Source organism: Polypterus senegalus, chromosome 1 (assembly GCF_016835505.1).
Source record: "Polypterus senegalus isolate Bchr_013 chromosome 1, ASM1683550v1, whole genome shotgun sequence".
In the NCBI taxonomy this organism is placed as follows: Eukaryota; Metazoa; Chordata; class Cladistia; order Polypteriformes; family Polypteridae; genus Polypterus; species Polypterus senegalus.
Window position 1 is genome coordinate 90,754,932 of NC_053154.1, and position 144,179 is coordinate 90,899,110.

At 37.3% G+C, this 144,179-nt stretch overlaps 1 protein-coding gene and 1 long non-coding RNA gene across 3 annotated transcripts in view; one reads left to right on the forward strand and one right to left on the reverse strand.

The window, feature by feature from the left end:
- The first annotated feature begins 750 nt into the window (after positions 1 to 750).
- Positions 751 to 120,752, forward strand: LOC120526161 (mucin-2-like). The gene is made up of 53 exons (XM_039749211.1): positions 751 to 826; positions 1,076 to 1,337; positions 4,164 to 4,278; positions 5,232 to 5,322; positions 5,640 to 5,749; positions 5,846 to 6,062; positions 8,055 to 8,180; positions 14,179 to 14,296; positions 14,697 to 14,835; positions 17,578 to 17,691; positions 17,987 to 18,056; positions 18,154 to 18,291; positions 19,674 to 19,838; positions 20,609 to 20,703; positions 22,245 to 22,371; positions 29,626 to 29,881; positions 30,996 to 31,048; positions 33,486 to 33,592; positions 33,811 to 33,962; positions 40,825 to 40,963; positions 41,518 to 41,628; positions 42,100 to 42,279; positions 43,466 to 43,705; positions 45,703 to 45,859; positions 46,780 to 46,927; positions 47,820 to 47,863; positions 51,841 to 52,991; positions 54,038 to 54,212; positions 57,062 to 57,318; positions 60,686 to 60,869; positions 65,352 to 65,571; positions 69,113 to 69,291; positions 69,705 to 69,774; positions 70,880 to 70,977; positions 72,101 to 72,132; positions 72,507 to 72,684; positions 73,270 to 73,374; positions 73,470 to 73,510; positions 75,264 to 75,386; positions 79,235 to 79,330; positions 81,606 to 81,734; positions 89,464 to 89,503; positions 91,248 to 91,371; positions 92,039 to 92,247; positions 105,435 to 105,466; positions 105,826 to 106,003; positions 108,031 to 108,135; positions 108,231 to 108,271; positions 111,056 to 111,151; positions 115,254 to 115,382; positions 116,325 to 116,364; positions 118,030 to 118,153; positions 118,830 to 120,752. The coding sequence occupies exons 1-53, from the start codon at positions 751 to 753 to the stop codon at positions 119,053 to 119,055; spliced, it is 7,932 nt and encodes a 2,643-aa protein (XP_039605145.1). The 3' UTR covers positions 119,056 to 120,752.
- A 15,596-nt stretch (positions 120,753 to 136,348) lies between these two features.
- The window catches only part of LOC120529411, a 124,025-nt gene continuing 116,194 nt past the window's right edge, over positions 136,349 to 144,179 (reverse strand). The window contains exons 6-7 of one of the 2 annotated variants that reach the window (XR_005633737.1): positions 138,833 to 138,917; positions 136,349 to 136,448 (exon numbers count right to left, since the gene is read on the reverse strand). This is a non-coding gene — a long non-coding RNA (uncharacterized LOC120529411). Of the gene's footprint in view, positions 136,453 to 138,832; positions 138,918 to 144,179 lie in introns of both variants that reach the window. The other variant, XR_005633732.1, reaches the window with a different exon arrangement.

Sequence of the window (144,179 nt, forward strand, 5' to 3'; positions counted from 1 at the left end):
CCAACCACAGCGTCACTGCAGGGGTCTGCAGGAGCCAATCCCAGCCAACACAGGGCGCAAGGCAGGAAACATACCTTGGGCAGGGTGCCAGCCCACTGCAGCTCACACACACACACACACCAAGCACACACTAGGGTCAATTTAGAATCGCCAATCCACATAACCTGCATGTCTTTAGACTGTGGGAGGAAACCGGAATACCGGGAGGAAACCCATGCTTAAAGTGATTCAGTAATAAATGAATGGATAATAATGACAATAATATAATAAATCTGTAAAAATGTAGTGAACACTTGAAAAAAAGTGTCTGTATTTTTCAGAATAGAATATAGGGTGGGCTGTCTCAGTTACACTTACCTTGGATTGTTCTATTTGACATTTTAAACTCTTATTTGTTTTAAATCTTACCTATAAGTCAAAATATTCAGAGAAACTATAAAAAATAATGCAAATGTTTTATTGTGATAAAAGGAATATCATCACAGCCACATCCTTGTTTAAACAAAATGTATAACGATGCAATCCTGCTTTTAAATTTGCAAAATTATAGAGAAGACCTGAATTTTCTATGCCCTCAAGATCAGGAAGTATGCTTGCAATTTCTCAAGAAAAGGCTGCTCCGTCAAAGACCATCCCTGTCATAAAAAGATAACCGTTCTCCCTGCACATATAAAAAGAGTCTGTGGTTTTAGTCGTGGTCAGGGAGGATAAATCCATTGCTGTGCTCTGCACACCCCATTCTGCTTTGCCATGGGGATGAAAGAATTAGCAGTATGGATTGTAAGTCTCTCGGTGGCATGTGCTTTGAGAGTCTCTCTGGAACCAGGTAAGTGACAACAACAGGACAGCAAATGAAACTCATTTATGGCACTTCTGCCAGAGATTCTGCAAGCCAAATGGGCCACATTCATTGCTTAAGTGTGTAATGAGGCACTTGTTGCAATGCATGCTATTTATATTCAATTGAATTAATAGAATATAGAAACAAAAATGCTAAAGTAGGCATTTAATGATTTACCCATACCTGTATTATTTAAATTTTGAATATTTATATGTCTTGTTTCTCGCACTGCAGCAAGAGCTCCCAACCACAACAACAGAATCTGTAGCACCTGGGGAAACAGCCATTTTAAGACCTTTGATGGAGATGTCTACCAGTTTAATAGCACCTGTGACTACAACTTTGCCTCTGACTGTCACAACTCGCTTCCCGAGTTTTCTGTTCACATCCAGCGGGCAGATACAGAGGGCAAACTTCTCATTGAATCTGTGGTGATAACCATCAAAGATTATATCATCTTCTTGACTAAGGACACTGCTGTTGTCAATGAGGAAAAGTAAGTCATTTAAATATTTTATCTGAAAGGGGAAAAGTAAGAGAGATTAAATGTTGCTTCATTACGTCCTTATTTTTATAAAGGTGGTTTTGTTAGAAAAGTGAAATCTAAATAATGCAGAAACAACTTTGTGAAGTCAGTTTGAATCAATTTGGAATCTGCACACAGGCAGCTTATAATTGTACTGAACAGGAAAATGATTCATAATAAATAATAATAATAATACATTTTATTTATGTAGCGCCTTTCCCATGCTCAAGGCAATTACAGAATATAAGAAGAATGGCAGGGTATACAGTATATAGCATTGTACAAACCAGATAAATAAATAAAAAAGACCTGATTAATTTCGGTAGGTAATTCAAGAGTCTGGGCGCTATACAGCTGAAGGCCCTGTCACCCATGGAGTGTAGATTAGAGTGGGGCACAACAAGATTGCCAGAATCAGAGGACCTTAGTTGGTGGGCAGGCACTTAGAGATGGAGAAGGTCACTGATGTAATTTGGTGCAAGGTTATTTAAGGCTTTGTAGGTTATTAGTAGGATTTTATATTTAATTCTGTAAGACACAGGGAGTCAGTGAAGAAGGAGCAGGATGGGTGTGATGTGCTCACTGCTGCTGGTTCGAGTAAGGACTCTTACAGCTGAGTTTTGAATAATCTGGAGCTGTGATATAAGATTAGAAGGGGCACCTGCCAGCAGCAAGTTACAATAATCGATGCGGGATGTGATAAAAGCATGGACAAGTTTCTTAGCATTAGAGAAGGAGAGGATGGAGCGAACACAGGATATGTTATGGAGGTGAAAGTAAGAAAGTTTCTTAATGTGATTTATATGGGCGGAATAAGAAAGGGAGGAATCAAAAATAACACCAAGATTCTTTACAGTAGAGGCAGGTCTGATGAGATCACCGCCAAGATGGACTGGGAAGGAGCTCATTTTATTAAGTTGCATTTTAATCCCAATTTGCAGGAGTTCAGTTTTGTTGCAATTTAATTTTAAAAAGTTCTGCTCCATCCAGGTTTTAATTTCACCAAGGCAAGCTGTGAGCAGAGAAAGCTCTGGGGAAGTTCCACTTTTAACATTGAAGTAGAGTTAAGTATCATCTGCATAAAGATGATAACCTAGTCCATAGCTACATATAATATGGCCAAAGGAAAGCATATAAATAGAGAAGAGAAGAGGGCCGAGGACATAGCCCTGAGGAACTCCTTGTGTGACTGGCGCTGAGCTAGATCTGCTGTTGCCAAGACTAACAAACTCTTGCCTATCAGTCAGATAGGACTTGAACCACTGGGGGGCAGTGCCAGAGATACCCAGCATGTTCTCCATTCTGAACAGTAGAATGTCATGTCTGACAGCGTCAAATGCTGCACTGAGGTCTAATATGTTGGTTTGTCCAGAGTCTGCTGCCATAAGCAAATCATTGGTTACCCATAGCAGAGCAGTTTCACAGCTGTGCCGCGCCCTGAAACCAGAAAGGCTTCCATTTAGTTATTAGAGGTTAAATAATTGGTGAGTTGGAAGGCTACAACACACTCAAGAATTTTTGACAAGTGGGAGTGAGAAATAGGCCGGAAATTGTTAAGACTGTCAGCATCAAGACCAGATTTTCTAACATTGGGGTTACAGAAGCAATTTTAAAAGTGAGTAGTACAAACCCAGTGTCGAGGGATGAGTTTATTATTGTTGTAACAGTCAGGCAGGATTTAAGTATTGTGCAGGGGATGGGGTCCAGTACACAAGTAGTTGGCTTTATTTTACAAAGCAGGTTATTAACAAATACAGATGTGACTAGTGAGAACTTAGAGAAGGAGCTGGATGGAGTGGGAAAACAGGGAGAGATATAAACAGATGATGTATTTATGTTGGTTGAATTATTTAGCTCTTTAATTTTGTTATGGAAAAAGTGGAGGAATTCCTCATAGACTTCAGTATATATGTATCTTCAATATTTTATGTTTTTTTCTGCTTTGTTTTACATCAAGTGCCATATACAGTAGCCCCAAGTTCTTTAGGTAGAGGTCTTGTGTGACGATATATTGGACAAGACCCCCAGTCTAGCTCTTATTAGCCTCACTCTCTTTCTGTATAGAATGTCCTTGTCCTGGGCGGGATTCCCTACTCCATAATGTCACAGGAAAGCATAGCATACCAATTCTTATCTCTTTTACACTTGTACTGGTGAACCTGCCTGTCTTTTTTCCAGATCAACACATGTGCGGAGAGTATCAGCCTCCAGCAGACCCTCAGTTTCCACACTTATTTGTACAAGTTTTAACTCTATGTGTTTTATCATGGGGTCTTTCTCAGTTATGTGCCTACTTGTATATATGTGGGGTGTTTTCTTTGAAATGTGGAGAGAACATGAGATGACACAGTTAGTGACAGAGACCCCTCTCAACCTGGAGTGGTATGACACATCTATGATGAGTCCAGAATGAGCTCTTTCAACATGCATGCTTGATAATGTTCACATATTATATGTTACTATGTTCCTTTCCTTTATTTCTAGCAGGTTATACCTCCATCATAATGACCATAATATTGTTACATGTTAATTTTGCTAAACAAACTTTTGAGTATTTATGTATATAAATATTTACTGTTAATATAGTATAGTGCCTGCAGTGGGCTGGCGCCCTGTCCGGGGTTTGTTTCCTACCTTGCGCCCTGTGTTGGCTGGGATTGGCTCCAGCAGACCCCTATGACCCTGTGGTTAGGATATAGTGGGTTGGATTATGATAGTATAGTGCATTTGTGTAAACACTGGGAGCTCTACTCCAAGGTTTAGCTGAATTGAACTGAATTATTTTTCATTTTTTAGAGTCTCCAATGCATTCTATGGACCTAGACTTTTACTGGAAAGAAGCCACAGCTACACCAAGCTTTTCACTAAGATGGGGCTCATTTTAATGTGGAATGGTGAAGATGCACTTATGGTAAAATAATCTTTTAATAAAGTACTTATTCTGTTTGTTTTGAATGAATTCTAACTGAATACTTTTGTTGTGCTGCTGCTACAGTACTTGCAAACCTTGTTATTTACTAACATTAACTTTTCTAACTTTGAAAAGACAATAATGCAGTCAGCATCAAGAAGACAATGCCAATGGCAGCACATAAACATTAGCAGTTAAATCCTATTTTATAGGCATGTTTATTGATTAAGCCAACCATGGCAAATATTCAAACCTGTCCTGCCGAAATAAACTTTCCTCCCATGTTGGGCCTTAAAGAATGCTTCCAAAAAAAGAAGTATAGAAAAACTTGTGACTGCACACCTAATGTGCATGTGCAATGATCTCATTTACACTCCTTTGATCCCCTTGATCTCCTCTTTGCACTGTAGACTCTTCTAGCTCCCTACAGCTCAACAGATTCTCCTCAATTCATGTAGTGTTGCCTCGACTAGTTTCTTTTATCCTCATGGTGGCCCACTGCCTCAGGCTGTCATTATTATCTCATACCACTAGATCTTTGAATCTACTGTGGTCACAGCACAACTACTTAAGATTTCTCATTGTATTGTCCAACCAACAATCATATAGAAGGATTTGTAAAAGGTCCTCCATTCCTTTCTGGAACAGTGGCTTTCACTGCAGGTATTTAGTGCTACCCCATCCATTGATGCTTATGCTCTCAGCCCACAGCACTGAGCACTCCAGGCAGCTAGCCTTATCTTGTCTGTAGGTACTTAGGGATCTGATTGCTACACTAATAAAGAATCAGCATTAAAGAGCAGTTTTACTTCTTTAGCTTGCAACTTTCTTAAATAAAAAACAGCAGTTCACTAACAAAAAAGAATAAGGATAAAAGTAGATAATAATTGGTTGCTTTTTCCTAACCATGCAAAGTAAAACCAGAATCGTTACATTTTCTTATCATCCTCTAGGTGGAACTGGACACTCAATTCCAAAATCAAACCTGTGGCTTGTGCGGCGATTACAATGGAATTCAAGTGTACAATGAGTTTATTTCAAAAGGTGAGTGCTGGACACAGCCTTCCTTATGAATTATTTTGATAGTATGGTAGGCAGAATGATCTGCAGGAGAAATGCTTGAGATATCATTTCTATAAGTAAGATATTTACTGCGCAAAGAGGTCAGCAGATATTTAAAAATAAAATATCTACAGAAACTGGATTCAGCATAATAATATCTAAAATTTATATTTAAAATATACAGAAAAGAATCAGTGAAGTTACAAAATATTATTACTTTATATATCTGTGCTATGCCCCTAACCCCAATGTTCTGGACAGTTCCTCAGACTGACCATTAACATGCTGTTTCTCTCTAGATGAATCTTTCACCCCAATCCAGTTTGTAAAACGGCAGAGAATTTACAAACCCAATGACAACTGTAAAGATCCAGTTGAAGTGGGTACTGTGGTGGACTGCAGCATGCATGTAAGCATCCAAATTTTTATATCTTTGAGAAAATAAAATGTGGCATTTGGAGCTAATTCATAGGTTTTTATGAGTGTGCAATTTCTGTTTCCATAGAGGGGCAAGTGTGAAATCTTACTGAGTGAGAGTGCTTGGGCAGATTGCCTGAGTCGCGTGGATAAAGAAGTCTTCATTCAAGCTTGCATGAAGGACATTTGCAATTGTCCAAACTCTGCAAGTGATTTCTGCCTCTGTGGTACACTTTCTGAATTATCAAGGCAGTGCTCCCATGCTGGCGGCAAACCTGGGAACTGGAGGAGTGACAGCTTCTGCCGTAAGTGTCTTCTCAAATTTTTGGACATAATGGTAGATGCTAGAACTTCAAGCTTTGTTTCGCAAGTAAAGACCTTAATGCTAAACTCAAATCATTGTCGTATTATCATTCATCAACTTGCTCCAAACTCATATAGTTCTTGTTGATGGTGATCATTTCCTTTGAGTCAAGGACAAGGAAAAAATTTGCAGCACTAACAGATTTCTTTAATTAAAATGATGCATATTTGAAATGCGCAAGCTTTCATTATTCAAACATTGTGTTCCCCCATCTCTCCATCAGGTTCTTTCAGATTCTCTTTTTCAAAGGAGAAACGCTACTCTTAACTAGCATTGTTTTTCCTTATAGATGCTCTTCTTTCCTCTAAACCTATGTAGCCTATTTCTAAGGCCAGCATCAACAGCATTAGTAACATTATGTTTTCTATGCCTCTAGATACTTTGGGCCAAGCGCCAGGGGATAAGCGTTTAACAGTCACATGTCTTAATGCAACGCTTCCACCCAATTCATCTCTCCACTCCCCACCACTTATTCATCGGTGTAGCTTACCTGCATAGTCAATTGCAATCAATTGAAGCTGAATTTCACTTCTTCACACTTAAGTAATCACTCTCCTATTCTTATTCTTTCATCATAATATAACATCCTTATATTATTTTGCTTCTCTCCATCCGTGCTTTATATAAACTACGGTTGCTACAAGTACTACCTGTATATACCTCCACAATAACAACGAGGTCTGTGTTCCTGAAAGAATTTTGGTCTTAGGCTTATTCTCAAGTCTTCAATTCTTCAGTGTGACCAATTATCGACTGTTGTATTTGACTGTTTATTTGGTGCATACTTTGTTACTGACCAAGACTACACCTCCTCTTTCCTTCACTTCAAAGTAAGCCTCCCACCTTTGTTACTCACCGAAACTGCATTATGACAGTACCATTTTACACCTCACTTCAACATAAGCCTCTCAATAACAATAAAATGAAAAGGCACATACAGCCTAGCTGCAGCCAGCAGAAACAGTGTTGCCGGCCTACATACTCACACCAATGCACAGAAGCAGAAACATCTACATCACACCAGACCAACCAGTACAGGCAAGATGCCTTAGAACAACAAAGACAACATATGACAAACCACAGAGTAACATTATCCGAAGATCAGCAGCAACAAGTCTTGCACCTAGACAGTGATCGAAAAACAAATTAAACACACAACCTTTCTGAAGAGCAGTGGCAAACTGTCAGACAACAAGAAATATTACGATGGAAAAACTTCAGGGATTCCATGACAGTGACAACTCAAAACAAGATATTTCCTTTATATTACGGCATATGCATTTCCCCATTCATTTAGCATCAAGTCATAATGACAAACATTTAATACCATATGAGTTTATTTGCTGGCCCAGTATTTACCCATGGCCAGTTGTACACAACATTTTCCAGAGTTACATCGAAACCTGGGTTAAACATACACGTACTTGCGGGTTACACACAGAGGATTATTTTCGACAATTATTATAGATGTTGGTATACTACATTACCTGACGGCCACACTTCACACCTACTGACTTACATGTGCCTTGCATTTCCCGTCTTATCCAATGTGTTCTGTTAACCTGTTCATGTTACACTTTATATTGTAAATATTCATGCTGTTATAAGTGACTATAGTAATATCCCATACTAATCATGTGACTATTCTAATATTGAGTCCTCTCAGAAGTCACTACTTATCAAAATAATCTCCTTTCTTACTGCAAAGTGTGATATTCTTCTTGCCCTCATCATCATTTCATTAACGCTTTTATTATTACAAAATTACAAAGCGCAATTTGCTAGTTTATTATAATTCAGCTTTAGTCTGTTATATGTAAACATGTTTGTTAACTAACTGTAGCTCTTTCAATGCCCACAATTTGTAAATGTTGCTTCAAGGAAGTTGTAGAGTATTTTTCTTTTCTCACTTTCATTGGTATTTTTGTTTTAGCCAAGAAGTGTCCATTCAACATGATTTATGAAGAGAGCCGTTCTCCATGTTTGGATACCTGTTTTAATCAGGATGCCAGCAAACTGTGTAAAGAACATGATATGGACGGCTGCTTTTGCCCCCCAGGTATCTATTTAAATTCTGTGCTATGTATGGAGTCTTCCATATGGCTGCTGGCCCAGCTCAGTCACTATCATAGTTATTACCCTCTTGCTCTTTAAATATATATGTGCCATGTAAAATAAAAGGAAAATGTTGGGGTCAATAATGAAACATTATGGTTCAAAATTTTCTCAAGAATGTTGGTATAAAAGAATAATGCTCAGTTTGATCTAAATGGCCCACCTTCCTGATCTGGACTAAACAGTTTTGATTCTTGATGGTTGGATAGATGGATGGGTGTACTGAGTTGGCTTTTTTAGGTACACATTCCCTTCCTATTTAATTTAGTTCTTATATGTGCAGTGCTGCTTAAACACAAACTAATAGATAATGTGTGTATAACACAGGGGGAAAATTGTCAAAACTGCCGATTTAAAATGCTTTGAATACCAGAAGTCATTGGCTAACATGAGTGTATCAAGAATAGAACAGTGTTATGGGTGTATTGAGATTTGGATACCTTCTAGAAAATATAAAGCCAACAGTGGTCTAGTGATTGGAAGCAGACTAGTAAAGAAGAGTACTAACAGAGGCTGGCAAATTTTATGCAATCGTCTTAAACCAAAGACTTATCAAAATGCATAACTTGTCATTCTTTGTCAAGAATGGAGTATGGCAGATCTTCCTATTAAGTTCTACTCCAATTAGAGGAATAACAAAGCAATGTGGGTTTAGTAGGCTGAGGAACAAAAACCACTCAGCAGTTTTTCCCTTTTTTCCTAAGTTATAAGTGTTCATTTGATCATTTTCTCTGAATGAAAGAAAATAATATGATGAAAAGCACATGTCAGGTGTCAACAAGGAAGACTGGTAGGGGTACTGTAATGGTGTAGGTTGACATTTCATTTCAGACATTAGGTCTTTTGATACAAGGAGACAAACATATGATTATCATGGTAGATCTGTATATTTTTGCAATATCAGATGAATCTTTCTCTGGTGGAAGTGTTCGTGCTGTTTGTGCAGATTAGCATTTTCAGTTGAAATGTCATAAATCTAGGAAACACTCACAACAATTTCATAAACATGAGTGATAATCGTCTGCATCAAGGAGACCATTCAAGACATAAAAAAAAAAAGCAAAATGCATTAACAGGAATAGAAGTGCACAATTAGAATTAACTAATGACACTGCATTGATCTAGTGGCAATAAGAACGAAATACAGTCTCCAGGGTTCTTTAGCAATGCTAATTAAAGCAAGTGAAATCTGCAGTCTAATTAGAGGTCTCACCTCTCCTCCATGTAAAACCAACAAAATATATAATTATATAATTCACATGAGATAAGGGGAACATAAATAAACTAATTGATTAACTACAAGAAAAAAAAATTGGTAAAAATTGGAAAACAACATCCATCCATTTTCCAACCCGCTGAATCTGAACACAGGGTCACAGGAGCCAATCCCAGCCAACAAGGCAGGAACCAATCCTGGGTAGGGTGCCAACCCACCACAGAACACACACAAACACCAAGCCCAATTTAGAATCACCAATCCACCTAACCGGCATGTCTTTGGACTGTGGGAGGAAACCCAAGCAGACAAGGGGAGAACATGCAAACTCCATGCAGGGAGGACCCGGAAAGCGAACCCAGGTTTCCTAGCTGCGAGGCAGCAGCACTACCACTGTGCCACCGTGCTGTAAATTAAATTAAGTAAAATTAAAACTCAAACACAACATCTTAAGAAAAACAAAAAAAAACAACAAAATGCATGAGCAACAACAAACAAAACCCTAAACAAACTGTAACAATCCAAGACACATTATAAAGGAAGGGTACAGTGCAGTTCTTGAGATCATCATTCATTTATTCTAGGATTAGAGCAAATATGGATTAGGTAACTTGCTTGCAGCCACATAGTGTATGGGAGGTAGTTTCTGTAAAAATCATTTGCAAATTCATTTTCAAAGTCTACAAGCAAGAATACTGCAAAAATCAAACAAAATTTGAGATAACAGTACAGTAGAGTCTCACTTATCCTACCTTTGCTTATTCAACATTCCGTATTATCTGACGTCCCACCGCAAAAAAAAAAAGCATCAATCGGCAACAAGAACTGCAAGTTGCGAGCGTGAGCGTAGTCTATTTTTTGTTGCTCCCGACTCTACTGCAGCTAATTACAGTGGAACCTTGGTTTGCGAGCATAATTCGTTCTGGAAATGTGCACGCAGTCCAAAGCACTCGTACAGTATATCAATGCGAATTTCCCCATAAGAAATAATGGAAACTCAGATGATTCATTCCACAACCCAAAACTATTCATATAAAAATAATTAATACATAATATAAAGTAAAAATAAATAAAGCAAATTAACCTGCACTTTACCTTTGAAAAGAATCATGGCTGGTGTCAGTGATTTTCTAAACTCTTGTGGGATTCCACCCAACTGGTTGACACGAGGAAGAGCATCCCAAAGCAATTGCAGTCTCCTAGCGCGGTAGCAGTTCGCCATAAAGGCCAATCCAAAAAGATTGTGGACATGCTATAAGCGCCAGCCATCGGTGGGTGATACAAGGAACATTATAAATGCGCAGGGCACAGTGTTACTTTCCTCCCGACCCTGCCTGACTGCTGTGTCTGTGTATAGGAGAATGGCAGATCCCGCTAAAATAAATTACCGCGCTGTTGCTGTTTCAAGCTGAATTAAGCTGGTGTTGCTAAAAGTACTGAGACTCAGCTTTGAGTTTTCGGGTGCAAGACGGGGACTCGCACGTCACAGCACAAACACACACACACGCAGTCACAATGCTGTAGTAAACAGTATACGCTCGTACGGATGTTGACTATATGAGTGACGGAGTTAAGGCTCTAGAAACTGCAATTAATTACATTGAGCAACAAGAAGAAGCTACAGGAATCGACATAATGATGCTGTAAAGATGGCGAGACTTGACAGCGAAGAAACGGCACTCGTCAGGAATGCAGACTACAATCAAAAATGTCTTTAAATCATCACAGGACTGAACTTTTTAAGTACAGTACATACTGTATTTAATTACAGACAATTCTGTAACTGTAAGTTCATTTTTCAGTTAATTTATTCTGTTGTTTTGTTGTAAAACATGATTATTAGGTTCATAATGTGTAAAATTATAACATAGTTTGACATTTAATAGGCTTTTTCTTAACACCTGCCATTATCTAACATTTTCACTTATCCGACATTCTGCCGGCCCGGTTATGTCGGATAAGTGAGACTCTACTGTATTTGCAGTTCTATTTTCAGCCTGAACAGCAATGAAGCTGCAAAAATGGAAAGTAAAACTCAAATACAGTATGCACTGGTACCACCTGCTGCTCACTGAATCTTCATTTTCCAATGTGTATTTTGATTTTCAAATTCTCAACATGAAAATAGCACGGGTCATGAAGCAGGGCTTTGACCTTGATTTCCCAGAATTCTCTGTCCTTCTTGCTTCCGCAGTATATTGACTTTGATTGATAGATTGCTTGTCAGTTCTACTTTGATTTAGTCATGCGATTTTGATCTTTTCATCTCCATACTGCGAACTTCGCAGCGAAAATATCTCACAAAATCAGAAGACCAAGCATAATTGTAATTCTGAAGTATTTCATGTGCTATTTAATTACATTATTTAACACGGCAACAATTAGCATTTATTACCTCATAATTTACATTTATTTACAATAAAGTGGAAACGGGGCACATTGTTGAAAAGTTGAAAGTCTCATTAACACTAGAATTACCAGAGCCTACAAAAAAACTTGTAGATCCGTCCCACCTTAAATCCCTTCGCACCACTCCATCAGCATCTTTTGTCCTATAAATGTGTCGATAAGCAGCAAGCAGCCTACTATGACATCCTCCCACCGCCGCACAGTTTTCTCAGCTCAAGACAGTTTACCGGCGTGTCAGTTTATTAGAGTTGTAAAGAGTGAGTCAAGCAAAATGACATCTTTTATAAATACTATATGGTTATTTGGAACACATGTATTTCATGTGTGTTCCATGTCTACAACAATCTATGTAAACACATTGTTAAAACAGAAACGTTTTTCATATTTTAGTAATAACTGACAAAATGTAGACATGAAGTGTTTAATGTGTGAAGCCTGAAGTCCAAATATCAAATAAACACTTTTCACAAAAGATATCAATATAACAGAACAAGTGCGCTTCTACTCAAGAATATAACTGCAGAAAAAGAACCCGCGTTAGGGTGCAACATTCACACCCCTTTGATGCGATCATTTCACAGGTTTGACCCCGGACGAGTCCGTTTTGAGAAGTGAGCTGCTCTTATTCATACTATTTTTGAATAAAAACATACATTTGACTTGAGTCTGTAACAGCCACTGTAAATTTATGATACTTGTAAAAGTTAGCTTTTTTTTAATTCAGTTTTATTCTCTCAGTCGCGTTCACGATCCCACCCCCCTTCCCCATCTGACAGTGCTGTTTTCACATAAAGACGTGCTATAACAGAGGTGAACTGAGATGATGATGACGGTTCTATTTCGGAGAAAAAATGCACGTCGCACTTTGTATATGTGCACGGGAAGCTCTGCAGTCTACTTGTGACTTTACGCTGTAAGAAGTAAGTAAATAAATCAGGATAAATAGGTAAATAACATTCGATCTGGCTCTTATATACAAAGTCCAGCGACGGAAGCTTCCATCTTCAGCTATTGACTCTTCAGTAGGCAAGCGACTCTCTACTCTAGTGTTTAGATCTAGACGTTGCATATGCCCAAAAAAGAAGTCTAACTACATTCTTGTACCATTGCTTGCGAACTGAAGTGTCAGCGTGCACTTTTCGTGGCATTACACATGTATTTTTTGAGCATGCCCGTGTCGATCAAACACAGGAAGCTCTGCAGTTTACTTGTGACTTTTTTCTGTTGGAAGTAAGTAAATAAATCAAAGTAAATAACATTCAATCTGGCTTTTATGTAAGTAACATTTAAATGTTATTGTTTTGGGCACATACACCATGCAGATCTAAACACTAGCGTGGAGAGTCGCTCGAAGAGTCAATAGCTGAAGGTGGAAGATGCCGTCGCTGTACTTTGTATATAAGAGCCAGATCTCTAGGCTCTGGCAACTTTTAGCTTGTAGTACTGAGTTTAAAACGAGCAAAGGTGTATGAATAAGCATGTGGTATCATAATAAACATTTCAATTGGTTTTAATGTCTATTTTGTGTTTTATTGTCTTAAAGCTAATCTTCTTATGTTGTTTTATATTTATATTTTTCTCCAAAAGGAAAAATATTTTACTTTTGTAAATTGTTCAGGGAATACATTGTACCATGAAGCCTGTACAGGAATTTGTAATATATGTGAATTAAGAGTATTGTCTCATACATAACAATGATAACTCTTGGGGAATGTGTGCATTGGGATTGTGCAAGTTGCTGAGTGACAAAAATGCACTTTGCCTCAGTTGGCATCATTCCACACACTGGCCCTGTTCAAGGACACAGAAAGCAGAATTTTTTAGAACTGATCCTGCTCCTTATTGGAGATGGGTCCAGTTGCAGACCTTTAGTAGCTCTGCTGGACAGCCAACTGGATTGCAGGTTTTTGTCGTTTGGTTCAGTTGACTTGAGTCAGATAACCCTCCCCCAACCTTAATCTTAACCAGGTACTATCACTGATGAGTAATATAAAACAACAAACTCCTCAATGGATTGGAGTTCTGAAGGTCTGCAGCTAGATTCTGTTGGGGGCCTTATTCACTAGTCCATGCTCCCAGCCATCAGTCAGTTCAGTTTTTTTAAATATTGATTTGCAAAGTATTTTTGTTTGGGAATCAAAATATTAAAAAATACAGATTGAAGTATTAATTAATTTTTTGGATTAAAATACCAACAGAAAAAAGGTAATGTCACCATGCTTCTATTTGCTGTTGTTCTTGTACGCATCCAAAATGGCCGATGTTGACTTTTGAATGACTTTCAAGTGCTCAATTTGTCTGTATTTGTATGTTTTAGGAATGGTTGTGGATGATCTTTCAAATACTGGTTGCATACCAGCCACAGAGTGCAAATGCTCACTGCATGATACATATTTCAAACCAGGAGAGATCGTCAAGCAGGAGTGTGAGGAATGGTGAGCATTTGTAACATTTTCTTTCACATTTGCTTGAATCAATGAGGCTTCAGAAAATGTGACAAATAACATTTCATACTCAGAATGCTGGACCCTTTTACATTCTTCTAAAGTGGATCATTTATATGTTTCAAAATATGTGTGAAGTATTAAGTGCATTGTTGGTCAAAATACCACCAAAGAGCAAAACTAACTTAAAATGAAATATTGAAAAAGCATTAATGACAGACTGGAATTCAAAACATGTTTCAAACAAAGCCTGAGGCAAGAGTGATGGCATGCTTGCCTTAGAAGATGAGCCATTAAGCATGAGTTATAAACTCAGGTTGAGGTTATGTGGAGTGAGCACTTTTGTGTAAATGTCTTAAACACTCAGAGTCTATTGCTTATGTACCAACAGCCTGTGCAACTCTGGCAAATGGATGTGTAAGAACCTGCCATGTTCTGCAACCTGCTCTGTGGAAGGTGGAACCTATATCACCACCTTTGATGGGAAGTCCTATACTTTCCATGGCAACTGCTACTACATCTTGACAAAGGTAATATAAAATACACTCTGGGTCTTCGCCTCAGAATAGTAATGCAATCAGCTCGTCAAAAGAGGCACTTCATGGAAATTGTATTTTAAGATTCACTCAAAATTTGCATTATTTAGAAATATTTCACAACATTTTTGAATCAGATTCCATCTTTGTGTAAGTAACTATACTGAAACAGTTAGTTCTTTAAAGCGTAACAGCGGTATATTTCTTTATAGGTGCTTTATAGGTGGTGTATATGGAGTAAATTAGAGGATTAATCAAAGGCTTTACTTTCAAATTAGCAAAAAACAACTCTCTGTCTTATCAGTTGTCATCTTGTAAAGTTACAGAATGTATAAATCATTAAAGAACTATTACAAACAAAGTAAAAAAAATAATAATAATGATAACTTTTCTTTCCAGTCAAATAGTTTACTTGTTTCTGGATTAGGAGCTCTTGGGGTCAGTATTTACATACTCACATGTAGATTCCTCATAATTTTTTGGTTTATCGTTAATTTTTCTCACATATCTGATGATAGCATTGACTTCTTCGTAATGGTTCCAGGAATGTATGCATGTTGCAGCACTGTCACAGTGCATGTGTTGTTATTTTATTGAAGAAGGGGGACAAATGCTTGTCTTCCGTCAATAAATAAACAAATGAGATTAAGAACATTAGGTTTACAATTTCTCCAGGATGAGTTCAATATATCTTATGGTTTCTGAATTCATCAAGTATTTCCTCTTTCTGTCACTCAACCTCAAAAAATAAATGACTAAGATATACATTTTTCATTAACAGAGTTGCATATAGGTCACTCCTATCTATCTATCTATCTATCTATCTATCTATCTATCTATCTATCTATCTATCTATCTATCTATCTATCTATCTATCTATCTATCTATCTATCTATCTATCTATCTATCTATCTATCTATCATAGGTGGCACTCTCCCTTTAAATCTTTTTCTTTTTCTATTGACACTAGCATCGTTCCTCCACCAGTGAGGCCTTGTTCTACTCTTCTCTTGATTCCAAACTCATCCAAGCCTCATGCACAAAGTGATTCTAAAGGAATGATATGTTTTTATTTGGTATTTACCCCATGTAATGTGTAATGGTGGTTGAGAAAAACGTCATGCTTTTGTGGAGCAAGGACTTCTGAAAGTTGTCACACAAACAGGAAGCCCACTCGCTTTTGAATTGAAGGGAAGTCCCTTGACCGATGAATAGGGTATATGTAAAGTCCTTCAATTCAAAACTGCCACCCTGCATAAATGGGCTTCCTGTTTGTGGACTACTTTCATTTTTCAGAGTTATTTATCAATATTTTAGCAAAAAATGCATGTGTTGTACATGTTGTGAGCATACGACTGGATGACTTGACATGTGGATTATGCAACAAAAGAAAAATATGAGACTTTTTTTATGGAATTTGTGATATTTTTTGCTGTTGTCAAGCAGTGCTCTCTATTGGGGCCTGTTTTATTCAAAACTTTGCTATGTCCTTTATCCACGAAAACATGAAATATTTTTTTTAAGACACCACTACAAACTATATGGGTTACGTAATATATTAAAAGATATAATTTTTAAGTGGAGCATTCCTTTAAACCCACTCACAAGGTCGGTTCTAAAGTAAGCAATGACACTTCTTTGACATTGTCTTCTTTGGACATCAGGAAAGATCTCCGCCTAGAAGATTATAGTATCCTTGCACCCTAAAGCCACAGTAACCCTTAGACTTTCAGATCTTCACAGTACCTTCCTGGTTGTCCATTTCCTTAAAGTAATTCATTTTTGCATGTCAGAAACCATGTGCTGACTATAATGTTTGTGCATAACAGTACCAACTTCCTAAACATTGCTCCCCTATAAAATTAGGGCCGCTACTTGTCAGCTTGACAATGCTCTCTGATACCATCCTTCTATCATCTCAAGTAGTATTGTAGGTTCTATAAAATTTGCCATGACACAACAGAGATTGTCTGCATATTTACTTTTAATATGGTACAATCAATAGAAGGCAAAAATGCAATAAAATAGACTTTGCATATTTACAATTAAAATATACACAAGTAAAGTGGTGAAGGTGAACAGTGAGAAACTGTGGCCTGAACTTGTTGTTACTGTTACAGTATACTGTTGTGGTTTTAAATTTGTCTGCTACTGACAGTGATATCCCACAACACCTTTGAGGCTTCAGACTGGATAAAGAGTTAAATAATTAATAATAGTTAAACTTTAAATTTAAACTATGGAATGATAAAATAAAATAACCTAGATCTCTTTAAGAGCTACCATTTTATCTATAACTGCTTCTAAAAGAATTGGGGTTGAAGCATGCTGGCTGCCTCACACCGCAATGACCTTTTCACTTTGCAGCCCCATGTTCAACAACAATGGAAACTTTTTCTTTCTTTCTTTCTTTCTTTCTTTCTTTCTTTCTTTCTTTCTTTCTTTCTTTCTTTCTTTCTTATAACTCATACCTTTTGTTACCTCAAACATATTGTTTTTGGGTTTTAACTCTCCTTGTGATTGATACTCATTTTGCCATGTAGTGTCTACAAAAGTTATCTCACTTAGAGTTGGGCATAGGTGTGAAGTGTGGGGAGAACTTATGGGCAGCTTACATGATCCTGTTGGTGTTACAGTTTCTGCACCATCGTACGAGGACTGAGAACTGAATTTCAATAACAGAATGTGGATGTAATGCAGTGCCTCTCACTCTCTCTTTTCCATGCACTTCCTTAGATTCCTGGAGACAAGGGCTTCACTGTTTTAGTAGAACTAATTCCATGTGGCACTCAGCAGCTGGATGCTTGTATGAAAACTATGGTACTTCTGCCAGATAACAACAGCAACAACGTAAGTGAAGGCTCTGTGCAAACATCAAGAGGTCACATTAGACTGCCTTTTGTGTAATGAAAAGGCTTTTTTTATCTCTCTGTTAATCAAGTTAATACTGAATGGCAATTTGAATAATTTGTTTTAAAATATAATTTTATTTTTATACAATTTATTTTAAAAACAGAAAAACTTGCTTTATTGTCATGCCACCCATACGGCCTAGAGTGGCACAAAATAACATCTTTTTTCTGTTGAAAAATAACAAAACAATCTAAGGTCTTCAAAATATTCAATTACTGATTTCTAATTGCAGGCATTGTCTTTTGAAGCAGGTGGGAGAGTTTTTCAGAATAATGCTGAAATCCACTTACCCTATGTAACAGGTAAAAGAGAGGTGACACAGCTGCACTTGAATGTCTGATATGAAGCAAAATTTTCATTCTTTCTTTAAACACCCTCTTGCCTTACTTTTTAAATCAGCCAACATTAAGATCTTCAAGCCTTCGTCTTTTCACATCATGATCCAGACAGAGGCTGGCCTTCAGATTCAACTACAACTGGTTCCCATAATGCAAATTTATATTGCATTGGATCATTCCAACAAAAAAAAGATGGAAGGTATGTGAGGGATTTGTGAATGTGGCTGGATGTGATGGAAAAGCTTCTAAAGAAGAGTATTTTTAAGTAATATAAAGCAGTTAATACATTTTTGTGTAATAAACTGGAAAAATGAACATAATTTGACAAAAAGTATTTTTTTCAGAGTTTTTAAAGAAATTCAAACCTAAAAGTATTGTTGACCAGGATGTCCAATTACCCTAAGTCTTCTTCCAATATTGTGAATGCGATGGAAAAGTGATAAATAGGAAAAGGTTATTCACATGCTAACAAAAACGGAAACAATGGTTGGTTTTGTTTGTATGCCCTTTATCATTGCAGATGAATGGATATGGCCACAACATAGTAAAGAATACCTTTAAAAATAAATAGACATTGCATTAGCCTAGACCCTTATGTAGACTGTGTAACTTTCAGAGAGCTTAGCAGCAGCCACAAACCCTGAACATAACTGACACAAGCACAGTCACAGGTGGAAATATAATGATTTTATTCCATCTAGGATCTATACTAGAATTCTCCCAAAGAGCACAGCACAGCAACAGAGATCTTCCTCCTTCTCTGCCCAACTCCTCTTCCTTTAAGCAAGTGTTGGCCTCTGCTTTCTGACTCTGACTCTCTTAGGTTACACAGAGCAACTCATTTTATCCAGGACTCAAGAGTTCTGTTGCTAGGATATGGTGTGTTAGAAGTAGTTCAAGGTTATGCAGAAATCCGACAAAGTAGGGTGGCAAATCCCTGTACCACCCCCTGTCAGCACCCAAAGAACCCAACATGGCTGTCCCATGGGACTATGAACCCAGCATATCCTGTGGGCATCAAAACAATACCGAAGCCAAGGAATGCTACCACCTATCGTGTTGGTCGAGCAAATTGTCTTGGCAAGTTGCTTTTCCTTGTCTCTCCATTATGCTGGCCTCCCAGCCAGGTAAGGATGTTTTATAGAGTCCCTCCATGATGCCAGCACCTGCACAGCTTCATTGGCATATCTTCTGGTTGAGTCAGGAAACATTCTGCCTTTGTTCCTGTCCAAGAATTTGTTTGGCTTCCCAGATGGTTGCTTGTTTCTGATGTAATGCTTGCTGGAACAGAATCATTTATGTCACTTAACAAATGTTATTTTCAGTAGGCAGATGAACCACTGAACTGTAGTGAAATGTGTAGTCCTCATCTATATTTTAGCAATGAATTATGTAGCTTTAAACTTACTTGTGTGAGTCAGTAAGTATTAATGGTACTCCATGCAGGGCTACGTCTAGAACTGCAGCCAATCCAGCTGACATGCAGCTCCACATTTTTATGTGGACATAAAATTTAATGGACAGTTGGATCCTTCAGTTGCATCAAAGAAACTGACACCCAAAATGAATGTGTCACTACAGGTCTTTGTGGAAACTACAATGATGCCCAGGCTGACGATTTCAAGACATTCCAAGGAATAGTAGAGGGCACAGCTGCCTACTTTGCCAACACATGGAAAGTCCACAGCAGCTGCCCAGACCAGAAGGACCACTTGGAAGACCCATGTGCCATCAGTGTGGAGAATGGTAAGGACATTTTAAATCAATCAGAATGTTAGACGAGGTGGTCCTCTGCTATAAGAAGTTGGCCATAGAATATCTGGGCCAGAGCACAAAATATTTCCATCATTATTATTAAGAAAATAATCATAAAAAGAAATTTTGGCTTATTTAATAACAAAAGCTATTTCAGTAACAGCAAACTATAATCAAGCTACAAAAACATTTTGTACAATATATAAATATTATGGACAAAAATGTCAACTTTGTGATTTGTAATTATATAATTAATGGCATGAGATTTTTGAGATTCTCTGCATGGCTGCATAGGTCTTTCCTGAGTACTTCAGTTTCGGTTCTACAGGGTGGTCCAGATCTAATTATGCAGATCCAGATCATCTGCAGGATTTTGACTTATGCAGAGACGATTCAGTTCGCACACTTCTCGATGGTCCGGGATTTTTCGGGTGATTTTCTATGTAATAAACTTAATAAGTTATAGCGTAATGAAAATTGCATAATTAGATCTGGACCAACCTATACATTCTAAGCACAAGCTTATTAGATAAAGTGATGATACTAAATTTGCCCCAGCAATGGACACTGCTGGTGTCCAGCCAGCAGTAGTTCTTATCTGACACCAGATGCTTCTGGGATAAACGTTGGCTTCTTGAGATGATGCAATGAACTATGCAGGTTTGACAACGATATAATTCCTATGTAATCAATCATGTAAATAATACAAATAAGGACAATGTCTACAACAATATTAATAACAACTTTTTGTACCCTTCTAGAACAATATGCTGAACACTGGTGCTCTGCACTTCGGGATGAAAAAGGACTCTTTTCAAAGTGTCATACTATGGTTGACCCTCAAGAATACTATAAGGTATAGATGAAACTGTTTCTGTTACCTAAAAATGACAATCAGATACTTTGCACCACATAGTTTTTGGATTTCTTCAACACTTTAGGCTATAACATACATTTCTTGATAATTTTTTTTTTTTTTTGGAATTGTGTATAGTGTTGTCACCAGCTGGCTCCAGTTAAACTTACTTCACAATGTATCCTTGAAAACCTAATGAAAATCACCAACAAACAGAGTTTCTCCTGTGAGAAATGCTTTGGTGAACTTTACTAATCAATACTATTTCCAATTTCCATTTCTAAAGATTTTAAGTAAAACATCATTTTATTTAAGTATTTATTTTATATATCAAACAGCAACCTTGGAGTAAAAATACTGTACAGTGAGACCTGAACAATCAATGCCATCCATACAGTATACTGTCTGATTTTAAAGCCTAAGGTTTTGGTTTGGTCACGAAATTTAACTCCTTGTGTGATTCTGCTCAGCATTCTTTAACTTTTTTAAATAATATATGAAAGTTGCCATGAAGAAGGAGGACTACTAAATCTGTAACACATAACAAGAGTAGCAAATTATAATGTAGAAGAGTACAATATAAAACTTTGCATTAGGAATAACATTGTAGATTACCACACAATCAATTCCAGTTTACCATCTTGGCTGAACTGAATTTGTGAACTGGGTACTTACTAGTCCCATGTTTGTGTGTATAGTCTATTGTTCGTTCTTTTTTGAACGTGAGAGGGCACTGATTAGGTTAAAATATGTATGTAAAAAGGAGGTATAAATACATAACATAGAATTTATTGTACATTTACTAGCCATAAGTACACTCTTAAAAATAAAGGTCCCAGAGGAGAACTGTTTTTGGTTCTGAAAAGACCCATCCACATGAAGGTTCCAGAATGAACCTTTATTTATTTAGATCCATAACAGGCCCATACAAAATAACAATAACAATAAATAGATGGTAAGTGATTTGTGAAATACCAATAAATCTTGATTTTAAAAGGACACTTACTACATACAATCACGCTAATTAAGTTTGGATGTTCTCACACGTTTAGTTGTCATACTTGTCCTGCTAGGCAGCCCAACTTTGTTAAAGATTTCAGTTTTTTTTCAGTACATAAAGAACCAACTTCATATACAAATCATCCTTTCCAGACAAATTAAGCTTTGTCAAGAAATAGTTCTATGAGGAACCACACAACCCAATAAAGACCCATACATTGCTATTAAGGAGCCATTATTTTCAAGAGTGCAGCCTGATGCCTTACAGTTCCATGTTCTCCCATGGCAGCATGTGTTTTCTTTCCACATTTCACAGATTAGGTTGAGTAAATTGTCTTCTCTAATTTGACCCAAAATTAGTGAGGATGTTTTTGTTCATGAGTGTACCCTATGACAGACCAGCAGCAAATTAATTGTTAGCCTTTCATGTAGTGCTGTTGGGATAGACACCTGGAATTGGACTAAACAGAGGTTTATTTTTCATTCCTTGTGCAATCATTTACTCTTATAATGCTACAATGTATTCATTTATTTTTTGTTAGAAATGCAAATACTCCACCTGCAGCTGTGAAAAGAGTGAAGACTGCTTGTGTGCATCACTGTCCTCATATGTGAGGGCCTGTATGGCTAAGGGCATCACCTTGGAAGGATGGAGAAAGAATGTCTGTGGTGAGTAAAAGCTCTGTCACTAGTTAGTAATACGTCAGGGACATTCTGTCAAACTGTTAATCAAAATGATTTATGACCTTAAGTCCCACCCCTTTTCTCTGATTGGTGGGTTTGAGTGATGTACCCGCCCCTCCACCTGATTGGTTGATTTGAATGATGTGCCCCACCCTCCACCTGATTGGTGGATTTGAATGATGCAAACCCCCCCCCACCCCCAACACCCACCTGTTTGCCCCAGGAAAGTGTCAAGGGCATTTTGTTGGATGTCTACCCCCCTCCTTAATCCCACCCCCACCCACCTGTTTGCCCGAGGAAAGTGTCAAGAGCCGTTTGATGGATGTCAGTACCACCCCCAGCTCCCCAACCACCTGCTTGGCCCCCCGGTCAGGCAGCAACTGTTTTGTCGAGGACCCCCCACTTCTTGGCCCCATCTCCCAAGGACAAGTCCAGGCACAACTCCGGCAAATACATATCACCAGGGGCAGGTACCTGAGGCTCTGGTTCCTAGATCTGGTCAGTTGAAGGCATAAGAAGGTCCGGCCAAGAAGGCTGGTCTGAAGGCTAGCTGTTAGGTGCAGAGTACTTGGCGTCGGGCACAATAGCCTCAGGTCAAAACAGGCAATCGTAGGGGGCTTTCTGGTTCGTAGACCATCATGCTTGATCAGGAGCATAGCCGGAGAGATGCTGATTGCTGATTTGCCCAACAAATCCAGGACGCTTGAGGGCAAAGACTCTTTGAAAAGAGACTCCCACCCCCACCCACCTGATCGGTCCTCCTTTGTTTCAAGAGCATTTTGATGGATGTCCCTTATTCGGGTCTGTGAAATGTATTTCTGCATAAAAAATCCTAAGGTCTCAGGAGTATGGTCATTGTGAATAGTTAATACAGAAAAGAGAATACAGAACACATGCCGCACTTGTCCTATCTCTTCTGAAAAACCCTAGGTGTATTTTGAACATAATGTACTATGTATGACTGGTTAACACTGCGGACACAGGCACTAGATCTCCATCAAAAGGACCATTACAGAGTAAAGATTATAGAATCTCTTGCACTCTCCATTACAAGATCCATAGCACTCACAGAAAGTTTGACAATTAAGTGGAGACCCTTTAGTTTGTCAGAATCATGGGATTAGCCCACAGGTCCATATTCTAAAATATCTTAGATTATATCTATTTAGGTAGCATGTCGGCACTGTTCATTTCAATATATGTGGTATATTTCCCTGCTTAGGGGTTTCTTGTCAAAGGGTTAAAATAAACCAGAGATCCAAGATAGACCTATTGGAACAGCAACGTTTGTTATTAAGTGTATAGGCTTGTCTTGCATTCTAATTCTTAAAGCAGTATCAAACTATTGTTAAGTTCAAAGCAAAATGCAGCCAATCATTTTGCTTATAACTAAATTAAATAAACCTTATAAATAGAACCAGCGCTTGATAATACTTAACACTAATTGATATCATTAAATGGTACTTCTGTGTTTTATTCAGTTTTAATATTTAATATTTGTAATATGCCTTTTGCAAGTTTTATTTAAAAATTAACTCTTTAAGACATATTCAGACTATTCCAGACTGCACATGTCAAAAAACTTATTATTTATTTCAAAAGGTTTCTGTTCATGCTGGTTTTGTCACCTATCAATGTTTTTTATACATCACGACAGTTTTTCAAATTGTAATAACTCCTTTATAAATCCACTTTTTCACGTGATTATTTACTTCATAATTAACTTTATTTATTTAATTATTTTGGCACTAATGTCCTTAACATCAAGACTACCAGTCTAGTTAATATTCTAAACTCCAATCTTTAATGTTCTTCCTGAATCAGGAGGATCACAAGTCTCACTTTTAGTGCCAGATAAGGTTATAACAATAGCAGGCTATTGTTAATTAGCATAATACTAGCAGATGTTAAATAATGTTTTCCCCAACTCTTTGCAATCCCGTGGAACTGGCTAAATAGATGATAGTTTAGCTGATAATATACCTAAGAACACCTAGGTTCTGTTGTAGTGTGCTGTGAGCTTGGGGTGATCCCTTATTGATCCGGTCTTAATATGTTTTTACCCTCCTCTGTAAAATTTGTACATTTTAGTTTTTACTATCTTATATTTGTGATATGGGCGAGTCAATGTTTCATTTTGGAATAATAATGTCTAGCTTAACTCTGCCCCTGACTATGATCCCTGCACAAACCCTGGTCCTTTGACTCGTATTCAAGAAGCTTGCAGACACTTATTGACTCTTGAAATCACAGTTTAAACTTACATCCCCTTAACCCTGAATGAAACTAAAACAAAGGGTGTTTTTCACAAACAGAGGGGAAAAGTAATTTTCAATGATAGCTGTCCTATGTAACCTGGACTACCTTAAAGAAAGAATAACCCTCGCAGTTTTTGTAAAATTTTAATCCTTGTGCTAACACATATAATAGATATGATGTAACTATTCACTAAAACATTTTCCATCCTGATTTGCCTAATGTCTCCAAAATAAGCCTAATCGTCAGCCCTGTAGTGTATAGACTCCTATAACCTCCTATAACCGTTCTTATTTTTCAGGGGCTCATAACTGATGTAAAATGGGAGGCTATTACATTAACAGAATTTCTAAAACTTTGCATTATACAAAGCACCCTGAGTACCAAAGTGGTTATAGCCTGTTGATGAAAATGCTGTTTTAAATTAAAGCCTGAACAAGATGTAAAATGTTTAGTAAATAAAGAGAGACTAAATACAATTTATAACAAAATGGAACACCGATGGACAGCTGAATAACCAAGGAAATCTAATTTAGCTTGAAATGCCACAGAGTGTTTTACAAGTAACCCCCTACAACAGTGGTTCTCAAACTGTGGGGCAGGCCCCCCTATTAGGGTGCGAAGATTTGAATAAAAGAAAACAAGAATTCGAAAATATGAAACATACATCTATTGAAACCAAACCAAATTTAACTTAAACTACATTCTGATACTAGAAAAATAAATATAGAGTTAGATAAATGTTAATAAAAGTTAAGTAGTTAAAATATGCATCTATGATATATCATTAATTAAAAAGGTAAAATTGGTATTAGTGGGGTATTTTTTTTTAAAAAAGTTAGGGGGAACAATTAAAACTGTTATGAAAAACTCGGTTCGCAAATACGTAAAGGTTGAGAAACACTGCCCTACAACTCCCTACAAAGAGTAACGGCCAGTTGCATTGGTGAGATGGATCCGAAGCTGACATATTGGCTGAATTGGTAAATTAAGAGCAGAGCTTTTAAAGTGAGTAATCTGGATTTTTGCACCATATTTTTAAGTTACTACTTACTACTGTCACAGAAACATTTCCAAAGGACTGTTGAAACTTACAAATGTGTAGGGTATAACAGTTAAAGACCTAAAGAGAATAATGAGTGGACTGTAAGCAAAATGTTCTTTGCCCACCCAAAAAAAGGTTTACTGAACAATGCACAAGATGGGAAAAGGAGGTACCAGATTTTAAAAAAAGAAAGTGAAATCCTGATCCTCAATAGACCCTGACTAGTACAATGTTAATATATTGGATACTCTGTGCCTGGTGAAGTAGATTAAAACATACCCCAGTAACACACAAACTCAACCCTCTGCTGTAGAACCCTCATTGCACCGTTAAAAAACCCCAAAAACTCAGCTATAGAAAGTTACAGTTAAAAAGAAAAACAAAAACACCTGTTAAATCAGAAAGGAGGGCCTCTTGGAGCCCTATTAAGCGCGCCCATTCCTTTCATTACTAGTTCAATAGGTTCGAGAGTATAAATATGAATACACACGCAAGATGTGCCTAGTACCTCGACAACATATGGTTCCATGGCGGCTGAAAGCTTCGGCTTCCACCGACCTTTTAAACGCTACGGAAAGTGAACTGGATAAACAAATGAAATTCATACTTGAATGCGGTGACTTGAGCGCAGATGCAAAATGAATACTTTATACGACCATCTTACAAAGATCCTTTACCTTTCTGAAAAAAGCGGATAAAGAAACAAGTACCACAGAAAAATGTCTAGATACAAACTTTTTAAATTCTAAAGACGTAAATAAAAACAGACAGCTCATCTGGACTTTGGGGGTTACTAGTCTGTATTAAAATAATTACATTTCATTTAGCGAAATGAATGAAAACACAGTTGCCTTATGTCTATTAAGCATTTGTTTCGATATATGCTCCTGGATCCTGTTCATCCTTGGAGTCTAGATCCATCCGGTTGTAACAAATGAGATTTTATGAAGTAAAAATGTTTTGTTATCTCAGACTTTTAAAAAGATCCGGCCTCATGCAGAGAACAACCGTCTACAGTGAGAGTCCGATTCGAACAAGTATGCACTTCACAAATGGTCCCTTCTGTACGTAGTTCATAATACTGACCTCTTATTATACTAGAGCTAATACACAACCGGCCTGCACTTTTAAACCATGCCTGAATATTCTCAGAGGAAAGGCTCTGTTTGAATTTTCAGACGCTGAGACAAATACTACTTGATTGTAAAGCCTGTTTCAGTATGAAAAAACTAATATTGTTTGCTTCAGTCCTATGAATTAGTACATTAATCGTCATACACGTAGATAGAAATAAATTCTGCATCTTATATTATACGCACACACGAGCGCGCTCACACGCCTACACATGAGTGCGCTCACGCACGCACTTGAGAATCAACTTGGAAATATTAATATTAAGGATAAAATATAAGGATTCAGCCATCCTTTTTTTAAAAACATACTCGTTTGGCGCATATAATAATCAAAAATATGCCATACCGTGCTCCTGGATCTTCCAGACGAGATTGTCATCTTTCAGTATTAAAGGCATGCTGAGTAATGGCCAGGTCTGAACGCTTATTTATATACCGAAAAACAGCTGTCTTTTTTGAAATTTAGATGGTGATTTCTTTTAGCAAATGTGTGCCCCTAGCACCGTTTTAAGACCGTTTACATTGACCACAGGAAGATATGAACTTATGTTAAAGACCCGTATATGAGTTCCTGTTTCTTGTGTCAGGTGCCCAATTATGCATTTCAGCAAAATGCTTGAGCAGTACCCACAGCTGAAGTGGAAGGTTGCCCCTCTGACCTCCTATATTGGAAGAGGAATCTCCAACTGTTTTTGAAGAAACTGAAAGAAGGATCCTAGTTTTCACAGAGTGGCGAAGAGGGCTTAACTCAGAGTCCTGAAAGAATCCTTAGGTCAGCTGAAAATACATGTATTTGATTATTTAAAGTGGGTGGTATTGCATAGAAAATTGGGTTGTCTTAGATATACTTTTTATACAAATTATACATACAAATTATAAAGCCAAGGAAAGATTTTTTATACGTCTCAAATGTGATTTAAAAGGGAACTGCTGCATACGTCTGTGTGATTTTTAAAATCCCTTAACATGAAAAGTGAAGTACAATCCATGGACAGACATTCTGGGTGCTCACGAACAGGCAGGATCAGAGGATGGGTACTTGCAGACAACTGTTTACAAGCATGCTCGCACAGGGACGAACACAGCAGGGGGCTGTCAGTTTCCTGGCCAGTGGCCAGCACTGGTGGCTTTAGCAGTGCTCCAGGGCTCATACAGGTTGCAGCTTCCAGCTACAGACACGTGCCTGCTCGGGACTGTGCAAAGGCTGCCTGCTCTGAGCATATGGGGACTCCCTAATGCTCACAGCCTGTTAGCTACTTTCTGTGGGAAACTTGATTCACTGCTGTGGCTGCTGTACTGCAGAATCTGTCTGTGAGATGGAAGTTTCAGCTGCTGGACGATTAGACCTTTTTGTGAAAGGATTTTCAGTGAGATGGGAAAGGCTCGACCTGTAAGTGGGCTTAGATAAAAAAGCGGTTTACAAATGATAATGCAAAGATTAGATAGATAGATAGAACAGGTGGTTGGGGGTAGGATTAAGGAGGGGGGCAGACATCCATCAAAATGCCCTTTATACTTTCCTCGGGCAAACAATTAGGTGGGTGGGTGTCGGGGCGGGGTGCATCATTCAAATCCACCAATCAGGTGGAGGGACAGGGCATATCATTCAAATCAACCAATCTGGTGGATGGGCGGGGCACATCATTCAAATCAACCAATCAGGTGGAGGGGGAGGGCTCATCACTCAAACCCACCAATCAAAGAAAGGGGGTCATAAGGTCATAAATCATTTTGATTGACAGTTCAGTTTGACAGAATGTCCCTGACATATTAGTACTATCGCTCCTTCTATGGATTACAAATAATGCCTTAGAATGAAAGGATGTGATCCCAAGGGAACCAATTTGCTTAGAACAAACAGGTATGGCTTTATAGCTGTAGTTTCAACATGGCTCAACCTTGGAAAAAAATAATGGCACAGGAGTTGATATGCCCTTTGGAATACATCAGATTTATCTTTAGACTACTACAGTAGCTTCAGTCTAAGAGTCACCTCTGAGATAAGATTACCAGGAGGACTCAGATTAAAGAAAAAAAATTGTCAATATCTGTGCTGTGTTGATCCGGTTTGCCATCTCCACGAACATGATGTTAAAGTCAGCAAATATGATGACTGTGTAAATGGAAATTTTTTGGGGTCCGGGGAGACCCTTAACATTGGTCACAACTGTTCTTCAAAACAGGGATGGTTAGGGCTCCAGGGCTGAAGAGAAGAAAGAACTCTGACAAGTCCTCCTTATCTGTAAATTGGCAAGTGTGATATGCTATATATATAGTATCACAGAAAAGACTGTGGTAAGATTATGAATGACGTCTAATAATAGTAGAAAGACAATGTGTCCATCCCGGCACCTAACCAAGAGCTGATGGTATGGCTAGGAGAAGTAGTTATGTCAGGGAAGTCTGGCAAGTTCAGCATTTTGATCTTTTAGCCTGCAACATTGACATAGGTTCGTTGACTGCCACCTTCCTCAATATCCCCATTTCACCCGTAGAAGGTTTTGCATGGAAGGTTGGTGTGTTTCTTGGTTTGTGCAGAAATGTCCAGTATATCATCCTAATCAGGAGCTTGAATGACAAGTTTATTGTTACCTTGACCAAAGATGTCCATCATTTGACATTCAACTTCTCTTAGACTGGTAAAAGACAGGGCCAAAATGGGAACTGTAGGAAGAATAACAGGTTAAACTTTAGTTAGTTCTGCCTGAAACAAATAGTTCATTGACCAAATAACATTTCAAAGCACCCACTGCAAATTTCTCAGTTTATTCTTCTCATAATTTGTTTCCTTTCCCTTGCAAACAGTTAAGTATGCAGAAAGCTGTCCTGCTACAAAAATCTTCTCCTATGGTATAAAGAGATGTCAACAGACCTGCCGCTCCCTCAGCATGGGTAGTCAGGCTTGCACTATGAATTTCAAACCCGTGGATGGATGCTCCTGCCCAGAAGGTTTTTACCAGAATGACCAAGGGAGCTGTGTGCCCAAGGCAAAGTGCCCATGCTACCATAAAGGAGACTGGATTGAACCTGGAAAGACTATAATGATACAAGATGAAAGTTGGTGAGTCAAAAGAATTGGCCTTCAATCTCACACTGCAACCTGGTGGTTCAGATTTTATACTATAAACCACACTTTTTTTAGCTTTGAATGCTCTTATTGGCTTGCTGTTTTGACACTGAGCAAATCACATTAAGGAATACAAAATAATAAAGAAGAAGAAATATTTCTTCACTGTTGTGTGGTGTCATAAACTTCTAGACCACCATTAGACAGATTTCCTTAAGAAGAGTTCAATTTAAAGTTAGGGGTAACTTTATGAGGGTGGCATAGTGGGTAGCGCTGCTACCTCACAGTTAGGAGACCCGGATTCGCTTCCCGGATCCTCCCTGAGTAAAGTTTGCATGTTCTGCATGTGTCTAAGTGGGTTTCCTCCAGGTGCTCTGGTTTCCTCCCATAGTCCAAAGACATGCAGGTTAGGTATATTGCCGATCTTAAATTGTTCCTAGTAGGTGCTTGGTGTGTGTATGTGTGCCCTGCGGTGGGCTGGCGCCCTGCACGGGGTTTGTTTCCTGCCTTGCACCCTGTGTTGGCTGGGATTGGCTCCAGCAGAGCCCTGTGAGCCTGTATTTAGGATATAGTGGGTTGGATAATGGATGGATGGATGATAATTTTATGAAGCACCTCTCTGACCAGCCAAGAAATGAATCAGGACACTGCCATCATTAAGCTGGTCTGAAAATGGATAGCAAATCTGGTCCCACATATTACTGCTGCTGTGGCACCATCCCATCCATGGTAGTGCCAGTAGACTAATTAAGATCCTGAGATTTCTCTTAGAGGTAACAGATGGCACAGGTAAAAGACATTTGAGTTGGCTCAGCGTCAAAGCCACTTAATCAGCAATATTAATCACATCTCTCCGCCCAAGAAATCCGCTCTACACTTTAAAAAGAGAGATGCTTTGGTAATTGAAGGTTCAACCTTATTTCTAAAAAGAGATCCTATTGTATAATTAAAAAGAATGATATCAGTAATAGCAAAATGTGCACACATTTCACACAAATCAACCTTAGAAAAAGTAAGTCTCTTTTGGTAGCATTATTTCAAAACAGATGTCTGTCTATTTAATCCTGAAACCTTAAACATATTAATAACATTGTTTATTTCTTTCCAGCATCTGTGCAAATGGGAGTTTGCATTGCCAAGTTTCAGCACGCAAGATAGAAGGTAAATACAGAATAACTGTCCCCGGCATTCCCTTCTGTCTTTCTACATTGGTAACAGAACTCACTTGGGTTATTACTCCAATTGGCTCCAATTAATAATTTAAAAAATTGCAAATAAACAACACAAATTCATGACTATGTTCAGTTAAAATAAGACATGCAAGTTATTTTTCCATTATTCTGAACTATTGCCCCTCCACTATCAGAATGTGTGAGGAAGACATACTGTAGACTAAAGAATGAGTGATAATTATTTCCTTTTTTTGCTTTCTTGTTAACAACACATTCATGAATCCCATGACATTTACTACACTCAAACTGCCATACAAAGAAGGTTCAGTCAAGCAGTTTTTGGAGACTCCATGCCAGCAGGAATTCTTAAACATGTAATGCAGCACTAAGCTTTGTCCCAATCTGTTCATTTTAGTCACATAGGGAACATAATAGTGGCAATACTGATCACTTTGTATAGTCCAAATGGTAATAGTATTCACAGTGCCACTAAATCAATAGATAACAGTGCATTTACTTTTTTTTAAAGGTTGTTGTGCACAAGTGTAAGATGAATTAAGAAGATGATACACACAAATAAGATATTAAAATAAGAATTTGCCTTATTAACCCTGTCCAGGCTTTTCTGTCTAAGTAATGTTTTTCAGTACCCTCTGAATATTAAATTTGTTTTCATTCTTTCAAAATATTTTTTATATTTCGTTTTGTATTCTGTGTCTTTTTTATATTTATTATTTACTTTTTCATCATGTCCAACATACTTTGCATCTATAGATAGTTTCAAATTGCCACTGTGCCATTTCAAATACAGTAGTTATAACCTGTTGACACCATGTGATTAAATGACATGCTACCTGATTAAAAGATCCAAGAAGACCACAGAGGTTGTAGATTTTCATCATTAGTATGCATTTCCTGCAATTAATGGAACAGCCATCTTTTGCCATAATTTAATTAGCGGGCTGTTTAATATTCCAAACCCTTTCCTGTTGTTTTTGTTATTTCTTAATCAGAAATCTAACAATAATGAGATACTAGCAAGTCAAATTGGGATTCGCATACTTTTCTACCAGAGGGGTCACCAATCTTGCCCCTACCAATTTCTTAATTAGAAGTTGTTAATGAAGCCCATTATTTAATTGTATGACTACCTACTATAGTGCTCTAATTCAGCCCAACTAAATTTTTAAAAAAATTATTAGTTTTTTTTTAACTGATGGCACCATTCTAGCGTTTGCTGTTTATCAGATAGCTTGATGTGCATCTCATTATTATTTAAAAAATAGAGAAACACTGAAGGGTTCTGCATCATTAAAGTCAAACTAATTAATATGAAAGCTAGAGATGCATGTCCCATTATCAGCAGGGTTTGATTTTCCAATTCAGAAAATGGATGAAACGAAAAGGATCGGCGTTTGATGTCCCTGGTTTAGAACCTACACCAGCAATTAATTGCTTTCTTGACCATAATTTCTGATTTTGTCCAATATAAGAAATATATCTGACTGACATTACCTCTTTTATGGTTATGACTTCAGTATGCTGATTTCAAATTTCTGCCACCGTGAAATAAAATAAAACCAAAAGCAAAACACTACTTTTTAAAAGAGAAATGTGCTTGTTGGACATGCTGATCATCTTCCCAGACACTTCTGTACAAAGCACCAAGTTTCTGTACATTTTGCCAATGTTACAGTGGCACTTTAACTTTTCAGAACAACATATTCTATTCTAGTAGCCCCTCTGTTAGTCTGGCCTTTGAATCTCCAACTGGGCTTCACAGTAATATGGATGAAAAGTGTATATTATTGGCGTCATTTCATGGTACTGCCCTCTAGTGACTATCGCCAGTATTAAACCGATCAGTCCAACCTTCAGTAAAATCCAGGCATTGACTATATTCATACTTCTTGAACAGCTACTCATTATGTGAGACTTCTTGTGATTGTAATGACGTCACTTCTTTACACCTTTAAAAATTCTTCAGACCAGCACTGCTCTTGTGACAACTGACAGTGAAATGGTTTTCTGTGAATTTTCATCTTTTCATTTTCACTCCTACAATCCCAATTCACTGATATGTCAACTTGAAAAATGCTCCGGGAGTGCTATAAAATACCTGACCCTGTGCTCTGACCCCTAAAGGTCATATGAAAAGGCAATTACCCCTTGGGTATTAACATCCATCCATCCATTATCCAACCTGCTATATCCTAACTACAGGGTCACGGGAGTCTACTGGTGCCAATCCCAGCCAACACATGACACAAGGCAAGAAACAAACCACCACAAGGTGCCAGCCCACCGCAGGGAACACACACACACACACACAGCCTCACACCAAGCACCCACTAGGGATGGGGATTAAGTATATCAAATCAAAATCAAAATTAAATGTCTTATGATATATTTCTAATCTTTCCCAGAATCTCTCTGTACTGCTCCAATGGTCTATGTTAACTGCAGTAATGCTAAGGTCGGTACATCTGGAGTGGAGTGCAGGAGGACCTGCCATAAGAATGATGGAATCTGTGTAAGTCTGTGTTTCACATGCGTATGTGGGTTTCTCCCATAGAGTCCCTCAAAATCCTAGATACTGTGTCAGCTAGATTTAATAATGATTATATATATTACATTGAGTTTTGTGAGTGATGTGTATGCACAAAGATGGTTCTTGCACTTCAACTTTGATATGTGAGCAAGAGCTCTCAAGGGCATTTTGTGAAAATATGCTTATTTTATCTCATACAGTATGCTGTGGAGTGCCAGTCAGGTTGTGTGTGCCCTTCAGGAATGATTGATGATGGCAGAGGCAACTGCGTTAAGGAATTTCAATGTCCCTGTATTCACAATGGAGCATATTACTTCAATGGAGCACACATCAAGGTCAAGTGCAACACATGGTGAGTGTTTTCTCTTTCATTTTGTAGATATCTCACCAACTGGCAGAAGGCGATGTACAAAACTACTAAGAATTGAGAAATACTTTAATCAGTGTTAGTTATTATGATCATAAATTAGGATCACTTTTATTCGGTCATATTCAGAAAGCCTTGCCAAATGACCATAAATCATATTTCTCTTAACTATGCAATCACAAATTATTTTAAGATTCAATTTTGATATGCAATATATATCATAACTACCTATTAGTAATCACCTGGGGCCTCATGCATAATGCCGTGCGTAGAATTCACACTATAACATGACTTACGCACAAAAAAATCCAGATGCATGAATCTGTGCGTTCGCCTACTTCCACATTCTTCCGCTTCATAAATCCCGATCAGCGTAAAAAGTAATGTACGTGCATGTGCCTGCTGTCCCGCCCTGTCTCCTCCTAGAATTACGCCTCTTTGAATATGCAAATCAATATAAATAGCCCTTAAGCTCAGTGTTCTGTGAAAAGACAATGGCAAAAGTACGAGGAAAAATAGAAGAATTTCAGCAAGTATACCAAGTGGAGGCAAAAGAAAAACATACTATTTTTTGGTTTAAACAGTGGTATAAACAACAAAAGGAAGTTGATCGAGTGACATAGACTTTCGGAGAAACTTGAACGCTCATGTTCACAAAGTCGCAAAGTGCCCGAAATAAAAAAGAAGTTGTCAGATATCAAAGTCGCCGTGAAAAGGAGAGTCATAGCCCACCATCTGAGTGTCATATGAAAGCTTATTAGGGTACAGAGACAAAAAGGCACACAGTGTGAAAAAAGCTTGAAATGTCAACTTTAATCGTGAAATTTCCACTTTAATCACACAGTTTATTTTGACATTAAAGTAGAACATCATAAACTTCATCCTAAAATCATTTAATTTACTAGTTTCTCAAATCCCATCATAACTAAAGTAGCACGTTAAATACTTTTTTTGTATTTGATCTTCTATGTGTGTGAATCACTACGTGATTCTTAAACGGGCTTTCTCTTCCTCCGTCAGGACACAGAATCCATTACATTTGTGATATTACAGCTCTCTGAATACTTAAAATACTGAGAAGTATACGTTATATCATTTTCATGATGATAGGAGTTAAAGCATGTTATTAAACATGGAAACACGGTGATACAGTGATTGTTCATGTTTTACGCAAGATGCTTGCTGCCCCATGAGCGACCTTCGATGAAATACAGGGTGGGCCATTTATATGGATACACCTTAATAAAATGGGAATGGTTGGTGATATTAACTTCCTGTTTGTGGCACATTAGTATATGTGAGGGGGGAAACTTTTCAAGATGGGTGTTGACCATGGTGACAATTTGGAAGTCGGCCATTTTGGATCCAACTTTTGTTTTTTCAATAGGAAGAGGGTCATGTGACACATCAAACTTATTGGGAATTTCACAAGAAAAACAATGGTGTGCTTGGTTTTAACGTAACTTTATTATTTCATGAGTTATTTACAAGTTTCTGACCACTTATAAAATGTGTTCAATGTGCTGCCCATTGTGTTGGATTGTCAATGCAACCCTCTTCTCCAACTCTTCACACACTGATAGCAACACCGCAGGAGAAATGCTAGCACAGGCTTCCAGTATCCGTAGTTTCAGGTGCTGCACATCTCGTATCTTCACAGCATAGACAATTGCCTTTAGATGACCCCAAAGATAAAAGTCTAAGGGGGTCAGATCGGGAGACCTTGGGGCCATTCAACTGGCCCACAACGACCAATCCACTTTCCAGGAAACTGTTCATCTAGGAATGCTCGGACCTGACACCCATAATGTGGTGGTGCACCATCTTGCTGGAAAAACTCAGGGAACGTGCCAGCTTCAGTGCATAAAGAGGAAACACATCATCATGTAGCAATTTCGCATATCCAGTGGCCTTGAGGTTTCCATTGATGAAGAATGGCCCCACTATCTTTGTACCCCATATACCACACCATACCATCAATTTTTTTTCCAACAGTCTTGGAGGGATCTATCCAATGTGGGTTAGTGTCAGACCAATAGTGGTGGTTTTGTTTGTTAACTTCACCATTCACATAAAAGTTTGCCTCATCACTGAACAAAATCTTCTGCGTAAACTGAGGGTCCTGTTCCAATTTTGTTTTGCCCATTCTGCAAATTCAGTGCGCCGATCTGGGTCATCCTCGTTGAGATGCTGCAGTAGCTGGAGTTTGTAAGGGTGCCATTTGTGAGTAGCTAATATCCCCGAAGGGATGTTCGACTAATGCCACTCTCCAGTGACATGCGGCGAGTGCTACGCTGTGGGCTCTTGCTGAATGAAGCTAGGACAGCCACTGATGTTTCTTCATTAGTGACAGTTTTTATGCGTCCACATTTTGGCAAATCCAACACTGAACCAGTTTCACGAAACTTAGCAAGCAGTTTGCTAACTGTAGCATGGGAGATGGGTGGTCTCGTAGGGTGTCTTGCATTGAAATCTGCTGCAATGACCCAGTTACTGTGTTCACCAGACATCAACACAATTTCTATCCGCTCCTCACGTGTTAACCTCTGCGACATGTCAATGGCTGTAAACAAAGAGAAACTTGTAAATAACTCATGAAAGAATAAAGTTACATTAAAACCAAGCACACCATTGTTTTTCTTGTGAAATTCCCAATAAATTTGATGTGTCACATGACCCTCTTCCTATTGAAAAAACAAAAGTTGGATCCAAAATGGCCGACTTCCAAATGGCCACCATGGTCAACACCCATCTTGAAAAGTTTCCCCCCTCACATATACTGATGTGCCACAAACAGGAAGTTAATATCACCAACCATTCCCATTTTATTAAGGTGTATCCATATAAATGGCCCACCCTGTACTTTATTACAGAAGTACTGTCTCTTTCAAATGTACTAACCCCGAATTCCTGTCGGTGCTTTTCTTTCTCGAAATATCCAATCGCAACACAATCAGCTCTGTAATAGACGTTAAGTCATCTGTAGGATTAGAATGGTGATTTTTCAAAACTTTTAAGGAACATTGATATATCTTCATAATGTTTAATTGTTTTATCCATCTATCCTTCCAGTGTCATGCCATCCACAGCAAGAATACAGTGCGAGGCAGGAACAAACCGTGAACGAAGTTCAAGCTCGCTAGCGCTGTGGCACCATGTAGTTAAAGTTTTATCTGTATAATATAATAAATATATTTTGCTGCATTTCATCTTAAAAATATGTCATCATATGTAAATGCACGCTTTATAAAATGGCTCAGGTTGTGCAATATTATAACTGTATCATAAGTACAATTACCTCACTGCAAACTTGCACATACAAACAGTTCTACAAGGAGCACTTAATGGACTGATTGAGTGCGTGTATAGTTCTTGGGATGAAACTGTTTGTGAACCACAAGGTCTGAACAGGAAAGGCTCTGAAGCGTTTGTCGGATGAGACCAGTTCAAATAGCGAATGGCTGAGGCAGCGTGTGCATAATGCTATATACTGACAATTATCTTTCTGATCAGCTGCTGCTGTGATTCACACTCAGATACATTGATATAAATACTCTGAGTGGAGCAGTGAGAGCAATATGGAAAAAGATCATCCAATGTGGCAATCCCTAATGGGAGCAGCTGAAAGAAGAAGAAGAAGAAGGAGTTGCAGTGAGAGTAACAATGCTAAAGCAGTTATTATACTTAGAATAGTTTGACCATTCTGTGGACCATTATATTGTTACAGGTTAATTACAATCAGATGCCTTAAACTAATAAACAATATGCATTTAATTTCAGTGTATTTATATAGCTGCGTCAGGGATGTAGATCTGAAAAAGAAAGGAAAACCACACTGGAACAGTAGCACTGCTTTGACGCTGGGTGCCGCCAGTCTGTAAAACCAAGAGCAGAACTTGCGTGCGACAGGGTAAGAGCTACCGTGGAAATGTGTGTGGCTTTAAGCCAAGTTTAGGTTTTATACATCGCGATTTGAACGTGGAAACGTTCTTATGCAACATTTCTGTGCGTAAGTACCGTTTATACATGAGACCCCAGGACAGCTGTATTGTGTCGTAGTAGGTAGTTTGGCCACCTCATGGATCACATCCTGAATGTAAATCCTATGTCTGGTCATTGTCTGTGATGAGTTTACATGTTTTCCTGATGATTGTGTGTTTTTTCCATGGGTACTCCTGTTTTCTTTCTACATCCCCAAAGATTTTCCACATTTTAATTTAGCGAGTTCTTCTTCTTCTTTCAGCTGCTCCTGTTAGCGGTTGTCACTGTGGATCATCTTCTTCTATGTCTTTCTGTCCTCTGCATCTTGTTCTGTTACACCCATCATCTGCATGTCCTTCCTCATCACATCCATGTGAGAGTGATTTTTGCATATGGGCATGATTCCACCCTTTGATGAGTGTGTTTATTTGTGTGTGATTGAACCTTATGCTGGGCTAATGTTCTGTCTTGAGATGTTTCCTGTCTTTCACCTAGTGTGCCAGGACAGGATTCAGCCCACCACAAATTCTGAACAGGATTAAACAGGATTGCGAATGTTAAGTCTTTTAATTGGATAGCATTTTGGTAACTACTGTAGTTGTCGGAGTTTTCTGATAAAATGTCTTTTCCCTCCTACCTATCTTACATGGTTAATAGCCACATTAACCATCGAAAATAGATAAAAGAATACATTTAGAAAAAATTGCTATTTGATATTTCTTGCCTTATGTGTGCCTTTCCTCAGTCACTCACAGTCAATCACATAACCAAAGCTAAAATGACCAATCAGAACAAAGCCAAACTGACCAATCAGATTGCAGAGTGACCCGACACACACAAAGACATTTTTAATTGGATGGCATTTTGGTAACTAGTTGTTGGAGTTTCCTGATAAAATGTCTTTTCTCTCCTAGCTATCTTATATGGTTAATAGCCACATTACCCATCTCTCACCCAACACTTCATCTGTCGATCACATCACCAAAGCCAAAATGACCAATCAGACCAAAGCCAAACTGACTAATCAGATTGCAGAGTGACCAGATAAAAAACACAAACAGAACAGCATTTTATTGTATAGTAGATTTGATAATATAGGTGATAGTTCACTTGATGACCCAAAAAATGGAGAAAAAGTGTTTTAACATGAAAATTGTTTTTCTTTAAACAGTGCTTCAACTGTGTATAAAAAAATTAGGTGAAAACTTCTGCCAGCACCTTGTTGACTAAAAGTACTGGTGGCGGTCGTTGTTAACCCGGGGCTCGACCAATCCGCTATGGAAATTTGTATTGATGTCCGCAAATTGATTTGGCAAATTTTTACACTGGATGCCAAGTGACTGTGCAGCAAAAGGTTAAAATTTCTTGTTTCAGCGTGTAAAAGATTAATAAAAACAATTTAATAAACAGAGTGAATATGCCCCTAAGTCATGGAATGGTATCCAACTCGGCTCACTTTAACTGTTTGTTGAAAATTATTAGGAGAGGCTCTGCAGTCTTCTGAACTTGCAGTGGAGAATACAGATTTAGAAATAAAAGCCAGACAGATAAATGCAGTCATGTTAAAAGAAAGTGAAATAATGTAATTATTTGGTGGAGAGATTATTTCAGATGTCAAGAAAACTGAGATACGACTCCCTAATGCAACAGTTCTGTACCATTGTAAAGTTCTATTTTTAAACAAATGACTTGGTGAAAAGGTACTGTCATTGGTCATACTTAAGAAGACTACAGAAAATGACACAAACCTTCTTCTCTTTTGCATTTATTTTTGTGGTTAAATCATCATTCTCAGCATCATATAATTGTAACCTTAATTAGTATAAAATTTACTTGTTTTCAGAAATGGAAAACTGGGCTAAGATGCAAACACAGATGTAGATGCTAATGGACTGTGTTCATATATCCAGTGATCTCAATTACCTTAATGAAAAGTGTCACAGCACTGCACGTCACACTTAAAATCAATAAATCAAGTTGATATAATTTTATATAGGAACTTTCACAAAGTGTTCCATCACAAAACTAATTACAAAAAAAAAAAAAAAATTAAAGTACATAAAAATAAAGTGCAATACAAGATAACTTCAATACACAATAAAAATAGTCACACATAATATACTAGAAAGATATATATAAGTTATTGTATGTACTGTAGGAGTGAATAGCAAGAGCTGGTATAGAACACAGCAAGGTTGTTACAGAACTGACTAAATACAAGCACTATACCTGACCTAGAATACAAGAGAGAAAACAATTTATTGTAAACATTACTGTATACCTGACTGAGAAAAATAGTCAAGAGCAAATAAACTATTGAATATCTAAACCCTGTAGTTAGGATATAGCAGGTTGGATAAGGGATGGAAGGCTATCTAAAGTGTCTGAAGGGTTGATGCAAGGCTTCTGGGATTTAAAACTCAGTAAACCAACAGGAGAGATATGAAGATGAGAGGTGACCAGTGTAGTCGAATAATGTAATGGATGCGGTGCTCAGTCGATTCAGACGAAGCCAATACTTTGAAACACATAATAATGAATATAATATAAGCAGATTTCTGTCCATCCAGCAGCTGCAAGTAAAGGAAGCTTACATCTAGCAAAAGGCAGTTTTGCAACAGTTAAAGGAAGCTACACTAACATTTCTGAACTTTTTAAACACTAGACCAATTAATTTTTGGCCAGGCTAATTGCAAGTTAATATTTTAGGTAGGAAGCCAAGTACTTTGATAAACACTGTAGTTTGGAGGGCAACTAAAGAAATGGACTAGTTTTAAGAATGGTTGTGGAGCAGGACAGCTACGTAATTATACATGAGCTGCCACAAACAAAGAGTAAGTATGACACCATACTTGGTCTTTTGCAGCGTCTGTCAGAGTGGTACTTGGCAATGTACAACTAAGAAGTGCCCCGGAACTTGTACCATTTATGGAGGAGGACACTACATTACTTATGATGGCCTGCGCTATGAATTTGAAGGAGACTGTGAATACATCGCAACACAGGTAACACTGTTTTAAGGTTATTTGTTGTGCATTATATTTACTGATGATACTGGTATTAGTAGTAGTAATAGTATTGTCACCTTTACAGAATAAACTGAAATTTTTACCTACTGAACATGTCCAATGGTGTCACTAGAACTATGATATACTATTTTTACTTTTCCAAATATGATTTTATGTATTTTATCATCAACTTACATTTGTAGGTTTTAATTATATATAGCCAAGAGTTAGTGGCGCATTAGAAGTGTGCTGTTTTTAAACTGTAATTATGACATAACATACTGATATGAAAGTAGTGGAAAGATACTTTTAATGCATTGGTGATTAAATGACTATATACTTAGTCCATACAATGCTAAAAAGTCAATTAGTATATAATAAATAAATCAATATTGAACTGAACCAAAAGTTGAAAAAGCTGTCTGGTGAATCATTGAGCCAATCTGAGCAGTAAATTTATACATAAAGTCTGAGCATTTGGATCATGCTGGTAAGTGAGGACCTCAGCAAAGTCAATGAGTCCAACCCCTGTTTGAATTTTTTCCACCTAGGACAACTGCAGAGATCCATCCAAGAATAGCACCTTCAGTGTCATCACTGAAAATGTGCCGTGTGGAACAACAGGTGTGACTTGCTCAAAATCCATCAAAGTTTATCTTGGGGTAAGTCTGTAATCTTTGTTTTTGTTCACTTTAGAAAAATGTCACTTCACAGAAACTGCAAGGTATATTCTGCTTATTGTGTTAGATATTAAACAATACAGGTTATTGATTTGTGGCATTTTTCTAATATTCGAACTGTAATACATACTAATGCTAAAATCTTTTAAAGAATGCTTGTTCAGAGTTTCACTTTAAAAAATAGTAATTTTTTAATATTTGTTGCTCGAGTTTTTTTTAGCCAAGAAACATTTGAAAATGGATAACTGCATAAAAGGAAGCAATGATATTACAACCTCAACATACTGCAGAAAAATAATTCAGAATTTGTGATAGAGTCTGATAATAAAAAACTTAAAAATTATTTGTAATGCTGTGGAAATGATTGAACTATTGTTTTGTGGACCTAAAACATTTGAAACAAAGTCTAAAAGACACAATATTTTTACTCATATCTTTTTCTTGCCACTGTAGGAAACCGAACTTAAACTGGGAGATGGAAAAGTTCAGCTCCAGCCACTTGAAAAAGAAAAAAATGTAACCTGTAAAGTCCACAGGATTGGCATATACTATGCTGTTGAAACTGACATTGGACTTACTCTTTTATGGGACCGACGGACCACTGTTTACATCACTCTAGCCCCAGATTACAAGGTAAGGCTGCCGTTAGCTAACATCCAAGCCCAGGGGTTTTAGTGATATGCTGTATAGAAATAAGACAACAATGGAGACTGTAAAGAGTTGGGGGCGATTGGCACACATTTATGCATTTATGTTTCAGATGTGAGTCTTCGCTCGACTGCCTCCAGATGGCAGTAGAGCAGGTTTTAAGGCTAAGCAAGTGGAAGGGGCGGGTCCAGCAGGTCAGAAACAGAAGTGACATCAAAGGTCTTTTGGCCGTCAATCTTACAGTTATATACAGTGATACTTGGCGGCTTGAAGTAGAATTACCAGTTGATGTGTCCTGAAGTTGTCTCCCAAGTGCATGTGTGTGAAAGCTCTATAAAGTTAAGACTGATTTCTACACATTTATTGTTGATGTCTTCATTAGTTAGATATGTGGACTTAGATTTAATCTTTTAAAGATCATCACTTGTCTTTTTTGACTATACCTAAATTAGCATTTTAATCCTTTTCATAATTTATACAAAATAAACCAACCACTTGGACTTTACTATGAAAATTTAAATAAAAACATTTTTAGTAATCTTTAGAAACACGCTGGAGGTTTGTATATTCTGAGTACAATCTAAAAGGGTACAACTTTATTAGTCTAAAATTATTGTAGAAACTTTAAAACAAGGAAAGGGAAGGAAATTCTACTCCCTGAAAGTCCTGTACTGCAAGATCAGAAAGCGGTTCTCCATATAAACAAGTGAATCCATTTTTCTTTCTTGACTACATGATGGCCCAGAACAAAATTTCAAGACAATAAGGTGGTTTTATTGACCATTTGCTGTTTACAAATAACTACTATTTACTTCCAGCTCTGGAGGAATATAGTTTTAGCATAGCAAGTCACAGAACTATGTTGGTCAAGGAAGACTTCTTTTGGTGTGCATAAGTTATATGTATACTTTTTCACACTATTCAATACAAAAACATAAAATCCAATTTACTGCTCATTTTAGGAATGTGGGAGTAAACTCGAAGACTACAGAAAACCCACAAGAATATTTAAATGCCACATAAGACACTATGGATTGGGATTTGAACATAGTCTTCTGTAGCTAACCTGCACTGCCACTAAAGAGTGCACATCTAATGTAACTGTGTTTTTTTTCCTCTTGAGAATTAAAATTGTTGATCCAGAATATTTCTTTTTCAATCTTATTTGCAGGGACAAGTCTGCGGTGTATGTGGAAACTTTGATGATAACACAAAAAATGACTTTACCACCAGAAATCAGCTCATTGTGGCGAGCCCTATGGAATTTGGGAACAGCTGGAAGGTTTCCAGTTCCTGTCCTAATGTTGATGTTGATGTAGACCCCTGTTCCGTCTCTGCTCACCGAAAGAACTGGGCACAAATACAATGTAATATTATTTTGGATGATGTGTTCAAGGCTTGTCACTGCATGGTAAGTGTATATCCCAAATGATAAGCACTATGAGCATTGGAAAAATAGAAATTATTTTGTATCTTAATGCAAATCTTACGATATTGTAATCATCTATTCTCTAATTTTATTGTGGTCTATGATCTAATTATCAAAATAACCGTAATACTCAAAGAGTCAGATCATGGAAACTCTGGCTTCACTGATGCAAGTATAACTGAGCAACCTAAGGTGCTGGTACTCTGGAAAGTATGCGAGGAATGGGAAACCCAAGTTTAGACCCATGTTGACAATGGTAATACGGCAATATCATGTAAGGAAATAACCAGATTCTCATTATTGGTTTAAGATTCTCATTATTGGTTTATTTGTCTTTGCTTTTTATTTATTCATTTTGTCTTGTTTTGAGTTAAATTGTGTCATGAAAGCTTTGTTCTGTTTTGTGTATTGAATATTTCATATTTTTGTATTATGTTAATAATATATCTGTGTACCTTATGTAATAAACTCTTTTCACTGCATATTAAGCCTAAACGGGCAGGGACACTTGATGTAACTGCTAAGAGATCATTTCTAGTGCTACTTAAGAGGTCTGCAGAACACAAGACAACTGCTGTGTTGTTAGAGAGAACTTCTGCTCATTCATTCTGTTGAATTTTGATTTCTGGATTCTTCAATTGTTGGTGTGTTCTCTTGTTGATTTTATGATTTTTGGATTTTTTCTTTGTTTTCAGGATTTACATCTCCAGATTATGCAATTCGTTTTAATTGCTTGGGTTTGCCTTTTAGGCATATCTTTTTTAATTTAGTTTTCTCTCTTTTTTGGCCTTTTTTTTTAAAAATAAAACAAAAAACGTGTTAATAGTGCCTTTAAAGTTTAAGGAGTATTGTTTTGTTATTTACAGCCAGGGGTTTGCATGGTTCCCCTCTTCACTCAATTTTGATATCTTTTTTAGACTGTTTCATTATTGACCTAAGCAGGTCATGAAGCCTGCTTATTGAGTTGCAATTAGGTTGATTTTTGTTACTAGACCATATCTGCAGTCTTGTGGCCAGATTTTCAAGTAAATCTCTGGGTGTGTTTTGAGTTTCATGGAGCACATCAGATGGTAACAATATAGGCAAAGAAATTGTCTTTGCCAGTACATCAGTTACCCAGGTGGGCCAGTGATATAAATACAGGTATAAGCAACATAAGCATGTATGGAGATGTGGTTCTGTAGTTGACCGGTTGTGCTTTCATGCTTCCTGTCCATTACTATTAGAGTAGGCATACATCTCAGCACATAAACACAGTTTTCTTAACTCATCCAAAATATTAATACTGTCATATGTGACATATTTCAAAGGTGTTGACCATCAAAGCTTTTACTAGGTATTGAACACGATGGAATATTGATTAATTCCCCTTTATATTATAGAAGAGGGCATGGGGTGCCTTACTCTCCATAACATAAATAACATTGCAAGATACATTGAAGGTCACATTGAACGAAGTTATAAATTGATTTGCCTCTTCTTAATAACATAATACTAGATAAGTACTTTAAGAGAACAGGTTGTTTGGTGGGGTAAAAAGATTTATTTTTTCCATATTTTTTATAGCTTTCTCCTTATGAGCTAAGTTTTCCCTTTCTTTACAGTTTCTCCTGCTCTCTAAGTTCATCTGTATGCCTACATTTGCTCCTTTTACTTTTTGTGTTTGCTAGAATGCATAATTCTTTTCATCCAATGGGAACACATTTCATGCATTTTCTGACTCACTTCAAGGCACTATGTTTTATTGCATTTGGAGCTCATCAAAGAAAAGATCAGATACTTTAATTAATGATTTTACAAGGATAAATGAAACACAGCGAAAACATCTCTTAATTGTTTGAAGTAAACAGATCAATGACGTTTTCTTTCTAAGACCATGAATAATTAGTATTTTTTTTTCTTTTACAAAACAGTTTGAAGTCAGGGTCTTCTCAATCATCCAAAACCCATCACTAACAGTCATTTCTCATCCTCCATAGGTGGACCCCGTTCCTTACTATGAGGCATGTGTTCATGATTCCTGCGCCTGTGATGCTGGAGGAGACTGTGAGTGCCTCTGCACAGCCATTGCTGCTTATGCTGCAGCCTGCAATCATGTTAACATGTGCATCAACTGGAGAAATGAAGACCTCTGCCGTAAGTGACTTCTAACATTATATTTTAAAAGTCCTCTATCTTTCAACCTCTTTCTATAACATTAAACAGTTCAGACTCAAATAATTTCTTATATTAACTCAGACTGATAATCCTTAATTCAGTTACTGAGTGTAGTCTTCCAAGTTAATGAATGAAACACATACACATTGAACAGGAAATATACTGTAAATAAACTTTTTCATGCATGCTTTCTTTGTTAAATTGTACAAGAATAAAAAATGCAAACATTTTTATATTAATATCTTTTGATTTCCTACGGATCTTTTTTATTTCAGCTGTCTGCTGTGAAACTCAAAATCACACAAATGCTTGCGAGTGGCACTACAGTCCTTGCCATACTGGCTGCTATAAAACCTGTGAAAATCCAAATGGTATCTGCAACTCTACATTCCCACATTTGGAAGGTAGTACATTATTTATGCTACTTGACATTTCATGTTTGAGCTAACAAAGCGTATGGTCAGACATATCATTCTTTTTTACTGTGAATTGTTATTATCTAGTTTTAGTAGGCTACCTAACTGATGAGTAACTTTATAGGTTCCACCCATGGTAAAATAACTTTGAAATTTACAGATCATGTACATGACAAATTGGCACAAAAGTAAGAGAAATAACTAAAAAATGTGTAGTTAAGTAGAAACTTATGTTTAGTGCATAACTTGGGATTAATTATTAATATAAAAAATTTTGGCCATTCATGAAAGAGTAGCATTGTTGTTCTTTAGTGAAATATGTAATTTGAATATTATATTAATGCAGTCTGAAACAAACCAAAATGTGTGATAAATAGGGTATTTGAGTTACATTAACATCTGTTAAGATTCCTAAAAAAAGATTTTGAAGAAGGGATATTATATAATTTGCAAGTTATTGTTATTCTCTTGTCTTTGCTCCAGGTTGCTTCCCTCAGTGTCCTCCAGACAGACCAATCTTCCATGAGAAAAATAATACCTGCGTAGCTTATGAGAAGTGTGGCTGTGTAATTAACGGCACCTACTATAACCCTGGTGACAAAGTTCCCAGTGATGAACCATGTCAGGAATGGTGAGAAAACCAATTTGAACTCTAGCTCTAGCTGTGTAGTCCCTGTCTTTCTAACAATCTTTGTGTTCAGAGCTTCATGACAATTTTTATTGGGTGACTTTTCCATTAGAAATAACGTTCATTAATTTAAATTCTAGGCTACTAGAGCTCACTATTAAATGCCGTTGAGTTACTCTCACTTGTCAAACATCTTTAATTTAATCTAAGACACATGGATTATAATACATATTAGGCTCTGGTATTTTCTGTCACACTAAGTTCTGGACAAACCCAGCAGTAACTTTAAACTTCATGGGTCTGTATATCTATGGGCCTGTCCTAGACTGGTATTCTGTCCAGAACAGGTTCCAGCTTTGCACCCAAGCGAGTGGGATAGGTTGTGGCTCCCTTTAATCTTGTATTAAAATAGGAGGTGTTTAAGAATGTTGTGGTGAACTTTTTATGAACATAAATTCTACTTTAAATGTGTAATCTATAGTAAATGACAACAGAAAGTATAGCAAATTAAATGACCGATACATTGTAGTGAATTTTCATCTTAAAAGTTCAAAGATAAAAGTAAATTTCCTGTTTTTGGTACCAAAACAGAGTATATAGAGGTGAAAATGTGCTGAACATCTTAGCACCTCCTTGGAACCCTTTCTTCCAATAATCCTACATCCATATAATGTAACATTATCAAAGCAATTTAAATATTTTACTCCATGAAACCATCCACAATTAAACTTGACTCCATTAACAGTTTTTAAAGTCAGATCATTTATTATGGATCCATTTCTCCTTTGTGAAGACACTTCCCTTTTTCTCTCAATAAGAAACATTTTCCTAGTGTACTATGTTGCCTTCATTATTACTGGAATCCTGCTGACACATAAATCTGTTTCTTTTCTAGTATTTGCACATCATATGACAATAAAACGTGCATCAGAAATGAAAGTAAGTATTATTTTTATTTATTTTAGAGGAAGATTATGTATACTGAGGGTGAATTGTTAGAAATTAGCAAAAAGTTGTAATTAATAAAAAAAATTATGGAACCATCAAAATACACTAACAAATTTATCAGACTGCAAAGTACAGTGTTGCATATACCTACAGGTCAATTTATTGTCATGTTACATTGAGCTTATATAACTATATTAATTTTAATCTTATATGCTGTACTTCTCAGAGCAAGCAGATTTACAAATATAAATAGTAACAAAAAAAAATCAATCATATATGTAACCATGTAAACATATCTGTGCAAAATATAGTAATATATATAAAGATACATGTGTTTGGGATATTGTGAGCATACGACTGGATGACTTGACATGTGGTTTATGTGACACAAGGAATGTTAGATTTTCTTTCATGGACATTTTGATATGTTTGCTGTTGTACAATTGCCTTTGTGTTGAGTTTGCTGAACCAACGATTTTCTTTTGTAATGCCAGTTCTCATGTTGTTTACTTGCTTGTTTCTGTCACACCATCCAATGCCAGAACTCTACTGCCATTAAATTTATTTGAAATTAACCAATAGGACTATCAGCTTTTTTAGTTTAGCAAAATTCATTTGGGTAATATTCATACAGTAATTAAAAGAACATCAACAAAAATTTTGATGTGAAATGATACTATACAAACATTAACTTCTACATAGAAGTCTATTTGTGCAGCTATTATTACTACATTAACAAAAGTAAAGAAGGTTCGACGCTTAGAACAAAGGAGACTAAGATAGAAAAATAACAAAGTGTTATTAATTACTGAGCATAGCTTGCAATTATTGATGTTTTTCCTTTCTTTCTTTGCAGCATGTACAACTACCACCACCACCACCACAACAGAACCCATCACAACGCCAACCACAACAATAGAATCCACGACAACTCCAATCACCACAACAACAGAAAGTACAACAACTCCACCCTCCACTACAATTGATTTTGATTAAATATTTTTAATATATCAGATCTTAATTTCTATATAGTGGAAGTATGCTAAATATTCTGAATATACTCATATGATGGTTCCACTAAATTTTTTACATAGTTTTTTTTCATTCAAGTTGCCATTCAGTCACCACATCTTGTTGTACTGTTGCACTAACAGTGTTTAAAGCATAACTTCTAGTTGTTCAATGTTATTTTCTGACACATAATTTAGTATTAATTATTGTATTATTAGACCTTCATTTTACATTTTGTAGCAGTTGTAATTGCCAGTGGCTGTAGGTCAAACAAACCTGTAATCAGTATTCTAAAGGACAAGTTTAGTATTTTTGAAGTTGGAAATGAAAACTGCTTAACTTTTGTAAGTAAGCTGTAAGGAATGAGCCTGCCAAATTTCAGCCTTCTACCTACACGGGAAGTTGGAAAATTAGTGATGAGTGAGTCAGTGAGTCTGACATTGGAAAGTTCAATATGGCGGTCGACAGTGGCGTCAAAATAAGTACGTACATTGGTTTCAGTTAGCCCAGGGAAGCCGCCTACCAAATTTCGGGAAGATGGGGCCATAAATAAGAAAGTTCAATATGGCGGACGTTGTCGACTGTTATGACCGTTATGTGTAGAATTTCTAAATGAAACCTGCTTAAGTTTTATAAGAAAGCTGTAAGGAATAAGCCTGCCAAATTTCAGCCTTCTACCAACACGGGAAGTTGGAGAATTAGTGATGAGTGAGTGAGTGAGTGAGTGAGTGAGTGAGTGAGTGAGTGAGTGAGTGAGTCAGTCAGTCAGTCAGTCAGTCAGTCAGTCAGTGAGGGCTTTGCCTTTTATTAGTATAGATAAATCACCAAATATTTTTGTTTCCATTTAAGAGCCCAAGAAAACATTTTCTTAAACTTCAATATTTAAGTTAACATAGTTATGAAGACTATGGATGGTTTCCACATACCCTCAGCTTTGTCTGAGACACAGACTCTTCCACTAAATTTCTTGCGAAGCTCTTTATCATTTTGTGAAATGAGTACTGAACTTAGTGAGAAGCTCATATTGCTGTAACTAAAACATAAACTAACTGCTTGTGCTATTTTATTCCTTTCCATTTGGTTTGCACTTCTCTGCAATTTTTTTTCTTTGTTAGTAACTGGAGAATTTTAAAGCTTTTTCAGGAATGTGATGCAAAGGGTTGTCTTTAAATGCTAATACCTTCATGTACAGTAATATCAGATAATTTTGTAAAAAATATTTGAAAAGAATTGGAAAGAGCTTCTCAAGTGACTTACTCAGAAAGCGTTAATTCTCAGCATGCAAGTCAGAACTTTCTGAAATGAACCCACGCAAATAACAGGCGGCCACTAGTACCGGCGCATCCTGTGTACAGAATATGGTGCCTTGTTATTTCTCTGATAGTGTGAATCAGCAGTACATACATACATACATACATACATACATATATGAGTCCATATTTTGTTTTTTATATTACTTTTTAACAGCACTTTTCCTCTTTATGCACTGGATATCTGCAGTGCCTCTCTCCCCTTATCTTCATCTCTCAGCTTTTTAAACATACTTTTATTTGTTTCCATCTTACATTACATATTGCACTGGCAATCAGGTGTTTTAAGTACATGTCGGTCTTCATATACTATTAGAGCCATACTGACCCTATACTGTATATGTAACTGAAAAGCTGCACAAGTTATCACTTAGTGTAGTTTGCCAACTTCATTTAGTGAAGTCCTGCCAAGCCAATATCAATGTACCAAGCTATGCGAAGTTCCCTTTTGTCTATTTTATAAGCAATGTAAATTACTTGATGATGAAGTACTTTACAAAAACAGACTTAATGAAAAGACTGGTGCTATTGTGTTCTATGTACTGTTGGCTGTAATAACTATGATTTTGAGAGTTACTCTGATTTTTTAAAAAGGCATTGCAGAAAAGTGTGCTACTGTAGTATTTTTAAGTTAAATATTGTACCTAAAATGGGAATTTTTCAATGGAATGTTGAAGATAAAAATAAACTCATATAAAATATGTAATATAGTATACAGTAATATGTATAATAATGAATAGAGAGGATTTAATTCAAATGAAATCTGTGGAGTGGGAACTTACTGAAGAAACAGTCATAATGCTGAAGCCCTTTTACAATGCAACTCTGGAAATTTTATCAGATGCTGCAAGCTTTTACATAATAGTTCTTGTTATCAAAATGTTGATTTGCAGTCTAAAAATTATAATGGATGCGCTCGAGCTGTTGGAAAACAAACTGCCCAATGCTATGTATAGTATCACGTTTTAAATATGGAAAAAGCATACCTCAGTACAAGGATACAAATTCTGTTGCAGCAGCACAGGTCTTCAAAATATTCAATGAAAGGATATGAATAATAGCACATTACAGCTACAACGTCCTGGAAACTGAAACAGTCTGTCTGTTGACATTGCTATACTTTCATTAAACAAGCGAAGGATTAAACTGCTAATAGCAATATAAGCAATTCCTTCCCTACTATGATTAATGGCAATTCCACATTCAAGTAGCAGCAGACAGCTGATTACATATGGCAACCAGAAACACTTTTCATATTCTACAGAATTTCTACATACTGGAATATTACACAGTTTTCCCTCAACTGAAGCTGATTGATTTTTATGAGCTCACATTAGTTTCCATATCAGAGTTATTATCTAGGCACTACTGTGCACAAGCTAAGAATAAACCTTGAAGAGATGCCAGTCCATTGCATGGCACAGCCACCCATGCATATTCTTATTTTGCATGCCACCTCACCTCTTGTTTTTAATTATTTTTATTGACATGAAAAAACAGCTTTGGTGGCTTCATATTTAAATTTTTGAGATGTAGTAGATTGATGTATTGAGAAGTATCAGGTAGAAACAATTTCATTGATGTTAAACAGTGTTATATCTTAAAAAGTACACAAATGTAACTGACTTTTGTTTGTCTCTTTTACAGCCTGCATTACAAAATGTGCTTGGACAGAATGGTTTGATGATCACTACCCAAATAATGAAGGAGAATATGAATTAGTACAAAATATTAAAGATCTAAATTGTGAAAAAATTGAGAAGGTGGAATGCAGATCTGTCCCCTTCCCTGACATAAGCCTAGAGGATCTGGGCCAAACAGTCACATGTGACAATAAAGGACTGACGTGCCACAATAAAAATCAAACAAAGATCCCTCCAAAATGTTATAACTATGAAATACGAGTATGGTGCTGCACTCCATGTTTCGGAACTCCAACTTCAACTCCAACCACCACCACAACAGAATCTACAACAACTCCAACCACCACCATAACAACAACAGAATCCACAACTCCAACCACAACCACAGAAAGTACCACAATCCCAACCACCACCACAACCACAGAATCCACAACTACTCCAACCACCACTACAACAACAGAATCTACAACAACTCCAACCACTACCACAACAACAACAGAATCCACAACAACCACAACCACAGAAAGTACAACAACTCCAACCACCACCACAACAACAACAGAATCCACAACAACTCCAACCACCACCACAACAACAGAATCTACAACAACTCCAACCACCACAACAACAGAATCCACAACAACTCCAACTACCACCACAGAAAGTACAACAACTCCAACCACCACCACAACAACAGAATCTACAACTCCAACCACCACCACCACCACGACAACAACAGAATCTACAACTCCAACCACCACCACAGAAAGTACAACTCCAACCACCACTATAATAACAGAATCTACAACAACTCCAACCACCACCACAGAAAGTACAACAACTCCAACCACAACCACAACAACAGAATCTACAACAACTCCAACCACCACCATGCCACCAACAGAATCTACAACAACTCCAACCAGCACCACAACAACAGAATCTACAACAATTCTAACCACCACCACAACAACAGAATCTACAACAACTCCAACCACCACCACAACAACAACAGAATTCACAACAACTCCAACCACCACCACAGAAAGCACAACAACACCGACCACCACCACAACTACAACGCCAACAACTACCACAACTACAACAACAATCTCTACTACAAGACCACCAGGATGTCCAGATTTTGGCAAAGTAGTAAGTAAAGGGAACTTTTGTTTTTGCCTAAAATTTTTTACGGCTAGATATAGTAATTTCAGATCGATTTCTAAATATTACAGGTGATTACATTACCACCAGATATTTAATAATCTTATCTTTAGTCCCTTGTGCTATTGTAGAATAAACAATTTTGTGCTTAAAATATTTATGTAATTCTGTGATATTAGCTATTCATGTTTGCTTGATTGCATCACTTTTAGTATGTTTTAGAAATGTACTAACATTAAGTCCGAGGACATCATTACTTTCTATTACCCATTGTCTACAGCACAACTTCCTAATATTACAATGCATATGTATATATCTGTTAATAATTTAAAACTGAATATTTTTCCAATTTGTTTGTGTCTAAATAAAGAAGCTGTAGAGTTATACACATGCAAAGAGCCTCACTTACATACAGTATCTAGGTAAAATGCAGGTTACTGTAAACAACTGTAGGCACTGAAGTCCAGAAGCAATTCTCTAGACTGTGCTCTCTTGTTTTTTTCAATTAATGGTAAATTATTTAATGGATTTAGCACCCAAATGTAAAATATGACATAGATGTAGACAATTACCGTTAATCTTACTGCATAATTTCAAAAACATTAATTTATCTTTATTTTTATTACAATGAAGTGCAGCAGTCAGACACAAATTTTAAACAAAGTACATTCACACAATAAAGCACCAAATACCATTCATATTCATGCTGACAATTTAGTTATTACGGATATAACAGTAAGAAACTACAATAATTTTTTTGCAATTGACAGCTTCTAATTGTTCAGGTGAAGTATAACTAACAGTACTTAAGCATTAACAGACAGTTTCAAAAATCAAAACTCAAGACAAAAATTACACCCAATCATTTTTTGTAAATTACAGAAAACTGAGCTAGATAGAAAGCAGTTCTTAAATATCCCTCATATGACAATAATGTTTTACACGCCTTTTGGTGCTTTTCAAAATGCAACTTTCTTAATTTTCAACACATTTCTTTCCTCACTGAGATTTAGTTTTTTTCTTTCAAATACTAGACTGGAGAGATTTTTGAGATCTGTAACTGCACCACAGTAAAGTGTCTTGAAAACAACACCCTGCAGTATATTCCTTATAATTGTACCCCACCAGAGAAATTCACTTGTGCAAGTGGACGGCCCTCTAATACTGTAATGGATGAAAAATTCTGCTGCAAACTAGAGGTTTGTGATTGTGAGTATCTGTTAAACCTTCTACTGTTTAAAGGCAGTGATACTTAAGTTGGATTAAAGTTGTCAACACACAAAATACTAATAAAAAATTAAGTAAACTAAGTTTTCAGATCAATGAGTACATAGTCACAGAGTATCATTAACTATTCTCTTGTCTTCTGAGGTGTGGCAGAAAAGTAATGAGACTGGCAACACTGCAAGCGATCTGGCAACGCTGCGCTGTTGTCCTTGATAGAGCACGTGTATCAGTACCCTCCCATAGCTCAGTGCGAGTTTCAACTCCTTCCGTTAACTACGTGATTTTTGTGACTGCTATTAGCGAAGTTGTGTTTTTGGTTGTGCGTCACGCAAAATGGAACAGCGGAATTTGGAGCAACGTTGTGCCATTAAATTTTGTGTTAAGCTTGGAGAATCGGCAAGTGTGACGTTTGAAAAGTTACAACAGGCCTATGGGGAACATTCTTTATCCCGAGCTCAAGTTTTTTGCTGGCACAAATCATTTTTGGAAGGCAGAAAACACGTTGGAGATGAATACCGTTCAGGGAGGCCTTCAACTTTGAAAACCAATGAAAACATCGAACGTGTGAACACTCTTGTGAGATCAGACCGTCGTTTAACATTAAGAATGTTGAGTGAACAATTAAATTTGAACAGATTTACCGTTCATCAAATTTTGACTGAACATTTGAACATGCGAAAGGTCTGTGCCAAAATGGTGCCGAAAAACCTCACAATTGAGCAGAAGGACAATCGAAAAAACAAGTGTCTTGATCATCTTGACAGAATCGCTAATGAGCAAGATTTCTTTAGTCGTGTGATCACAGGTGATGAATCATGGATTTTTAAATACGATCCTGAGACCAAGAGGCAAAGTCAGGAGTGGCACACTGCAAACTCTCCTCGACCAAAGAAAGCTCGAATGAGTAAATCGAAGATCAAATCAATGCTGATTTGTTTTTTTGACAAAAGGGGAATCGTCAACATAGAATTTGTTCCTCCAGGACAAACTGTCAACCAAGTTTTTTATAAAGACTTCCTTGAAAGGTTCAGAAAAAGGGTCATTCGCATGAGACCAGACATTGCAGAGAAATGGATGCTCCATCATGACAACGCCCCATGTCACACTGCCCTCTCCATAACAGAATTTTTTACCTCAAAAGGCATTCCTGTGGTTCCCCAGCCCCATTATTCACCTGACCTCAGTCCGTGTTACTTTTTCCTAAACTGAAAAATGTCCACAAAGGACGTCATTTCGGGACTTTAGAAAACATCCAAAAGAGTGTAACGGACATGCTGAAGACCATACCGGTTGAAGACTTCCAGCGCTGCTACCAACAGTGGGAACAACGTCTCCATCGATGTGTAGCTTCCCAAGGGAACTACTTTAAAGGGGATAACATTGATGTTTAAAAAAAATAAAAACTTTGGTAAATAAAAAATCAGTCTCATTACTTTTCTGCCACACCTCATTTCCTGTACGTCTATTCTAAACAAACATTACTCGTTTTTAGGAAGTGTTTATTTATTTAATTGATTACTAGTGTCACTTTCTGTAAGTCATTAATAAGACTTTCCATAAGAGTGACATAATACTCTTTGTTTTGTTCCCATGTATCTTTAGCTATAAAACTAAGGTCACCGTAATAAAGCAAAAAAAAGGGGAAAAAATCTGTATTTCTATAAGCATGGTTCTTTATATCTAAACACAAAAGAGTGGAAAACCATACAAAAAAAAATAGCAGACTAAGCATTCAGCTTTAGCTTTCTAGTTTTCCAGATTTAGCTTCCAGTTTTTTATAAGTGAGATCTGCTCCTTTCTCTTGATGCCTTTGTTTGTGTTTTTAGTCAAAATACAGCTCTGTTATTAATCCCTGTAGTACTAATGCTGAGTTAGTGTTACCAAATGTTACCATAAGAGAAATCACATTTGTGATTTACATTTTAAGCTGGCAAAAATTCTAAACTGCACTTAACAAACATATTGATTAATTATGTTTCAAAGTAAACTTTTAAAAGGATTTCAAAGGGGTGCAACATTCAAAGCAGGACTCCAAGAAGAGAAACAGAATAGAGAGGTGTCATTAACTATTCACAATCATTGTAATAGTTATATTTTTGAACAGATGGCCATTAAAGAGAGGTGTAATAGGAATAGCTAATCAGCCATTCTACTCACAACATGGTAGGCTAAAGTAGTGAATGTATGGTCTGAATTTAAAAGTTCAAATTGAATGGGAATCTCCTATACAAGCAGACAGATCATCTAATAAATCTGGTCCCATTTTTGAAATCCCACATTTCTTTTATTAATGTTTGGAATCTAAAGAAGACAAGCCACCATCATCTTCAGATTGTAAAATATGTGCTGGTTTGTAATTAATGATAAGTTAAGGTAAGCAGAACCTTGGCCATTAAAGTTTTATATGTAAGAAGGAGGATTTTGAAATCAGCCCCAAACTTAACTGGAATCAGTGTTCCTGATGCAGCATTTTGAATTACCTGAAAGCTACATATAGAACAATTTGAAACAGTCCGTGAATAAAACATTGCAGTAGTCAGTCCTTTTAGAAATAAATGAATCCATTAATTTCTAAGAATCCTCCATATTTAGAATACTCTAGTCTACAGATGAAAATAAGGCACAGATGACAGAGCATGCTTCCATGACAGCCCATTGTACATACTTCATGCTTGTTGTTTAAGAAAGCCTTGAGTTCCACTGCCATCTAAGGCAAAGCCAACCATTCAAGCTTTTTCTATTGCAGTTGAAAGTTTTACACAACAAAAATCAATAATTCATTTTATACTTTTAAATGAAACAGAATAATATTGAATATCTGCTGCTTTCAGGTTACTGCACTGGCTTTGGAGACCCACATTACATTACATTTGATGGACAATACTACAGTCATCAAGGGAACTGCACCTATCTGCTAGTAGAAGAGATTCGTCCCAATTATGACAATTTCAAGATTTACATTGATAACGTTCATTGTGATATTCGTGACCGAGTGTCTTGCCCACGCTCCATCATTGTATCCTTTGAATCCCAGGTCATTGAATTGAAGAACATGGAAACAAATGGGCGTGTAAAACTGAAGGTAAGTGTGCAACATGCCTGTATAGACTTCCTTAGGTATTTCGGCCTGCAGTAACCTGCCCTCTGTGTATCCTGTACAGTTTTCTGTCCAGTCGGATAAGGAGCCTTATATTTCATAACTATTTCTTTTGTCATTTCCTTTACCTTACAATTAATAGCTCAGCTCTTTCAACCAAGGAGCATCCTGTGTATCTTGAGAACAATGCAATCTATACTAATAAAAGGCAAAGCCCTCACTGACAGACTGACTGACTGACTGACTGACTGACTGACTCACTCACTCACTCACTCACTCACTCACTCACTCACTCACTCATAACTAATTCTCCAACTTCCCGTGTAGGTAGAAGGCTGAAATTTGGCAGGCTCATTCCTTACAATTTACTTACAAAAGTTAAGCAGGTTTCATTTCGAAATTCTACGCGTAACGGTCATAACAGTCGACAAATTCCACCATGTTAAACTTTCTTATTTATGGCCCCATCTTCACGAAATTCGGTAGGCGGCTTCCCTGCATTAACCAAAACCGATGTACGTCCTTCTTTCGGTGGTATGATGCCACTGTCGGCCACCATATTGAACTTTCCAACGTCACTAATTCTCCAACTTCCCGTGTAGGTAGAAGGCTGAAATTTGGCAGGCTCATTCCTTACAGCTTACTTAAAAAAGTTAAGCAGGTTTCATTTTGAAATTCTAAGCGTAACGGTCATAACATTTGACAATGTCCGCCATGTTAAACTTTCTTATTTATGGCCCCATCTTCACAAAATTTGGTATGTGGCTGCCCTGCGCTAACCGAAACCGATGTACGTACATACTTCGGTGGTATGACGCCATTGTCGGCCACCATATTAAACTTTCCAACCTTAGATTCACTGACTCACTCATCACTAATTCTCCAACTTCCCGTGTAGGAAGAAGGCTGAAATTTGGCAGGCTCATTCCTTACAGCTTAGTTACAAAAGTTAAGTACGTTTCATTTCGAAATTCTACACGTAACGGTCATAATGGTCGACAACATCCGCCATATTGAACTTTCTTTTTTATGGCCCCATCTTCACGAAATTTGGTAGGCGGCTTCCCTGCACTAACCGAAACTGATGTAAGTACTTATTTCGGTGGTATGATGCCACTGTCGGTCACCATATTGAACTTTCCAATGGTTTTTGTTACTTATGGGCCCATCTTCAAGAAATTTGGTACACGGGTTCCCAACACTAACTGAATCCTACTTACGTACATATATACGTCCATGGCCTACAGCTCGGTTGCCATGTGAGGCGGCATTGGGTCCCCCATTCCCACTTCTCCCACGTTGTTGGCTGCCTGCCTATATAAGGCCGTCCGTTGCTCCAGTCACTTCATTTCCTTCCTTGCTTCGCCACGGGATTCACGTCTCCCTGCTGATAACTGCAGCCTTTTTATTTAATCCACAGCTTCTCCGCTGTTTTATTGTTCGTTTATTACAATTATAGTTATTGTGTAGGCATTTTAGACTTACTTTGCATTGATCAGGTAACCATTTCCTTTATCATTCCAACCGTACCCCCATTAACATGTCTATCGAGGTGATCACCATCAATCAAAGAACTGTCACTTACCAAGTGGTTTCCACTCCCGGAGATGGCACCTGCTTTTTCCATTCTCTGTGTTACATATTGCACGGCCATATCAGGCTCACTCTTGATATCCGGAAGAACATTGTGTCTTATGTATTGAATGACTGGGACAGGTTCAAGGTGTGGACTGATGACGGTACAGGAGATAATGATATTACACAGGAGCACTATAAGAGTGAAATGCTTAAGCCCTTCACCTATGGTTCTGCATGTGAGTTGATGGCTGCCGCTGAATTGTTCGATTGTCACTTTCAAGTGTACCGAAATGGCCAAATATTTTACACCTTTGGACAACTTCCAATGCCTCTTAAACATCTTAGATTCACAGGTGACAATTTCAGTAGTTAACACTTTGATGTTTATTAATGTTTAATCTCTCAAAAGCTGGATGCAAAGTTATTGATGAAAGCGGTTGTATGCTTTCAATGCTTGACAGATGCCGAATGTCACTTCAACACAACAAGTCCTGCAAATACTGTCGTAATTGAAACAAACCATGAAACTCAAACCGATTATAACAGCAGCAATCCAAGCTGTGAGATTTGAGGCAAGATTGCTTTTCACATGGCCAACTGTAAGTTGCATGCTCAAGAGTAAGCTCAGCGCACAGCTTGGTCATATTACAACCGGAGGGCCAAAATGACAACATGGTACACAAAGAGATCCTTAACAAATAATTATTGGTATATTTTCCGTCAGTTTAAAAAGGTTTACTTTTCTTCTTAATAAAAATTTTAAGGCGAAGTGCAGGTATTTTGCTAGTGTGCAATATTTTTCAACTTGTAGGACCTGGGTAAAAGTCATTCAGATTGTTTTAGAACATGAGTATATACACAAAATTTACAAATGAGAGGAGACCATTCAGTCATTCAAGCTCCCTGGATTTTAAAAATGGCCGAGTTGTCCCAATTTGTCATCCAGATATTTAATAAAAGTTGTATCTGCTTCAACAATATGACTTAGTAGTTTGCCAGAGATTCCTGTGACTATTTGTGGTTTCAGTCTTTCACGTCACCATAGCTTCCATTGGTGTCTTCAAGTATGTGATTTATATTTGTTGTTGCCTTTTCTTGGCTTTTACTGCTATATTCATTTTAATTTTAATGTTAATATTCATGCTTTCAAAGCTGTAACTTACAGCATTCCCTACATTGTGACAGATCCAAATGAAGGAGAACAACATTTTGTTTTACTGTCTGTAACCCAGATATATAGTAGTAATTATAGTAAAAGCAAGGCCAATCAGTAATTTTTTGCTTTTTATAGCACCATTCATACTGCTTAATATCACAAAGTGCTTTTTAAAGGAAAGAAGAGTGCAAGCTAAAGTATCAAAGAGAGTATATTTTAAACTGGAACATTTGTAAACACAGTCGTCTTAGTTGGTGGGTGGTGCTGTAATTATTGAGTATGATTTAATGCATCTTGAATCTCATTTAGAAATGTTCTAATTATTAGATTTTTGAATAGATTGTGTTTTACATATTGTAAAGTGAACTTAATCTCATGAGATCAAGAAAATGAAAAGTTCCTGAACAACAAATAATAAAACATTTGATTAGAGTAGCTACAGTTGGTTGAGCTTGATAGCCTGTTTTCATCAAACCTTTTCCTTAAGTTCTTTGAATAAATTCTATGAGTTCAATACTTACACAACCAAAATTCATTCTGATCAGACCTGTTACTGTGAGCAAAGTGGTTGACTTGCATTGTTTGACCTTCCCTGCATTCTTGCAAATACTTCTTTTTTGTCAGGTTTTTGTGAACAGTAAAGAAGAGCACCTGCCATTCAAGAGATACGGAATGAAGGTTTACAGCTCAGGTCTCAACCTCATTCTTGAAATCCCAGAAGCAGAAATAGAAGTGACCTTCAATGGAGTGGCCTTTACAATTAAGTTGCCTTACCAGAAATTTGGAAACAATACTCAAGGACAATGCGGTATTGTCTTTTTTCTTTCTTTCTTGATAACTTAAATTTGCATAATACTGTATTTTTTTTTAGTTTTGCAATCTTTGATAAATGAGCTGCTTAAGGAAACAGACCACTTTTACAGGTTGCTTGTGTTAGATCAGTATTAAAATTTTGACTTTGGTATCAGCACCAGCGATTGGACCTCAATACCGGTACCAAAACAAATTCCAAAGCAAATAACGGACGGCTAACCCCTGACTCCCTCTGCCTTATAGCTGCTTTGTTCCGCAAGCCCGCATGCAGAGGCACCTCACTCCTCCACCACACAATCAGACATCCAAATTGTACATCACAATCCGTATATCAATAAGAGGATCCTCGTCTTTGGACTATCCAGCAAGTTTACATTAATATAAGTTTGAAAAGAGGGGTTTTTCATGGGTCTGAATTGAGTTACCTCTTGGAGTTCCAAACGTATTTGAAAATGACAGTGAGGTGCTTGAAAACTATTATTTACTTTATTATATTCCTCCTATGGTGGGCTGGCGCCCTGCCTGGGGTTTGTTTCCTGCCTTGCGCCCTTTGTTGGCTGGGATTGGCTCCAGCAGACCTCCGTGACCCTGTAGATAGGATATAGCGGGTTGGATAATGGATGGATTATATTCCTCCAGCCTGCATGCACGCATGCATCCCTGCCCTGGTGTATAATTGTGCACCTCCCTTGTGTACTGCACTCCATAAATTAATAAGAGCAGCCTTCCTTTTTGACTATTTGGCTTGTTTACAAATAAATATACTTGAAAAGCAGTGTGGGCCCTTTGATCCATCCATCCATCCATTCTCTTCCGCTTACCCGAGGTCGGGTCGCGGGGGCAGCAGCTTAAGCAGAGAGGCCCAGACTTCCCTCTCCCCGCCACTTCTTCCAGCTCTTCCGGAGAATCCCAGGCGTCCCCAGGCCAGCCGGGAGACATAGTCCCTCCAGCGTGTCCTGGGTCTTCCCCGGGGCCTCCTACCGGTTGGACGTGCCGAACACCTCACCAGGAGGCGCCCAGGAGGCATCCTGATCAGATGCCCGAGCCACCTCATCTGACTCCTCTCGATGCGGAGGAGCAGCGGCTCTACTCTGAGCCCCTCCCGGATGACTGAGCTTCTCACCCTATCTTTAAGGGAAAGCCCAGACACCCTGAGGAGGAAACTCATTTCAGCCGCTTGTATTCGCGATCTCGTTCTTTCGGTCACTACCCATAGCTCATGACCATAGGTGAGGGTAGGAGCGTAGATCGACTGGTAAATTGAGAGCTTTGCCTTACGGCTCAGCTCCTTTTTCACCACGACAGACCGATGCAGAGCCCGCATCACGCTCCATTCTTCCCTCACTCGTGAACAAGACCCCGAGATACTTGAACTCCTCCACTTGGGGCAGGATCTCTCCCCCAACCCTGAGAGGGCACTCCACCCTTTTCCGGCTGAGGACCCCTTCAACACCCTGGCTGCGCCTAGAAATTCTGTCCATAAAAGTTATGAACAGAATCGGTGACAAAGGGCAGCCCTGGCGGAGTCCAACTCTCACTGGAAACGGGCTCGACTTACTGCCGGCAATGCGGACCAAGCTCTGACACGGTTGTACAGAGACCAACAGCTCTTATCAGGGGTCCGTACCCCATACTCCCGAGCACCCCCACAGGATTCCCGAGGGACACGGTCGAATGCCTTTTCCAAGTCCACAAAACACATGTAGACCGGTCGGGCAAACTCCCATGCACCCTCCAGGACTCTGCTAAGGGTGAAGAGCTGGTCCACTGTTCCGCGACCAGGACTAAAACCACACTGTTCCTCCTGAATCCGAGGTTCGACTATCCGACGGACCCTCCTCTCCAGAACCCCGAATAGACTTTTCCAGGGAGGCTGAGGAGTGTGATCCCTCTATAGTTGGAACACACCCTCCGTCCCCTTTTAAAGAGGGGACCACCACCCCGGTCTGCCAATCCAGAGGCACTGTCCCGATGTCCATGCGATGTTGCAGAGACGTGTCAACCAAGACAGTCCTACAACATCCAGAGCCTTAAGGAACTCCGGCGATCTCATCCACCCCGGGCCCTGCCACCAAGGAGTTTTTTGACCACCTCGGTGACTTCAGTCCCAGAGATGGGAGAGCCCACCTCAGAGTCCCCAGGCTCTGCTTCCTCATTGGAAGGCATGTTAGTGGGATTGAGGAGGTCTTGAAGTACTCCTCCCACCGACCCACAACGCCCGAAGTCGAGGTCAGCAGCGCACCATCCCCACCATATACGGTGTTGACACTGCACTGCTTCCCTCCTGAGACGCCGGACGGTGGACCAGAATCTCCTCGAAGCCGTCCAAAGTCGCTCTCCATGGCCTCTCCAAACTCCTCCCATGCCCGAAGTTTTGCCTCAGCAACAACCGGCAGCGTTCCGCTTGGCCTGCCGGTACCTATCAGCTGCCTCCAGAGACCCACAGGACAAAAAGTCCTATAGGACTCCTTCTTCAGCTTGACGGCATCCCTCACGCCGGTGTCCACCAACGGGTTCGGGATTGCCGCCACGACAGGCACCACCACCTTGCGGCCACAGCTCCGTCAGCCGCCTCAACAATAGAGGCACGGAACATGGCCCATTCGACTCAATGTCCCCACCTCCCTCGGGACGTGGTTGAAGTTCTGCCGGAGGTGGGAGTTGAAGCTACTTCTGACAGGGGACTCTGCCAGCAGCTCCCAGCAGACCCTCACAACACGCTTGGGCCTACCAGGTCTGACCGCATCTTCCCCACCATCGAAGCCAACTCACCACCAGGTGGTGATCAGTTGACAGCTCCGCCCCTCTCTTCACCCGAGTGTCCAAGACATATGGCGCAAGTCCCGACACGACCACAAAGTCGATCATCGACCTGAGGCCTAGGGTGTCCTGGTGCCAAGTGCACATATGAACACCCTTATGCTTGAACATGGTGTTCGTATGGACAATCCATGACGAGCACAGAAGTCCAATAACAAAACACCGCCGGGTTCAGATCGGGGGGGCCATTCCTCCCAATCACGCCCTTCCAGGTCTCACTGTCATTGCCCACGTGAGCATTGAAGTCTCCCAGCAAAACGAGGGAATCCCCAGAAGGTATGCCCTCTAGCAACCCTCCAGAGACTCCAAAAGGGTGGATACTCCAAACTGCTGTTCGCGCATATGCACAAACAACAGTCAGGACCCTTCCCCACCCGGCGGAGGGAGGCCACCCTCTCGCCCACGGGGTAAACCCCAATGCACAGGCTCCAAGTGGGGGCAATAAGTATGCCCACACCTGCTCGGCGCCTCTCACCGGGGCAACTCCAGAGTGGTAGAGAGTCCAGCCCCTCTCAAGGAGATTGGTTCCAGAGTCCAAGCTGTGCGCGAGGTGAGTCCGACTATATCTAGCCGGAACCTCTCGACCTCGCGCACTAGCTCAGGCTCCTTCCCCTTCAGAGAGGTGACATTCCACGCCCCAAGAGCCAGTTTCTGTAGCCGAGGATCAGACCGCCAAGGTCCCCGCCTTCGGCCACCACCCAACTCACACTGCACCCAACCTCCTTGGCCCGTCCCATAGGTGGTGAGCCCATGGGGAGGAGGACCCACGTTACCTCTTCGGCTGTGCCCGCCGAGCCCCATGGGTGCAGGCCCGCCACCAGGCGCCGCCATCGAGCCCCACCTCCAGGCCTGGCTCCAGAGGGGGGCCCCGGTGACCCGCTCCGGGCAAGGGAAAACGTTGTCCAAAGTTTTTGCTCTTCATTGGAGGTTTGTTGAACCGCTCTTTGTCTCATCCCTCACCTAGGACCAGTTTGCCTTGGGTGGTTCTACCAGGCATAAAGCCCCGGACAACATAGCTCCTAGGATCATTGGGACACGCAAACCCCTCCACCACGATAAGGTGACAGTTCAAGGAGGAGCCCTTTGATGCTTTGATAAAATCAAACAGCACACGGTTCCCATTTTAGTTTCAGTCATGCTAAAGAGAAATAACTGTGCTGAAAACTACTATTTACTTCTGGTACCAAAATTAATTAAATGCATGAAACATAACATTGTAAAAATGGGTTTTTTGGTACTTTTTCAGTACCAGTATACCACACAAACCTGATACACACAGGTATAGACAGTACCCTTTATAATGTTTGGGGCACATATTTTTCTTGGACTTACCCCTCTGCTCCGCAGCTTAAAATTACAGACCAAACAATTCAGAGGTGATCAAAGTGCACATTACAGACTTTAAGGGTATTTGCATGCATTTCAGTCACAAAATGTAGAAATTACAACACTTTTTATACAGGGTCATGAAAAAAAGCATCTTTGACCCAAACATTTTTAAGGGGGTGCTGTATGTGTTTATATATGTTTTGGATTTCATAGAATACAGTTTAGCAGAGAGGAGTTTATATAATCTATACTAATAAATTATTCTTTTTGGAAGACAACTAATTGTGTGAAAGAAAATTAATTAACCTGATATTCTGTGGTGTCTCAGGAACCTGCAACAACAACAGAGCTGATGACTGCCTACTGCCAGGTGGACAGCTTGTGGACAGTTGTGAGGTGATGGCAGACTACTGGCTTGTGGAAAACCCCAATAAGTCTCATTGCACACCACCAACGCTGCTACCAACTGTCCCTCCATCAAAACCTACTTTGAAAACCTCTGAAGTACCATGCACTGCCAACTCTCTCTGCCAGATTATCAAAAACAGGTACTTTGGGCATTTTTCTGCTATAGATCTACTGCAAGGTTATTATAGTTTTGCCTTTTTACAATGGTTTTTATTTCTATATTTTTTCTGACCTTACTTGGAAATTCAGTTTAGTTTTAGTTTTCCTTCATCGTGTATATTATAGTTTAGTTTTTATTTCACAAAGACATTTCTATTTAATTTTTATATCTATTAGTTTTAGTTTTAGTAATTATGGCATGGAGCTCCTTTGGAGTTTAGTTTGGTGTCACAATCAGACAGAACTGTACACTTAACAGATTTGGATACGACTTTACTGTTAGTGGAGGCTTACTACACTACATGGTTTATGATCTGGTTTTGTTTTAGTCTGATAAAAACAAGCACAAAACTAGATACTGAATATGAGCAATTTTACACAACTTTATAATTTTTAAAATATTTACAGTGGCTTAGGAAGAACAGGGCTCTTAGACTTGAATCAGTGTGCAGACCCCAACTAGCTGTTTTGAGGGAACAAAGAAAAACAACCATGTAGTGTCAAAAGATTGGGGCAGTGAGACTTGAATAGCCCAACATAAAGGAAAGTAAACTCATAATGTGCAGAGCAAGAGCAGGTAATAGGAGTACAGACAGGCATAAAATGACAGAGACACCATCTGAGATTAAGAACAATATATGCATTATATAAACCTTTTTATCCAGAGCAGGATCAGAGGAAGCCTTGGGCCTACTGCAGCAGGTTTGGATGTAAGGTAGGAAAAATCACTGGTATGCAATATGTATGATAAGGCTGATGTTAAGAATAAAAAGAATATGATATTTTACCTATTTTGAGAGAGAGAGAAAAACATTGAAGAAAGGAAGACAGATATTTTAAAATATAATTCTGCTAATGGATTACTTTAACAATACTGTATAAGGTATTTTGAGCTGTGAATATGAACTAAAAAGATAAATTAATAAATACAGAATAAATACAAAAACCCATTAGTATGTTTGGTTTTTCATCACTTGGCAGACTCTCTTTGCTAACCTACCTTTGTTCATATCGCTTCATTGTTAAATGATGTTTTTAAAACAAAAATGATTGGTTAGCAACAATATGCTGATCTTGTATGATGACCTAGTCAGTCTCTCAATCATTACTGTTTTATTTTCAAAAACTGGGAGTGGTCTCCCCCAGACTTTATTGTATACTCAGATATGGGGATGGATATTTGAGGAGTAAACCGAAAGACAATGATTATATTTTTGTATTATGTACATTAAGGAACCATCAACAACTAATCAAATTAATAATATATTGAACAATTATTATAAAAGTAAAAGTTTAATAAATCGGACTCTGCAGATGCATGAATAATAAAAAAATGTGGTGTGACAACCAAATGCAGAATTTCATCCATCTATCTAGTTGCGTTTTTGAGTTATCGTGTTTACACACACACTTCCAAAAAATGGTACTTTTGGACTCTTTGAGATCAAGATTAATCAAAATATCGAGGTTGAATTTTTTCATGATTAGTTTAGGTTAGGTTTTCGATACTTTGTATATGAGAAAGTAAAAATGATTTCTCCTGTGCAATGTGGCAGGTGAATTGCTGTCAACAAAAAACAGTCACTTGAGAAATAAACTGAAATGTTACTCACTCTTGATTTTTCGGTCTATATGGTAAACGTTTTGTTCACCAGCACATTCTGATTTCAGCCGTATGAATTACATCTTGATATACAACAAGCAAAGAAAGGCGACACTTAAATCGCTTTCTATTTCACACGCTTTTTACGTACCCGCATTTACCTTGCTCTTCACTGCAAATGCTGTGTGAACACCCACCCTCCATCACCAGCTGCCATTCACTGGATGAATATGTGCCAGCAGCTCGTAGTGGAAGACTTTCTGATTTAGAGTTAAAACTTACAAGGGTTAAAGACTAACAGCAAGCATATTCATTCAAAAATGAAAACTACAAATATTTTAGTAAATTATTATTTAATTTCAGTTAGTCTTTCCAGCTACTTTAATAGTTTTGTTTAGTTTTAGTTTTTCATTTCAGTTTTGTTAATTATTTTATTTCAGTTAACGAAAAAAAAATTTTAATAATAGTTTCAGTTGTACTGTATCGAATCTTAGGGCTAAAGGATTATTCAAGAAAAACAAACAATAGATCTAGAAAACAAGGTTTTATTATGGAGACATTGGATTGTTTAGATTGTTACTAGTTACTGGTTATTTAAAACTTTTACACATCACAACTCAGGGTGCCTTCTGTCCTTTCTTTAGTTGCGCTCTCTGTCTACATATTTATTTTATTAATTTTCAGTTTTTGCATCAATAAATGGAGACAAGTACAAAACAAATGCCACTTTCAATGTACTCAATGTACAGAGGTTGACTTTCTTAAAATCATATATTATTCAAACTTTTTAAATTGTTTTAAATCGCTTTTAAATAAACACAACTCAAAATATTATTCAGCGGTTGTAAAAACACAGGGTTATACCAATGTAGCTATTGCCTAGAAATATCACCTGGCATTTCATCACATATCCTTCAGCCACCTCCTTTAGTTAAGTATTTGCTTTGATTTGATCGTAAAGTTCTACTATTATTCAAAATCACACAATGTGGTTACTGTTAGCACTAATCAAGATCCATGATCATGCTCCACTTCATAGAATTATGTTTACATTAGTAGGAGACCCTGACCTTGTGATGCAATAATATGTGGGCCTAGACTATGGAATCCTGGGCAGACCTCCTTGCACACTTAGACTTTAAACTTCCTTTCATTCCTGCAGTCTTTGTTAACACAGCAGACCATGAAGAATTCTAGCTTACCCTAAACAAGCTGCTGTAATTTAGATTTTCCTTTGTATTATTTCTTTTAGCTGTATTGTCCTTCATACCAATCTGTACTTTATGATATCTGGGTCATCTGCCTTTAATGATTGACATAGAGTAGCCAAGTTGAAACTACCGGCCCTCTCCTGTACATCTATTTTGGTTAGACTCAGGGTTTCTGGTTTAGCTTAATGTTGCCTACACATTATTAACTAATTCTAATTTACTCTCATTATCTGAGATACATTATCATGCTCATAACTCATTTCTTGACAATTTCTATATCTTCTGGCATACCAGTGTTGTGTGATTTTTTTAACACATTTTGAAGTATCGTATCTAGATATCCCATTTAAATGAAATCTTTGATATGTATAGGTTATCTGTTATAATCTTATTCTTTGATATATTCAGCTCTTCTAGATTATACTTTTTACCTAATCAATCAAAGACTTATAATGTGGCTAATTCTCTGATATAATGAGGCTACAAAGGTCTCTTATAATCAGTTATGCAAAATTATGTAAAATTTCTAGTCTATGTGTGGTTTGTGTTATATCCAAGTCTACTGATTTGTAAAATCTTTAGTATTAGTAAAACACCTTCTGTCTTAACTGCTGTATGACTGATTTACTAGCAGCACTCCAGATAGGGTAACTGTGAAAGTTCAAATAATTTCAAAGAAGGCCACATGTCATTTTGTTTTCTTTACAGTGTGTTTGAAGACTGTCACAAATTACTGTCTCCAGATCCTTACTATGAAGCTTGTATTTTTGATGGCTGTCAAATGCCAGACACAGATATTGAGTGTTCCAGTCTACAGAACTATGCTTCCATGTGTTCCAGCGTGGGTGTTTGTTTGTACTGGAGAAATTTCACCAACAACAGATGTCGTATGTATAATATTTTACTAAAATCATACTGTTTTTGAGGTGGCATCACTCTCTTAACTATACATTTACAATAGGTAATCTCACATGTTAAATTATTTAAATCAAGGACATCTATTAAATGCCCAGTGGTGTGTTTTGTGTCATAAGTTGATTTAACCCGCAGCATCTAAAGGAAAGATATTTGGAGATGTAAGAATATAATAAATTCTTTAAAGTAAATGATATTTCATTTATAGTTTTTAACAATAAAATCTACTTTTGTTACTAAAGAATATAACCTTTATACTGTCAACAGCTTTTAAATTCAACAAACATGAAGCTTTTTTTAAAAAAATAAGATGAGACAGGGTACAACAGCAGTATAATCCTGTGAACTTTTGCTATTTCTTATATAATTTCTTTTTCCTTTTCAGCATCCACCTGTCCTACAACGAAAATATATAAGCCCTGTGGACCACTGGAACAAGACACTTGTACACAACGGTTAGTGTTGTTCTTTTGAACAGTGTTGTCTCAAGAATGATTTTTCGCCACATTTAAGAAAAAGCAAGTTTACTTTGTCAATAGAATTTTGCCTTTTTAAATGTTTTACATTTTTGCAGTAACGCCTACCAAGTAATGTCGGAATAGCAAACAAAAAAAAAAGCACATAGGATCTGTTAAATTCAGGGAAATAAAACCTCTGGAGGCAACATACCACTAGTGAGTAGATATCAGCACTTTCCTACATGGTACCCTATTTAGCATTGGTGTGGCTCCATTCAAAGCATCTGTTACAATATCATCCCTTGAGAGGTAGCTACTGTATTACCTCGAGATTGTTGTTGAGCTCAAGCAGCCCAGACTGCTACAGAATGGAATTGTGTCATTTTTTGCACTCAGTTCTGCTTTTCTCTTGGATCAGATGACCAGCATATCTACAGAGATAAGACTAGTCTTGAATGGCACACTAGCAGAACAGTGGCTTTCACAGTGTAGGTGCCATTGTCCAAGTCATCTAGTTCCATCTGCTGCCTGTTAATAGTCCGGCGTAGTGCTTGGCCGTGGATTACCAGATCCCTTGGAAGCCTAGTAGTGGATGTTGCTATTAAACCCCAACAACCAACCTCCACTGGGTAGACCATTGCTCTCCAAGCTTGCTGTTCTATCTCAGCTACTAACTCAGCATAGCACATCTTTTTCCTCTCACTTGAATAACAGTAATGGTGTAATTGCAATTATATTTAATATTTAGTCTAGTTAGTAGGTTCTATAATAGTACAACAATAAAATTCTACCATTATAAGTGTGGTCTCCCATGCAATCTCATATTTGTTACTAAGAGGATAAATCAATGAGTGAATCTAATAAGTGTGATTTTACTTACTAACATGTCTTAATATATAGGAAGAGAAAAGACAAAATCACAAGCAATTTGTCAAATGTCTCAAAATACCAAAAACTCAGTTATTCACTGCAAATACAAGCCACATTCATTTTTAACTATCACATAGGGCATTGCTGGTGAGATCTGAAAGTCTTTTCTTGAGGGACATTGAAAAATAAAATAAAATAAAAACAACTTTTAAGTAGTTTAATTTGTCTACAGGTCAACGGATGTTAGCAACATGACAACAGAAGGATGTTTCTGCCCAGATGGAACCACTTTGTTCAGTCCAAATTCTGACATCTGCGTGAAGAAATGTGGTATGTACACATAGGTTCATTTGAGTTTCAGATTATGCCAAAATGTACTACTTTAGAGTTATTTAAAAGGTGGTACTAATTTGGCACATAATACATTTCTTGTTTATCTGTCATTGCTCAATAAATATTTTCAAATCACGTACAGTAAAACAGTCAAGCCCAGTTTTCTCCAAGCTACTGTATCTGTAGGGTTTTATTTCTAAGCATCTTTTTATTGAAGGGCTCACTCGTGTCTGGTTTAATTAGGTCTATCAAAGAATCAGGCAAAACTACATATCAGCCTTTTACAGTATTATTTTTTTTCATAAAACTGTGTTCAACTGTTAATTATTTTATTTTGAGCTGTAGAAGTGCTACCTAGTCCTAAAGGGTTTAGAAAGAGGAAAGTCAGACTTAAGTAAGGATGGTACATAGAGAATTATTAAGCCAAATCACAAAACCAAAATGCAGACGACAAAGTCAAACCGTATGTGAATGAGCTTCCAAGCCCCAATATGCCTTTTCCAAACACTTACTTATTTATTTCAATGTCTTCCTTTGAAGACTACCTGATGTGTGTCACCAGCTTTTACAACCTATCAGGATAACTTAACTGGCAATGGAGGTTATTATAATAAACAATAATGTAGGAAAAACCTAAAAAAACCTGCAAAATGGCAGAGCTAATAGAAAAAACAAAATAAAATGGCAATATAAAATATTTCAAAAAATAACCATTAATTATGGGTATTAAATCAGTCAAATGATCTTAATGAATTCCTAACACCCACTAATGCAGAAATATGTTACTAATGTGCTCTGTACATCTGAATATTAAAATTTCATGACTTGGTGCAGAAACACACCATTTAAACAGGAATGATGAAGAAACCACCTAGGCAGAATAAAAATCAGTACAGTAAATTACTGAACAGAAAGCAGATGCTTGGACATTGTCAGCTTATTATGAGTTGAAAGAAAAGAGCTACAGGTGACTTGTAGCAGTGCACCATGCTATAGTTTCGCTTTTATAATATTTCAGATTAGTTGCCTAACTATAATTATTACATGATAGTACAACCAAAAAATGGAAAGATTCTAAAATATTATTAAAAATAATGTGTCATTCTTCTTCTTCTCATAGGATGCCTTGATCCCAATGACATACCTAGGAAGGTAAGAATGAATCAATTATTTCATTTCATGTCTCTAAATTGTACCTATACATCGATAGAAATTAGTATAAGGCAGGGTGGTAAAACATTTTCAGAAAAGATTTCTCTTTTCCAGACAGCAATTCACAGATCAATCTCACAAAGTCCTCTCCTATTATTCCTAAACAAGTTCGTAACATGCTATATCCAATAAGGATAGTTTCTGCCTGAAAAGAACAAGATACTCTTTTCTGAAAGACAATTATGATCTTATGTTTTGATATCCAGTGCTAGCTACCAAGTGGAAAATTTCACAAATAATATTTATACATAAGAAATGCATACAAAATAATTTCTGTCACACTAAAATCAATATTTGTCATTTGTTTCCACAAGTTTGGAGAGAAATTTGAATACAACTGCCAGGACTGTATTTGTGATGAGGACACAAAGACCGTCAAGTGTGTAGATCATTCATGCCCCGTCATCCCAGAACCCAACTGCAATGACCCAGGCTTTGTGCTTTCCAACGAGACAAGTGTGGATGATCCTTGCTGCACAGAACTGATCTGCAGTAAGTCATGCCAAGGATCAACTTGCAATAATTTACTCATGTGAATATACCTTAGGCTATACAGTAGTTAAATTGGCATGAAGGTTGAAGGTTTTATAAAATAATATATTAAACAAATAGCTGTATAAGATATTCTTTGCCCACAGTTGCAGTATGTTCAAGCCTGTCATTATTATTTTCAGTCTAAAAAAATAATTATTTAGTGAAAATGTTATCGTATGGGTGACAATCAATATAATTTGCTGTACCTAAGCTAATGATGACACTAAATGTTGTACATTAAATCACAGTGTCACATAATTTGTCAGTAAACACACAATACTTCATCCTGACATATTAGAATTATGTTAGTATCAATGCAATTCTTAACTAAATCTAATATATTTTTTTAAATTAGAAGATTGTTCTCAATTTATCACAGATCTGTATCACTTCCATTCATGTTGATGATTTTGCCTTTTGAAAGGCCTCTGCTAGCCAAATTAGAATGCAGTTAGTACCCTTTTTAATTCTTTCCTTTTCTATCTGGAAATACCACTCCTGCAAGCCGATTTGTTAACTTTATATTTTGATTTGATTTACCAGGATGCAACATTTCTTTGTGCTATCCAAATCACCTAAAATGCAGCCCTGGATTCCAATCAGTTACAAAAATAGAAGAAGGCAAATGCTGCCCTGTCTACACCTGTGGTAAGTCAGTGAAAGGAGAAGGCAACTATCAATTTCTTTGGAGGAGCCCACAGACAGACTCTCAGTACTAATGTTTGTGCTTCTTCCTTTTGCAGAGCCAATGGATGTTTGTGTCTTCAATTCTGTGGAATACCAGGTAAAACTTATGGAACTGTTCCATGTAGTGTTTCAATTCTAGAGCAGTAAGTTGCAGGTTTAAGGTTTTATTCACTCATAATAATACAAAAAAAAAACATAGAATTTGTCTAGTCAGGTGAATTCACTGAGAAAGGAAACAAAACACATAAAGGTAATATGTACACAATTGAAAACAACTCTAAGATCAGTTTTCAAAAATCATTTTAAAGCACAGTTATTGGACGATTACTTCTAATATTACAAACTTAGTGTTTATGTAGAAACACTCTGTACTCTAGTTTTCTATTAGTGATAATTTTTGTTTAAAAGTGTTATAAGTTCATATAATGGGTGTCTTTCATTAACTGAGATAATTCCTAATTTCTTCAGTATTACCCTCAATTGGACCTTTATGGTGTCATCTACATCAGCACCAATAATTCTGTCTGCCTGTTTGGTAAGCTGTTGAATTTTGCTTGCATTTTAATTTTTTCATTCCACTAAACCAAGCAATGGAAATGAAAATAATGACTCACTGGATCCCTCTTCATTAAATGGAAAACATGAGGTCCCTGTCCACAGTGAATAATCTGTAACATTATACCGTATTTCACCAAAAATAAGACAGGGTCTTATATTAATTTTTGCTCCAAAAGATGCACTAGGGCTTATTTTCGGGGGATATCTTATATTTATTCATGTACAACAATATGCATTTATCCAAATACAGTCATGTCATCTTCTTCTGGAATATCGTCATAACTCTCCACATTCAAACTCTGAATTTCAGCCTGAATTTCTTCCTACTCCAGCCGCTTTTAGGATGCTTGATTTTTGATGAATGGTTCGATGTGGTGAAGCAAAATGCCAACATACAAATGCATTTGTGGTGCTTTTATATTCAGGTGTCGCATATTCTTCAAAATAATGACACGATACATTTTAAAAGTCTCACATACCATCTTCTGTACTGTCTTTTTTTTGTTTTGCACCTTTACAATACCATCAGAATGTACGGTGGCGTATTTGAGCCATAGAGAAAAACAATAAGGACATAAAAATGTCTATTTTGTGATTAAAGTGGAAATTTCGGCTTTAACTTTGTAGTTTACTTTATCATTAAAACAGACCGTCGTAAACGTAATCTGAAAACCGACCTAGTTGTTAAATCGCTACGCGGTTCTGACCTGACAGCAGCATTGCCACACAGAACATATTAAATATATAATATTCCAGGCCTCTGCACATTTAGAATTCTTAGATTTATATTAATATGTATGTTACCTTTTACAGATAAATTGTTAACTTTGTTTAAATAATAAATACTGCTAATAGTTACACATATGGAGTGGTACGGTGGCAGATCGGTAGTGCTGCTGTCTCGCAGGGAGCCATGTCCCTTGTGATCTCTGCCTGGAGTTTGCATGTTTTCCTGGTGGGTTTCCACAGTGTGCTCAGTTTTCCATCCAAAAACATGAAAGTTGGCTATTGGATGAACCTTCAATGACACCAGTGTATGTGTGTGCTTGTGTTCACCTTGCGATGAGTTGATGCTCCTTCCAGGGATTTTGTTTCTGTCTGGCTCCGATGCTGTTGGAATGGGCGCATCCCCGAACTGATGGATGTAATCATTAAACATCCTTTTCAGAGATATTGTGGAAAGGTGTCCTAACTCGCTAACTTGTTCAATTCATCAATACTTAAGGGGAAGCTGACATGAAATGTCATATTTCCTCTAACACTGATTGCTATCCTGCTTCTTTTGTCCCTAGGTTGGAGTTCCAGTTCCGCTAGATAAATGCCAGACATGTGTCTGCAGCCAAGAAATCGATCCTAAAGAAAAACTACACATCATTAACTGTGTGCCTGTGAAATGTGATGAAACTTGTGAGCCGGTGAGTCCTCCTCCTCTACTTTATTAATGACTAGCAAAATACCTGCGCTTCGCAGCGGAGAAGTAGTGTGTTAAAGAAGTTATGAAAAAGAAAAGGAAACATTTTAACAATAACGTAACATGATTGTCAATGCAATTGTTTTGTCACTGTTTTGAGTGTTGCTGTCATATATATATATATACACACACACACACACAGACACACACATATAAACATATATACATATCTGCATATACACATATCTACATATATACATATACACATACATACATACACATAAATATACACATATACAGTATACACACATGCACATACATATATATATATATATACACACACAGACACATATATACACATATATATATACAGATCTACATATATATATACACACATACATACATACATACACATATATATATATATATATATACATATCTACATATATATATACTGTATATAGCAAAATCCACGCGCTTAGCAAGCGAAGTACCGCTTTTAAATTTTTATTAAGAAGAAAAGAAAACCTTTTTAAACTGAGGTGAAATATACCAATAACTATCTGTTAAGGATATATTTTTATATTTTTATATATTTTTTATATTTTTATACCACGTTGTCAGTTCAGAGCTCTGGTTGTAATATGACCAAGCTGCGCACTGAGCTTACTCTTGAGAATGCAATGTATAGTTGTCCAGGAGAAAAGCAATGTTGCCTGAAATCAATGGCAACCTTTTGTAGTCCTTGAGACTTATTAATTGTCATCGCGAAGCAGAGCCTTACTGGAAATTTGAGGCATTTGAATTGAAATGGGAGATCAGAGGGTATAACAATGATGCGAGAAATACATTCAGAGTGTGGCGCTCTGCTGTTTTTTTGTGTAGCTGCCTTCACACTGCTTCTCCGCTGCTTTATAAACGAACGCCATATAAGGCCGTCCCTTCTCCTTGTTTCGTGGTTCTGTACTGTTTTATTGTTCGTTTATTACGATTGCTGTAGTTATTGTGTAGCTATTTGAGGCTTACTTTACTGTTCAGGTACCCATTTCCTTTATTTAATCTGCGGCTTGTACGCTATTTTTTGTTCGTTTGTTACGATTATAGATATTTATTGATTCCCTTTTTTAGCTGACTGCCTGCTCATATAAGGCGCTCCGCTGTTTTTTTGTGAAGCAGCCTTTACACAGTTTCTCCGCTGTTTTATAAACGAACAACATATAAGGCCATCCTTTTTCCTTGCTTCGCCAAGGAAGCTGCCTTTTTATTTAATCCACAGGTTCTCCGATGTTTTATTGTTCGTTTATTACGATTGTTATAGTTCTCTTTATATAGCACGTTGTTAGTTCAGCACTCCGGTTGTAATATGACGAAGCTGTGCGAGTTCACTCTTGAGAATGCAACGTATAGTTGTCCAGGAGAAAAGCAATCTTGCCTCTAATCAATGGCAACCTTTTGTAGGGTCTGTTCCTGAGACTTATTACTTGCCATCGCAAAGCAGAGCCTTACTGGAAATTGGAGGCATTTGAATTGAAATGGGAGATCAGAGGGTATAACGGGGATGCGAGGAATACATTGAGTGTGGAGAAACTCTAGAGACAGCGTGTGTATTAACTTGTGGATTTTTCTGTGAGTATTTGGTGGCAGCATGACGAAGTTTCTTCTGCAAGACCGCGTTAGCTGTGTAGCTCAGCTCGGAGCATATTCTTTTCCTACCTTGTGAATTGTGTAATGCGTTTTTTGAACAGGTTTGATGCATGTAAGTGATCACTCGTACTGCGTTCAGTCAGTTCACATGAGCTGCTCTCTTGTGTGATGTTGCAATGTCCGCGGCTTTATTTAATGTTAGCTAAGACCCAGCACTTAAAAGTTTCTCGCTACAGCAATTTTAACTCCGTTACAAAGTGATCCAAAGTCTTGTTTATACCTTGTGTCTTCTCATTAAACTTGTATCTCGCGAATAAAGTATTCGTCGAAGGCATGACAAACAGCAGCGTGAGCGTGTCTATAAACTTAATTTAAACTTACGGTTTACACCGTGCTTTGTTTCCGCAGTAGCTGCACTTATGAATATGCTTGTATGCGTTTTTCTTCCTTGTTTTCTACGTACTGCGTTCACAGTCAGTTCATGTGATTACGTGGGAGGCGTGATGATATGACACGCAACTCCGCCCCCCACAGCCATCGAGCTGAAGTCCATTACAGTATATGGAGAAAAACAGGTTCCAGTTATGACGATTACGCATTGAATTTCAAAATGAAACCTGTCCAACTTTTGTAAGTAAGCTGTAAGGAATGAGCCTGCTAAATTTCAGCCTTCTACCTACACGGGAAGTTGGAGAATTAGTGATGAGTGAGTCTGTCAGTGAGTGAGTGAGTCAGTGAGGGCTTTGCCTTTCATTAATATAGATAAGGCCTTATTCACATCAATGGGTTACAACTGAGTGTAAAGCTTTCTGCTTATTACCAGTACTTTGTGTTCTTTTGCATTTAGAGCATGCAAAGTGATCAGTCTCTGAGTATTTTGTGCAAAGTTCACTATTTACAAAGCACATTGCAATATAAATTGAAACCCAATAACCATGGTAGAGTATGAATCATATAGGAATTTACAAATTAAATATAAACAACAGCAAAACAATAGTTGTGAAGGACATAGCATTAAAATATAAGGGTGACGCCTCCATCCAAATAGTTTTGGAAAAATCAAACCGAAAAATCTAGCAATTTAACCTAGCATTTGCCCAATCGTAGGACACTTAGAAGCAGCCTCTTTTGCTGTTGCTTACTGCTACTCAGGGGCACTAAAAACCTCTGAATCAACACCTTCTAAATACCAAAGGATTTGTTTTTCCCATTACATTAATGATGATATGTACTGTAAAACGCAAGATGAGGAAATTCTAAGAAATCCAAACAAGGGGTTACAGTCTGACAACTTCTCCACACCAATACCTCCTTCTATAAAATACCTATAATGTGATAACTTACATAAAACTTGGAATCCTGTTATAGAATGTTTACTGAAACTATTCTGTATATACTTTGATAATATAAGGGTGGCACATTAGTTTGTGAGTCCAGATTCTGAATCCCACCCGTTGCGCTCTGAAACAATTTTTATTTCTCCCACATTTGGAGGATGTGCCTGTTAGCTTGATCAGTGACTATAAATTAACATATCCAGTGGTGCCCTGAAATCCAATGATTTTAAATTGGATTAAACAAGTTTAAAGCTAGAAGGTTAACACTCTTCCTCTCATAACTGGCTGCCTTTGATGCAGGGCCACGTAAATATTTAAATGTTTCCTGTCACTTTGTGTTTGCAATTTTAACTAAGGCTAAGACTTTTTGGGTAGGAAATTACTGCACTGCCATAGAACTACATACTTCACAATATTGTTTTTGAATTAGTGAAATTTATACAGAGTCAAATAAATGAAATATTAAAATACAGGTTTATTTCTAATTTTCATGTGGTTTATACTCACGTCTCACTTTATAGTTATTTATAGTCTTACCCTTTTTTTTTTTTTTAAATGGCTATTTAGAGAATGGGCACACTTTCCTTGAGGGAGGAGAAGGTGTGTCGAATCCCTGGAGGAGATTTGGCTTCACGGTGACTCTCGTTTTGCATGTCTGTGGCACACGAGCCCGATTCATGCAGCATTGAGGGAATCAGATGGGCTATTTATAAGTTCAACCAGTGTATAAACACTTCATTATATTTTAATGTCACATAATGCAAGGCTTTATTGTAAAGTGCCACAGAGCAGGCAAAGCAAGTCATGCTTACCATGCGCATGTCACAATCCACACAGCAAACTGACATATTTTTGTTTCTCCACCTTTCAGGGATTCAGATATCACCCATCAAAGGAGGAGTGCTGTGGCAAGTGTATCCAGGAGCAATGTTATATACAATACAAGGGAACCAATCAGCTGATCAAGGTATGTGTCTGCTGGTTACCTTTTCTTTCACAGTTGTATTTCACATGGGTTTTGTGGAAGAAAACTCAGACCAGACAGCAGGTGCGGTTATAAAGCAGCTTTATTTTCAGAGTAACGGTGAGAAGAGTTTCAGAAATGCAGACAATCAAATATATATGACAGCGTCAGGGCTCTTCTGAACCCTGTCTGTTGGGTGGGGTCCAGTTTTATACCCCTAGAATGCGTGATTTAATATCATTATAAAATGCAACAGTCAACACATTTATTATACACAAACCTTGAGCCCCTTTAATGTCCCTTGTAAAACTTGATTTCTTGGCTCCTTTTGTTATGGCGTTCAGATGTAAGCTAAGGGAAACGTGATAAGGCAGACTCATGTGTGGAATGTTCAGACCTTGAGTCCTTTGCACAAACTTTTTTCTGTTTGCTAAAACAAAGCATGCTGTTACTTGGTTTCGTAAAGCTTACTTCTCAGACATGAATTAGTACAATGGAACGAAGAGAGCATTCGTCTTCCACAGTTTTCAAACATTCAGTTCCATTGGGGTGGTTCTCTTCATTTTAACCACAGCAGATCTGCTTATTTAAGCAGGTAAATATTCCCAGTGTACTCAATAAGTCATGTTTTGTTTTATGCAACTCTTTTTAAAGATAATGTTAAACATTTTATAGTCACAGATAAACAGAAAGTGAATTGTTAAGCATCCGAAAAATAGCAAATATTGATGAAATTCATTAGAAGAATAAGGGTTCCTAAGGAATTTAGCCTAAGGAAGTTATATTTTAATTTTGTTTTACCTGCTGCCTGTTACCTACCATTGACCAAAATAATTTCTAGTATAATGAAAATGAAGATCAGACCTTGAAAATCCAAAATCACAATTTCAATTGTTGTGTGTTACTGCAGTTTGAGGACTTGCACGGGACTGAATTTTTAATTGGATAAACAAAATGCCATTAAAGCCAAGGAGGATTTCTCATTCACTTTCTTTTTTAACTGTCTCTGTCAGGCTTAATTGGGACACAACAACAATCACAATGGCATATTGAACAAATTAGAAGGGCAAGACTGACATTTCTTATTATTAAACAGAACATGCTGAAAATAAAGCTGCATTTAACTTTGCATCTGTAAAAAAAAATATTCAAACTAACTTACTACTTGTAAAATGAAGTGATGAATTATGTTGATTAGCACGTACAAGTAAGAACTGCCCTGTACTCTGTACATGTGACAGAAACCAACCTTAATTAAAGGATAAGTGTCTGGTTGTTATGTCTCTTTCATTTCAACAGGTGGCACATCACAAACATTTTTAGTAATAAAATGCATTGCAGTTGTCATTCTAATAGATGGCACATCACAAACACTAACACTGAATTGATGAATCCCAAACCGAATGGCATATAACAGAAAAATAAACATTGTATAGTACATTGCAAATGTTAACACTGAGGTTTACGTAGATTAATTAGATTTCAACCGGGCTTAGACAGGTAGTAACCCCATAAAAGTTGGAATTGTGCACTAATGATAATGTTAATAATGAAAATCTTTAAAGACCTGAAAGGTATTCCAGAGTTTGTTTATGGTCTAGTGTTAAAGATAACTATGATGTTTACAGTACACAGAAAGTAAAGCTTTTCATGATGATGTCTACTGCTAAAAGTAGTTGGGTATATGCTATTAAACCAAGGGTGGTATGATGGTACAAAGTCTGTTTGCTGCTTTGCTTCCATTACTCCTGGGTTAGGCTCCAACTGGGTTCAGCAGATTTGAGAATGAGACAAGATATTAACTCTTTTAATTTGAAAATGGTTTTTGATGGTGATCTGTTAAAGACCTTTAAAAATAAGAAATATCACCATATCACTATATCCTAACTACAGGGTCATGGGGGTCTGTTGAAGCCAATCCCAGCCAACACAGGGTACAAGGCAGGAAGAAATCCCGGGCAGGGTGCCGCCCACCACAGAGCACTCATACACATACACACACACACACCAAGCACACACTAGGGACAATTTAGGACCGCCAATGCACCTAACTTGCATGTCTTTTGACTGTGGGAGAAAACACAGAGTGATTTTTCTTATTAAAATTGTATTCCAACTAAAAGATTACACTAGCCTCTAATTGAAAATACAACTAAGAAATGTAGTTAAGCGAAAGTTCAAAAGGACTGTGCCAATGAGTTTCTTTCATGAACCTGCATTTTATTTTTGCTTTTATAAATTGTAATTTTTACTTTTTCTTCTCTCTTTTTTTCTTTAGCCTGGTGAAAAATGGTCTCCTGAACACGATAAATGCTCTGTACACAGTTGCATCCACATCAAAGATACCGTCATATCAACTGTAGCAAAAATTGTGTGTCCTGCATTCCATCCTAAAAACTGCCAACCAGTAAGTGTGTCCAAATGTGTCGGGTTAAACGTGAATTATAAAATTCTGGTCCCTCACATTGACTAATATGTTTCCTAAAAGGAATGAGCTATTTGCAATCACACTGAGATAGACAGAATACTTTGACATCAGAAGTAAGGTATTGGGGTGTTAATCTATCAAGAGAAGTAATCTGCTGATTCAAATAATGTAAAACATTTTTATAATCAAAAGAGGATAATAGAAAGCACCTATGCCCAACAATATTAATGTGAACAACTAGATCAGGGGTGCCCACACTTTTTCGGCTTGCGAGCTACTTTTAAAATGACCAGGTCGTAATGATCTACCTACGTTAAAAATGCGTTTTATATATATATATACTGAGTATACTTTATACATAAAATGTATGTTATCGTACCTTACATAACTGTTATGGCACAATAACAATTCAATACATTTATGGTCACTACAGTATTTGGATTTAATAATCGTCCTTTGGAAAAAGGCTGACTCGCATAAATAAGTAGAGCCGAATAATGCAGTTAAGGAGCTTTTAAATTCAGCCGAGTGAAAAATCATGGCTGTCCGATTAACTGTGATTTTAGTTCCCTCTCCTTTCTCTTTCTCAGATCGCTTTTTGGAAGGACGTCAGTTTCGTAGTTTGTATGAACAGTTCGAAAATGCCTTTCCACATTTTCCTTCTTTGGAATAGCAATGATAGATTGACAGATCAGGCAAATGCACATTGATTGTGACATTGTTAGAAAAAAATCCTCTTCCAATTCCACATCCAGCCCATACCCTCCCCAAACAATTTTTTTAAAATCCCTTCTTTAGTCGATATAAATTGGAAGGCTAACTAGATTACAGCTGGAGTTTTGCAGTAGCTCGAGCATCTGATCGTGCATGATGACCAGTGTGTTAAAAGAGAAGAGATCTCAGACTGGCTGCCCTGTATGTCAATTAAGTGGCAAATGCCATAGGGAGGATATATGATAGACTAACGTTTAAAAAAATTTTTTTTTGAATGCAACACGATCTACCTGCACTACCTTTGCGATCTACTGGTCGATTACGATCGACGCATTGGGCACCCCTGAACTAGACTGTTCAATGAGTCCTTATATTTTCTCCATGACTTTGAACAGTTCTTGAGCTGTCATGGAGTTTTAGTTTAACTTGAAAATTGAAACATTTGGTGCTAAGCTAATTGGTGCGTCTATGTTTGTCCATAGTGATTGAGTTTGTATTGTGATACAGTTGAGGGTTGATTTGTGCATACAGTTGTGCTTGAAAGTTTGTGAACCCTTTAGAATTTTCTATATTTCTGCATAAATATGACCTAAAACATCATCAGATTTTCACTCAAGTCCTAAAAGTAGATAAAGAGAAACCAGTTAAACAAATGAGACAAAAATATTATACTTAGTCATTTATTTATTAAGGAAAATGATCGAATATTACATATTTGTGAGTGGCAAAAGTATGTGAACCTTTGCTTTCAGTATCTGGTGTGTCCCCCGTTTGCAGCAATAACTGCAACAAAATGTTTCTGGTAACTTTTGATCATTCCTGCACACCGGCTTGGAGGAATTTTAGCCCATTCCTCCGTACAGAACAGCATCAGCTCTGGGATGTTGGTGGGTTTCCTCACATTAACTGCTCGCTTCAGATCTTTCCACAAAATTGCGATTGGATTAAGGTCAGAACTTTGACTTGGCCATTCCAAAACATCAATTTTATTCTTCTTTAACCATTCTTTGGTAGAACGACTTGTGTGCTTAGGGTCGTTGTCTTGCTGCATGACCCACCTTCTCTGGAGACTCAATTCATGGACAGATGTCCTAACATTTTTTTTTAGAATTCTCTGATATAATTCAGAATTCATTGTTCCATCAATAAATGCAAGCCGTCCTGGCCCAGATGCAGCAAAACAGGCCCAAACCATGATACTACCACCACCATGTTTCACAGATGGGATAAGTTTTCTAGAATGCAGTGTTTTCCAAACATAACGCTTTTCATTTAAACCAAAAAGTTCTATTTTGGTCTCATCCAGTGTTCTCCCCAGAAGGTTTTTCCAGTCGGGTGGCATTAAAAAACGGGGAAATTTGGCGATGGGGAAAATTAAATGTGCACTATTTTAATTAGTTAATTATTATTAATTATTTTCCAATGCTCAATATGACTTCCTTTTTTAATGTTTGACACTTATGCCAGAATATTTTTATTATATTTAAGAAGTATCTAATTCAGGATCCTGCATCCCAACAAAAATTTTAAATAACAATTGTTATGACATAAACCAAGACGCACAAGTATTGTCACTGTCGGGAAGAAAAGTGAAAACAATAAAAAAAAAGTATGGGAAACCTAATGAAGAAAATTTTTAAAACATTCTTCAAACCCAACTTGCATATGCAGAAGGTGTCTTTAGTTAAATACTCATTCTTCTTTTCTTCCTAGAGGCCCAGTTGTCTGCAGCTTCCCCAGGATCTGGGCCCTCCAAGGAGATCAGCATGAGATTATTTAGCGTGCTTTGATTCATGCGATTTCTTAAACATGTCTTGATCCTTTTAAGGGCGGAAAACCCTCTTTCACATTCAGCTGTGCTCACTGGGATCACTAGCCCAATATGAGCTAGTCTGGCTAAATTTGGAAACGACTGTTTGAGCTCTGATGTCGTCATTTTAAGTAAAATGTGTTTTGGACTGAAGTCTCTGTATGATTGACTTCTGATCATTTTTGACACAACTGTCCATTCTTGCCTGCTGCTTTCATGTTTCAAAATTGGAGGGCTACCATTTTTGGAGTAATGATCAAAAAGAATTTCAGCAGACTCACTTGAATCATGAGTTTCTGCATTGAAAACTTTTGAAAAGCTGGAAATAATTGGCATGTCAGGGAATCTTGCATCTAGGTGCTTAACAACTATCTCTAGGTATTTATCATATATTACAGTTTTGAATGACATTACATCAATCCGTGTATAAACAATGCGGAGATCTGACCATTGTTCTGCCAGACAATGATGAAGCCTTTGAAAATATCTCCCAGGAGTATCTTTCAACTCCATGATGGACAATTTTGTTGCGAGCAAAATTGGCTCAATTTCGGTAGGATTAACATCTTGCCTTAGATAAATTGGACAACAGGTAATACGTCTGAAAGCATCATCAGAGAGGAAACAAAATTGTACATTTTAATACATCTGCTTAATCCATCAGCTGTAATGTCATTTCGTTCAGTGGCCTCTCTTTCCAGAGCAGCTATGACACTCAACATACACTGTCGTATTGACTGTACTGCTAAGTCATGAGACAGCCATCTAGTGTCACTGGCCATTTTCAGCTTAATCTGGGGAATGTTCAGAATATTTTGAATTTCCTTTAAACCAGTCATCCTAACCGAAGAATTTTGGAAGAAATAGAACAGCTGCCTTAAGATGTCATTCAGTTTTGTTAAATAAGGTACTGCAGCTGCTGCTTGGACACTTGCAAGGGCCAATCGGTGGTTTACACAGTGGCAGTTGACCAAGAGTCAAGATGTTTTATCTTTAAGCAGTTTTGCCACACCTTTCTGTTTCCCAATCATAACAGCCACTCCATCTGACCCTAGTCCAACCAGATTAGCAGTTTTCAAGCCTAGAGTGTCCATAGTCTCACTCAGTGTGTTGGTTATAGTCTCTGCTTTGCCATCAATCATATTGCGGGTTGATACAAAACTAATTCTGACCTCTTTAGTGACCTGGCAAACATATTTAATGTAAAAAATTATTTTTTTACAAAGGAGATGTCTGTGGTTTCATCACACAGAATACTGAAAAAATTTTCAGCGTGTATATTTTTCAGTATGTTAAATTTTATTTCTGATGCTAAGACATCCAGCAGCTCTTGCATTATTCTTTCAGAGGTGTAATGTGCATTTTTACCAACATTGAGATGTTGTAAAAAGGAACAACCTATTTCTTTACAGTGTTCCAACAGCTTTTCAAACAACGTTGTATGTGGCAACTCATTTTTTGCCAATCAATACATGGATCTTAAAGATCCCACAAAGGTAACTCTCTATTAAGTTAAGTTATTTAACACAGATACAGATATTTCAATTTGACTTATTCCAGTTTGCTCTAGTACAACGCTTTCCTAAAAGGTCAGCAGAAGACTCAATGTGCGTTTTACCTTTTTCATGGTCCAGCAAGCTATCTTTTCGAATTCTTGTGCATGGCACATTTACCCAAGGTAACTCCCTCATTGGGGGTTGTTTGTTTGAATATTTCATATACAATGAGCACCACATACCATTTTCTTTGACCATTAGCCAATCCAAATCTTTAAACCATTGTGTTTTTATGCCGGATAAGCGGTGCTTTGATTTATCAATTGGCAGAGTGTGTGCTGAAGAGATATCCCCTGATGGACCAGCTTCTCCAATGTCTTTGTCTGAAATTGCCACATGAGGAGTTGGTGCTGCACCTTCATTAGTTTGTGGCATCTCTTTTCTGAAATAACTGAGCAGTGTTGTTTTCTGAACACTTTGCTCATGTTTGTAAAACGTTTGGAAAAAATTAAAAGTACCTATGAATAAGACTTTTGAGTGGGAAAGTGAGAGCCTTTTGGATATTCAATTCACACTTGCACTACAGCAGGGCAAGATATGAACAAAAGATGGCAGATGGATTACTTTAACAAAACTACGGAAGCGTATTAGGGCCACGGTGAAGAAAAAAAAAACTATATGTCAAGAATAAAGTCGACGTGTTGACTTTATCCTCAACATTTCCACTTTATTCTCGCGGTTATTTCAAGATTAAAGTCATTTCCACTTTATTCTCATAGTTTATTTTGTCATTAAAGTAGAATGTCGTAAACTAATCTCTACCCTAAAATCAATGTTTAATTTACTAGTCATAAGGTAATGTAGTACTTTAAATGCTTTGTGTTAAGTGTTCCCTGACCGAGTTGTTAACCACTACGCGCTTCTTAAACGGACTTCCTCTTTCACTGAGGAGGCACCGGCAGGTATCGCCACACAGAATGCATTCACTTAATGATATTCCTGCTCTCTGAACTTTTACAAATGCTAAGATAAATACTTGATATCATTTTCATGATGAAATGCATTAAAGCATGTATTAAACATGCACAGTAATGTGGCGGTAGTGCTGCTCCCTCGCAGTAAGGGGTCCTCAGGTGTACGTTCAGTGTAGAGAACTTTATGGCAGGTGTGACAAGGCTCCAAAAAACTAGATGTTTGAATGGGTATCGCAAAGGTTTAACTGAAATATTGTGTAAATGTTGGGTTTGTGATCTTGTGATCGGAGACACAAACACAGAATTCAATGGAAGTTCTTATGAGCGGGCTTTCTTTATTGCATGCGTGCTGTCTCTATATGATGTACCAAAACCCCAATTCTTATCCTTCCTTTTTCTTTCTCCACATAACCAATCACCACACAATAACACAAAGCATTTCATGCGCTACATAATTTATGACGGGGTTTGAGAAAATCTAGTAAATTAAATATTCATTTTAAGATGAGGTTTAGTATACGATGTTCTACTTTAATGACAAACTACGAGAATAAAGTCAACATGTCAATTTAATCTCGAGATAAACGGCGAGAATAAAGTGGAAATGTCGACTTTATTCTCGACATAAGCTTAGCAGCACTACACAGACTGCACCGACACTGAGAACAGAGACATCACTTCCTGAAGCCCTTTTTCTGATATCTGATAGGCTGGTTCCACTAGACTTTTTTTATTTTATTAGTCCTCCTCTCGACCGCCCACCTCCACATCCTCTTTGCTTGTGAAGTGTCACTCTGCTCCCGCTATTAGCATTTACAACCTCCTCTCGCCCGCCCACCTCTCCATACTCCTTGCTACTGTAACTAAGCTGCTCTGTCCCCACTATTACCATGTACACCCCCCCTCTCGAAAGCCCACCTTCCCATACTCTTTGCTTGTGAACTCCGCTAAGCCTCGTCCCTGCTATTAGCTTTAGCACCAAATGATCGTCAACATCCCGTCCCACGCCTCTCCCTTCGCAACTTGCGATCTTGCTTCTAACATATTTGCCCACCGGCCCGCTCGTTCCTTGCGAGATGACAGCCGGGCACTCAACTAAATTAGAAAGATGCTAGGGAGAACACTGGTCTCATCCGTCCACAAAACATTCTTCCAATAGCCTTCCGGTTTGTCCACGTGATCATTAGCAAACTGCAGACAAGCAGCAATGTTTTTTTTGGAGAGCAGTGGCTTTCTCCTTGCAACCCTGCCATTCACACCATTGTTGTTCAGTGTTCTCCTGATGGTGGACTCATGAACATGAACATTAGCCAATGTGAGAGAGGCCTTCAGTTGCTTAGAAGTTATACTGGGGTCCTTAGTGAACTCGCCGACTAATACACGCTTTGCTCTTAGAGTGATCAGTGTTGGTCGACCACTCCTGGGGAGGGTAACAATGATCTTGATTTTCCTCAATTTGTACACAATCTGTCTGATTGTGGATTGGTGGAGTCCAAACTCTTTAGAGATGGTTTTATAACCTTTTCCAGCCTGATGAGCATCAACAACTCTTTTTCTGAGGTCCTCAGAAATCTCCTTTGTTCGTGCCATGATACACTTCCACAAACATGTTGTGAAGAGCAGACTTTGATAGATCCCTGTTCTTTAAATAACACAGGGTGCCCACTCACACCTGATTGTCATCCCATTAATTGAAAACACCTGACTCTAATTTCACCTTCAAACTAACTGCTAATCCTAGAGGTTCACATACTTTTGCCACTCACAAATATGTAATATTTGATCATTTTCCTTAATAAATAAATGACCAAGTATAATATTTTTGTCTCATTTGTTTAACTGGTTTCTCTTTATCTACTTTTAGGGCTTGAGTGAAAATCTGATGATGTTTTAGGTCATATTTATGCAGAAATATAGAAAATTCTAAAGGGATTACAAACTTTCAAGCACAACTGTAGCAACTAATGTGGCTAGGAGACCTCAAACTCAAAAACAAGGAACACAGTATGGATGCTTGGAATTTGAATGACTTTGTTTTTACAGTTATCATAATATTTTTTCATAAAAATGCTCATGTATTATACAGAGCAGAAGATGATTCCTAATTTCCATATATATGTGTGCAGTTATTGATGTACACATAAAAATGGTAAGCATGATGCTATGTGGATCATCTGTCCATTTTCTGTATCTCGTTCAAATCATAAAGGACCCTTGAACTTACAAATGGTATTATTATAACTGTTTAAGGTGGTACCCTCCAAAAATTGTGGATCATGTGTTTCAAACTTCCTTTTTTCTATTACTTAACATTTATCAACAATTTAAAAAAATACCTGAAAGATGTAAGAGTGGCACAGTGGTAGCGCTGCTGCCACGCAGTTAGGAGACCCGGGTTCAGTTCCCGGGTCCTCCCTGCGTGAAGTTTGCATGTTCTCCCTGTGACTGTATGGGTTTCCTCCCACAGTCCAAAGACCTATAGGTTAGGTGGACTGGTGATTCTAAATTGGTGCTTGGTGTGTTTGTGTGTGGATTGGTGGCTGGGATTGGCTCCAGTGGACCCCCTTGACCCTGTGTTTGGATTCAGTGGGTTGGAAAATGGATGGATGAATGATGTAACACATGGGGGAGTTGTTTTGTATATGTGATGTTTGGATGGTATTTTATAAAGAAGCAATATCCAATCTGAATAATTTTATATGCTTGTTTTGTAGGGAACTATACAGACTGCTCCTGATGGCTGCTGTAAAACATGTAAGTATCTGCAAGAAGAAAAAATATTTAGCATATATCAAGGTGGAAATATCACCTGAATATATGACACACTTTTCCTTATGATTTAAATATTTCAATTTCTTAAACACCACTCCATAAATACTTTATATAAAAGTTAAAAAATAAAATGTAACAATTTATGTGTATTATATTTATTATTAATATATTATATGTAAGAAGCTTGCCAGTACTTTTGCCTCATTTCTTTGTCCGCTAGTCAACAGATTATTAAAACAATTCATCTAATTGGTGCAGCACATTTTTAAAAAAATGGAAGTTCGCCTACTTGTACAACATAACAAGGCAATTTTGTCACCATTCCTTTGCAGGGAACTTCTTTCCGTTACTCGTAATTTCAAGCTGCACTTCTTTTTTTATTAAATAATGATTATGGACTTGGCTGGAAAAAGGCAGAGACAGAACCTTAGAACAGACTGAGAGGTAGACATTTTGGTGATGTAAAATCTCAGAATTCAAGTGGGAGAAAGCATGAGAAATGTTTCAAAGTCAAAAACACACTAACACCACGAGAAGTCTTTTAATTTTTATACAGAATCTTGGTCAACCAGAAAGTACACAATGCAGACCATTATACTATCACAACATGGTCCATAAGGACATGCCCATGAAAAACCAAGATGGTGGAATGTCAAGGCATGAAATAATTATAACACTATCAGATAGGTTTTGAATCAATTGAATAATGACAGGTAATGGATTTCCCACCACAATATGTTAAGTAGAACTGAAGAGAAAGTAAAAAAAACTTACAGGGAAATTTTTCAGACCTTGGTAAGGGGACTAGATGCTTAATGCTTATAAATCACTTTTGGTGAAGAAAGCAGAGTAAAGTGCAGTGCTGTACTATAAATACGGAATTACTCTACCTTGTTTCATTAACCGTTATTCTTACATTATTTTAGTGGTAGTGAATGACTGCACTGTACAACTAAATAGTAACACACTCACAAATAGGGCGATTTACTGTGCTTAAGGGTAACCGAAGGCCGACTAGTTATCAGTGGCAATTCATAGTCTTCCCTGATTAAAATTTTACCATCTATGTGACCCAGAAGACAGAACGTACTAATGCAGAAAAAGAGATTCTGAACACAAGATAGCTTAATGCCAGGAAGAATTCTGGTGATTTTACACAGGACCAGATACTACAGAAATGGCTGCAGCAAGGCTATAGACGCTTCTACAATGTGGCAATACAGAGTGGTGCTGATTAAGTTGTACTGTTGACTGATTTGCAAAGGATAAAAGAAATGTTGCAGTCTTTTCACTATTATGGCTTATATTAGGGTCCCTGTCCACACACTATATCTATCAACATACTGTACTTAAAAACACTTTGCACGCCTTTTCAGTTTAAATGTATTTTAAAAAAAGGTAACAATCCAAATAATATTACAGCAAAACAATTTGGTAATACTTCAGAATATTGCTAGCCTGTTGTACTGTATAATAGACAGATGCAGTACATAACAACAAACAGTTGAAGGTCACAATAGGGCTACTCACATTTCTTCTGCTGCACATAACAAGACCTTTTTGTTAGATAGCAATAAGTGACCAATAGGTGGTACTACAGGCAGCCCTTAAAGCCCGTACTCTGAAGTGTTACCAATAATTATTTACATCTACAGCAAACATTCCCAACAAAAAAGAAAGACAAATTATAGTTTGATGATTTAAACCATTTTTTTTCCTTTTTTAGGTCTGGAGAAGAACAAGTCCTGCAAGCTTCAGACAATTACCAGCTTTATAACTGATAGGGGATGCAAGTCTTTACAACCCGTTAAAACAACATTCTGTGAGGGCGCCTGTAACACCTACTCCAAGTAAGCACCCTGTTCTGCTTTACACTTCAGTCAAGAGTCTGGATATATTGTTTTAGGTCTTGAGGAACTTGCAGATCATCTGAAAATGTGACAATTATTTCACTGGGCACAATTCCTTAGAGGATAATATGTTCAGTGTATGTGTCTTTCTGACCAGTAGATGGCAAGCATGGCTGCTGTAAGTACATTAAAAGAAAAGCTGTCTACAGTTTATCAAGAATAGGTGTGGAAAGGAGAAGAATGGAAAATATTTAGTTATGGGTGGCTCTATATCAGACACAGTTTACAAACCCTTCCCTTCACACCTAAAGACACAACTGTATTTTTCCATTCGTGTGTGAATTAATCTTTAGTCAAGCTCCACATGAAACATCTTAATTTTTATATTTATAGTGAATCATGCAAGTATCTAAAGAACAAATAAATAATAATGAAGTAAATTACAAATGGAAAAAATGAAAGGCTTTTCTTATAAACTTGTAAACGTGTTTCTAAAAATGCATCAACAAATTTAGCCTGTAGATGCTGTAGTTCTACTTTTAAACAGACCATTGTGCATAATCTGTAAGCCATAAAGATTTGTTTGTTATGTAGATCATAACTGTGTGTTCATTTGCCATCCATTCCTAGTTAGTGCCTTCTAATTGCTCTTATTTCCATCCTGTAGATACTCTGCCTCAGCAGCCAACATGCAGCATAGATGCACTTGCTGCCAGGAGGTGAAGACCCACAATGAAACCATCAGTTTGGCCTGCAGCGATGGAACCATTAAGCCTTATAATTACATCTACGTGGACAAATGCGACTGTCGCACCACTTCTTGTGGGCCTGACTTCAGTAGAACAAGAACCCGGAGATACCTTCCGAAAACTGCAAGTGAGGAGTTTCCCTGAAAACGCTATAAACACCAGAATGAATTTTGTCACTTTGACCGTGCACTAGTTTTCTGAATGAAATCTCTATTTATTGTTCTTTCGCTTCATATTATTAATGTCAGCTGCTAATTAGTCACTTTTTTCATATGTTAAAAGTAGATGTTAAAGCCTTGCCTATTAATCAATAACTCTTACTTTCTTAGCAAATAAAAATATTGTGAAATATTCTTGTCTAACATTTCTCAATCTAAGTATGTCATAAATGAAGGCTGACCCTGCACTCTGATCTGCAGAGGTCATATGAAAAGACATAATCATAATCCCCTCATGGATTAATACAGTGTTCCAAAAATAATTAAATAAAGTAAGCTGTATAGAGCAGTATGGGGTAGGCTCTAGCATGCTGAGTAAAGGGGGCTTTTATTTCTGCACTTGAGGGGTGCTCTCCAGTTTATTTTTGTGGGCTGACATAATCAGATACATACAGGGATACACAAAGTTGTGCTTCAAATGCATGCAATGAGCAGTTCAGTTTACTTACAAAAACAAGCTAAGGTCTGATTTGGAAAGACAAATATTAATCATTTAAGAGCCCAATAGCTCTGATTGCTTTGTTACAAGTCCAGCACACCACATTGTAGAAAACTGCACTGGCCATCACAGAGTTACAGAAGATGTCAAGGATGTCACTTCCCACAGTAAAGGAACGCAGTCTCCTAAAGAAAAACAGCCTGCTCTGCCCTTTCTTATATAGCTTCTCTGTGTTCCAAGACCAGTCCAACCTGTTATTGATGTGGGCCTTCAAGTGCTTGTAGGACTGCACCATCTCAACATTGACTCCCTTAATTGTGACTGGACATAGACACTCTTTGGTGCAGCCAATGTTAATAACCAGATTCATGGTTTTGCTGATGTTAACATGCAGACAGTTCTCTTTGCACCAAGAAACAAACTTCACCTGACTCCTATACTCTATCTCATCCCCTTTATCAATACACACCAAAATAGGAGAGTCATCTGAGAATTTTTGAAAGTGACATGACCTGGTGTTATATTTATAGTCTGAGGTACTTAGAGTGAAGAGAAATAGAGACAGGACTGTACCTTGCATGGCGCACATTTGTATTAGAGACACAGTCCTTGAGTCTCACAAACTGTGCTCCTCCTGACAGGTTGTCTATTATCCAGGACACTACAGGCTCATCCACCTGTATATCTCTGAGTTTACCCTTTAACAGGGATGGCTGAAAGGTACTGAAGGCACCGGAGAAATCAAAAAACATACTCCTCACAGTGCTGCCAACTTTGTGAAGCATCTAGATAAGTGCAAAACACTTTTGAGAAACAGCCTCTCAAAGGTCTTCATGATGTCAGACATGAGTGCCACTGGTCTGTAGTCATTAGGTGACTTTAGAACAGGAACAATACAGGATGTTTTCCATAACAGTGGCACAAAGCCTTAGGGAAAGACTGAACAGGTGACAGAGGACACCACAAAGTTGGTGAGCACAGGAACAGTCAGGCAATTCCCACAAGTAATCTGTTTCAAAAACATGAGAGCCCCTCAAAAATCACATCTCACTCCCACTCGCATACTGGTTAAGATATAAAAAAATGTTCTACAAATGTCTGAAGTGGTCTGATTTTCAAGGAAACTAAAGGAAAATAAAGCTTCTTCCATTTTTTAATATACGTACAAGTAAAAATAAAGAAGGTTAGTTTGCAAAATGAAAACTAAATAAAACTTATTTTCCACAGTACGCAACTGTTTTTGTAAGGTCCAAGTAGTGGATGTCAAAATTCAAACATGCTTTTTGCAATTTGGATCAATCAGTGCAGGAATATTTCATAATAGTATGTTGACATATACTGGGCTGGGTTGGACAAAAACAAGGAAGTGCAAACTTTTGCCTTGAGTCATCTTGATCTCATTGTCAAAGTATTTTAGCCCAAAAGTAGAATGTGAGCTTCTACTGCTTTAGCATCAGATGGGATTTCTTAAAACAACAACAACATTTATTTATATAGCACATTTTCATTCAAATGATGTAGCTCAATGTGCTTTACATGATGAAGAAAGAGAAAAAAGACAAAATAAATAAGAAAATAGAATTAAGAAACATTAATTAACATAGAATAAAAGTAATGTCCGATGGCCAGGGAGAACAGAAAAAACAAACAAAAAAAAAAACTCCAGATGGCTGGAGAAAGAAAATTAAATCTGCAGGGGTTTCAGGCCACAAGACCACCCAGCCCCCTCTAGGTATTCTACCTAACATAAATGACATCGCAATCAGTCCTCATTGTATTCAGAGTTCACATGTGGAAGAACTTGATGATGATGGTCATGTGAACGTATGGATTAGTATGGATTATGGAGCCACCAGGAATGACATTGATAATTAAATGCATATACAGAGTATCAGTATTAAACTAAAATGAAGCTATGAGAAAGCCATGTCAAAATAATGAGTTTTTAGCTGTTTTTTTAAAGTGCTCCACCGTATCAACCTGGCGAATTCCTATTGGCAGGCTATTCCAGATTTTAGGTGCAAAACAGCAGAAGGCTGCCTCACTGCTTCTTTTAAGTTTAGCTCTTGGAAGTATAACCAGACACTCATTTGAAGATCTAAGGTTACAATTTGGAGTGTATGGTGGAAGACATTCTGAAATATAGGATGGAGCGAGATTATTTAAGTCTTTGTAACCATAAGCAGTATTTTAAAGTCAAATCTAAATGACACAGGTACCCAATGTGGTGACATCAAAACTGGAGAAAGGTGGAACTTGCTCAAGGAGATTATAGTTAATACTGCAGTTGAAACTATTGGATATGCAAAGGAAAAAAATAGGAAAGAGTGGTGGAATAAGGAATGCCAGAAAATATTAGAAGAAAGAAATAACCCAAGATCAAAAATGATTCAAAGAAGATCAAGATATAGCATGGAGAAATATTTAATAAACAGAAGAGAAGCAAACAGAGTATTTAGGGGGAAGAAGAGAGAGTTGAAAATGGAAAGGTTAGAGGAAATGTAAGAAATGAGAAGAGAAAAAGAAAACAGAAACTTGTACTTAAGAATAAGAAAATTTAAGAAAAGTTTCTAACCAAGAAAAACTACTTGCAAAGATGAAAATGGTATGATATTGGACAGGAACATAAGAATCTAGAAAGATGGGCTGATCATTTCTTCTCAACAGTAAGTTACAGTGAGGGGAGAAAACACTTTCAAAAAACCAAAAATTGAGGAAGTAGAGGAAGCAATAAGTCAGTAAAATGCAACAGAGCACCTGGAGAAGAGGGTATGGCAGCTGAGCTCTTGAAATATTGTGGACAAAAGACAGCAAAACAAATTAACAAACTAATTAAATAAGTTTGAAAATGTGAGCAAATCCTACAAGGATGGAAGGTGGGCATCATATACCCAACGCATTAATAACTGCAGAGGAATAACATCGTTGAATGTTGCATGCGAAGTTTTTTGCCAAGGTATTAACAAGGAAGCTGAATAAATATGCAGAAGAAACCTTTGGAAGTTACCAACCTGGATTCAGGAAACTCTCTTTGGTGATGTTTGTGGGGGTCCAAGCCGTTAGAGTTTGTAAAAAAAAATCATTGCAGCTCTGACTCCAGCCTCCTAGGGACCCTGTAATCACCGAAAATTGTGGGTGGAAAATAGAGGTCCAGTTCTGAGTGTCAAGACGGACAGCGAAGGTTGATAGGACAAGAACTGGAGAAAGGATTCACAGGGGAGATGAGGGAGAAAGTCACACTGGGCTCTGGGTATGAGGATGAAAGGAAACCCAGTTCTTAAATGCATTTTACTTTTGGAATTTAACATATGGAAACGTATCTAATTGAATTTAATTCTTAGCAAAAGAGCACACGTTTTTTATGGAACTATTTCTGGAATATTTATTTATTTAATAAAAATGTACTGCACTTTGTGAACACTTTGCTTGAATAAACTGTACAATGCACTGTTTGTATCGTCTCTTCCAGTGTGAGACTGTCCTCATTGCCCAGTCCATCTCAGTTTCATGACTGTTGACATCCTGAGTTCAAGGAGTATGCCAGCTGCAAGCAACTCTGACATCACAGTACCACTGATCACATTTTCATATCAAGAACTATACAGGATTCCAAAATAACTTTGTTTCAGTTATTAATAAATTATAAACTGGCCTTTGACAATGTGATAGAGTAGGCATAATGAAGATGTTGTAAGACTTCAGAATACCAAAGACACAAAGTGACCTTACAATCATGACTCTACAAGAGAGTAAAAGTAAAGTAAGGATGCAAGCTCAGCTGTCAAAGGATTTTCACATTAATCAAGGACTCGGGTAAAAGCATGTTCTGTCAGCAGTGCTTTATACTCTAAACGTAGAGTTTACAGAGGTGAACCTAAATATAAATCCAGGTGGCCATATTTATAATAGAATGACAAGTGTTAGCTATGCCAATGATGTTGTTCTAATTACTAGAAACCTAAAATAACCTGAAATAAAAAGCTGTTGTACTTAATAATGAATATAAGAGAATAGGTCTGTAATTCAGTCAGGACAAAATGTATGATAAGCACAAAGTGTAGGACAGAGACATTGAACTAGAGGAATAACAGATTTGACAGGCTGAATACATTACATTTTTATGAGCAATTTAGAATCAAGCCTATGGTATATTCTGTAATTAAAGCATGACTAGCTGCAGTAAAGAAGAAGTTCTATTATGCTTTACAAGGACTATTAAAATCAAATCTGTTTCCCAGAAAACTAAAGGTGCAGGTTTATAAAGTCATGATGAAACCAGTATTTCTGTATGGGTCCTGATGCTGGATGTTAACAAAAAGTGAAGAAAACACACTGCTTTCTTAAAAAGGAAAGATCCTGAGGAAGATACTTGAGTTCATAAATGAAGGTAGAGAATAAAGTCATAGAACTAAGTAAGAACATAGATCTCGTTACGGAAGTGAAAATCAGAAGGCTGGGAAACATGGAAAGACCAGATAGTGAGAGAACCCTTAAGAAACTAAAAAATACCAGCCCACAAGGCAGCAGAAGTGTTGGACAACCAAGAAAACAGTGAATGACAGAAGTGTAGGCTTATCTGAAGAAACTCAAAGTTAAAGGATGAAGAAAAAAAAAATGGAGCAGAATCTTTTAAGGCAGCCAAGGCTTTCAATAGGCTGTAGCACCAGACTGGGACTTGAGAATTGGGACAAACCATATGTTATACTTTGAAATGAGTATTTTATGTGTGCTGCCCAGAGCCGCCATTCAAACCAAGCACTTTCAGTTGCAACGAAGCTACATTATTTGCAGCCTTCATTTATTTTTAGTTTCTTTGCTAATTTGAAAACCATCTAGTTGCCAGTAACTTAGCCACTAACATTACCCATTTCTGGAAAACATATTTAGCATTTATTTAAGAAGAAATATAGGATTGAAAGCAACAATGTTGCCTGGTTCAATGGTGTATTGGTTCACTCCTCCTGTCCATGGCCACATTGATCTTTCATTTCTTCTTCCTTCACAGGGGTTTAAAGTTATATATAAAGGTTAAACTATAGAAGCTAAACTCATGCTCAAACTTAGTTCTCAAATTAGCACAGCAGTCAACTTATGCATGAAGTTTCAATTTAATTCTTTTATAATTTTCAGACAATTACAACTGTCACCTCTGGATTTCAGTTCTTTTATCTTCCCAGTCTTTTCTTTTTTAATTTTTCCATTTCTTTTTTTTTTTCTATTTTATTTATTTGAAAACAAAACATTATAACAAACCACAAATTAATCAGACAAATGGAAATAAGATATCCCTCATATATAATCAAAAAAGAATATTTTTCCCATTTTTGAAATTCCCCAAAGAAAGCTCAGCAGCTAAAAGCAAGATGTTTCTGAGGCCAGCATCACACTGCACAACTTGACAAATGTAGTTGCCAGATCTTTTTCCCTTGAAGATGTCAAATTATATTCAAGGAAAGATAAAACTACATCACTGCCTCATAACTTTTCAGCATAGGTTCAACTTTCCTGTTGTGCTGTGAAAGCTTGCCCTTTTTGACAGATAATTAACATGTTTCCTGATGGTGACAATGGCTGTGTGAATCTTTTCCTGGTATGTCGCATTCAGCCCTAATCTTGCCTCTTTTTTTTGTTTGTTCGTCAGTCAGTCAATCATTATCCAACTCGTTATATCCTAATACAGGGTCACGGGGGTCTGCTATAGCCAATCCCAGCCAGCACAGGGCGCAAGACAGGAACAAACAACAGGCAGGGTGCCAGCACACACCCACACCCACACACCAAGCACCCACTAGGGACAATTTAGGATCGCCAATGCACCTAACCTGCATGTCTGTGGGAGGAAACCAGAGCACCCGGAAGAAACCCACGCAGACACGGGGAGAACATGCACACTCCACGCAGGGAGGACCCGGGAAGCGAACCCAGGTCTCCTTACTGCAAGGCAGCAGCGCTACCACTGTGCCCCCGTGCCGCCCCTTTGTTTGCTTTCCAATATTTTTTTGGTAAAATAAACATAAGACTTTAGGCAGACAAGCCTCTTGTCTGTTTACACAGTCCAACACATCCATTTTACATCTTTCCTTTTATTCACATTGTATGCCTTGTACTTCTTGGTGAGTATATATTGTTTATCAACTCTTTTCACATGTAACTTGTTTAATATTATGATTGCAAATCATAGAGCAATAGAGGTCACTCCTGGATGTGCATCCAACTATTCATGAATTGGTAAGATTATGTACATGGCTACAACTGAAAATCCCTGGAAATGTTGTGCAGTGTAAAGGGGGCTTTACTTTTTGTTTTTGGTGTGAAATTTGTTTAATATACATATTGTTAAAATTTTGCATTCTATTATTTATATATTAACTGTTAGGTTAGGTTATGAAGACTTTATTATCCAAGAAGGAAATTAATTTGCAGCAGGGGAGTACAAAAACATAAGATGCTGTTACTTAGATACAAGAAAATAAGTCAAGGCACAACATCTGGCAACCAATGTTATCATCAAAACAAACACAAGATTTTTACACATAAGGGTAATTATCTTTAACAGTACACGATAATAAGAAGTCATCATTCCACAGGATCTCCAGAACTACTAGAATTCAAAATGTATATAGCTCTAGGAATTAAAGAGTTGTTAAATCTGTTGCTGTTTACCCATGGGAAACTAAATCTGCATCCTGACGAAAACAAGTGAAATTTAAGAAAATGAGGATGGCTACTGTCTGAAAGAACTGAGCTGACCATCTTCCTACTCTGTTTATAATAAAGCTCAGTGGCAGAAGTCTGCTACAAACCAAGAATTTTTTTGGCTATTTTTTACAATGTTGTTTAGATAGTTTATACTTTTGGTGTTGAGGATACCAAACCAACATATAAAATAAAATATGACAATGGATTTAAAAGGCACGTTAAAACAATGGAATAGCCGTGTCTGCCCCTACTTACAAATTTCTTCTCTTCAAACTGTTACATTATATTTGAACTAATGTGATGCTGCACTTGGGTCCTAATTTGGGATCCTGAGGTGGTTTGTTGTGTGGTGGGTACAGCAACACAATGTATCAGTGCATTCTACCAACCTGTGTTGAGATCAAAAGTTTCTCTGTTATCAATGTTTGTCATTAAATATTTGAATTGCTCCACCATTACCATAGTCTCCCCTTTTATTATTGTTGGGAGAGAGGAAGAAGGGGAGCACCTAAAATCTACACCTAAATCCTTGGTCTTAGGAATGTTTAGCCACAAAAAGTATCCTCACACCACTGAACAAACGTATCAACCACAGGTTCATGGCTGCCATCCTTATCTTATAACAGACTCACAATGGCAGAATCATCTGAACATTTCAGGATATGTCTGTTCATATGTGAACACCTGTCTTCATTTGAGTAAAAATTATGAACAACAGACAGTAGCCTTTGGGTGATCCTGTGGGTGAATAAAGTTTAGGTGTTACTTTTTGTAGGAAAGAAAGAGGTGGACAAAGTTATGATCAGATACACTTGGAAGGGATTTGACTTTAGATTCCTAAGTGCCTAAAATTTTGCCTTAGTGCTGATCAAGCACTTTGTAATGACGTCTTGCAAATGACATACAGTACTGGCAAAAATTATTGTTCAGTGAATACTGGCTAAAATTGCCCTGAGCCAAATTCATATTCAGGAATGTTCCATCAATACAACTCTTGGCATCTTGATTTTGGGGCCAACCATGTGTATATAATGTAATTCTGCTCTAAATTTGCATATGTATAATATTGTTGTGATAAAGTTATTATTTTTTATTGCCTTTTTTAAAATGTTTCGGTTACCATTTTGTTCATTAATATTTGTGTATTTATTTAAAGGCTGTGTCCATATTGTTGCTAATAAAGGCTCCCTGTTGCTACCTGTGGTTACCAAAAGTGTGATGTGTGATGTCATCATGGCAGCAGTATTTAATATGCTGGCACTCTATTAACTGTCAAAATTCTTAAACATTTTAAAATTGTGGGAATCTTTGTGGTGCATTTAGCTATTGATAATCAACCTTTGGCGCTAGAACGCCCTAGGGAGGTTTTCTAAAACTTGATTTTTGGTTTACGTTTTAAGGTTTGCTAACTTTGATTTGTTACTTTTTTTGTATTTTTATATTGACTTTTGCCTGTCACTGACTTCTGCTCGCTCTCATCTCAGTTGCAATCTTGATCTTCAAGTTCAGTTGCCAGTATGCTCCACTTCATAGAATTATGTTTACATTAGTGGGAGACCCTGACCTTGTGATACAAAAATGTGGGGGTCCATGCCTTACAAACATGTGGTAGCCTGTGGCCTAGAATATGGAATCCTGGGTAGACCTCCTTGCACACTTAGACTTTAAACTTCCTTTCGTTCCTGCAGTCTTTGCTAACAGAGCAGACCATGAAGAATGCTAGCTTACCCTAAACAAGCTGTTGTAATTTAGATTTTCTTTGAATTGTTTCTTTTTAGCAATATTCTGCTCCATACCAATCTGTAATTTGTGATATCTGTGTCATCTGCCTTTAATGATTGACATACAGTAGCTAAGTTAACACTACCGGCCCACTCCTGTACATCTAATTTGGTTAGGCTCCGGGTTTCTGGTTTAGCTTAGTGTTTCCTGCACATTGTTCATTAATTCTGATTTAATCTCATGATTTAAGATACATAATCATGCTCATAACTCATTTCTTGACAATTTCTATATCTTCTGGCATACCAGTGTTGTGTGACTTTTTTACCACATTTTGAGGTATCGTATCTAGATATCCCATTTAAACGAAATCTTTGATATGTATAGGTCTGTTATAAACTTATTCTTTGATATATTCAGCTCTTCTAGATTATACTTTTTACCTAATCAATCAAAGACATAATGTAGCTAATTCTCTGATATAATGTGGCTACAAAGGTCTCTTATAATCAATTATGCAAAATTATGTAACATTTCTAGTCTATGTGTGGTTTGTGTTATATCCAAGTCTAATGATTTGTAAAATCTTTAGTATTAGTAAAACACCTTCTATCTTAACTGTAAATTTAAAGCTGTACGTCTGCTTTACTAGCAGCACTACAGTTAGGGCAACTGTGAAAGTTCAAATAATTTCAAAGAAGGCCGCATGACATTCTGTTTTCTTTACAGTGTGTTTGAAGACTGTCACAAATTACTGTCTCCAGATCCTTACTATAACGCTTGTATTTTTGATGGCTGTCAAATGCCAGACACAGATATTGAGTGTTCCAGCATGGGTGTTTGTTTGTACTGGAGAAATTTCACCAACAACAGATGTCGTATGTATAATATTTTACTAAAATCATAATGTTTTTGAGGTGGCATCACTCTCTTAACTATACAATTACAGTAGGTAATCTCACATGTTAACTTATTTAAATTGAGGACTAAATCGTGTCATAAGTTGATTTAACCCGCAACATCTAAAGGAAAGATATTTGGAGGTGCAAGAATATATTAAAAATTCACAGGTAAATTACTTTTAATTTGTATTTTTTAACAATCAATAAAATCAGTTTTAACAAACTAAAGAATATATCCTTCATAATGTCAACAGCTTTTAAATTCAACAAACATGAAGTTTTTTTTTTTTGAAAATAAGATGAGACAGGGTACAACAGCAGTATAATCCTGTAAACTTTTGCTTTTTCTTATAATAATATATATGTTATATAATTTCTTTTTCCTTTTCAGCATCCACCTGTCCTACAATGAAAATATATAAGCCCTGTGGACCAGTGGAACAAGACACTTGTACACAACGGTTAGTGTTGTTCTTTTGAACAGTGTTGTCTCAAGAATAATTTTTTACCACTTTTATGAAAATGCAGGTTTACTTTGTCAATAGAATTTTGCCTTTTTAAATGTTTTACATTTTTGCAGCAGCACCTACCAAGTAATGTCTGAATAGCAAACAAAAAAAAACAAGAAATCACATAGGACTTTTCTTCAAATCTTGTCATTTTCTTTAAGGAAAAGGGTACGTGCAGAGTGTCTACATGTAACATACGTATATAAACTTGCTTAATCCAATGTCACAATTGGGATCTATCTCAGCAGCATCAGGCAAAAGACAGGGACCACTTATGAAATCACACTTTTAGAAGCACTCACACTTTTACAGACCAGGATAGTTTGGAGTAATCATTTAGTTTACCATAAATGCCTCTAAACAGTGGAAAAATAGGTTTACTCAGAAGCAGTCATTACATTTCCATGAAAACCAGCAGACAGGAGAAATCAGAATAATCATACATCCAAACCATTAGATTTACATGTCTGTTCATAATTACAGAAGAATACCACACATAAAAAGATGCTGACCGGGTTAGATGAAACCAGAGTGAAGTTGGGACACTTCTAGTGCTGCTACAGCACAGCAAGAATATCACTGCAATGCAGTCTTCAGTAGGCCAATAATTATGTTAGTGTGATAGGAGACAAATTATTTGTCTTTGTCAGGTCATCAGTGGTGATTTTGGTTGCTAGAAGGGTTTTGCCAATCAAAAAAGATCTGTAAAGCTTAGAGAAATAAAACCATTGGAGGCAACATACCACAGTGAGTAGATATCAGCACTTTCCTACATGGTACCCTACGATAGCATTGGTGTGGATCCATTCACAGCATCTGTTACAATATCATCCCTTGAGAGGTAGCTACTGTATTACCTCGAGATTGTTGTTGAGCTCAAGCAGCCCAGACTGATACAGAATGGAATTGTGTCATTTTCTGCAATTAGTTCTGCTTTTTTCTTGGATCAGATGACCACCATATCTACAGAGATAAGACTAGTCTTGAATGGCACACTAGCAGAACAGTGGCTTTCACAGAGTAGGTGCCGTTGTCCAAGTCATCTAGTTCCATCTGCTGCCTGTTAATAGTTCGGCGTAGCACTTGGCCATAGATTACCAGATCCCTTGGCAGCCTAGTAGTGGATGTTGCTATTAAACCCCAACAACCAACCTTCACTGGGTAGACCATTGCTCTCCAAGCTTGCTGTTCTATCTCAGCTGCTAACTCAGCATAGCACATCTTTTTCCTCTCACTTGAATAACAGTAATAGTGTAATTGCAATTATATTTAATATTTAGTCTAGTTTGTAAGTTCTATAATAGTACAACAATAAAATTCTGCCATTATACAGTATGTGTGGTCTCCCATGCAATCTCATATTTGTTACCAAGAGGATAAATCGATGAGTGAATCTAATAAGTGTGTTTTTACTTACTAACATGTCTTAATATATAGGAAGAGAAAAGACAAAATCACAAGCAATTTGTCAAATGTCTCAAAATACCAAAAACTCAGTTATTCACTGCAAACACAAGCCACATTCATTTTTAACTATCACATAGGGCCTTGCTGGTGAGTTCTGAAAGTCTTTTCTTGAGGGACATTGAAAAATAAAATAAAATAAAAACAGCAGTCTACAGGTCAAAGGATGTTAGCAACATGACAACAGAAGGATGTTTTTGCCCAGATGGAACCACTTTGTTCAGTCCAAACTCTGACATCTGCGTGAAGAAATGTGGTACGTACACATAGGTTCATTTGAGTTTCAGATTATGCCACCATGTACTACTTTAGAGTTATTAAAAATGTGGTACTAATTTGGCACATAATATATTTCTTGTTTGTCTATCGTTGCTAAATATTTTCAAATCATGTACAGCAAAACAGTCAAGCCCAGTTTTTGCCAAGCTACTGTATCTGTAGGGTTTTATTTCTATGCATCTTTTTATTAAAGGGCTCATTCATGTCTGGTTTCATTAGGTCTATTAAAGAATCAGGCAAAACTACTTATCAGCCTTTTACAGTATTATTTTTTTCATAAAACTGTGTTCAGTTAATTATTTTATTTTGAGCTGTGGATGTGCTACCTAGTCCTAAAGGTTTTAGAAAGAGGAAAGTCAGACTTAACTAAGGATGGTACATAAAGAATTGTTAAGCCAAATCACAAAACCAAAATGCAGACGTCAAAGTCATATGTGAATGAGCTTCCAAACCCCAATATGCCTTTTCCAAACACTTGCTTATTTATTTCAATGTCTTCCTTTGAAGACTACCTGATGTGTGTCACCAGCTTTTAAAACCTGTCAGGATAACTTAACTGGCAATGGAGGTTATTATAATAAACAATAAGATAGGAGAAATGCATACAACCTGCAAAACGGCAGAGCTAATGGAAAAAAAACCAAAATGGCAATATGAAATATTTAAAAAAATAACAATTAATTATGTGTATTAAATCAGTCAAATGATCTTAATGAATTCCTAACACCCACTAATGCAGAAATATGTTACTAATGTGCTCTGTACATCTGAATATTAAAATTTCATGACTTGGAATGATGAAGAAACCACCTAGGCAGAATAAAAATCAGTACAGTAAATTAATGAACAGAAAGCAGATGCTTGGACATTGTCAGTTTATTATGAGTTGAAAGAAAAGAGCTACAGGTGACTTGTAGCAGTGCACCATGCTGATATATGTAATGTTTGATTTGTAGTTTTTCTTTTATAATATCTAAAATCATTTGTTTACTTGTAATTATTACATGATAATACAACTCCAGAAAATGGTAAGATTCTAAAATATTATTAAAAATAATGTGTCATTCTTCTTCTTCTCATAGGATGCCTTGATCCCGATAACGAACCTCGGGAGGTAAGAATGAATCAATTATTTTATTTCATGTCTCTAAATTTTGCCTATACATAGATAGCATTTAGTATAAGGCAGGGTGGTAAAAAATTTCAGAAAAGATTTCTCTTTTCCAGACAGCAATTCACAGATCAGTCTAACAAGGTCCTCTCCTGTTATTCCTAAACAAGTTCATAACATGCTATATCCAATAAGGATAGTTTCTGCCTGAAAAGAACAAGATACTCTTTCCTGAAAGACAATCATGATCTTATGTTTTGATATCCAATGGAAAATTTCACAAATAATATTTATACATAAGAAACACATACAAAATAATTTCTGTCACACTAAAATCAATATTTGTCATTTGTTTCCACAAGTTTGGAGAGACATTTGTATACAACTGCCAGGACTGCACTTGTGATGAGGACACAAAGACCGTCAAGTGTGTAGATCATTCATGCCCTGTCATCCCAGAACCCAACTGCAATAACCCAGGCTTTGTGCTTTCCAACGAGACAAGTGTGGATAATCCTTGCTGCACAGAACTGATCTGCAGTAAGTCATGCCAAGGATCAACTTGCAATATTTTACTCATTTGAATATACCTTAGGCTATAGTTAAATTGGCAAGAAGAGTGAAGATTTTATAAAATCCTTAGGCCTATATATAATTATATAGTATCCGTATGTATCGTGTTCGCGTCAATACCCCGTATGTGACGATGCATGGTGTTCGCGTCAATACCTCGACTCAATACAAGTTAGAACCATGCAATTGGACTCTGCCTCTGTAGTTAGAACATAACGTGGCAAACACGGACACAGTATTGCATGATTGGCTAAGAATGTTCGATTGCTACAGTGACGCCGCTGGACGGCCGAGTATAGTAAGTCGGTGTTGGTTCGAGCAGATAACAGTAAGTTTGGTGTTTTAAAATATATTATTGAATCGAGCTGACGTATATGAGCCGGAAGAGAATTCCCGAGTTCAGGAGCACTATGACGTGACGTGTGGTACAGAAAGTAGAGCTGCAGATGAGAATCTGAGTGAGCGAGAGGGGTGTCAATCTGTAGGAGATCAGTGACGTTGTGGAGAGCTTTAAATGTTAAGAGCGTTATTATTGTATTGTATTCTGTAGTTAATAGGGAGTCACAGAAACTGAGAGATAATCGGTGTAATGTGTTCAGTGGATTTAGAACTGCAGGTTATTATCCTGGTAGCAGAATTTTGAAGATGTAGGACTAGTAAGCGATGGATAAATTTTTGTGGGATGCCAGATAGAATAGCATTACAGTAATCTATAATTGAGGTGACTCAGGCATTAACCAATACTTCAGTACTGTGTTGTGTAAGAACAGGACGAAGTCTAGAAATGTTTCGGAGATGGAAGAAGGCAGTCCGCGAAATGTTACTTATATGGGAGGAAATGTTTAATAATAATAATAATAATTATTATTATTATTATTAGTAGTAGTAGTAGTAGGCCTAGTAGTAGTAGTAGTAGTAGTACTAGTAGTACTTAATAATTGCCTTTATTAGTGTATAAATCAATATAAATAATTTAAACGATTCTCCAAAATCTGTTGTATGTAAACGATACTGTTTTAAACGTTATTGTTTTTTCATCAGAAAACCCAGTTTCCATGTCTACGTGTATTAGTTTAAATGGCACTTTTACCACTCGCAAAAGGGCGGACGTGCTGACGTATCATGTCGACTGGGAAACACTGTGAATGCGGCGTCAATCTATATATGTCTATGATATGTTCGCTTTCCGACGTAGTGTAAATAAAGGAAATTCATCTCACTATGGTGTGTATTCCATACGTAATACCATGTAACACATTATAATTCTCCTGCTTTACGCGAATATACCCATGCCACCGAAAAAAAGACGTACAATTCCACGGTCCACTTCAGATGCCAGAGAAAAGTGTTATTTCAAGGGCGTCACAAACGCCACAGCAGACACAATCCAAAGCAGAAGAACTTACAATAAAATGTGAATCAGAAAACGGTTTGTTCTATTTCTATGTTATGTTTCTTTCATTTTGGAAGTTCACCGGTTATAGATTCCCAGGCAGCGCCATGTACTCCTGCTGGTAATGTATTAAACAAATAGCTGTAAAAAATATGTTGCCCACAGCTGCAGTATGTTCAAGCCTGTTATTATTGTTTTCAGTCTAACAAAATTATTTAGTGAAAATGATATCATGTGGGTGACTATCAATATAATTTGCTCTGCCTAAGCTAATGTTGACACAAAATGTTGTACATTAAATCACAGTTTCACATAATTTGTCAGTAAACACACAAAACTTCATATTGACATATTAGAATTATTTTAGTATCTATACAATTCTTAGCTAAATCAAATTTATTTTCTCATATTAGAAGATTGTTCTCAATTTATCACAGATCTTTATCACTTCCATTCATGTTGATGATTTTGCCTTTTGAAAGGCCTCTGCTAGCCAAATTAGAATGCAGTTTGTGCCCTTTTTAATTCTTTCCTTTTCTATCTGGAAATACCACTCGTGGAAGTGGATTTGTTAACGTTATATTTTGCTTTGATTTACCAGGATGCAACATTTCCTTGTGCAAGCCAAATGACATAAAATGCAGCCATGGATTCCAATTATTTACAAAAATAGAAGAAGGCAAATGCTGCCCTGTCTACACCTGTGGTAAGTCAGTGAAAGGAGAAGACAACTATCAACTTCTGTAGAGGAGCCCGAAGACAGACTCTCAGTACTAATGTTTGTGCTTCTTCCTTTTGCAGAGCCAAAGGATGTTTGTGTCCACAATTCTGTGGAATACCAGGTAAATCTTATGGAACTGTTCCATGTAGCATTTCAATTCTAGAGCAGTAAGTTGCAGGTTTAAGGTTTTATTCACTCATAATAATACAAAAAGACATATAATTTGTCTAGTCAGGTGAATTCACTGAGAAAGGGATAAAACACATAAAGGTAATGTGTACACAATTAAAAATGAGATTTACTCTAAGATCAGTTTTCAAAAATAATTTAAAACACAGTTATTGGACGATTACTTCTAATATTACAAAGTTAGTGTTTATGTAGAAACACTCTGTACTCTAGTTTTCTATTAGTGATAATTTTTGTTTAAAAGTGTTATCAGTTCATATAAGTGCCTTTCATTAACTTAGATGATTCCTAATTTCTTCAGTATTACCCTCAATTGGACCTTTATGGAGTCATCTATATCAGCAGAATAATTCTGTCAGCCTGTTTGGTAACCTGTTGATCTGCTTACATTTTCATTTTTCATTCCGCTAAACCAAGCAATGGAGATGAAAATAATGACTGACTTGGTCCCTCTGCAGTAAATGGAAAACATGAGGTCCCTGTCCATAGTGAATAATCTAACATTTTTATAAATGATGTGGTTTCCTGTATTCAGGTTCTACTATAGTTCTTCTATTTCTCACACAACCACAAGAGGGGGCCATAACACTATTTCTTTGGTCTTTTCAACATTCAAAGAAAAATGGTTATTGGTTCATTCACCTCTTTTAGTGGATTGATATAAATGTTTTCATTATCCTCAGATATGCATCCTACAATTATTGTGCCATCTGCAAGTATGCAGAAGCTAGATACAGTAGCATTCTAAGACATTGCAAATCAATTTAAAACAAGTCTATGTTGAGTGTATTGAATTTGAAAAACCTTTGAAACAAACTTGTGTATGCTTATATTTAAAGTGATTTATTATAACAATGAACAAGGTAGTCCTAAAAAAGTAAGACAGTCCCTCTTAAAAAAATCACAAAAAAACAGCATACTCACCAACAAAACTTGTTATTTCATACTCGTATAATGTTGTCCAAATATGTCACATGGAGATCTGAAGGTCTCCTCATGTAACAACTTCAACTCCACTCATTGCTAACTTGTTCCATTCATCAATACTTAAGGGGAAGCTGACATGAAATGTCATATTTTCTGTAACACTGATTGCTATCCTGCTTCATTTGTCCCTAGGTTGGAGTTCCAGTTCCGCTAGATAAATGCCAGACATGTGTCTGCAGCCAAGAAATCGATCCTAAAGAAAAACTACACATCATTAACTGTGTGCTTATGAAATGTGATGAGACTTGTGAGCTGTTGAGTCCTCCTCCTCTACTTTATTAATGATAAGACCTTATTCACATCAATGGAGTTCTTTCTACTTATTACCAGTACTTTGTGTTCTTTTGCATTTAGAGCTTGCAAAGTGATCAGTCTCTAAGTATTTTGTGCATAGTTTACTATTTACACAGCACATTGCAATATAAATAGAAACCCAATAACCATGGTAGACTATGAAACATATATTGGTATTTACAAACTAAATATAAGCGATAGCAAAACAATAGTTGTGAAGGACATAGCATTAAAATACAAGGCTGACGCCTCCATTCAAAACGTTTTGGAAAAGTCAAACAGAAAATTCTAGCAATTTAACCTAGTATTTGCCCAATCGTAGGACACTTAGAAGCAGCCTCTTTTGCTGTTGCTTACTGCTACTCAGGGGCACTAAGAACCTCTGAATCAACACCTTCAAAATATCAAAGGATTTGTTTTTCACATTGCGTTAATGATGACATATACGGTAAAACGCAAGATGAAGAAATTCTAATAAATATAAACAAATTTCTCTACAGCAATACCATCCATCCATCCATTGTCCATCCATTCATTATTCAACCCGCTATATCCTGACTACAGGGTCACGGGTGTCTGCTGTAGCCAGTCCCAGCCAACACAGGGCTCAAGGCAGGAAACAAACCCTGGGCAGGCTGCCAGCCCACCGCTGCTGTTATAGAATGTTTACTGAAACTATTCTGTATATACTTTGATAATATATGGGTGGCACATCAGTTTGTGAGTCTAGATTCTGAATCTCACCAGTTGCGCTTTTAGTCAACTTTTATTTCTCCCACATTTGGAGGATGTGCCTGTTAGCTTGATCAGTGACTATAAATTAACATATCCAGCGGTGCCCTGAAATCCTATGATTTTAAGGGGCCACGTCAACATTTGAATGTTTCCCGTCACTTTGTGTTTGCAATTTTAAGTTGTGGCTAAGACCTTTTGGGAAGGAAATTACTGCACTGCCATAGAACTTCATGCTTCACAATATTCTTTTTGAATTTGTGAAATTTATACAGAGCCAAATAAATGAAATATTAAAATGCAGGTTTATTTTTTATCTTCATGTGGTTTACAATCACTTCTCACACTATAACTATTTGTAGTCTTATCATTGTTTTTTTTTTGTAAATGGCTATCTAGAAAATGGGCACACTTACCTTGACGGAGGAGAAGGTGTGTCGAATCTCTGAAGGAGATGTAGCTTCATGATGACTCTGGTTTTGCATGTCCGTGGCACACGGGCCCGATTCATGCAGCATTGCAGAAATCAGATGGGCTATTTATAAGTTCAACCAGTGTGTAAACACTTCATTATATTTTAATGTCACATAATGCAAGGCTTTAGTGTAAAGGGCCACAGAGCAGACAAAGCAAGTCATGCTTACCATGCGCATGTCACAATCCACACAGCAACCTGACATATTTTTGTTTCTCCACCTTCCAGGGATTCAAATATCACCCATCAAAGGAGGAGTGCTGTGGCAAGTGTACCCAGGAGCAATGTTATATACAGTACAAGGGAACCAATCAGCTGATCAAGGTATGTGTCTGCTGGTTACCTTTTCTTTCACAGTTGTATTTCACATGGGTTTTCAAACATTCAGTTCCATCGGGGTGGTTCTCTTCATTTTAACCACAGCAGATCTGCTTATTTAAGAAGATAAATATTCCCAGTGTACTCAGTCATTTTTTGTTATATGCAACTCTTTTTAAAGATAATGCAAAACATTTTATAGTCACAGAATTGTTAAGCATCCGAAAAATAGCAAATATTGATGAAATTCAGTATAAGAATAAGGGTTCCTAAGGAATTTAGCCTAAGGAAGTTATATTTTAATTTTGTTTTACTTGCTGCCTGTTACCTACCATAGACCAAAATAATTTATAGTACAATGAAAATGAAGATCAGACTGTGAGAGTCCGAAATCACAGTTTCAATTGTTGTGTGTTACTGCAGTTTGAGGACTTGCACGGGACTGAATGTTTGATTGGATAAACAAAATGCCATTAAAGCCAAGAAGGATTTCTCATTCACTTTTCTTTTATCTGTCTCTGTCAGGCTTAAATGGGATGCAACAACAATTACAATGGCATATTGAACAAACATGAAGGGCAAGACTGACATTTCTTATTATTAAACAGAACATGCTGTGTTTGACTTTGCATCTGTAAAAAAAACATTCAAACTAACTTACTACTTGTAAAATGAAGTGATGAAGCATGTTGATTAGCACATACAAGTAAGAACTGCCGTGTACTCTGTACGGTACATGTGACAGTAATTCACCTTAAATGATAAGTGTCTGGTTGTTATGTCTCTGTCATTCCAACAGCTGGCACATCACAAACATTTTTAGTAATAAAATGCATTGCAGTTGTCATTCCAATAGATGACACATCACAAACACTAACACTGAATTGATGAATCCCAAACCAAATGGCATATAATAGAAAAATAAACATTGTATAGTACATTGCAAATGTTAACACTGAGGTCTACGTAGATTAATTAGATTTCAACCGGGCTTAGACAGGTAGTAACCCCATAAAAGTTGGAATTGTGCACTAATGATAATGTTAATAATGAAAATCTTTCAAGACCTAAAACATATTCCAGAGTTTGTTTGTGGTCTAGTGTTAAAGATAACTATGTTGTTTATAGCACACAGAAAGTAAAGCTTTTCATGATGATGTCTACTGTTAATAGTAGTTGAGTATACAGTATCCTATTAAACCAAGGGTGGTATGATAGTACAAAGTCTGTTTCCTGCCTTCAACAACAACAACAACATTTATTTATATAGCACATTTTCATACAAACAGTAGCTCAAAGTGCTTTACATATTAAAGAATAGAAAAATAAAAGACACAATAAGAAAACAAAATAAATCAACACTAATTAACATTGAATAAGAGTAAGGTTCAATGGCCAGGGGCACAGAAAAACAAAAACTCCAGACGGCTGGAGAAAAAATAAAATCTGTAGGGATTCCAGACCATGAGACCGCCCAGTCCCCTCTGGGCATTCTACCTAACATAAATGAAACAGTCCTCTTTGGATTTAGGGTTCTCACGGAAGGGCTTGATGAAGATGGTCACGTAGAATTCTGCCTTTTAATCCATCCATCATTGTTGGAGCATCATGAAGCTTTGAGTAGGTGGAGGTGGCGCAGGCCACCACCACAAAGAAACCGGAAAAAGAAACAGAAAGAGAGTAGGGGTCAGTACGGATTTTAGAGCCACCATGAATAGTTATTATGAGGAAATTGAACATATAGAGTATCAGGATTAAGTTAAAGTGAAGTTAAATTGAAGTTATAGAAAGGCCATGTTAAAGTAATATGTTTTCAGCAGTGTTTTAAACTGCTCTACTGTATTAGCCTGGCGAATTCCTATTGGCAGGCTATTCCAGATTTTAGGTGCATAGCAGCAGAAGGCCGCCTCACCACTTCTTTTAAGTTTTGTTCTTGGAATTCTAAGGAGACACTCATTTGAGGATCTGAGGTTACGATTTGGAATATAAGGTGTCAGACATTCCGATATATAAGATGGGGCGAGATTATTTAAGGCTTTATAAACCATAAGCAGAATTTTAAAGTCAATCCTGAATGACACAGGTAACCAGTGTAGTGACATTAAAACTGGAGAAATGTGTTCGGATTTTCTTTTCCTAGTTAGGATTCTAGCAGCTGCATTCTGCACTCGTTGCAAACGATTTATGTCTTTTTTGGGTAGTCCTGAGAGGAGTGCGTTACAGTAATCTAGTCGACTGAAAACAAACACGTGAATTAATTTCTCAGCATCTTTCAGTGATGTAAGAGGTCTAACTTTACTTATGTTTCTTAAGTGAAAAAATGCTGTCCTAATGATCTGATTAATATGCGATTTAAAATTCAGATTACAGTCAACAATTACCCCTAAGCTTTTTACCTCCGTCTTGACTTTTAATCCTAATGTATCCAGTTTATTTCTAATAGCCTCATTGTATCCATTATTGCTAATCACTAAGATTTCAGTTTTCTCTTTATTTAACTTGAGAAAGTTACTATTCATCCATTCTGAGATACAAGTCAGACATTGTGTTAGTGAATCAATAGAATCGGGTCATCAGGTGCTATTGATAAGTACAGCTGTGTGTCATCAGCATAGCTGTGGTAGCTCACGTTGTGCCCTGAGATAATCTGACCTAACGGAAGCATGTAGATTGAGAATAACAGCGGACCCAGGATAGAGCCTTGTGGAACACCATATTGGATATCATGTGTCTTCGAGTTGTAATTCCCACAACTAACAAAAAATTTTCTCCCTGTCAGGTAGGATTCAAACCAATTTAAGACACTGCCAGAGAGGCCCACCCATTGACTAAGGCGATTTCTAAGAATGTTGTGATCAATGGTGTCAAATGCAGCACTCAGATCTAAGAGGATGAGAACAGATAAATGGCCTCTGTCTGCATTCACCTGCAAATCATTTACTACTTTAACGAGTGCAGTTTCTGTGCTGTGATTTGTTCTAAAACCCGACTGAAATTTATCAAGAATAGCATGTTTATTTAGGTGGTCATTTAACTGCATAATGACTGCCTTCTCCAGAACTTTACTTAAGAAAGGCAGGTTAGAGATGGGTCTAAAATTTTCAAGAGCTGAGGGTCGAGATTATGTTTCTTAAGAAGGGGTTTAACTACAGCAGTCTTAAGACAGTCTGGGAAGACCCCCGTATCTAATGACGAATTTACTATGTCAAGAATATTGTCAATTAGCACGCCTGATACTTCTTTGAAAAACCTTGTTGGTATCGGGTCAAGGACGCAGGTGGAGGGTTTTAATTGAGAGATTATTTTTTGTAAATCAGGTAAATCTATCCTAGTGAAAGAGTTTAATTTGTTTAGGATGCTGGGGTTTAGGAGGATCCTTAGTGTTGGAGGGATATACTATGTTATTTCTAATATCATTAATGTTTTGATTGGAAAATACAGCGATAACCTCACAGGTTTTACTGGAAGAACTTTGGAGGCATTCCTTTCGGTTACCTGGGTTTAGTAGGCGATTAATTGCCTTGCTTCTATTACTCCTGGGTTAGGCTCCAGCTGGGTTCAGCAGATTTGAGAATGAGACAAGATATTTACTCTTTTAATTTGAAAATGGTCTTTGATGGTGATCTGTTAAAGACCTTTAAAAGTAAGGAACATCACCATAATCTCTAAAGTAAGGCACAAAGAATGATTTCCATCCATCCATCCATTATCCAACCCACTATATCCTAACTAAAGGGGCAGGGGGATCTGTTGGAGCCAATCCCAGCCAACACAGGGCACAAGGCAGGAACAAATCCCGGGCAGGGTGCCAACCCACCACAGGGCACTCACACACACACCAAGCACAGACTAGGGACAATTTAGGACCGCCAATGCACCTAACCTGCATGTGTTTTGACTGTGGGAGGAAACACAGAGTGATTTTTCCTATTAAAACTGTATTCCAACCAAAAGATTACAGTAGCCTCTAATTGAAAATACAACTAAGAAATGTAGTTAAGCAAAAGTTCAAAAGGACTGTGCCAATGAGTTTCTTTCATGAACCTGCATTTTATTTTTGCTTTTATAAACTGTAATTTTTACTTTTTTTCTCTCCTTTTTTCTTTAGCCTGGTGAAACGTGGTCTCCTGAACACGATAAATGTTCCGTACAGAGTTGCATCCACATCAAAGATACCGTCATATCAACTGTAGCAAACATTTTGTGTCCTCCGTTCCATCCTGAAAACTGCCAGCCAGTAAGTGTGCCCAAATGTGTGGGGTTAAACATGAATTATAAAATTTTGGTCCCTCACTTTGAATAATACTTTTCTTACAAGGAATGAGCTATTTGCAGTCACACTGAGATGGACAGAATACTTTGACATCAGAAGTAAGGTACTGGGGTGTTAATCTATCAAGAGAAGTAAATGATCTTAGCTGCTGATTCAAATAATGTAAAACATTTTTATAATCAAAAGAGGATAATAGAAAGCACCTATGCCCAACAACATTAATGTGAACAACTAGACAGTTCACTGAGTCCTTATATTTTCTCCATGACTTTGAACAGTTCTTGAGTTATCATGGAGTTTTAGTTTAACTTGAAAATTGAAACATTTGGTGTTAGGCTAATTGGTGGGTCTACGTTTGTCCATAGTGATTGAGTTTGTATTGTGATACACTTGAGGGTTGATTTGTCCGTAGCAACTGATGTGGCTAGGAGGCCTCAAACCCAAAAACAAGGGACACAGTATGGATGCTTGGAATTTGAATGACTTTGTTTTTACAGTTATCATAATATTTTTTCAAAGAGTCATAAAAATGCTCATGTATTATACAGAGCAGAAAATGATTCCTAATTTCCATATATATGCGTGCATTTATTGATGTACACATAAAAATTATAATCACGATGCTATGTGGACCATCATTCCATTTTCTGTATCTCATTCAGATCATAAAGGACACTTGAACTTATAAATGGCATCATTACAACTGTTTAAGGTGGTACCCTTCAAAAAACTGTGGATCATGTGTTTTAAGCTTCTTTTATTCTATTACTTAACATTTAGCAATACTTTAAAAAATAGCTGAAAGATGTAACACATGGGGGAATGCTTTTGTATATGTGATTTTTGGATGGTATTTTATATAGAAACAATACCCAATCTGAATAATTGCATTTGCTTGTTTTGTAGGGAACTATACAGACTGCTCCTGATGGATGTTGTAAAACATGTAAGTATTTGCAAGAAGAAAAAGTATTTACCATATATCAAGATGGAAATATCACCTGAATATATGACACGCTTTTACTTATGATTTAAATATTTCAATTTCTCAAACACCACTCCATAAATACTTTTGAAAATGTAACAATTTATGTGTATTATATTTATTATTCATCTATTATATGTAAAAAAGCTTGCCAGTTCTTTTGCCTCATTTATTTGTCAGCTAGTCAACAGATTATTAAAACAATTCATCTAGCTGGTGCAGCACATTTTAAAAAGATGGAGGTTCATCTACTTCTACAACATAACAAGGCAATTTTGTCACCACTCCTTTGCAAGGAAGTTCTTTCCTTTACTCGTAATTTCAAGCTGCACTTCTTTTTATTAAATAATGATTATGGAAGATGGTGTTCTGACATGGATGGAAAAAGGCAGAGCCAGAAACTTAGAACAGACTGAGAGATAGACATTTTGGTAATGTAAAATCTCAGAATTCAAGTTGGAGAAAGCATGAGAAATGTTTTAAAGTCAAAAACACACTAACACCACGATAAGTCTTTTAATTTTTATACAGAATCTTGGTCAACTATGAAGTACACAATGTAGACCTTTATACTATCACAACGCGGGCCATAGGGAGATGCCCATGAAAAACCAAGATGGTGGGGTGTCAAGGCATGAAATAATTATAACACTATCAGATAGGTTTTGAATCAATTAAATGACAGATAATGTATTTCCCACCACAATGTGTTAAGTAGAACCTAAGAAAAATTTAAAACTATACAGAGAAATTAACAAACATTGGTAAGGGGACTACAGTAGATGCTTGATGCTGATAAATCATTTTTCGGGGAGGATTGCAGAGTAAAGTGCAGTGCTGTAGTATAAAAGTGGTAGTGAATGACAGCAGTGTACAACAAAACAGTAACAGACTCACAAATAGGGTGCTTAAGGGTAACCAAAGGCCTACTAGTTATCACTGGCAATTCATAGTCTTCCCCGATTCAAATTTTGCCATCTATGTGACCCAGAAGATGGAACGTACTAGTGCAGAAAAAGAGATTCTGAACACAAGACAGCTTAATGCCAGGAAGAATTCTGGTGATTTTACACACAGAACCAGATACTACAGAAATGGCTGCTTCAAGGCTATAGACGCTTCTATAACGTGTCAGTATAGAGTGGTGCTAATTAAGTTGGGCTGTTGACTGATTTTCACAGAATAAAAGAACTGTTGTAGTCTTTTCACTATTATGGCTTATATTAGGGTCCCTGTCCACACACTATATCTATCAACATACTGTACTTAGAAACTCTTTGAGCTTATTAGTATTTTAAAAAAGCAACAATCTAAATAATATTACAGCAAAACAATTTGGTAATACTTCAGAACATTGTTAGCCTGTTGTATAATCGACAGATGCAGTACATAGCAACAAACAGTTGAAGGTCAGAATGGGGCTACTCACATTTCTTCTGCTGCATATAACAAGACCTTTTTGTTAGATAGCAATAAGTGACCAATAGATGGCACTATAGGCAGCCCTTAAAGCCCATACTCTGAAGTGTTACCAATAATTATTTACATCTACAGCCAGCATTCCCAACAAATAAAGAAAGACAAATTATAGTGTGATGAATTTGACCGTTTTTTTTCCCTTTTTAGGTCTGGAGAAGAACAAGTCCTGCAAGCTTAAGACAATTACCATCTTTATAACTGATAGGGGATGCAAGTCTTTACTACCCATTGACATGACATTCTTTGAGGGCGCCTGTGACACCAGCTCCAAGTAAGCACCCTGTTCTGCTTTACCCTTCAGTCAAGAGTCTGGATATATTGTTTTAGGTCCAGAGAAACTTGCAGATCATCTGAAATGGTGACAATTATTTCACTGGGCACAATTTCCTAGAGGATAATATATTCAGTGTATGTGTCAGAATCACATACTCTGTAGTCTTTCTGACCAGTAGATGGCAAGCGTGGCTGCTTTAAGTACATTAGAAGAAAAGCTGTCTACAGTTTATCAAGAATAGGTGTGGAAAGGAGAAGAATGGAAAATATTTAGTTATGGGTGGCTCTATATCAGACACAGTTTACAAACCCTTCCCTTCACACCTAAAGACACAACTGTATTTTTTACTTCGTGTGTGAATTAATATTTAGTCCAGCTCCACATTTTATTTTTATATTCTTAGTGAATCATGCAAGTATCTGAAAAACAAATAAATAATAATGAAGTAAATTACAAATGAAAAAATGACAGGCTTTTCTTATAAACGTGTTTCTAAAACTGCATCAATAAATTTAGCCTGTAGATTCTGTAGTTCTACTTTTAAACAGGCCATTGTGCATAATCTGTAAGCCATAAAGATTTGTTTGTTATGTACAGTAGATCATAACTGTGTGTTCATTTGCCATCCATTCCTAGTTAGTGCCTTCTAATTGCTCTTATTTCCATCCTGTAGATACTCTGCCTCAGCAGCCAACATGCAGCATAGATGCACTTGCTGCCAGGAGGTGAAGACCCACAATGAAACCATCAGTTTGGCCTGCGACGATGGAACCATTAAGCCTTATAATTACATCTACATGGACAAGTGCGACTGTCACACCACTTCTTGTGGGCCTGACTTCAGGAGAACAAGAACCCGGAGATACCCTCCGAAAATTGCAAGTGAGGAGTTTCATTGAAAACGCTATAAACACATGAATGAATTTTGTCACTTTGACCATGCACTAGTTTTCTGAATGAAATCTCTATTTATTGTTCTTTTGCTTCATGCTATTAATATCAGCTGCTAATTAGTCACTTTTTTCATGTGTTAGAAGTAGATGTTAAAGCCTTGCATATTAATAACTAAATTTTACTTTCTTAACAAATAAAAACAATGTGAAATATTCTTGTCTAACATTTCTCATTCTAAGTATGTCATAAATGAAGGCTGACCCTGCACTCTGATCTCCAGAGGTCATATGAAAAGACATAATCATAATCCCCTCAGGGATTAAAACAGTGTTCCAAAAATAATTAAATAACCTAAGCTGTATAGTGCAGTATGTGGTAGGCTCTAGCATGCTGAGTAAAGGGGCCTTTTATTTCTGCACTTGAGGGGTGCTCTTAGTTTATTTTTGTGGGCTGACATAATCAGATACATACAGGGATACACAAAGTTGTACTTCAAATGCATGCAATGAGCAGTTCAGTTTACTTACAAAAATAAGCTAAGGTCAATCGTTAATCATTTCAGACCCCAGTAGCTCTGATTGCTTTCTATACCACATTACTATTAATAGGACTGCATATTTGGCTGATGCCTTTATCCAAGATGATTTTCAAGATCATGATACAATACAAAAATTGGCACAAAATGGAATTACGAGGCTTACTCAGGATCACGTAGCATATCAGTGACCCTGAGGTCTTCATTATATACTGCACATCAGATTCATTTTGATTGTGTAGAAGATGATTACAGTTTTGATAGCTTAACATGTTCTTATTTGCATCATTTAAAATTATACATCATTCAGAGAATAATTTTTGGTAATTCCACATATGTAGTTACCATATGTAAAGCTGTGAATGGGAAGCAGGATTAGAGAATGTATATTATATCTTCAGTTATTGTCTGTTGATTTAAATGGCCAATTTGTTTATTGTGTGTTTCTGAAGTACATAACCAGAGTTTATCTGTAAACTTATTCAGCCTTAGCAACTGTTCCATTTAAACCAAACATCATAATCTTTACTGATAGGTGAGCAAATAAAACTTAGCATAGCGAAATCATTCTGTCCACATACCCCTCTTTTTGTTCCAATCTTGTTGTCTGGAATTCCTCATCCATGGTGGCCAAAAAACACATTTTCATTCACTCCCTTTCTAAATGCGCAAGACTGTAAAGGGGCAAGAATTGGGTGGGTTCTGTGTGTATCAGCAGACAGCAATTTGCTTTTCCAGCGACCATGATAAAATACAGTTATCATTTATCATAAATTATGTAATATGTAAACCACAAAAGGAAAAAATGTGGTTTAAAGAAGAGCAGAAAGTGAAAGGAGCAGAAAGTGAAAGGACCATTGGGTCTGTGGTAGTGCTGCAAACCTCTGGTGAAAAATAAGTCAAAACAGGAGGAAAGTTCTGTCAACTAAACAAGTAATAATTTCTGTTTGTCTCTCCTTGTATAATGCAACATATCAACATAAAGTGAGTTTCAGCCACACTCCAGGTCCTACCTGAATGACAGGAGGCAGAAATTCGGTAATACTTTACATTAAGTGTCCATAATTACACTGTAACTACTATGTAACTACAGTGCAAAATGGTTAACAATTTTGGCTCACAGATCCTTTATCCTGAGATGGAATTCTGTCTGGAGATATGTGTGTAAAATTTGTATGTTCTACCCATGTCTCCCTATGTCTTCTTCATGGGTTTTGCTGCCACATCCCATGGACATGTAGGTTGGGTTACATGGCCATATGTGTGAGGGTGTGAGTGCTGGTATGTTTGTCAGTATGCCCTGCAAATGGGATGGCTCCCCATCCTGGGCTGTTTTATGCCTCACACTCTCACACATATGGCAACATAACCCAACTCACATGCAAAGGTGTTTTCACCATTTAAAAAAGATCATCAAAAACCTATGCAGTTATCACTGCAATTCTGCATTACAATTGCCCAGACCATGGAACATCTGTTACGTAGTTGTAGTTAAATACCCTGATGTTTTTATTACATTTTGAAAGTACATATACATCGTAACTATGTAAGTACACTTGTTTTTGGATCAGTGATAAATTGTTACATTGTAATTATATAAACTGTGGAATAACAATGACAACTGAGTAATTAACTATAGCGTTACTTTGTATTACACAGTAAGTACAGAGTAATAACTCGTAGTTACACTGTACTTATACAGGTAATTACATAGTAGTTACGGTGTAATTATGGACACTTAATGTAAAGTGTTACTAGAGCTTGCATTATGTGTGTAAAGATAGTAGGGAGCAGAATTTCTGGCTAGAGTTTCAGATACCCGTACAACAGATAAGTCATTGTGGAAGAGAATTTGGCTTTGGTTTAAGAGTTCTTCTTTAAAATATACTGTATTTTAAACTTGGTTTTTAGTTTGCTTTAAATGAGAAATATAAGATAATTATTTTGTGCATGAAATTTGCTAATTTTTAAGGTCAGTAAGTCATTTTCTAACTCACGTTGTCCAAAACAGGGTCATAGGGGGAGCTGAAGTCCATCCCAGCTAGAACAGGTCACAAGGCATGAACATTTAATTCCCTGGACAGAACATCAGTCCATTGCAGGTGAACACACGCACACACACACATCCCAAGCACACATTAGGGCCAATTTAACATTGTCAGTTCACCAAACCTGCATATCTTTCGACTGTGGTGGGAAGCCGGAGCACCCGGTGGAAACCCACAAAGATGTGGGGAGAAGATGCAAACTACAAAGACCCAGGACATGAAACCTGGCCTCTTTACTGTGAGGCAGCAACACTATCACTGTGCCCCTTCATTTTTAAGGTGAATAAAAGAAAGCTGAAACTGTGCATTGAAAATAATCAGTTTATTTCATAAAATATTAATGGTGATGAACCCTTGCCCAAATAATACATGAAGTCAGCTATTGGATTTTTCACTTAATTAAATTGTAGTTCAGCCATCATTACGCCATCATCATGATAGCAAAACTATCATTAGTGACAGCACACAATACATAAAATAAAATGCAACTTATTTTTGTAGAGTGCACTTTGCTCTGTGCAGGTGCAGAGTGGTGTGAACAAACTCAGAGAAAATATAAGTATAAATTATACAAATTACTAAATACAGAATCAGTAGACATAAAGATACAGATTTGTTAAAACACATGTGGAACAAGATAGAAACTGATTAACATAAATGGAAACCAACAATATCTGTCCATTAATTAACTGATGGCCAGTTGACAACGGACAATAAAAATGTAAAAGAGAAAGTCTAAAAGTCAGACACAATCACAGTCCTGAATACCTTGACCAACCAGCCACCTACCCCAACCTTGGCATTCTAGTCTGTCCATCCAGTGATTCCACTGCTGCCTTATCTGAGATGGCTTTTTCCAAAAACAGGAGAGCAGTCTGGCAGTAGAGACATAATACATAAATACATCCAGGTCCAGGCAGCTGCCCCTTGTCAGGAGCACACACTTATGTTCTAGCAACAGAAGTTGTGGAGACTCAAAAACACTGTACAACATTACAATAACTGGCCTGGGTATTCTTAAATACTATCATGAGGGTTGCTTTCAGAGCCTACAGAACATACATGCACCTAGGCCCATGACACACACTCTCCAGCCCTCGAATAGAGTCAACCCATCTCTTAAATCTTGGTTTTAGATGAGCCATTTATTAAGTTTTACTGGGTTAGATTTTTCTCATCAGATGTTTCTGTGGCAAAACTTTTAGCTTTATTAAGACTACAATATCAGAGCAGCAGCTATCGATTAAAAGTTGTAAGTCTGTCACAATATGCATGATGTGAAATGGTAGCTACACTTTCTATGGGCACCAACAGACGGACCATACATAACACACAAACAAGATTAACCAAAATGGTAGAATGACAGTTATTATTACTTCAGGGAAAACTCAATAATTGTTCTGTGAGTTTTGTCCTCTGCTGTAGTGGAGCCTAATGCAGGAAACCTGGAATCTGAAATAGGACAGTCCTACAGGAGCTTGCCTCCTCTCTGTCTTCTCAAGCTATTTATTTTACCTTTTTACTCAGAATACATTAAAGGTGCAGGAGACACTCTCAAAAGCGACATTTACAACAACACTTTCTATGGACACCAAACTTTTATATAAACAAGTGTATGTTTCCTACAATGTAACAAGCAGCATTTAGTAAAAATTTTTTCTTTTCCAGTTCTTCGTTTACTTAACAGGAACACAAGGGACTTTTTTAAATATCTCAAAAGTGGCAATAAGGAAAATTTCACAATCTTTCTTTCCGCAATATTCAAAGTAACAATAAAAAAGTGAGCATGTGATAATTATATTAGTCCATTATATACTATAGAATGCCAACAACTTTATCCTAAAAATTATTGGTTATCATGCATACAAAATTTCACTTATGATTTTAATCTAATAAAATTAGATAGATAGAAATATAAAATAAATAATATAACAAAAAACAACAACCACCCCATCTTAATACACTCTCACTCTAATTCCTGTTTATTCTAATTCTGAAACTGATGGATCGAGTACTGCACAGCACTTCTGTCCCTTACAGTCACCTTGAAGATTTTGTCTGCCTTACATTATCCAAGCTGATTATCATCATTACTTTGAATGGTAGAGGAACATTTCCTTAATTTACTTCAGACAGATGTTAACAGATTCGGAGCAATTATCAAGATTTCAAAGATAACACTCATTCAGAATATTTCATGGGTGATAATAATGTGCCCTGTGTCTGTTCCTCCCACAGTCCAAAGACATGCAGGTTAGGCGCATTGGTGATTCTAAATTGTCCCTAGTGTGTGCTTGGTGTGTGTGTGTGCGCGCCCTGCGGTGGGCTGGTGCCCTGCCCGGGGTTTGTTTCCTGCCCTGTGTTGGCTGGGATTGGCTCCAGCAGACCCCCGTGACGCTGTAGTTAGGATATAGCAGGTTGGATAATGGATGGATAGATGGATAATAATGTGTATTTTATCTTTATCAGTGTTTATTAAATTAGTATGTGTTTTAAAAGTTCTCCAATAGATTCTAACCATCTATGCCAAGTTAAGTCCTTGAGCTGTGCCACAGTAAAAACATCATGGAAAATGGGACGGCTCCACTCAAGATAGATGCAGTTCAGATTAACTTGTGTGGCTGAGTAACAAGACTAAAACATTTACATTTTCTTGTTGTCTGTAAGCCAAGACACTAAACCCTCCACTGCACTGTTTCGGTGTCCCATTAAGTAAAACAGTTAACGTGAGTTGACCCCTGGTGTGGCCACAGTATACCAACATCCAATACTTTTGATTTGTCCTTTTGTTCAATAATTGCAGTTTGATACTGTAATTATTGAAGGGATATATTTTATTAACATTTTAAAATCTATAAAAAGACATGCTAGAAAAACAATTAGGCAAAGATAAATATTACAATATAATAATAATTCTATTGCATCATTCATTATTGCATAAAAGACCAAAGGACACACACAACCACAGTAAATAAGAATGGCTGCTTGAACTGGTGTGCTATTGTGTAAGCCTGAAATATTTGCATGGTTACAGTTTAACCAGCCTGCCTAATGTAAATCGTATAAGCATGCGTCACTGAAGATAGACAATACAGATCATCCATATTCTGTAACTGATTTTTCCTTGTTGGGCTTTCATGGGGTCAAAGCTTATCCTGTCAGCAGTAGGTGCAGTGCAGGAAGTCGCTCTCACCGCACAGCACACATATTTGAACAGCAACAGGGGAATCTGCTTGAATGTGTCTCTTAAGGAGTCCTCAGATTCATGCAGAATCCTTGCCGAAGATCTATATCCTGTTATGCACCAGAATTACCCTCTGCTATATGTCATCCATATACAACTCAATATGTATTATTTGATTTTACTTGTTCTGATGTTCATAATATCACCTGTAGGTAAGAATAAGTGTAGGTTAGAATAGGAATAGCAAAGTTTAATAATATGTGTACTATCTGAACAATGAAAGAAGCTCTACAGTAGGGAAAACACCATCCTGGTAATATTACATCTTTTACTGTAGAAAGACTCATGCATCAAACTGATCGATACTCAGATCAATCCTATTTTTTCTAATAAAAAGTCACTACTATAATGTATGGGCATTAAAACAATGCCAGCTCTAAAGGCTCTATTCCCTGCTGCTGTTACCAGCACCACTGCTCAGATAACTGCAGTTCCAATACTACTACTCTATCTTAGATGATATAGGACTCTCTGTTTAATATTATCAGGAGCACACCCTTTCTGGTTCTTGGCCAGAAAAGGGCCTACTTTAGAATGTGTGTTTACTTTTGGTGTGTGTTGACGTCTGACGAACAAAGGATGCAATGATAAGATACTCAGCTCCACCTGCACTGTATACAGGATGCAGAGTCCTTTTTAATGCCTGCAGTGCATGGTTGTGATTTTGCTGAATGGATAAAAGCATTGTTTTGTCTTTATTAAAATTTTTGTATGCAAGAGAATTTTCAAGGTGCTAACCTTTGCTAAGGACAGAAAATGTGTGAAGTCAATTTGAAAAGCATGCACTATAGAAAAACTGAGAAAGAAAAGACATCATATTCTGGACTGTGGCTGTATATTAAGAAAACATTAAAAAAATAAGTATCCAATTAATGCTCAGTGTTGTGTTTTCCTGGACACTTTATGTAAAAATTAAACTCATGAGGTATTTATCTCCACATCTATTACCTTGATCAGTGTCCAAGTAAGTCAATGTTTGTCTCATCACATTCATAGCTGTTACCCCTCACAGAAGACCAGAAGAACACCTCTAGTTCTGGACTGTTCATAAGGTAAGAATGAAGTGTTTAATGGGAATAGGGTTGTTTTCATCCTCTGCTTTTCTAATACAAATCAGTCATTTGAAGAGGTATTTCTTTATAGGTGTTAGAGTTTTAAATAGTGGAGGAGGATGAAAGAGAAGAGAAGTTCTCAGTGAAATATGCCTGTCTTATACATAGGGTCACATTCATTGAACTTTGCTAAAGCAGGTGGTGGAGGCCCTTCTGTTACTAGCCTTGGATCACGCATACTTGTATGGTAAACACTGATAAAAACAGTATGCTGAATTTTATCAGGCATCATTAGTTGAAAGTGTACTTTTCAAATGTTTCACAAAATGGGCAAGGTGGCTGTAAATAATATGATCATTAGTAAGAGAAACTTATTATCCCTTCCAATCCATTGATAATTATTTGTTTGATCTGGGGCCTCATGTATAACGTTGTGAGTAGAATTCACACTATAACCTGACGTACGGACAAAAGCGGAAATGTGTTTACGCACAAAAAATTCCAGATGCATAAATCTGTGTGTACGCAAACTTCCATGTTCTTGCGTGGAAGAAGTAACGCACGTGCACGCACCTACTGTCCCGCCCCAACTCCTCCCAGAATTACGCCTCTTTGAATATGCAAATCAATATAAATAGCCCCTAAGCTCAGCCTTCTGTGAAAAGATAATGGGAAAAGCAAGAGGGAAAATAGAATAATTTCAGCAAACACCAATTGAAGGCAAGGAAAAACTTACTATTTATTGGTTTAAACAGTGGTTTAATCAACAAAAGGAAGTTGATCTAGTGACAGAGTGTCGGAGAAACTCAAAAGCTCAAGTTCACAAAGTGAACAGTGCCCGAAATAAAAAAGAAGTCAGATATCAAAGTTGCCATGAAAAGTCGAGTCATAGCCCACCGTCTGAGTGTCATATGAAATCTTATTAGGGTACAGACAAAAAAAAATAGGCACACAGTGGGAAAAAAGCACGAAATGTCAACTTTAATCTCGAAATTTTCACTTTAATCACATAATTTATTTTGTCATTACAGTAAAACCTCTTAAACTTCATCTTAAAATCGTTTAATTTACTGGTTTTTCAAATCCCATCGTAACTAAAGTAGCATGTTAAATGCTTTGTTTTGTATGTGATCTTCTACACTCACCTAAAGGATTATTAGGAACACCTGTTCAATTTCTCATTAATGCAATTATCTAATCAACCAATCACATGGCAGTTGCTTCAATGCATTTAGGGGTGTGGTCCTGGTCAAGACAATCTCCTGAACTCCAAACTGAATGTCAGAATGGGAAAGAAAGGTGATTTAAGCAATTTTGAGCGTGGCATGGTTGTTGGTGCCAGACGGGCCGGTCTGAGTATTTCACAATCTGCTCAGTTATTGGGATTTTCACGCACAACCATTTCTAGGGTTTACAAAGAATGGTGTGAAAAGGGAAAAACATCCAGTATGCGGCAGTCCTGTGGGCGAAAATGCCTTGTTGATGCTAGAGGTCAGAGGAGAATGGGCCGACTGATTCAAGCTGATAGAAGAGCAACTTTGACTGAAATAACAACTCATTACAACCGAGGTATGCAGCAAAGCATTTGTGAAGCCACAACACGCACAACCTTGAGGCGGATGGGCTACAACAGCAGAAGACCCCACCGGGTACCACTCATCTCCACTACAAATAGGAAAAAGAGGCTACAATTTGCACAAGCTCACCAAAATTGGACAGTTGAAGACTGGAAAAATGTTGCCTGGTCTGATGAGTCTCGATTTCTGTTGAGACATTCAAATGGTAGAGTCAGAATTTGGCGTAAACAGAATGAGAACATGGATCCATCATGCCTTGTTACCACTGTGCAGGCTGGTGGTGGTGGTGTAATGGTGTTGGGGATGTTTTCTTGGCACACTTTAGGCCCCTTAGTGCCAATTGGGCATCGTTTATATGCCACGGGCAACCTGAGCATTGTTTCTGACCATGTCCATCCCTTCATGACCACCATGTACCCATCCTCTGATGGCTACTTCCAGCAGGATAATGCACCAAGTCACAAAGCTCGAATCATTTCAAATTGGTTTCTTGAACATGACAATGAGTTCACTGTACTAAAATTGCCCCCACAGTCACCAGATCTCAACTCAATAGAGCATCTTTGGGATGTGGTGGAACGGGAGCTTCGTGCCCTGGATGTGCATCCCACAAATCTCCATCAACTGCAAGATGCTATCCTATCAATATGGGCCAACATTTCTAAAGAATGCTTTCAGCACCTTGTTGAATCAATGCCATGTAGAATTAAGGCAGTTCTGAATGCGAAAGGGTCAAACACCGTATTAGTATGATGTTCCTAATAATCCTTTAGGTGAGTGTATGTGCTCTATGTGTGTAAATCACTATGTGCTTCCGGGCTTTCTCTTCCTCCGACAAGACACAGAATCCATTACATTTGTGATATTACAGCTCTCTGAATAATTAAAATACGAGATGTATATGTGATATCATTTTCATGATGATAGGAGTTAAAGCATGTTATTAAACATGGGAACACGGTGGCGCAGTAATTATTCATGTCTCACGCAAGATGCTTGCTGCGCCATGCGCGACCTTCGATTAAATACTTTATTGTAGCAGTACTGTCTCTTTCAAATGTACAAACCCCTAATTCCTGTCCTTGCTTTTCTTTCTTCAAATACTCAATCAGCTCAATAATAGATATTAAGACATCTGTAAGCTTAGAACGCTGATTCTTCTAAACTTTTAAGGAATATTGAAATATCTTCATAATGTTTAATTATTCTATCCATCTATCCTTCCAGTGTCCATTATCTATATTTCATCTTTTTTTACAGTGAAAATGTATTCAACATCTTGGAAGAACTGAAGTGTTTTTTGACACTGATCAATAGGAAAATACTTGTTAAAGTCAAAGTTAAAACAAATCTCTGCAAGTGGTCTAACGTAATGACAAATATAAAACACAAAATAACTGCTAGCATAAGTATTCAAGTCCCTTTTTTGTAGATGCACATTTGGCAGCTATGACCGCCTTGAATCTGTGTACACAGGTCACCCTCTATCAATTTTGCACATCAGGGCAGCGTACGTTTTCCCACTCATCTTTGTGAAAGCGTTCAAGCTCTGTCAGGTTGCATGGAGATTATGAGTGATCAGTAGTTTTCAAGTCCAGCCACAAATTCTCAATTGGATTTGAGACCTGGACTCTGCCTCAGCCACTCCAGAACATCAACATTGCTATTATTAAGCCTTTTTCATCCTGTGGCAAAGCTTTTTACAAACCAGATTAGATTTTTGCATTTTGCTGCATTCATTTTACTTTTTACCCTCACAAGCCTTCCAGGATCTTCTGCAGGGCAGCATCAGCACAGAGTTTAGGTTAGGATTCATGGTGATTCATAAACCCTGATTCATGGTGAGGATTGCATTCTTTTGATAGTGTGCAGTGTAACATGGCATAAAAGTTAAATTGTGGCCTCATTAGACCACAGAACCTTCTTCCAGCTGACTTCAGAGTCTCCAATGTGCCTTCTGGTAAACTCTAGCCAAAATATCATGTGCACTTGTTTTTTTAACAGTGGGTCTCCTACAAAGTTACAAATGATGACATACCCAGGAAACAGTTGTTGTATACACAGTCTTTTCTGTCTCATCCAGTGTAGCTTGTAATTATCATAGGTCTCTTGATGGCCTCTATGATTAGTCATCTTCTGGCATGATCACTCAGTTTTTCTGGGCAGCCTATTCTAGGCAGCCTCATACCTGTGCCATACCCTTTCCATTCCAATGGAGGCTCAGTGACTTGGAAATTTTCTTGTAAAAATTGATTTCACTGAATTGCTTGGGTTATTTCTTTGTCTTCATTGTTTATGTTAGACCACCATACTGACTCAACACAAGCTGGATCTCCCAGCTAAGGTGATTTTATGCTACAATCAATTAAACCCACAGACAGGTAGCTACTCTTGTGACTTCTAAAACCAATGGGCTGCACCAGTGATGATTTAAGTCTATTACATTAAAGGGGTAAATACTTACATGATCAATTATTTGGTGTTTTATATTTGTGATTAATTTAGACTATTTTTAGCCTTTCTCTGTTGATCAGTGTCAAAAAGCAAAATTAAATCCACCATGTTTCAATGACGTATAAGAATAAAATGTGAAAATCTCCAACGGGGTGAATACTTTTTATAGGCACTGTATTTCATTATCAGTCCCTTCTGCTTGTTTATTAGCACAACCCTGTTATCCAACATCTTACGTCTCCTCCACCATTACCAAAGAAACAGTTATATGTTGACTCCACATCCACACCTTCCCCACACATAACACTCTGAGATATGCTGCATTCAAAACAGGGATAAGCACAAAATACTTATGATATACTTCAGAAAGACTAATAGGTGAGATGTCCAAAAACTCCTTAGATGTTGAAAGTAATGATTACTGCAGGGATCAACTGAGTTACAGTTTTGGGATGGCTATGTTAGGTAATAACACATTTAATGTTTAACCTCAACTAATATTATCTGTTAAAGGCATACTAATCAACTTTAATATAGATATTTTGGTCAATAGAGGGTGCTCTTGAGCTGCTCCAGAACCCATATAAGGATTAAAAAGAGGCAAAAACATAAAAAGAGCAATTTTATTTTAAAGCATGCATGATGGAGGCACATCTAGAGGACAATTTTATACAAAACCAGTAAAGGAAGTGCAAATAACCTACTGGCCTTTAGGCCTTCCTACATAGGCATTATCCATGACTAAGGCTGCCTTGTTCACATGCCCACAATTTAATACACAAATTCCATTAAAACACCACCAAACCTCTACCATTCCCTTTGGCCTCGCTTTAACCCTTCCGTTCACCAGCTCTCCTACTCCAAGTTCATCAAAACTAAGCCTGGGTTGAATTTCTGGATCATCTCCATGGTCAGGAATACCCTGCAAATCATCTGGAGCTATGCCGTACAACTCCTCCCAGTGACCTCAGGAATTCCTGCAATTCTGAATCCAAATTTTTATTTAAAGGACCACACAACTTCACAAACACCTGTCTAGTACATTACTTAGCAAGGGGCCATGACCAACATAGTAAGGTCCCTTACTGCTTTCACTATATTTTTCTTTACATTGAATTTAGATTTTTTAAGTATATAATAGATAGATAGATAGATAGATAGATAGATAGATAGATAGATAGATAGATAGATACTTTATTAATCCCAAGGGGAAATTCACATAATCCAGCAGCAGTATACTGATACAAAGAAACAATATTAAATTAAATAGTAAAAAAAATGAAAAAAATTAAAATAAAATTAATGTTAGCATTTACTCTCCCGGGTGAAATTGAAGAGTCGCATAGTGTGGGGGAGGAACGATCTCCTCAGTCTGTCAGTGGAGCGGGACAGTGACAAAAGTCTGTCACTGAAGCTACTCCTCTGCCTGGAGATGATCCTGTTAAGTGGATGCAGTAGATTATTCATGATTGACAGGAGTTTGCTTAGTGCCCGTCCCTCTGCCACAGATGTTAAACTGTCCAACTTTAATCCTACAATAGAGCCTGCCTTCTTAACAAGTTTGCCCAGGCGTGAGGCGTCTTTCATCTTTATGCTGCCACCCCAGTACACCACCGTGTAGAAGTGGGCACTCGCCACAACCATCTGGTAGAACATCTGCAGCATCTTACTGCAGATGTTGAAGGATGCCAACCTTCTCAGAAAGTATAGTCTGCTCTGACCTTTCTCACATAGAGCATCAGTATTGGCAGTCCAGTCCAATTTGTCATCCAGCTGCACTCCCAGATATTTATATATATGACACAGTCACCTCTGATTATCACAGGGTCCATGAGGGGCCTAGGCCTCCTAAAATCCACCACCAGCTCCTTGGTCTTGCTGGTGTTAAGGTGTAAGTGGTTTGAGTCGCACCATTTAACAAAGTCTTTGATTAACTTTCTGTACTCCTCCTCCTGCCCACTCCTGATGCAGCCCACAATTGCAGTGTCATCAGCGAACTTTTGCACATGGCAGGACTCCGAGTCATATTGGAAGTCTGATGTATATAGATTGAACAGGACTGGAGAAAGTACAGTCCCCTGCGGCGCCCCTGTATTGATGAACACAATGTCAGACCTGCAGTTCCCAAGACGCACATATTGAGGTCTGTCTGTAAGATAGTCCACAATCCATGCCAACAGGTGTGAGTCTACTCCCATCTCAGTCAGCTTGTCTCTAAGGAGCAGAGGTTGGATGGTGTTGAAGGCGCTAGAGAAGTCCAAAAACATAATTCTTACAGCACCACTGCCTCTGTCCAGGTGGGAGAGGGATCGGTGTAGCATATAGATGATGGCATCCTCCGCTCCCACCTTCTCCTGGTATGCGAACTGCAGAGGGTCGAGGGCGTGATGGACCTGTGGCCTCAGGTGGTGAAGCAGCAGCCGCTCCATGGTCTTCATCAGATGTGACGTCAGAGCAACAGGCCAGAAGTCATTCAGCTCACTAGGACGTGATACCTTTGGGACAGGAGTGATACAAGATGTTAATAATATTGGGCAGCAAGAAAGCAAATTTTATAGCACTGGTGCATCACTGATCCAGCATCCATAGTTTGAATCCTGTGCCCTGGTCACGGTCAGTGTGGAGCTTTCCATGTGTGCATGGGTTTTTTCCTTAAGGTACATCACTTGTCCTCCTCCATCACCAAAAGACACATTAACTTGGTTAATCACTTCCTGAGTGGAGATGTGTGTGTGTTTGTGTGTGAAGAGGCTCCTTGTTCAATGCCATTTGCTACTGGGAATATTTGAGCCTGAACTGAATTAAGTGAGTTTGGGAAATGTAATAATAAATAGACTATATAATAGCCATTTATCCAACTATTTACATTCCTTATTTGATTTAAGATACATAACTTTAGGATGTGGCAGTAAGGAATAGGCACACAGACCATTTTTACATTGCGCAAAGCTGTGCAGCATTAAACACTGTAAAATTTTATTTATCATATTTTAACAGACTTTACATTCTCTGTCCTAATTTCATAGTTGAAGAGGGGCAACCTTAACCTGGCTGCTTTGAAAGCAAGCAAGAATCAGCCCCGAACAAAACAGCAGTCGATCGCAGGTATCTCACACGCACACATCAGTGAGATGAATTGAGGAACACCAATTAATCACACATCTTTAGAATGTGAAAGGAATATCTGAAGAACCTGGTAAAAAAATCCCACCTAGGCACAGACAGTATTTCCAAGTCCGCACAAGCAATGGCCAGTCGTAGGAACCAGTATAATACAATTTAATATAATGAAATACTGTATAATATATCCATTTACAGTAAGTCTCTCACTGTATCTTAAAGAAATTAGAAAATGAATATATATGCATATATACATAAGATAAAATGTTATCAGCCACATCCATGAAGATTTACTGATAGTAGTATCAACATAGTCAATTTCCTTTGAGAAGCTGAATGATTTTATTCATATCACTTATAGCAAATCCCAGTGAGTTAATATGAAGTTCAATCAGATTGACAAACTCGAAAAAAAGGCAGTAGCTGTTTAAAATCCTGGGAGGTACATTTTCTATTTGGTATTTAATTTTAGTCATAACTACTGCACCTACAAAGTCAACACTCGTAATGGGAAGGTCAATAAACTCTTATGACAACTTACGCTAGCACTTCAAATTGTGCAAACAAACTGTAGCAAAGGTGAAAGTGTCCGGCTATCTCAGAATACGGCAGAGGTCTCATTTCCTTTTTAGTCAAGGAAAGCTGCAGGCTCTTAATAAAACGATCCTAAATGCACCTGTCTGGTTTGCAGTAAGACATTGCTCAAGGCAATTAATTCTTAAAATAATATGAAGTTTAATATTTGGCATGGGATACTAGACATAAATGATGAGATTCACACAATCAGAACTTTGTTTAGGAGACACCAGTCACTAGGGTGTGAATCCTCAGAGATTACTAGCCTGTAAATTAATATATCATATTCTTAAAGCCCGCAATCACAGGAGATAGGAAGCCTGTCTTAGCTGAGCCAGGATCTGTCTGCCTGAATTCTAAATGACCTGAATTACAAGCAGACCCATGTCGCTGATCACTACATAATTCACACAAATGCAAAATGACACCCATGTCCAGCTTTGCATTGTGAGTAAAAATTTCCTACTCCTTATAGTTTTTGAGTTATGGGGTAATTCAAATTAAAGGCGCTTCTGGGGCTCCTCCGGGATTAGGGGCCCTGAAGCTTAAACTTATTAGTTTCATAGTAGATCTGCTCCTGGGCATGGACATGGATAAATTTGAAGGGAAAGCTTCAGGGAAAGCATTCAGCTGAAAAAATCATGCCAAATGGGCTTCTATCGAAGAAGTCTAGTAAAGAAAATAGCGACCCAGTATAAAAATGGGAACAGCTACGGAAGAAGAAGAAGACCTCTTGTGTCTTGTTCTTCATTTTTGTATAAGAATTGCCTTCTTACTTATTTATTTGCTTTTTTCTTTCTAAAAATTCTATTTTATTTTTTCCCAAATGTATGCCTTAAAGTAAGAGTTATGATACAAGATAATCAAGGTATTAAGCAATGTGGAGTCATCCAGAAATGTTCATGTTACTGAAAGAAATGTATATTTTTATTCCCCAAGGTACCATTACAGTGATCACAAATTATAGTCAATACACTTGCAATGCCATAACATTCTTTTTATTTCATATAACTATAACTTGGGTATAGTGTTTTTCCTTACATTTTATGATTTGTGTTGCTATATCTTTTTCATTTAAATTAATTTTTAAAAATCATTCTAATAAATCACATATAATTGAAACTGTGTTTATTTCTGTGCTGTATATGTAATGGAGAAGAGGATTTAACTTATTTTAAACAGACATTATGAAGCTCATTTGTCAATGTGTACATTTGTTGGTGTACCACTATTTTGATTAAATAACATCTGCAGAGATTCAGTGTTCAGACTCAAAGATTAACTCTTTAAATGGTTAAGTTCAGTGGTTTAACACCAGCTTTTGTTAATGTGTGTCTTACTTACCAATGTCGTGTTACACCTTGAGTGCTGTTTTAGTATATAGTGAAGTATTATGATAGTAAGTCTTAACCAATTTTGTTTGAGCAGCCTAGTTTGCTGCACGCAGTGGTAGACTGAGCTACAGACGAGACATTCTTGAATTTTTATCCTTATGTTATTTCATTTTTTTTATTTTAATTTACTTTCCTTTATGATACTCTGTTATACACAATGGTATATGCAGTGCATTGTGTTAGGTTTCCTATATGCAAGAGCCCATGCCACTTAACACATTTTTGTCAGACATAGCCTCTGCTTGACTTGTTCAGCCGTAGTGCAAACCTGAGGTTCGGCACTGTGTGTGATGAAGTTCTGTTTGCTCTAATATGTTGCTTATGGTGTCTCAGGTATATTTGTTGTGAATCCAAAATACTGCAAGTTCTAATTGTACTGCAATAATGCATCGACCCATTCATGAAAATCCAGTACCCATCTCTAAATGTGTTTTGGTGTCAGCACTTTGATCATAATTTGTTACTCCTTGCACATACCATTTGAACGATTTAAGATTAATCAGATAGCAAAAAATATTTTTGGTTTTTAAAATTAAATCAAATGCTGGTCTCCTAGGCCCAAAACCAAATTGTTGAACACACCACACAATGCAGAGTAAATGCAATAAATAATGTATACCTGTAATGGCTAACAATTGTTCCTGTTAAAAATGTGATTATTAGGCTTTCATTACGGAAATCATTCTCTTTAGAATTTAGCTTTGCTAGTTAGGGCTTAGCAGACTTTATTTTCTTATAATAATCTTGTTTCAAAACTCACTCCATGTTCCATCCAAATCATTAAAAGCATTTTCATATTCTAATACAGTACTTGCTAAAGTCCACTTTGAAAGACAAACACCAAAACCTTGTCATTTTATTTGCAATCCATAGAAGATATGCTGAAATTTTTATCAAGGTCACTAAGGGAACTATGGGCGACATAGTAGTGCAGTGGTAGCACGGCTGCCTCACAGTAAGGAGTCCAAGTTTCATGTCCCAGGTCCTCTGTGTGTGGAGTTTACACATTCGCCCCATGTCTGCTTGGGTTTCCTCTGGGTGCTCCAGTTTCCTCCCGTAGTTCAAACAACAACATTTATTTATATAGCACATTTTCATACAAAAAGTAGCTCAAAGTGCTTTACATAATGAAGAAAAGAAAAATAAAAGACAAAATAAGAAATTAAAATAAGTTAACATTAGTTAACATAGAAAAGGAGTAAGTTCCAATGGCCAGGGTGGACAGAAAAAACAAAAAAAAATCTCCAGACGGCTAGAGAAAAAAATAAAATCTGCAGGGGTTCCAGGCTACGGGACCGCCCAGTCCCCTCTGGGCATTCTACCTAACATAAATGAAATAGTCCTCTTTGTAGTTAGGGTTCTCATGGAGTCACGTGATGTTGGTGGTCATAGAGACTTCTGGCTTTTAATCCATCCATCATTGTTGGAACATCACGGTGCATTGCGCCACCACCAAAAGGACACCGGAAAAGGAAACAGAAGAGAGAGTAGGGGTTAGTACAGATTTTAGAGCCACCCTGAATAGTTATTATAATAAGTTGGATATACAGAGTATCAGGAATTTAATTACAGTGAAGTTATGAGAAGGCCATGTTAAAGACATGCAGGTTAGGTGGACAGGCGATGCTAAATTGGACATGTTGTGTGTATGGTGTGTGTGTTCACCCTGTGATGTACTGACACCTTGTCCAAGGCTTGTTCCTGAGTAACGCCCTATGCTGTCTGGGATAGCATATTGCAACCCTCGCCATCCTGTTCAGGTCAACGTGGGTTAGAAAATGACTGACTGACTAATGGAACTCTTTTCCTCTTTTAAACTCTACAAACAATTTCTGACCATTGATTTTCTCAGCTGGTTCCTAAAGGCCATTCTCAGTTCTTTTATAAATTCCTGTAAATTAGTTCAGTAGTGATGTCCATTGTCAGGCAGTCCAGTTGCCCATACAGGAGGTTTTCAAACTAGCAATGAAATAATAACTGCTATTTAGCTTTTCCAGTACTTTGTAAAATCAAAACTCAAATTGAAATAATTTAACCATGCCCATGAATAAATACATTCTGGAGGAGACAGCTTAGGTTCTAAAGAATGAAATTTGGAGTAACAGGAACACCAACACCAGACGCAGCACTGCGGTAGTCAGGTCCCTTGTTTTTCCCACCTTTTTCCCACCTTTATTAAGAATTAAGAATGCATGGATTAAGATTTTCTCCATGGCGGGAGCAGTGAAAGGGAAAGGCACGCCAAAGTTAATAAATAATAATAAACAGCATTGTGTAGAACAGTCAAGCATTTCCTGAAATCCTTAAATGAGAGCATTCACATTTTTTCTATTTTTGTTTTTATAGAAAAACTTAATTTTTGCTAAAGCTGGTGGAAGAATGTGAAACCCAATGACGCCACATTCATTCTTCCATTCTGAGCTCTTCCATCAGCAAAATATTAGACCAGTGACATCACAGATAGTCTATTTTCTGCCTCACACACATATATATATATATATATATATATATATATATATATATATATATATATATATATATATATATATATATATATATATAAAAGCAACTGCATCACTTCATGCCACTGTTTATTCAAAGCATCCAAATGATAGAAAGATAGAAAAAAAACCTGTTCCCTTTAAAGTACTTGTTCATTAACATTTCTCTTTCTCAAGATTTTTGTTTTATTAATATTAATTTATTTAATTAAAAGTAGCAAAACCAAAGCGGCCACTCAGGTCACATGTGTGGTGCACACACATTTGCACTCAGCAGCTACATATCTAATGTGCAGCAGCTACAAGTCTACTGTCATTTGCATGATACCCACATTATGAAAAAGCAAACAAACAAAATACACAAAAATCAAAAATAAGATTGAAAGTTATTAGGAACAAACAAAAACTAATACTTAGAAAAGCAAGCACAAATTCTGAAAATAATGAGAGTGACTATTCATAGGGTTTGAACTTAATATCTTTGAGGTACCCTTTAATATTAACCCTATGTTTGCTGGTGGTCTACTATTGTTACTAGAGACTGTTTAATGTTACAGTTTTTTATTTTGTTTTGTAGTTTTGACTCATCTAATTTTCTTTTGTCAGGGCAGTAGATTTCATTTAGGACTTAGTTTAGAAGGAATTTGCTTGTGGTGGGTAAAACAAGGGGAATTTTGTAGTTGTCTGCCTTTAGATTAATGTTCTGGCATTTGTGGGTTTTGCAGCACTTCCTGTGCCTCCATGTTTTTGTCCCTACCAAAATGCTTGATGACTCACATTTATTATTTTTATTTGATATTTGGGCCTAACTTTTAATTGCAATATTTTTACAAATAACATCTGTTTTTTTCATCTGACAAATACAGAAAAATTTACGGGATTTCTTAATTTGATGGATACAGCTTATTTATCTGAATCAAGAAGCAGTGTTTAGTATTATAATACTTTTCTTTCAGGATATTACAATTGTTATTTCACTACTCTGCTGTTATTTCATACTCTGAAGACATCAGATAGAACTATAAGGTTGTTTTTTCTTTACATTAGTTTTCAGTTATTTTAAGAAATAAATTAAAATGCTAATTTGTCTGTTTGTTCTTGTGTTACAATTCAGCAGACATACAATAATACAATTTACAGTAGGTGCAAAAGTGACCCTGGATCACCTAAGTTTTCCTAATAAGGCACTCCATGAAAGCATCATGCAATACAAGTAATCCAAAAAAAGGCATTACATTTGCCTACAAAACAAATAAGGAGTCAAGTATTTGTGTCACTCACCTAACTCTATGTGGTCAGACACAACTACCTGCAGCACTGCTCCATGATGTATGCTACTACAATAACATCACCATGATGTAAACTCCTGTGAAAACCAGAAGAAAATGCAATAACTCTTCCAGAAAAAAGAATGGTGAAAAAATAGAGAAAGCATGAAAAATTGCATTAATTTGGCTGTAGAAACTGACATGTAGAATAAATCTAACCTTTAATTTAGAAGATTATCAAACTGCACAAAGATCTACCTATGTAAGATGCTCTCTTGGGCTTAGATGTTAAATTAATGCTGAAGGACAGTTATTTCAGCACAGTATACAGTATTTTATAACAGATCAACATAGCTGTTCATGTTGCTTTTTAGATAGATAGATAGATACTTTATTAATCCCAAGGGGAAATTCACATAATCCAGCAGCAGTATACTGATACAAAGAAACAATATTAAATTAAATAGTAATTAAAAATAAATTAGTAATTGTGATAACAATTTTGATCAACTATTGGAAAGCTTTTTGCACACTCTTTCTTTTCTCTTTCTCTTGACATTACCAAGATATCCAACTAGACCTTGAACAGAACTTTAGTTAGGAGACATTAGCATGACTGGTGACAGACCATACACCTGCATCATCTTCAACATAATGTGCAAAAGTTGATTAACCTAAGAATTGCTCCTGGGGTGCTATAAGATGGCTGACTCTGCGCTCTGACTCCCAAAGGTCACGTGAAAAGACAATTTCCCCACAAACCATATCGACTCTAGCATCACAACACTCTGGAAAATGAACAATACCTATTTTTTTCTATGGCATTTTTCATTATTTCTATAGCCATTCTTAAATTAATTCATTAACACCATGTAGAGCCTTCACAACACAATGTAAAAATATTCCAAAACATATACTGACAGAGGGAGCCATTCTGGTGTCTCTCCATCCCCTGATTAAGGAGACCAAATTGATCAAACAAGTGCAATCATTTATTATGAAAAATAAGAGATAGGTAGAAAAAAATGAGAATATAAACTAACAGAAGAAAACAAAACCTTGCCTCCTCTCTGGATCTTCCTTTATAGCAATCAAAATCCGTCTATCTGGTTTACCCACTTGCCCACCTTTTAAGTACCCTACTAAAACTCTTTTTTAATATAAAAACCATCCCATGAGCACTCCCTTCTAAACTGACTCCAAACTCCTTAGACCTCTAGCTCTCAATGGCAAAAACTCTATCTCAAGGTAAATGTTCTGTCATAAGGGTAGAAAAGGGAAGATTAAAACTAATTGCTGCATGAACTATGAGAGAGAATGTTAAGTCTGAATACGACAAAGGATAAAAACAAGACTATCAAGAAAAGGCAAAAATCAATGCCAAATCAAAAAAGAAAATTAAAAATAAGAAACACTTGAATCCTAAACTCCTTGGATTTTACTATTTTTTTTCTAAAGTTTTCATTCAGTATTCAGAAATCTTGGATATGAATAAGAGTGTGCCGCCATCTTAAATAGTAGTGGAGTGATGATGTCTGCATTAAAACTTCCAGCTGGCATGTGATAGTGACTCAAAAACTCAGGTTGCAACAATTAAACACTGCACAAATGGGTGTAGGCCTACTTGTGATAAAACACAAATGCAAATTAGTGGCATGGAGTATAAATAAAAGAAGGGAAAAATTATTGCAGAAACTAAAATGGATTTCGCACACATTAAATCCCTGAATCATAACAGTAAACACCAGAATTTATCCAGGATTAGTGAAAACCTGCCTTGGCTATGGAATATATGGACCCTGTGTAGCCCTTAAAGGGTCCAGCATTCAACATAGGTTTTGTCTGGAGAAGCAACATGATCCCATTGCTCCTGCAAGTGTACTGAAAAGCTGAGCTGTCAGGAGTTTGAGCAGAAAGAAGACTGGAATACATATTGGTGTATGAATGCTTACTCTTTGTAATGACCTTAGTAAAATTACTTTTTGAGTTACCATTTTAAAGCTGCCTCCATCTCTCTCCTTTTTGTGAGTACAGTGTTTTCTAGCTCCATATTTATCACCTTCCACTTTAGGACTGTGCCTTATGCTCCAGCACCTGGATATGAGAATCCTGGCCCTCTAACCAGTTCTTCTCTGTCTTTTCTTAGGTGATCAACATGGTTCTGGCATAAAGGATACTTAGGGGCAATTCTAGTATTTTTGGTACCCTAGATGAAGTTGTAAACAGTAGCGCCAAACCTTATATATATTCTTACACATATGTTTTGAGATCTTTGTTGTACATTTATCACATCAAAGTGCAGAGGGGTTGACGTTTCGAGCATGCTGATATAATTTGCCTAAATGGTAGAGCTGGAGTTGTGGATACTTGGTCTTCCACTTGGCCTGCATGTCCTCATTTTGGCTACAGTTGTGAATCTTTTTTTCCTGTCTTTGCTGGATTGCTAGTGCCACTGAATGTTTTCTTTTTGGGAGTAAACTCTTCAGAAGTTGGCTTTGCTATACTTTGCTGACATACAGAGGGTGGAGTGTACGCTGATGTCAGTGTTGCTATGTATCAAGGTCTGTTTAGAATGATTGAATTCTCACCATAACAATTTTGATTTTACCGTAACAGTTGCTGTTAGTTGCCATAAAAAGGGCACTTTTTAATTTTAGTTTTTGCTATCTTTACATTGCCAAATTTGATAAAATCTAATTCCATTCAACTAGTGTTATGATGGCAATAAAGTAAAGCAATGTTTTAAGACATTTTAGTGTGCGTATCAGCCAGGACATACATCAGCTCTTCTTTGGCTACTGAGCTGCAACAGGAGATTAGAGATGAACTGAGAAAGAAATAGCAGTAAACCAGTTGTCCAGATTGTTAATTAATCTTCATTTAAAATAACAGTAAAATCAATATCGGAATAGACGATTTGCTGACTTAATACAAAGGAGGAACAGGCAAGGGCCCCAGATCAAATGAGAGAAGGAGAAAATATGGAATGTACCAGTTAGTGTCCGTCAGACGCAAGGTGATGCAGCAGACGCCAGATGCTGTTTAGATAGAGAGTGAGGCCACATAGGGCTTGTAGGAGATGTTGGCATTTTAAAGGTGGGAAAACTGCAGCTCGTAGACAGAAGAATATAGTCATAGACTTGACTAATCCAAGTCTTCAAAATTCTCAATGGCATTGATAAAGTAGAATTCTTTTCAATTTAACAGTCAATTATGTAGTTGAGGACACCAGTGGAAATTAAGGGGAAGTGCGTTTAGGGCTGAACTCAGGAAGCACTTCTTTACTCAATGAGTTGTGCGAATTTGCAAGAACTACCGAGCCCTGTAATTGAAGGAGAAAGCTTCACAACCTTTATAGGTTGCTCAAATTTACATCAGGGATAAGTCTATTGTTTTATAAACACTGAGTTAAGCTCACAAATCTAAATTTATTTAGTGTGGAGCTGAAATGTACTGTTCAGCAATTTGCTGTGTGCAATCAATAGTAAGAGAATTATTCACTTCTCAGAAAGCAGTATGTGAATCATAGAATTGCACAGCTGACAGAAAAGGCAGGACAGAAAGGCATTAAAATCTCTGTGATATTGTACAAATGTGCAGATTTCCAAAGTCCATTCCTGATGGTAATTTGGAACTTTTAGAATCAATAGATAAAAATAACAAAGCACTTTCTTAACTCATGGGCTGCTGAGTAATCATAAAGACTGAATTTATTGCAAACATGTGTTTGAATTGACCTTTTGTTTTTAAGTTTCCCTGTTTCTCATTGTTTACCTGCTTCAATGCCATGCTCCTGTTTACCCATTTACAGCAGAGTGTTGACCGATACAGATAGAGAATTGTCAGTGGAACTCAAGGTGGACAATGAAATCCATATTTGGAATCAATCATTGGTGTCTGGAAGTTTGTAATTTTTTAACAGTTTCTAGCATGAAGACCTCAAACCCAGGATAATAACAAAGCAGGCCAAGGTTGTTATGTTTCAGCCATTGATTTGTTCTCTGGTTCATGTTTGTTGTCTCTTGTATTTTAATTTTTACTGGCTTAGAATTTTTATATTTCATGTGTTTTTTGTTATTATATAGCAACCCATATAAGATGAGCTGAAATCAAAGTAATCAATGTAGACCTCAGTGTTACCATTTGCAGTGCACCATGCAGTGCCTATGTCTCTGTTACATGCCATTTGATATGGAATTCGTAACAGCCGAATTAATTTTTGTGATGCACCATCAATTACAATGACAAATGCAATGTATTTTATTTTTATCACTTTATTTTTTTACTTTTTTAATTTTTATTACTAAAAATGTTTGTGATGTGCCATCTTCAAAAATGACATAGCAGCTGGCTGGACACACAGACACGTATCCTTTTATTCAGGTGGATCATTTAATAGCTCGATCTTTATCTCTCTTAAACTTACTTTGATGTCAGACTGGAGAGCCTGCCATTCCCCACTGCAATTCTGTAACTTTGCAAGCTTATTGTTGTCCAGCTCCACAATTCAAGAAAACCAAGAAAGAGGAGACAAGGATTTCATAAGAAGGGTGTGGATGCTCAAACAAACATTATTGCAAATGTTTTCATTTGATATGTGTACAAATTGTGTTTGTAATATTTGTGTTGTATTTTTAGAGTTCTTAGTTCTCTTTTAATTGTGACATCAGTAAATACACATTTCATCTACCCAGAGCTCCCACTACCCCCCATTGACCCCATGTATGAAAACAACCCTAACTGCTAATTTAAAATTAAAAGGGCAGAAGCCTTAATAACACAGAAAGCTACTGTATATTCTGCGGCTGTCTTATATCAGTTTGGCTGATAAAGTCTTTTAATCAGATGATGCATACTTGTATGTTATTGAACCTCTAAGATTATGGGAGCCAGAAGACCTTTATTATTGGGTGTAATAAATTGACAGATTTTTTATCTATATAAGGATTTTACTTTTAAATTTAATCAAGCAAATAGGGAATAATACATTTTAACATACTACTGTACTACAAAGCCCACAAGTGCAGAAAGGAAGGGTCGGAAGATGAAGTGAAATTAAATAAATGTTGTGACAACTAGGGAACAAACAGAGCCCAAACACTAGACACAACACAGACACACACAAGTTCAAGATAAAATAAAAATGTTATTTATTTGGTAACAACACCATGTCACAGTAACAAATCAGTCCTGCACCATACCAACAGCCAATAAAGCACTGTCTTTGTGTCTCCTCTATGAGCATCATCCAGCTTCCTCCCAACTCTTCAAGATGCCTACATTTATGTCGGACCCACAAGCACTTCTTGTGTCATGGCACTGCATGGCGAAAGCATTTCTAGGTCATACAGCAGACCCCT

Bases quoted from the DNA above. Each gene is read 5' to 3' on its own strand.
- LOC120526161 (XM_039749211.1), top strand. From the start codon at position 751: ATGGGGATGAAAGAATTAGCAGTATGGATTGTAAGTCTCTCGGTGGCA. The intron at 19,839-20,608 runs GTAAGGACATTT...GTACCCTTCTAG, and splicing joins TGCCATCAGTGTGGAGAATG to AACAATATGCTGAACACTGG. The intron at 105,467-105,825 runs GTAAGAATGAAT...TGTTTCCACAAG, and splicing joins CCGATAACGAACCTCGGGAG to TTTGGAGAGACATTTGTATA.